Genomic DNA, 123164 nt, shown 5'->3' on the forward strand with positions numbered 1-123164 from the left:
AACCTTCTCCCGCAGAATTTTTTCTGTAATTCAGCAATTTAGTCTTCCCAGTACTCTTGTCCCTAAAAATTGTAGCAGGAATGTTTGCTAATTACAAGAATGTGAAATACTTCATAAAAAGCTTAGGAAAGCTGTTTCATCTCCAAGTGGCTTCCCTGGATTTCCATTGCCACAGGCCCATATTTCTGTAGAAAATGTACACTGAGCAAAACAGATCTTTTCCCAGTTTTCTCACATCAGACCAGAAGAGGGCCAGATATCACCAGCAAATGCAGCTACATTCACTATTTGTTCAAAGTTAAATGTGTTCACAAGTGATCATCAAGCTTTTCACCTCCCTAAATAATTTATTTTGAACAGCAGAATCCAGCGTACACATTCTCCAGTGTAAAGAGGCTAGGCAAAGTTTTAAACCTAGTTACAGCACTATAGCAAACAGTATAATTGAAATTTTGTAGTGGACTGTAGCATCTTATGCAGCCAGCCAGCACGAGGTTTTAAAGTTAATCCATTGTCCTCAAGCAGCTCCTTTGTATCACCCAGAAATTCAATGCTCTGGTACAGATGCAGATGGCAAAGGTAAGGCCTCCAGCAGAGAGATACAAAGAGACAGAAACAAATCCTTTTTCAAGCCCCAGATACTGGTGCTGAAGAACAGTTTGTCAGTGCCATGAACGCAGTCTCATGCCATCTAGACCAACTTTCAGCCATGCATATGTGCCTTACGGACATGACCAAAGGGTGCTTCCACTGTCTTCTCATCGGGTGAGATTGGTCATGAGCTTTGGGGCAACTCCAGATTTTTCCATCCCATTGTATTTGTTTTATTTCAGCAGAGAAACTAAAAATAGAAAGGACCAAACCTCTGCAATAAAGGGCAACACTCATTTAACACATGTTGTGGCTGAGTAGGAATTTGGTAATTTGCAATGGCATCGTCTCAAATCTGTTGCCAGGCTTCCATAATTATTTCAAGTTTGTCCGTGGTCTCCATAGCAGCCTTTCCTGAGTCTCAAGGCCTGTGCGGTGACTCACAGAGGTTCAGTGAGGCACTGGACTCCTTTCCAAGGGAGTCTGAGTCACAGGATGCCAAACCTGGACTGGTTTCCTGTAATACAGAGGTTCCCAAATTACAGTAGACATACTGCTCATGGTACACAAGCTACCTCAGTTTGGTGCTTCAGCACCTCCCAGACATTGCTGCCAGGTGTATGAGGGTAAGCAGATGCTGCTGCTGCCACTAGCAATGGTGGTACCCAAACAAAAATATTTGGAAACTTCTCCTTTAGCAAGTTGCTGGGCTCACACAGATGCTGTCCCTGAATTCCTCAGAGGGGCAGAAACAGTTTGCACAGCAGTAGAAGAGCTGAGCAAAGCCTTCACCCTGAGCCCTGGAATAGTTTCCCTCTGTCAATAACGGTGCTGCTGTGGGCACAAACTGTTAGAGCAGCTGTCCTGTGACCATGCAGCAGGAGATGTCCCTCACAGTGCTGTCACCCCTGAGCATCCACCCCTGAGTGGTACAATCAGCAGCTCGTCCTGGCACAGGTGCCACCTCAGCAACAGAAATGAGGTCTCTCCTCCCAGCTGACTGCCCTAACCACACAGTCACAGATTTAGGCTTTCTCTTACATTCCTTTTTGCCTTCTGATCCTCATGAATCTCATTTTCCTGGAAAAGCGGGTTCCCTCCCATGCAACAGAGGGGTAGCTCCTCCCAGCTTGCCAAGGGCAGTTTATAACCTTGTATTTAAGGGGATAATTTTGTACTTTGAGCCTCCTCAGACTAAGGAAAGGAAGAAGCCCAGGCCACCCACTCACCGGATGAGACAGGGCAGCCTCTGGGAGGTGCCGTTAGCAGACAGCTATTGTGCACTGTGCTCGACACAGTGGTTTAGTGGATGCTGGGTGCATCAGAAAGAGAGTTTACCAGAACAGGACCATCTCAAACACAGGCAGTTAGGTATTGCTTCATTTCTTAAAAGACAAGTGAATCCTGAAGTAAATAAGAGCAAGAAGCCTGTAACACATTAGTCAAATGAATTAATTACCTTGCTGCTACTGATGGGAGCAGCCAGCAATATAAATCTGTACCACCTGAATACCTCTGAAGGCACAACTCCACGTGCATATTTTTCAGTAGCAAAGCAAGTAATTAAAGGGTGGCTACAGAAAAGAATGCGACTCCCTTTTTATAAGGAGACACATGGAAAAGACAAGGCGTGATGGGCACACATTACTCCTAGGAAGATTCCAATTAGACACAAGAGGAATATTTTTCACAATCAGAACAGTCAGCCACTGGAATAATCTCCCCAGGGAAGGGTTGTATTCCCCAGCACTAGACACTTCTAAGATTCAGCTGGACAGGATGCTGGGACATCTAGCCTAGGTCATGCTTTGCCTAGAAAGGTTGGACCAGACGATCCTTGAAGTCCCTCCCAACATGGTGTTCTATGATTCACTCTGTTGACCCTGAAACAATCTTTAATGTCTGTGAAGGCTCCTACCACTCCCTTCCTCAGTTATCCTTTCATTGTCCTAAGCAAATATTATTGCTTAGGACATGGAAACTGGTCAGCACCTTTACTGTAACAGTTGGGCACCAACTACAGCTTACAGTATCTCCTAGTGCTTTCCCTGGGAAGGCCTGGTGACACACGACACTGGTAGGCACTTCCAGACTGATGATCTTTAGTCTGCTCCTCCACTATCTTTTTTTTACCTGAAAGAAGGCCAGACTGTGCAGCAGATGAAATTAAGCAGCAGTTACATTGAATAGTGCTGACAGTCATGTCATGACAATGTTGCTCTGACACCTTCCAGCTTCACCTACTAAGAACACACACTGGAGCTCTGACACCTCAGCTGAAACAAAATATTTTACATCCAGATAGACAAAGCTGTGATTTTTTTGCAGAATTATGAGTTTGACGGTGGCCACAGCATGCTCCTTGGGGCCCACTGGGCTTCAAAACCACAATTCAGTATCTGCCATCCTGGGGTGCCACCAGCCACTCGACACCATGACTAGCACCAGCAATTATTCAGAGTGCTCTGCCACCACTAATACAGATGTTTCTAAAAAAGCAAAGATGAAGAAATAAAAGAAGCAAAACTATTTGCACTAAGTTTAAATCAGGATAGCTCTCTTCCTTGTCAAGTTGACTTGTCAGTTTCTGGCAGAGCCATATGCCAAAACCCTCTCAGCCAGTACCTTCTCTTGATGACCATAGTAGGTTTCACAGCTACTCTCCCTTCCAAAATCCTCCCTAGGTCAAACCAGCAATCACCTGCTTGAAGCCTATCCTGTTCCAGCTTTACCCAAGAGCTAGGCTAGCCTGCCTCATAACTGGCAATGCTTCACTTTCTGAAGATGCTAACATCTGTCATTTGCATTCAGGAGACAATGCCAGCTCTAAAAAGAATTTAAGAACATCTTCACCATCTTTCTTCCTGCCTTCCCCTTCCAACAATGAAGGCTTCCAATAATAACCTCAATATTACAGTTGGAGGAGAAGTTATTTTCAACTCAAAGAGCAGGCACTGAAGCAACTCCCTCCCCACACCTCCAAAATAATGCAAAATAGTGCTGCATATCTGCACCACTCTTTCAGCTAGCATTTGGTACAGAAAGGGTCATGAATAACATTCTACTTCCGATGGTTTTATTGGTCACAGGCAATGTTACAAAGCAGTTACACTGAATAATGCTGTCACAGTCATATCATATTTGAGGTTGCTACAAACACATTTGAATTTCACACAGTGAAACTACTTAAAGGAAAAAAAAAAATATCAAGCTTGTAACAGAAGATGAAGAAAATACATTTGGTTAAAAGAAAAAATGGTCCCAGGATTTCAGCCCACTCAAACTGAACTTAATGGAAAAGCTTCTATTGACTTCCCACAGGCTTTGAATCCAGCCTTCTACATCCCCTGACCAAGCTGTAATGCAAAATGTCTCTCTGCTCAGTCACAGGCTCTTCATTCTTCTAACATACTTGTGCGTGACGTATTTTCTTCTCTTTAAATAAGAGCATAAATGTGTAATTGACTATGCCAAGCTTTATATATATAACAGAGCCAATTTTGGCTCATCAGCTTTAGAGAGAGTGGGAGAATTATGAAGGTGATTGCATGTGTACTGGAAAAGGAGGGAGTTCCTACACTCCTGAGTGCCTGTAGCAGCTGATTGTGTAGCCTGAAAGCTTCCAAGAAAGCTCATTACATGCTTCTTCAGAATTTACATCTGGCCATGTCTGCATTCAAGATGGGTAACTTATGTGAGTTGTAATTTGAATGACAGTGCACTAAAGACAGCTACAAATGCAGCTCTGATCTGGTCATTTGTCACCAACGGACAAGTGAATGGCCTGTGGGCATTTACTGCAGTGATGAGATGTGCCATTACAGATGACAATCTTAGCAGTCTAAATAAGGAAACAATCTCAGGGCAAAAATTACCTTTTCTTGACAAAAATGGGTTTTCAGAACTGCAGCTGACAAAATTATTCACCAAATTGAGAAAGACATCTTTGCTTCAAGAAAGCAGAATCTTTGCATCGAATTGAAGTTTAGTTTGAAGTAAGATCACAGAATCGTTATAATTGTTTCTGGGAGCTCAGAGATATTCCTGAATTAATTTCTTGTGATTTGCAGGTGACTTGATGCATCCAATTTTTGCTTATTCTGAGGATGCACTTACAACATGCAAACCGTGCATCAATTTCTCCTTAGGTGTCGGAGACACCAGGGGGCAGCAACATACCAAGGCTCCCCGGCTAACACAACTTTAGCCAGGCATCTTTACTGAGCTGGGGAAGTTTCAGTTACCAGTCCTACTAACTTAGCATTAGTTTATCAAACCATTATTTTATAGGAACCAAAGCTCAGGATATAATTCATGCTTTAAGGAAAAATGAAGTGAGAGGTGCTCACTCCTTATATTTCAATGGTCACCAAGAATGTACTTATTTCCCAGAACTGTATTTGTTAAGTATTTATATTTGAAAGTAGAATATTGATCATAATTCATGCTTTATAAACTTTTCCCTCTCCAGTGCATATAAAAGATAACATTTTTGTTCGTGTCTCAGACTATGATGATCAAAGGTTGTTAACATTTAATAATGGACATGGTTCTACCACGTTCAAGTTGGAATGACAGGAGCTGCCATCCTGTGTTTCACACATAGTCCATCAGGAGTCCCTGAGATAGAAATACGGCACCCACTCTTCTCCCTACTGGCATTTTGGTCAAAAGTTCAATAAATGTTCCAGCTTATTAAAAAAAAAAGTTTTCATTAATTAAAACCAGTCTATTTACAAATCAGTTGTGAAAGGGATAACAACATTCCATAGGAAAAAAAAATAAAAATCAGACCCTTTCAAAAGCTGGTAAATATGTTTTTAACTGTAAAATCTCAGCTACTGGCTGTTTTCTGTCTTGATAGAAGCTGAGTCCAGTAAGTAATTCTATATCTCTGACCCGAGCTGTATGAAACTTCATTCTCTCTTCAACCCACATGGACTCAGATTTGCCATCCTAATGGGACAGAGGAGGAAAAAAAGAAATTGTAAATCATCTTTTTTGTTGCACATATTTAATAAGTTAGCAAAAGACATTTTGACATTTCATAGAGACAGAAAGCAGTCACTGTTGGCAAGCATCTAACAAATAGAGAACACTGACTTACAAATAGCTGTAAGTTTGCCTGAATTTAATACTTCTTGTTACTTCCTCAATTATACAGGCCGTGTTGCTGCACCAGAAGAAGTTGGTAATAATGTGGAATAGCAGGTGATGTCCAGCATCTATCCAACACCTATGATAAAACTATTTCTGAGCCTGACTTGGGCAGCGAGTTGTGTCATACTCTGCTGTAGAATAGGTCGACACACTTTCCATGCTTTGTTCTGGCTAATGTGGAGCATAGCTACGTGCATTCCAATCACAATTTCAAAGTCCCTCAGCAAGAAGCAACCAATGTTCTTCAGGAACATCTGTCTTCTCCCTTTGAGTACACATTTGGCCTAGCACTGACCTTCCTTTGTGGATGATTCATCTTCTCCCAGAAGCTCTTCATCCTTCTCAGCAGTTGACTGGATATTTGTGCTGCATAAATCTGTGCGTGTATCACACTAATGGTCTCAAAATACTCTGACTCTACCCTGACAGCACGAAGTTTTGCTCTTAAAACAGGGAACACCTATTTTCACATTTGGATATATATATAGGCTTTAACATAGTTCTGTTTACAGAACTATTGTTCTCACTCTCGAGATAATCATGATAGACTTGCCACATTTTTACAGTCTTACTAGTTAATTTCCAAGCAAAACAAGTTCAAGCCTGACTTCAGATGTATGTGGGGACTGAATAGACTACTTACTGCACAGCTTTCACTGTTGTCTTCTCTGTGAGGTACAATGAAAGACAAGACATCTAGAGACCCTTCACAGTCCATTGGAGTTTCAGAAGTATTTTTACAACTAGTCAGCACAATGAAGAAGTGAGTTGGAACTGGGACTTCTGAATTACTGGGGTGTCTGAAACACAAAAGACTGCTCTGTAAAATCCATCAAACCATACTTGACCCAAGAACAATAACAGCAAATCAGCTATATTCTGCCATATCAGTTTTAGCAACCCACTTTTTTAGCCCAAAGAAAGCTTAGGCCTTAGGAAGGAAAACTCCAGATTACTATTTTGCAAATTCAGTTTGGCTTGTAGGCTGATCTGAGTAACAGGTTTGACGGGTATAACAAACTGATTTATCATAAAAATGCCTTAAGAATCCACAGTACATGGAGAGTTCAGGCGGAGTCCAGAAAAGCACCTGCCTGCTGGCTTGAACCAATTTTGCTAACCAGTTTATTTGCATTTACAGCTTTGTAGTGGAACACTGCCAGGTCAGGAAGTGCCAACCATGCCACCAGGGATAACCCCCTGCCTTGTCTGCTCCTAGATTCAATATCATAAGATTTTAGGCCAGCAGACATTCTTCCACATGCAACAGCTGCTCTTACACTTCACTTTCAGAGTTTAGGATGACACATTTTGAGAGTACATTTTCTCTACGTGCTTGCAGCTTATTTCTTAGCGTTACACTTCCGTACCTGCTTAGGGCTATTTGTCTGTCCCTCTGAACTGATATAACCTGCCAAGGGCCCATCTCCACAAGATGCTTTCCTTGCTAACAAATATCATAATTGCTTTTTGACCACTAATAGGAGAAAGAAACACAGCATCAGAATGTGGAAAGGTTCCCACCTTTTCACCTTTTCTGGAGTATCATAGAGCCCATCAGAGTCATAATCAAACACAGGACCACTAACTACATTGATACCATTCCTGGCTGCAGCATATTCAGGTAGCAGGTATTGATGAAAGTAGTTCCATAACACTGAAACACAGTAATGGAAATGGGAAACACATATCCAAAGTAGAATCTGTTAATACAACTGTGCAGATTTTCAGGAATATAAAGAGACATGTTAAGCTAGGAAAATAATTAGTTATACAGCTGTTTATAGTTTTTAAAGGTTGCATCTAACTGAGCAGCAGCATGCACTGCAGTATCTCCTGGCATTCCAGTTTCACAGCCACCCTAACCACAAACCTGACTGAGGCATAGTGATGCTGCTCCCTTGTGTCCTTGGGTTTCTGTCATTGGAAAGCAAATTGCAGAGAAGCTAGAGGAGGGAAGGCAACCTGTGTCTTGCCACACTACCAAATTGGCCTGGATAGCTTTGTCACCCACAACTATGAGCTGTGAAGTACCAATATGATATTTTTAATTACAGTTAAGAGTCAAAACCTCTACTCCGTTACAAAACAGGACATTTCTTTGTCCAGAGGAAATACTACCCTTTTTTTTTCACTAGGAATATGCTCAATCCCCCTCGCCCAAGAAAGCCAGGTCTTCATTTTTTTCCTGAGACATTATTGTTTTCCTGTTTCCTTAGTAACTGAGGCCCTAGACTCTTGCCTGGAAGCTCATCTGAGTTTAGAAGACATCAATTTAACTCACACAATCATACATGGTATTGGGGTTCTCTAGAAGATATTCAGTATAAAATCCCATTTAGGTAGGCAGGAAAATGCAAAGTAAGATGTCAGACATTAAATGTCTTGCACTTCTCCCACGTAATGAGCCAGTTGATTAGGAATCATAAGCTCACAATGGCGGGCATTTTTCACAAGACTGATAATCCTACTTCTGAGAACTTTTCATTGAGATGAGAAGCCCACAGTTGGGGGAGATCTTATTTTACAGAGACAGCTGAAGCAGGAATCATTTGCATGGTTTGGAAGCAAGCAAAAAAACAAAAAAAACCCAACAAAAACACAGTAGTCTTTCTAATATTCAATTCTGCATACAAAATACACATACAAATAAATACCTTTAAATGCGGGATACATTGGCACAATGTTGCTAGTAAGCAAGGCATCATACTGATGTTTCTTTCCATCTATCATGAAATCTAAAATGAAAAAAGCAATTAATTACTTGGATTTGTTACTTTAAGTTTGCATCTTCATGCTTCAAAAGACTGGTGTAAAAAGTTAAAGTGTAAAAGTTAAAGTAGAGCTGACCTAACTTCACTTTCCAAAGGTGATGTGGGTCTAAGTGCTAACTTCAGTACATGCTGGATCCCATCCAAAATAAATAATCACAGCAGCAGCAGCAACTGCTCTTTTCAGATGTACAATGGAAAAGTTTTTGTGAGATTTAAAAATATCAGAACAGACTTTTCAATTGTGGGGAAGGGAGTAAAATTCACTTCATGAGTGTCAGACCAATTTGCTCTGACTGCTAAATCTAGGCATAAAAATAGGAGCTCTAACAGAACTTTACAAATTACACTTGATGTGGATGTTTAAATAACCTACTACTCAATACTTCATGCAGTAAAGTCATTGTAAAATGCTTCCAAACCAGCTCAGCAACAATTCACAAACAATATAACCATTTACAAACAGGTAAGTGTTTTGTAACATGTTTGAGAATCAGAGTTATGTTCTTCAGATCAATGCTGAATTGCTTTACTAAAGACCACATATGGCACACAACAGTATATTTCAAATAGAAAATAAACTTATCAAGGCAGGTTTTTTACTAAGTGAAACATACCTAAGTTTTACTTCGGATGTTTCCATCCAAACATGTTTGGGGTGTTTCCAAGTAACACCCCTCACTCAAAGTGAATTTGCAATTTACTAGCTTGCCAGACTTGACTCAAGGTTTAGATGCTCCTTCCAGTTTTTCTATAAGATGCCACTTCAGAAACCTGGTAAATTCCAAAGCTTTCGGAAAGTACTAAGTGACCTTGGACAATCCACCAACTCCTGAAGTGCCTAAAATATTTTTCTTTCACATATGCTGAACAGCAACAACTCAGCAACTGCTGCTTTATACTCTGATTAGTTATCAGGAACATCTATAATGGACTATACCTACTACATTACAAATCATTTAAATCAGATATGCAGTACAGTGAAGGCAACATACTTACTTGGAGGAGAAAGGAATCCATAAGTTAGGCGAGGATGATTGTTGTAAAACAAACATGTCTGGTTATGATTAAAAGAAATACGAACATCCTTGTGTAAACAGCTGGAGGTATTTTCTGTATCAGGAACCCATTTGTCCTATTGACAAGAAGAAAGTATCATCAGTAAAACAGTTGACATACGATAATTCTCTTCAGTGGGGGGGACTGCAGAACTGTCAATATTTAGCTGCAACTGCCTTTAATTACCTGAAGGCTCTTAACTAAAATGCAAGAAACGTTCCTCTTTTGTCAGTGGAAAATGAGCCCTCCCATCTATTTTGTATATTTTGGAAATAAAGTGAATTGCAGCATTTTACTCAAGTTGAGAACATCATCTTCCAAATGAGAATCTAGAGGTGCCCATTAAAGATAACCTGATACACTGTAAATGTACTTGTCCATTCAGGCTAGCAGAGGCAACAAGATGTGTTACCATCTCTCTCCACTAGGCCACTTGTTCAGATTAACTGGTTGCTTCATGCCACTAACCTCAATATATTTAGCATCAAGCAAAGGGCCCTGCCACATTACAAACACTTCTTTAAAAACATGAAACTGGTGTTGAGACCAGACTTTAAGAACAGCACTGGCAGACTGCTATGGCAGACCTACACTGCTAATCAGTAAGCCAGTGCAGACTCACAGGGCTTGTCTATCAATGGCAATGGGCTCCCCACTTACTGGAGGATTTGCTTCCTCTGAAGGCAAAACTGCATCTCATTCCAAGAAGCACTAAATCGTCAAGGCCAGTCCTTACTAACATAGGACAGTAAAGAAAAGTTAATACACAGTTCCTCTTTTTATCACATATGGTTCTATTTAGCTCCCTGGGAGACAGTATCGTGCGATCTAAGAAGCTTTCAGGAATAACTTACATCTTTGTTAACAGAGTACGCACTCCACAGAGACATCCTGTAGTCCTTGCTGTACCCACTCACATAGCGGTAGTGGTAAAGAAGACAGTAATTATGGCTCTTTTGCAGAACCCTGGGCCGTCCATAGGGCAAAGTAAGCTCCTCTATCTTCTTAACTGTGGCAGAGAGAGTGCTTGTTACACTTCAACCAATAATGGTTATTAAGCATCTTCCTCTTTTATATACCCTCAATATGGCTGCCTCAATTTCCAATTTTCAAACAGAGAAGTCACAGTAACTAAAGAAAAAGATTGTCATTCTTATATCAAAGGAAGAGTTTCTATGCTAAGAAAATAAATGACAAAGCAAGTATAAGGCAATCATTTAAACTTACGCTGTACAAATTAAGTTTATATTTAAAATAAAACAGTTTGCCATTTAAAACAGGAGATGGATCTAAGTTGCAAAGTTAGAATCTTTGTTGGCTTTGTGTTTCAATTTAAATATAATGTGGGAACTGCTTTTAAGTAACATTCAGATAGAACAGAAACCAACTGTGGTGTTTTGAAATTTGCTGAGGGGGCTATTTTAGTAGAAACCACAAAGTCATATGCAAAAGTGACATTTAAAGGACTAAGAAATAGAGATCTAAATAAACGATACAGTGAAAGACTGGTTGAATTTTCTGATGTGCAAGGACTTACTTTATAACTAATGCGACAGTCAAAACCTTCCCTCTCCCTCTTTCTCATGGACCACCTCTCTTTATAAAGTTTGTAAACAGAGACAGAGATCTCCAAATATTTAATGCACAATACTGCACAGGGGTTTTCGCAGACCCTTGCCTAAGGCATTGCGTATTTGTTGGCAAACTACTGCATCCAATGAAGAGTAAAGACTTTCTTTTGAAACTATCGGTGGAATCAGCAGAGGGTATGTCATTAGAAGCTGAAAAGTAAGGCAGAGTTAGCAACATAACTACTTTAGAGTCAATACCATTTATCTTAAAGAAAAGACAAAGAACTAACAAAAGAGAGTCATGAGAAACACGTGCTTTTGCAATTATTTGCTGCAGTCAAATGTCAGTAGAATGTTTTGGGTTTTAACCCAAAAGGTACATTTCAATTTCATCAAAACATTGAATATTTACATTTTTGCCAACTGGAAACAAAAGCAAAGAAGTTCTCAGGTTTTAAATTCTCTGATGTAAAATACAAACTTGAGGAAAAGCAGCATATCATGGAAATATGTTAAAACTAAAATACTACTTTGCCTTTGAAAATGCTATTATTTCCAATCATTACACAACTGGAATTATAACGAAGGTGTAAAAACACGTAGTCCATTAAATAGGTCACTACCATCCACAAGTTATGCAGAACTACAATTTCAAGATAACTGTTTAAAATGGGAAAAGAAATTGAACAATGAATGCTGCAAGTTTTTTTCCACAGCAATTCCACAACACAAGAAAATGTCAAGATTATTACATTTATTTCTAACCCATCACGGAAAAACTAAACATTTTTTCATAAGACTTAAAAATGCAGTTGATATTATGTTGTTCTTACAGGTCGTCAGGTTATGACATTCAATGAGGGAATATGCAAACTGAGGTAACTAATAAGCTCTAAATAGTCTAAGAACTATCTAAGCTGGTTACTACAATTCTTTTATCTGTGACAATGCTTTTTATATCAAATTAAAAGTGCTTAATTTCATCAACTTCAAGAAATTATTAAGACTAGTGTTAAGCCACTTCTCACTGATAACCTACGGCAAATTCTTACTGTTTCATAATCGTAGGTTTAGAGACTTAGGCTCCTATTTGTACAAAACAGAACCGAAGTAGGTTGGCTGCCTGGCCTTGCCGTATTTCTTCAAAGCCAGGTTCAGCAGGCACTCAAACATCCACCTACACATCAGCAGTCTGTTCCTGTGAATCCATCTTACATGCTCCAGGGAAAGCGCGCTGTATTGTACTAACTGGATTCCATCTTGCTGCTCTCATGAGTGTTAATTCTAAAAGAGTTATTTTTAAAGGGTTCTGGGACACATTTTAAAGAGATGTGCTATTAGTAGAAAAGATTCAAGAAAGCTCTATCTGCTCTTTGTACCAGGACAAACTACACAAGCCAACAGAAGCCTTAAATCAGCCCTGAATAAGCAGCAAGCACTGGATCTTGTCTGTTACTGGCATTTAAGACCAGAGAGCTACAGTGAGGTGTTTCCAAATACAGAGTTTATCTGCATAAAAATGAAGGTTTTATGAACACTCACAAGGCAAGGTCTCAGCCTATTTCTCTTTCTGACAGCCTAATCATCTTGATTCTCTTTTAAGGCATTAGCACTAAGGGCTACATTCTATTTTGACTTACAATTGTCATGATTTATTTATTGTCTTACCTGCTCCATGCTCAAAATAGTTTACTTTGTTTTACAAATCAGGAGCACATCTACAGCCTTGCAAACTGGAGCTCAAACATGGTATGTTCAATAAATGTAAGCAAAACATACATAAACCAAGCAAAAGCTTCAAACCACCTAACAGCTCAACCATATAAAATACCCTTTTTGCTTCATTAAAAGTATGCTGCCATTGTGATGTCAGTATTTGAACAGATTTCTTCTCAGGTGCATACATGCACATTCCCCATACACCATTTTTGCTTCCCATCCTGAAATGCTCATTACTTTAGTGCTAGAAAAGTCGAAAGTATCAGATAATATGTACGCCGTAAAGACACATGCAGTGGGATGCACATTTATTTGTAGAACAAAGGGTTCAGTAGAATGATATTTGAAAGCTTCAGAACTATAGCAAGCCCTAGCAAGTCCTAGCAAATATTTAAAAGTACTTGAGAGCTGCTCAGAAATTTAACAAACACTTCATATTTTAATAATTCCTACCTTTTTTAACATTTTATGTTCATAGCTAAAGTTCTTACCTTCTGTTTCAGTGAGATTTAAACGCTGGTGAAAATCCCTTACTGGCAAGCCCTATAATTATAAAGCAAAAAAAGTGAGATTCTACTAAGTGTCCTACAAAGCATATTAAGAGCCATTACTACACTTAAAGTACTGAGTGTAACATCTGCCTTACACTGTACAGAACTGTGACGTCTACTGGCGAGGGGCTATGGAGGATTTGCAGAAACAAACTGATTTTGCCAAAGGCAAATATACAGTTTTGAAAACCACAGCCCAAACGCACAACATTCACAGAAGGGAAATTTCAGCATAATTCAGTAAAGCAAGCAAGAACTGAATGCTTTCCCCATCAAAGCTTGCTTCTATGGCATCTTCCAGGCTGCAGAACTGAATATGACTTCACACAAGCAGACTGCATAAATGGATATACAAATAAAGGCTGGTACCCGCTAACCCTAGGCAAGATTTGATTTTGAAACCAACAGTAGGGAACTGCTCAACTGGTGGATAAAGATAAACACAGGAGAATCCAGAGAGTTTCATTCTTTGAACACAACATAGCTGTCTGTCTCCACTTTAACAACTTCAGTACTTACCCCTGTCCTGCAGGAGCAGCCAAGGCTCACTGAGAAGGCTCTTTGTCCCACCGAAGAACATTCAGAAGGATGGCTTGTCTCTGTGGGATGTTGGGGTGTGTAAACAGTATTCCTTAACAGATGGTTTAGGCGTCCATGAGTTCCATTGTTTGGGGCTGGTTTCAAATCAAGCAAATCTATGAAAGAATTCAAGTGAAACTAGCAGGATTAGAAAGACTGTGGTACACTGCTGATTCTATTTTGATTACAAGGATGGGGGAGTCAAAGCTGCCCTGCTTGCTGATCACAATGCCCAAAAGAGAAAGCACACATGTTCTCAGCTAGAGCTCAGGATAGTATTAGTCTGCTTGTAAAGAGAGACAACAAGTGCAAAAAGTGGCAGAGATTGACATCAGAGGGGAAGTGAACTTCCAGCATCCAAACTTGCAGTAGGGGACAGAAAGGCAGTCTCAAACACATGAAACTAATGACTACATACCACTGGAGCTCTGGGGGATAAGTCTGGGGGATTTTAGGTTTATCAGTTTTGGATTATTTTTTTTTTACTTATATGAATATTAAATACATAAGCACCACTGAAGAGTGAAGCCATAAAAGAGCCTATGCAGAACATTGGTTTCTTCTTACATCTAAAACATCACTTGCATCTAAAATTTTAAGATTCAAAACTGTCACCAAAGGAGCCTAACCAGAAAAACATCTCTACCCTAAATACCTAAATCTGCCATTAAAGTAACTCAAACAACTGGAAGCTGCCTACCACCAATGCTTGGAAATATTTCAGACACCTTCAAAATACTGAAGAGATCAAGCTCTGTTTCACCCTTAATCCACACTAGTACTCATAGATTTGTTGTTTCTCCACTTAACTCATACGGAATCTATGAAATAAGATGTTTTCAAAACACAGCAGGCACACTTTTATCCAAAAGGCTGGTGTCTGGATCACCTACCTACAGCTGAATTTCCCTTCCTGCATGGTGAACTGAACACATGCAGGAAGGGAAGTTCAGCGCCACTCCTGTAACAAACAAAACAGCTTCAGCTGGAGGAAATGACATTCCTCCAGATGAAGCTGCTTTTCTTTGGAAGAATAAAACAGCCTCTCTTATCCTAGCAGTCCCTGCTCCAATAAATATATCACACAAAGCAGCAAAAAAACAAATCAGAACCAGTCCCGGAACTCAGGTCACCACTTCAACAGCTAAATTACATGGTTACGTTACTATTATTTTAAGTGGAGAATCCAGGAATTCACAACGCCCCAGAAATCCCCAAGTCTGGCAACATGGAAAACCTGAGTTGAAATTCCCCTGTTTAGACAAGACAGTTGCATATATCCAGTGCTTGCGCTTTAAGTGATGAGAGACATGGACAAATGGGAAACTATCTCTTCTTGGGCTACATTTTACAAGAAGATGCAATCAGCCACCTCCAAGAGAAACACTAGAGCCCCAAACAACATGTGAAAGAAGATGCCTTTCTGCAGTCCAGAAGGCATTTAAGCCCTGCGCAAGGAAATGGTTGAGTAAGTCACCTTGCTTCATTCTCTAACTGGAAGTTAATGTGCTGGCTTTTGCACATCCTATTGTTCTTTCTATACAGGATAGAAAACCTAGACCTTGATGACTGCACTTAAACATCTGATCTGTCACTGAACCTGCTTCACTGGTATGCCAGTAAGGACTTTACACCCCCACACACAGAATACACAGATCGGGGTCACAAGAAGTTCCCAGATGAATTGTGACATAAGACGACAGCAAAGTAAGCAAGACTGCAAAAGGCAGGCTTCCTGACAGCGGCCTGTTTCCTATTCCAGCAAAGAATTTAAAACACATGGTTTAAACATGGTATACCTGAATATCGCCACTGATCTCAAGCATGTGCAGTGCTCCTGTTAAGTGCTTTCTGGATCAAACCCTTTGGTAATACTTTGTCTCTCACAGATGTAGATGTTAGAGCAAGTATAGGTCCTGGCAAGAGAGAGAAGTAGGCAGGAAATAATGCAAAACAGGTGAAGATCCCAAGGGGAAGAGATGAACAGGAAATGGTAGAACTAGTGATAGACTTTTGGGGAAATAATGAAATACACGACGAAGAAGGATCAAAGGAACAAGGAGTCACAGTAGCATTGTGTTTGAGGGGGGTAAAAAGGGCTACAAGGCATCTAGACATCTGATTTTCAGACAGAAACAGCACTTCTCTGGTGCAGTGTACTGTACAGTGTCAGAGAATAGAGCAAAGAAATCTGCTTATGGAGTGGGCTGACTGCAATCCTCAGATACAGAAGCAGACTTCATGGAACAGAAATCAATCATGAATTCTAGAGCAACACCACATAGGGTCAAGAAACGGGATGACTGCTGCAGAAACAGCTAGCTCTAGAGCAAGACTCCGAAGCAATGGGAATAAAGACTAACAAGACTTGCAGTCCATCAAAAGATCAAAAAAGCTTATTTGAAACCCCTGTTATGTTAGACAATGAGAACGGACAGGGAAACAAACAAATCTAGTATCAAAATATACAATACATAAATTGAACATGTGACACATACGATGACAAGTCTGGGAGGAGGTTTATTAACAAAAAATAAAAAAAAATTAACTTTTATCTGAACTAAAACCTTATAACTAAAGTAACTAAAATTAAAAATACTGTAAAGGAAAACAACAAATAAGAAAACACATTACAAAATATAAGGAACTGCTCAAGTGCATAAAAAGCACTTGACTGACTCAGGTTTTCTGGAAATGATTTGCCTGGCAGCTGTACCCATATCCATTACTAGGCTTGATACTTCCTGTTCTGTCTGAATAAGGTCACCTGAGTGATTCATCTGATAAGGCTCTAGCTAGATATGAGAGAGATACATCCCTTCTTCTTGATGGTAGAGATTGTAAAGTAGTAAGTTTTAGTAGAGGTGAGTCAAAGTACCAGCTCCGGAGCAGCCAGAGGAGTACACAGGGTGACCAGTGGAAAGGAGAGATGTAAGGTGGCCTGACCAGTAGATCCTAAACAGCCATTAGTCATTTAGAAGGCTGGACCTTTCTCAGAAAAACAAGCAGCTTTTTATTTGTAAAAATGAGCAGTGAGTTTTAAGGACAAATTTCTAAGGACACTTAAAAACCCACCATTAGAAGATTTACAATGCCCCAAAGATATTATGTTTTACTGAACCAAGATGACCCCCATCAATTGTACTTACCACACATTAAATTATATACTTCAATGTTTTCAAATGGATCAACTTTAGTACGAAACTTGAATCCTGGTCCAAACCCAATAAAGATAGCCTAGGATTTACAGAGAAAAAATAAAGTGGAACTCTGTTTAGAACAAGTTAAAATGGAAAACATCTTCATATTCAGAGGGCATTTTCTGCTAAGAACTTAACCTTTACCAGCACAGTATGGATCAAATCAAAAACAAATTTTTCTTTAAAAAAAGAATATTTTTTATAGTAGTAAGAGTATCAGGAAACCTGATTTTGTCTCATTGTTGCCTTTAAAAAATTGCCCTCAGCCATTTATGATGTACCTTGCTCTTCTCTGCTTTTAAGAAGTTAAATTCATTTTCTTAAATGCTTTAAGGAATTTAATAAACAGAAAATGTCGAGGCAAAATAGCCATCACATTTCACGCCGTATAAACAAGGTGGAAGCTTTTGACTTAAGGCTATAAAAACATCCGTTGGTAGCAATGCTTTAAATGGTTTAAGCAATGACAAGATCCTAGGCTTCTACACCTGGTTTGCAGCTGTTCCTTCTTGCAACCACTTCCCGAGCTGTATTGGCACAAGCTATTGTGTAGCCATACAGCAAACCTGATACAGGAACACAGCCAGCTCAAAAAACTTCTTTCCTGCTGTCTCTTTTCCTTCTGGTTCAGTTCCCTGACCTACTTACCACTGCAGCCACGCAAGGCTTACACCAGCATAGAGCAGCGTTTGCTGCAGGAGTAAGAACAAGGAGGCAAGGGAAGCAAATGCTTAACTCAACTGCTGCCAAAAAAAAAAAAACACCTTGTTTTTAAACTTATCCTGAGATATTCATCTTATTTGTGGTATCAAGATCCTGAATGAGTGATGGATGTTTTGCACTCCATAGCATCTTCCTGAGTAAGATCTCAAAGCTCTTTGCAATGCAATTGTCTCCGGCTTCATAGCTGTATGGCAAAAATTAGAGCTTCAACTCTAACTTTTTTTTGACATTAAAGCATAATTCAGACTGACATGCTGCAACTGTTGATACTGTAGGCTAATAATTTACTTGACAAGCCTAATTTGAACCAGATGAGGCAGGAACATGCTACCTCCTTTCTGTTGAACTAGTTAATTACAGAGCATGAACTTCATGCTGCTATAATGTTAGCCACAAAAGGATAAAATATGTTTGGTTTAAGACCAGCTGGGGCTTTTATGAACCAACAATCCCAAGCCTGGCAAAAAGTTGGAATGGAGCCAACCTACCAGAACAAAAAAAACTACACAAGTCAAACCGTAGCAGAGAGAATATGCTAAAACTGGCATTTGGTATCACATGGCCTTGTTCGTTGTAAGCCATTACCAGGTACTCTATCAATAGGTTTTTCATTGTCAAGTCAGGGAAAAACAGTAGGCCTGGAATGGTAAACCAATACAAAATTAAGTTCTCTCTCTATAGATGTGTTTACACATATTAACTATAATATTACCAAGTACCTCATAACTGTTAGTGGACTTCATTCTGATAAACAGCTTTTTCAAATGAAGAGTATTGCTTTTCATTGTTTTGATAGCAGAAACTAAAGCAGAGGATAGGTTAAGTGAATTCCCCAAATTAGATGGAGCTGCCTAAGAATCTTATTTCATGTTTCCCTATGATCTCTCCCCATTTCTCATTAAAGGAAGAATTTCAGGACTCCTCTTATTTTAAAGAGCTGACATGCTTTTTCTCGTGCACCTCAGACAGTGATACATAATCTGTCATGACACAGCAGAATTATGGAGTTGGGAGATAATCTAGTGAACTTTCACAAAAGACAGGATCAAAAGTAATTATGTATTTTGCAAAAGATGCTTGTCTGACCAGTTGCCAAGCAATTCCTTTGGTGGAAGCTCCGCAGACTTCCAGGGCAAACTGTTTACTTGCTAATGGTTTAAAAAAGGAGTTTCCTAATAAACAAATCAACTCTTCTTCATTGCAGCTTAAGCTTGTTTACTTCTGCTCTTAGGCAACCCAGAAAACAAGGAATGGACTAGCCTTACAGACCACAGAGACTGGTCAGCTAGGGAACAATTTTGCTTGCAAAGGCCTGGACAGCAAGTTGAACATGAGCCAGCAGCACACCTTGGCAGCAAAGGTCAGCAGTATTGCATGCTATATAAACAGAAGCTGAGCCAGCAGGTTGAGGTAAGGGATTATCCCTCTCTACTCAGCACTTCTTTATGCCATATGAGGATTCTGCACCTCCAACATAAAGGAATAACATCAATAAAGAATCATCACAAATTCAGTAGAGGATTCCCCAAGGTGGTTGGGGGCTGAAGCTGCTGCCCTGGGAAAATGAACAAGGGCTTGTTCAGAATGGAAAAGAGATTGCCTCAGGTGGACATAACAGCAGTTCCCCATCATCAAAGAGACTGCCACTTCTTCAGTGCTACACAGTGGGAAGCAGAGACAATAGGCATAAACTGAAACAAGAAACGTTCTGGCTGGCTATAACTAAACACATTTACACCAGGAGAACAGTCAGGCAATGGAATGAGCTGGTTAGAAGCTGTGAAGCCTCTATCCTTAGCAGTTTCAAAGACAACTGTGTAAAAGCCCTGAGTAACCTGGTGTGATCTCACAGCTGTGTTTTGAGTAGAGGTGGGACTAGGGACCTCCTGAGGTCTTCCAATCTGACTTCTCTTAAGACCTACAATTACTGTGTTTGACAATTTGATAAGTTCTCTCTTTTCCTGTTTAAAATGTTACAACCAACCAACCTGGTGCAACTTTGTACTCTTAACAGTACCCTGAAATCTCTGGGGTAAGTCCTGTTGGATTTTTGCCCAACTCTTATGACAGTGGAATCCCACCCTGTGTGGGTTACCCAGCACATCATAATAGGAATCCCACAAATGCTTGATTTCTTTTTTTGCAGATGGAATAGCGTCACATATCTTTAAAAACTTAAATCTCAACGCAAAGCAAACACAACATTTGGAAATAAAAGGAGCTAAAAATAGGAGCTAGCATAAGTTTAAGTCTCACCTGCATACTGGGGAAGCGATTGTCTGAACCATGGAATCCACCTGTACATCTTTTAATCTCAAGCGGTTTCCTATTAAAAATTCACAGTTTCTGTAACTCACACTTTATAAGTCATATCAGCATAAACTGCATTCAGTGATGCACTGTTCATGGATCTATTTAAAGATTCTTAGAGGCTTGTCCCTAGCGAGTAGAAAGTCTTTGAACGAATAGAAAGCTCTGGAAAAGAATGCCTTGAAACTAACTTTCTGCAAATGTTATCTGCAGATAGTTTCCTCAGCAAATGTTATCTCTTTGGAATTCGCAAACGTTCAGAGTAATTTAAAGCCAAATATCAGATTACATCTAAACAAAATGTTTGTTCTTAGGGTAACAGATTTTCACCGTCATTCAGGTAACAGAACTTCACAGTACTTCATACAAATAGATTCTTAACATTTCTTTGGGTTTTAATAAAAACTTGTTCACAGTGTTAGACAACAGGACTTACTGAATACACGGACTGAAACCTTTCTGGTTTTTTAACAGAGGTGTTCAAAATTATATTATTATAGCAGATGCTATTGTTCTAGGACTTGTAAATTCATTGGTCAGAACATGTAACTAACAATAGCAGGCTCAGTAAGTTCAATATATGCCAGTGGATCATTCAAAAGATTGATTCAACTAAGTAGTTAAGCACACGCTTAGCTTTCAACACTCACTTTGAAAATTCCTAAAGCACGGCAAGGCATGCTCAAGTATCTGAAAAAGTTTCTAACATTTGAAGTATGCATTGTTTCTTTGCAATGCCCTTTCACTATGACAAACAAGAATACCATGCTTTAATAGCTATCACTGATAGCTATTAGAAGAGAATAGCATTTGGAAGAGAAATGCTATGAGAAAACAAGAAATTATTAAATTATTTACTGTATAATTAAGTACTGAAAACTGTAACTTACCTAGCAAGCTGCCATTGGGAGTCTAAATAGAAGTGCAATGGTTCAATCCGGTCATTAAAGGAATAATGGAAACGCTTGGGTAGCATCTGTTTCATGTAAGCTTTGAAAGGCTGATTTGGTTCTACGCACTGAAAAGTTAAAAAAATAAAATGTAATTCATTTAACCAAACTTTTGCTTATGTCATGCACAGTTCTTACAATGCACTTCAATTGCCAAAGTCCTGCAATAACTTCCACGAAGGACAACAGGACTCTGTCAGGTTTAGATTCATATGGTCTGAGGACACAACTAATAACCATTCAAATAACAAATACTGTCTGCTTTGGCATTCAGTAGTTATTGGAATAATATTTGCACTGTATTATGGACATAACTTTTTTTTTTACAGAAAATTATACAGAACCAAACAGTACAGATTAGAATTAATAAAGATTTACACCAAGATATGAAAATCATGATACATTCACAAATTGTAGACTATCCACTGCAATAATTCTACATCTCTGCAATACAGAAAGTAACAGACATTCAAAGGGTTTTCAGATTGATCCCTCAGGGACAAATAAATTTCTCCACCAAGATCCATTGATTTTAAAAAACAAAAAAACACCCCCAAAACCCCACAAACACACAAAAAAACCCACCAAACACAAACCTCTACTGTAATATTGGCATTTTTGAGAAGTGAAGTATCTATACAAACAGTACTGCTCTCACCACCAGCAGCGTCTGCACAACTGAGAAGCAAACTGTTTGTGGTACAGGCATAAGAACAGCTACAGAGCAGAAAAGCAAGTTTCTTAAGATGGAGGGGAAAAAAAAGGAAAAAAAAAAATAAATAACCTCTCTCAAAGCTGTTTATCTAAAAGGTGTGGGCAAGAAAATCTCATGCATGTCCAGAAAATGGAGCTGAGCTTTACACTGACTTGGCCCTCAGCCAGTATTGTCCAGATACACAAGTTCTCAGTTTGAAGAGCAACAAGATACAGTTAGTGAAAAGAGTTGAACACAAAACCCTAGTTAATGCACAACCAGGTAGCCTTATGACACCTTACCCAACTTTGACCTTCCCCTGAGTGGAACTACTTTTGTTGTTAACTGCATTGCGTATGGAAGGTCACCAATTCAAAGTCCAGATGCTATACAAGTAGCCCAGCAAACAGCTGATGCTATAAAATACTGTAAACATCAATAGAAATTAAGCTAGAACAACAGACATAACGACACTTACTGTGAGGTTTCTGACGATGCCTTCATAATTAACTGGAAGAATCATATGTAAGAATTAGTCACCTAAATTTAAAAAAAAAAATCAGATGTAAAACGAAAGCATTCCCATCACACCATATAATTAGCTGAGTTTCAAAAAAAATCTGGACATGAGAAGTTATTTTTCCAGAATGAAAACCGCATGGAACAAAACAATCACTAAACTGTCATGCTACTGCTTTTATGAAATTTTAGTTCACAGTTCTCCTCCCCTTGCTTACTTATTAAAAGATACAAAATTTTAAACTATGCTAACCACAGTTAAAAAAATAATCCAAGAAGTACGTTTTCACAAAAGAGGCAACTAAATGCTGCGCTAATCAAGCTGGATTTTTCCTGCTTGCTAATAAACTTCTAAGGAAAAAGAAACAAATACAACAACCAGGGCAGCAGTTTTATCTGGCAAGCATCTTTAGAAAGATGGCCAAGTGCAAGCTGGATGAGATCCAGATACTTAGACTTAAGCCAAAAAGGACCATTACATCATTTAGTTTGACATTTTGTATAACACAGGCCCATTACATTTCACACAGTTACTCTGTCCTCAGTCTGATACCCAAAGGACATAAAGGATCACACTGGCAAGGAAACTATTAATAATTTCTGCATAGATATATGCAGTTTTACAAAGACAACTTATGTTCCTTCATGAAAATGGTGCACATTTCAAAAGCAGGAGATGCTCTGCTTTTCTTCTTCCTGAACTTTTTTCTCTAAGGAGAACCTGGAACTGCATTTGAGAACTCCCATGCTCTCCAAGGAAACATTTAAAACAATCTGGAAGAGCATCAAGCAATAAAGTACACAGGACTTAAAGTCACTGGGGTTGAGGTCTACAAGTTTTAAAGGGCATGGAGAAGAATCATCTAGATAGACAAAAAACCACTATCAGGTGTGAAGGGAACACCTGTATCCAACATTAAAAAGTATTAAAACCTGCAGGCATTAAGTGTTCCTCTAAAATGAGACTTCATAGGTTGGATGAGGCTTTGAGCAACCTGGTCTAGTGGAAGGCATCGCTGCCCATGGCAAGGGGGTTAGAACTAGATGATCTTTGAGTTCCCTCCCAACCCAAACCATTCTGTGATTCTAGGATTCTATGAATCAAAGTTTAAAATTTTTAAAGCATTCATTGATTTATTCAGGTTTATTTCCTTATTTATGTTTATGTGGAGTTTACTCAGCCGCTGTCAGGCCATTTGGACATTTTTTATTTATACTAGGAAATAATACTCATGTAAAAGACAGTAACAGTCTAACATTCCTTTAAGACAGAAATACAGCAAACTCATACATAAACTGATGAATCAGGAAATGAGGTGAAACATTAGGGGGGCATTTTTGGGCTGTCTTGAGCACCAAAGATCTGGTTCAAATGAATGCCATTCACAAGGCAAAAGCATTTGCAGTTGGTCACTCCGAGGCAGCCACCAAAAGCAATCTGTAGGATTCAAACGAACTTTCAGTCCAGCCTTTAAAAAACACAGGTGCACTACTCCTTATTTCCTCTTCATCATTACCCAGGATGTACCTAGTTGACCTTCACTCAGGTTTACCAATGGAATATATGAATCCTAAGACTGTATTCATAAAGTACAAAAGTGTATAACCAAGTAATAAAAATTAGTTTAGCAATTACATACAAGAGAAATACTCATCTGGAACATTATTAGGTCTTAGGCGAGCTGCAGGACCAGGTACTACTATGAAATCTTGAACATTGTCCAGATAGCTGTTCAGATACGCTGTTTTTCTGCAGCTCCCTGCTTCCATCCCTGCAAAGGGAAATAAAATTCTTTTTAAAATGGGAATATGAGTGTACAAAAACCTTGTTGAGGCCAAAATAGTCTGATTCTCACCTACACTGTTTATCTCTTGCATGATCTTGATAGTACAAAGCATAATTTCTACAGGTATTGGCTGCATCATTAACCTTGCCAGAAACATGCAAGTATAAACTCAGAATATTATTATAAAAGCAGGTATTAAATTCTGATATATTTCAGAAAATTTAATTTACCATGATCTGATATGAAAATAATGTTCAGGCATTTATGCAAGTTCATTTGCTTGAGACCATCCATCAGCATCCCTACTATGCTGTCCACTCTCTGTAATGCCATAATGACCTGTAGGGCAAAAATTGGAATGTAAAGTAAGGGTTAACACTTCAATTAAGAATTGAATTTATTTCTATAGAGAGAGTGAATAAGTTTTAACTGTAACAGTATGTGCTAATAAAGAACAAGGAGCTCTTCTTACAGACTATTCAAAGCTAGATGCAGTCCAGGTATGTATGAAGGACACAGGGGACCTAAACTGCAGCAGCTCCCACATTATAGCTAGTGAGGGTGGTTGGGTGGTTTTAAAAGTATGAAATAGGGGATGTTTATTGCATTATGAGGGGTACAACCACGGGCAACATGGAATGTCTTGCCTAAGAGTGCAGAAGCTGATGGGAGAACACCAGAGGGCTGAAGAGAATAGAGGAAGCCAAGCCTGCAGTACTCTTCCTCAGAGTCCCTGTTGAGAGAGACCCTGGAGTAAACTGTCCTTGAAATTGTGACTGGATATCAGTCTCAAATTATTTTAAAGGGACTGAAAAAGCCTAGAACAAACTACCAACCTAGCCTTGTCCATGATCAGGGGTTTGGCGTTCAAGCTCATCTGCACAGGTACAGCCACTGGACCTACTTTTGAATACTTGACAAGCAAACAATGCCAAAACAAGTAATTTTTAATTAAGTTATTCTGTTACCTCATTACGCTACTTGTATAAGCTGCCTGGTTTTATGTGAACAAAGACGAGATGCTCCTGGGGAGACTATGTTCAAACCCTCAAGCTCTTTTTCTCCAAAGCACTCCTGACATGCAGAACTTCAGATCCACTTATTACTCAAAGAAAACTATAATCAATTTCAACACTTTCCCTATACTGCAGTTCTAATTAGTTGTCTGATACTTCACTGAGCACTTACATTAATCTTTCAGTTCCTTAAAGAAACAGTAAAAGTTAATACCTTAGAAATTGGCAACAGGTTTTTACTGTTGTCACCACTGAGGTTAAATACCTGATTAGATGCCCAAACTTCCTGATCATTCAAGACAAGAGAATTTTACAAAGTTCCTGAATTTCCAGGAGCTTTTTCCTTTGCATTTTTCACTGTGGTCTGCCCACTGTAGGAGAGGATCTGGTTTGAGACCATCTTAAAAATCTGAACGCACACAAGTCCCTGGGACCTGATGGAATCCATCCGCGGGTCCTGAAGGAGCTGGCGAATGAAGTTGCTAAGCCACTGGCCATCATATTTGAAAAATCATGACAGTCAGGTGAAGTTCCAACGACTGGAAAAAGGGAAATATAACCCTCATTTTCAAGAGGGGGAAAATGGAAAACCCGGGGAATTACAGACCAGTCAGTCTCACCTCTGTGCCTGGTAAAATCTTGGAGCACATTCTCCTGGAAGGCATGCTAAGGCACATGAAAAACAACAAGGTGCTTGGTGACAGCCAGCATGGCTTCACTTAGGGGAAATCCTGCCTGACCAATTTGGTGGCCTTCTATCATGGGGCTACAGAACTGATGGACAAGGGTAAAGCAGTTGATGTCATCTACCTGGACTTATGCAAAGTGTTTGACACTGTCCCACACAACATCCTTGTCTCTAAATTGGAGAGACATCAATTTGATGGGTGGACCACTCGGTGGATAAAGAACTGGCTGGATGGCTGCACACAAAGAGTTGTGGTCAATGGCTCGATGTCCGGCTGGAGACCGGTAACGAGTGGTGTCCCTCAGGGATCGGTGTTGGGACCGGTCTTGTTTAACATCTTCATTGCTGACATGGACAGTGGGATTGAGTGCGCCCTCAGCAAGTTTGCCGATGACACCAAGCTGTGTGGTCCGGTTGATACGCTGGAGGGAAGGGATGCCATCCAGAGGGACCTTGACACGCTTGTGAGGTGGGCTGATGCCAACCTTATGAAGTTCAACCATGACAAGTGCAAGGTCCTACACCTGGGTTGGAGCAATCCCAGGCACAGCTACAGCTTGGGCAAAGAAGAGATTCAGAGCGGCCCTGCAGAGAAGGACTTGGGGGTGCTGGTCGATGAGCATGAACATGAGCCGGCTTCAGTGTGTGCTCGCAGCCCAGAAAGCCAACCGTATCCTGGGCTGCATCAAAAGGAGCGTGACCAGCAGGTCGAAGGAGGTGATCCCGCCCCTCTACTCTGCTCTTGTGAGACCTCACCTGGAGTATTGTGTGCAGTTCTGGTGTCCTCAACATAAAAAGGACATTGAACTGTTGGAACAAGTCCAGAGAAGGGCCACGAGGATGATCAGGGGACTGGAGCACCTACCATATGAAGACAGGCTGAGGAAGTTGGGGCTGTTCAGCCTGGAGAAGAGAAGGCTGCTTGGAGACCTCATAGCAGCCTTCCAGTATCTGAAGGGGGCCTATAAGGATGCTGGGGAGGGACTCTTTGTCAGGGACTGTAGTGACAGGACAAGGGGTAATGGGTTAAAACTTAAACAGGGGAAGTTTAGATTGGATATAAGGAGAAAATTCTTTCCTGTTAGGGTGGTGGTTGCCCAGGGAGGCTGTGAGTGCTCCATCCTTGGCAGTGTCCAAGGCCAGGTTGGATGAAGCCTTGGGTGGCATGGTTTAGTGTGAGGTGTCTCTGCCCATGGCAGGGGGGTTGGAACTATATGATCTTGAGGTCCTTTCCAACCCTAACTATTCTATGATTCTATGAAAAGGTAGTGCTATTTAGCAGTTCTGAAAACAGTAGCTGTCCCAAAAAATTTTCCTATTTATAAAGTAGGTACAGCACAGACTGTGATGGGGTGAATGTCCCTTTTACCACCTTCTTTCCAAGAACATATAAAATCTAACCGCAGGGAGATAAGACCAATATTCACCTAACTTTTGCACAGAGACTGTGGGAAAACGAATGACAACTCTAACACAAATGCTTAACCACCAAAATTTGGACCATTGCTATAAAAATCTCTATTCTTGCTAAACTATACAAACTTTTTGTGGTTCCCCCACCACAAATCAACATAAAGAATTAGTAACAATAGATAAAACTATATACAAGACATACCCAAAAATGCTTTTGCAATTTAAAAGTTATTGAAATAAATAAAATAGAAATTAGACTTACTAAATAGGCTGTTTATTACATGTTTTGATATCAGTGTTAATTATGGATGGGCTGTCTATTCATAATTCATTTTCCTCATAAGCATACTGAACATTGTTTTGGTTAACCTAACATGAATCATGAAAGTTTATTATAAAGTCAGAGCAAAGCTTAACATTTAAAAAAAGAATAAAATTAAGAAACTACAAAACTACTTACTCCGCTGCTTACTGGTCCAAACTTATGGCCCGAGGAATCTGGTTCTTCTAAATACAGAGTGTAAAAGTGTGGTCTATATCAAACAGTACCAAAAATGTAATATTTTACATACATGTTGAAACAGTTTGAAGAGATTATATTTTAACAATGGATATCAAATATTGGAAACAACACTGTCAGCTGAAGGACACATTAAAGGGAAATAGAGAAATGTAACTTAATTATAAAAGACTTCAGTCATAGAAACAGGCTTGCATTAAATACTTTAACTCTGTTAGAATACTGTATAAGGTACTGTTTAAAACAGAAATCATATTTACAAAGTGATTAACTGCAACACCACTTGAATGGGAATTTGCAGTTGCATATGTACCTTTCATCTTCAGGTAACTGCAGCCAGCGAAGAACAGTCACCACCCTTTCTTCAAAGGGGATTGAGCTGTATCAGAACAACAGAAGATCAACCAACCTTGTACTTCCAAAAGCTAAAAATATTTAGTCACACATTACAAAGTCAACGTGCTTTAGCAAAGAAATTTTAATTCAACTAGACACCATTAATGATTATTTAGCAGGACTCAAGTTTATTCTAATTGCCTGTGAGTCTACAGAAGTTAATGGCCTGATCTAAAGCTCCCTTGAATATTATCCCCATTGATTGTAATGTGATTAGAATAAAGCTCCCAGTATTGTTTATTATACAAAGAGAATAATTGGCTTCAAGGTGCAAAATCATATGCAAGTTTTCACTCCCGTAGTGTATTTTGAAAAAGTTTCAGATTGGGGATGGTTTGTTGTTGGGTTTGGCTGGCTGGGTTTTGGTGTGAGTTTTGTTGTTGTTTTGTTAAATGTTTAAACAGCCTGAATGCAAGTTCTCAACTATGTCACAAAGGAGATGCTCTATATCAAGGAGACAAACAATAAGCATGTTGACCTAGAACAAGATGAGGCACCCACAAAATTAGTAATTCAGCTACTTCATACAAGTTCAAATAACAAGGTACAAGTTCCTAATGAAAAAAAGATCTAAGGCGACAATCAGAATTTGACTGCTATAAGAAGAATATAAGAAATAATCCTAGGAAGATCAAAGTGAAAAGCCTGATTTCTTGGGCGAGTTTTGAGATTATTAAACAAATGGTGATAGACAGATTTATCTAGAATTTTCATTAGTCAGAAAAGGCTTAGCTGCAGTGAAGAGCAATCACTAAAATATGACTGCCTTAATATGAAGTACTTTCAAAATTTGCAATGAAAGTAATTTTACATTGGAACAATTTACCTCAGATTACTTCAGTTTTCATGGACAATATCATGACAATCCATGATCTATTCAGTGTATGAGACACTTGGGCTGAATGACTCTAAACACACCCACAAAAGATGTTTGTAAGTAGAAACAGAAAAGCACTAAAGCTTCAAAGCTGGCTGCTTTTAAAACTGATTTTCCATATCTTTCCTTAAAAGATTTGCTGAGCAATGACAAAATGATTAGACAAAGAATCTATGTTATACTGAAACAAAGTTAATCGGATCTTATCTTTTTACGTGTTGCACACAGCTATAGTTGCACATAGCAGCCTTCCAGTACCTGAAGGGGGCCTATAAGGATGCTGGGGAGGGACTCTTTGTCAGGGACTGTAGTGACAGGACAAGGGGTAACGGGTTAAAACTTAAACAGGGGAAGTTTAGATTGGATATAAGGAGCAAATTCTTTCCTGTTAGGGTGGTGAGACACTGGAATCGGTTGCCCAGGGAGGTTGTGAGTGCTCCATCCCTGGCAGTGTTCAAGGCCAGGTTGGATGTAGCCTTGTGTTGGATGGTTTAGTGAGAGGTGTCCCTGTCCATGGCAGGGGGGTTGGAACTAGATGATCTTGAGGTCCTTTCCAACCCTAACCATTCTATGATTCTATGATTCTATTTAGAAAAGCAGGGTGGGGGAGGGAGAAATTCTGATTTTTCTGGTGTACATCCCATTGCAACAGTTTAAAATATTAATCCAAAACACAGGAATTTACATACCTATTGTATTTTTCATACCGGTTTGGAAAGGTTCCATTAACCGCTACATCTGACCCAGGCCAAAAGAACGTAGCAGCCTTTAGACCTTGGTACATAGCCGTTAGCCAAATCTGCAGGACAACAATCACCATCATTAGTGCAGGTCACTGAGTTAACCAAGTAACTGCAAGTAAATCCACTACCATCTCTGCACCTTTCAGCAAGATCAAAACCTAAGAATGTAAGTGGAGCACAACATACAGTCGATCTTGCATGTCATCTGCAGTCCAGATACACCTTGCAGCCTAATTCATTACGGCAAATACTCGCATCCCTTCTGCTGGGTACAGACCTAGGTAGGGGAAATGTCTCAAGAACAGCGAAGTAAGAAGGGGTAGGAATGTTCTGAGGACCTATGTCCCACATACTCTGAAATATGAAAGTAGGACTTTGGTCAGCTCTTCTGATTTTAGTGCTGATCTCATGATTTGCAGGTTTCTGTCTGCCTTCTGCATGTTTTCTTGCCTCACTTGTGCAAACCACTTCTCAGTGGTTTGCAAAGTCTACCCTTGTGTGCTCTTCCCCAACAAAAAATAAATTTATCCTCCCACATTACTAAAACCAGTTACAATAGTTGCTTCTTGCTATTCTTCAGGATAGCACTCACCCAAACTGTCCTGTGCCACTTCATTTTGATGGCATCAGTAGGTTTGCCACAGCTGTATAATTGAACTGAGATGTTTTCTTTTAAAACTGCATCTTGAGATTTAGCAGTAATCTGGGCACAGCGTAAACCTTTACTGCTGCTGATTACTAAAACTAACTCGTTTGACAATTTCCTCAAAAAAGCTAACTGCAAGCCCACTTTATATTAAAACCAGAATAAAATCTGGTATCTTTATTAGTTACTTAAAGCAAATGTTCTCCTTAAAGGAAATTACATTTAAGTTCAATAAAGTCTGTTGCACTTTGTTTCATTTGTCATTTTGCTGCTCTGGTACAGCAATTCCTAATCATGCTGAGTAATGCTTCTTGGCTGACTTAAAAGTACCCTCTGTACTCTTTCAACATCACTATGCATCCGAGCAATATTAAGTAACATAACAACAAGCCAGTATACATTCTCAGCAGTGTATTAATACTTACAGGCTGCCCTTGGTACCACTGTGGATTAAACTTCTCTTCACTTTTAAGGGTAAAGGATGCATTTCTTTTGGGGTCATACATCTTGTTATCAATTATACCATGAGATTCAGGATACAGACCCTGTAATTGAGAGTATAACTTGTTACAGTGTTATAAAGAACCTTCCACCTATACAAACAAATGTCCATTAGACAAATATGTGCAGTGAATAATCTATATGTGACTTCCACTCTACCAGTACCTCAAATTAATTAATATAACAGCGTCACCCACCATTGCCACTGAACCCTACCTTACAATTCTCAAGTGCTTCTCAGTGAGATTTAAAAACAAATAAAAAAAAAAAGGCAAGAAACTTGCTCTGGGATCAAACTGTAAGACAACCTCTTAGTTCACACATTTGTTTTACCTTTAGTACCAATGACAAAGCAACTACTTCTGCTGAACCTTCATCACATGGCCAAAAACAAGATTTCAAAGGAGAATTGCATATCAGCAGATGAAAGCCATTACATAAGCAGTAAAAGTGCTCAGAGGCACCAGATATTAGGTAGTTTTAAACAGGCTTTGTGTTCTGCCTTCAAGGAGACTGGCTCCTTTTTACTTTGAAGGATATAACACCACCACCATTAGGACCCTGATAAACACCACTCCTGGAGAGCTGAGGCAAAGCTCTATACTGTATTTAGGGGCACTTTCACATGGCTGCAGGGCATGATTAATGCCTCTTAGTTGCATATTCAACAATGGAAATTTGTGAGGATTACATGTTTAAACATCTCATTCCCAAATCTGTGCTCCTCACTTAACAGAAGTCCTGACAAACTAAGAAAGTCAAAAAGAAGGTGGAGATCATCGTATTTGGCTGAATTTAGTCTGACATATGAAACTAAGAACGTGCTGGATTCCAACCCTGCATTCAGTGTTGAAAACCTCATTGTTTCTTTTTCTTCCTACATGTAGAAGGTGATAAATTTACAAGATCAGCTTTGTGACATTCCTATCCAGGTTTGGATATACTCTATCAAAGTCAGTATCGATGTCATGTTTAAATCTTGCCTTTCACTTCATACTCTTCTTTGCATCATGCCAAGCTACGTTAAAGAAGTGGAACAAAAGTGGCTGTGCAAAGGAGTCAGGCTGCTCTCTCAGAGAGAGACTGCAATTTAGTGGAAATACACAAGCGGGGAGTTGCAGAGTGATGTGACCTTCCACCTATATAGGCATTCTTGCAGCTAGTCTTGGAAGCATTGGATTACTTAATCAGATTAGATCTGATCACTGAGTTGTAGCCTTATATAATGACTGTCTTTATCAGCTATAATCCATTTCATATTCTGAAGGGAAATCCTATTATTCTAATACTAAAAAATACACTATGTCCTTGGAGACAACTTGATAATGAACAGTCTCTCTAGTAGTGCAAAACATAATACACAGGAATACTTACTGTGACAATAGAGTAATGATTGGGAAAGGTTTTTGAAGGATACACTGGTCTCATACTGGAAGTATATGTTCCACATTTCTCTACAGAGAGGAAGAAAGAAAACCATCAAAATTACAGAAATAAAAGCCTTTAAGAACCCTTGCAAGTTTCTCTCATGAAGACATACATCCATAAAGAGAAAGAAAAAAAAGAAAAAAAGAAGATATTTCCAGAACATTCTTATTCTTCAAAGTTTAGGAGTTAATACTTCATTTTTCTTCCTATATTCATTCACAAGCTGACTAAAATTTTAGCTGACTAATTTTACATACTTCTAATGACTGACTTCAATGGTCATATGAGCAAAACCTACAATCCTTATGAAAAACATGCATAGATAAGAACAAATTATCAAATTATCAAAGATTTCACACCCTCCAAAACTGCCCTGGTATGCGCTAAGTCAAGTCTGCGGCTTGAAACCAACTAGCTACTTCACCCTGGGTGCTCTCAGAGAGGAAGTGGACACTAGCACAGTGATGCCCTGGCTTTCTCAGTCACCCATCAAATCACTGTTTACTTAGCAGTCTGCAATTTTTTTTTTTTTTATAATTTTTTAATAAAAATGAACTCTTAGTCTAGGGTGGATCTCAAATTTTTCTTTATCTTGATATACAAATCATAGGGCCACTATATAAAATACAAAGAAAATAAAAACACAAGATTTGATAACAAAAAGTGTATTGGGGCAATTTGAGCTCCTGGAATTAGGGTTTTTGGATTAGATCTCAGCTGAAATCATCAGTTTGAGCTGACCAACATATAAAGAAGCCAAGCTAGAAAGTAAATCCTCTCAAGTTACACAGACATTCCTTCCCACATCTGCATTCAAATCATCCGTTGTACCTTTTGCTACTGCAATACACTTGACACATTTCAACCACTTCTACATCTGTTGTTAAGGCTGTTTTCTGAATTTTTTTTTTTTGTTTTGTTGGGGATGAGTGGGGAAGATGGGGTTTGGGGTTTTGGTTTTTTTTTTTTAGTTTTTTTGTTTTGTTTTGGTTTGGGTTTTTTTTTTTTTACTGTTTTTAAAGTAAGAGAAAAGTAGACTTAAAAACTCAGTTTGGCCAACATCCTAGGGGTTTTTGCTGGGAATTTCCGTAAGAATTATCTTTCTTCTTGTTGCCTTGGTTAAAAGACAATTTAAGACAAAAGAAGTATTTATTTTAAATTTATGACACCACAGCCAAGAAGTACATGAAAAAGTCTTCTCTCAATCCTATACACACACATTATTTCTATTCACACATTATTTTTATGCTTCAGCTCCATGCTGAATTGCCACCTTTCAGCAGGCAGCAGAGAGCAAGTGCATAATAAAGCTTGCTAAAAAGTTATGAAGTTATGAAGATTTATCCAAGCAGACATCAGAATTTCATTGTAGGCATGGCTGAATTAACAGGACTAGATAATGGGAATATTTCTAACTAATAGAATGCTGGACTTGTCATCAAGTGTTTTAAAGAAAAGCTCTGGATTTAGCATGGCTCTAATTTAATAAAGAACTGGGCAGTCTGAGAAGTTAATACTTTTTAAACAGGCATTCATAGATAGTCTCTCTTTTTGAATATCTACATGTAAAATGGATAACTATGAACTCCAAAAGGATTCAATTTTTTTTTTTTTAATTAGTCAAGCACTTTATCCATTATGGTTACTTGTGCACGACAGTAAAGTACTGTAGCAATGTTTATATTTACAATATGACTCCTTCCACCATTTTCAGTGCTTAGACACATAGAACATGAAGCGCCTTGAGATCTGAAGCCACATGCCCAAATGTCATGTGATATACACACCACTGACACCAGTTTTCATTCATGAGATTTTCTCTTGCTGAAGAAAGCTTGAATTATCTGGGCTTTCACCCAGCATTTTACTGGGGGGGGGGGGGGAGGGATGGACGGACCTGAAGATCATGTAGTATATCCCATCATAAAAGTCTTATCAGATTACATAACATGCTCTAGTGTAATGTAGAACCATAGACATAATGCAGAAATATCTTCCCCCAGACAATACTTCATTTTGTCATGCCCAAAGCCAGTATTAGCCATTCTAATTTTAGAATACTTAAAAAAAAAAAATAATGGAAGTTTTGACCATCAAAAACTCCATGGTTCTGCAGAAGTGAAGCAACATTGAAGAGGATGCTAAGATACTTGTATTGTTACTGGTCAGAATTCACCATGGTTTCAGTGGAAAAAGAAATACAAGTTGATTACAGAAATCAAAGAAGTTGCACTGTAGTGCGTCCAGTCCAAAGAATGCAGAAACGTCACATGTATAAATGGATGTCACAGCCTGGAAGTCCTACAGATGCTTTGTGGCACTGTTATCTTGTACTGCAGCCAGAGCTATACCCGTTTGCAAAGGTCAGCCTCTTCTTGTGGTACTCAAGAAGTCTTATTCAACAGAACTCTTCTGTAACTATATTTAATGAAATTGTTTCAAATGCCTTGTTTTATTCTAACATGGATCAAAATGAAGAAAGCTAAAACCTCAAATACATCTGTGAGTTGTTATCCTCTGGAACAGGTCAAGTTGTAACAACCACTGTACAAAACCCAAGTATTTTTACCAATTTATTTTTAAGCCAAACTGAAGCCAGTCACCCCGGGTAGTAATTTATGAATGTCAAGAAGATTGGTGTATTCTTCAGACAAGAAATACCATCAGTTTTTTGTTTTGTTGGGTTTTTGGGGTTTTTTTTGGTTGGAATTTTTTTTTTTTTAAGACCACAGCCAAAACAGAGACACAAAATGCGAAGTTAGTTATACTCTAAGAAAGTTAAGTAAGACACTATAAAATCTAGGAATAAAACATGTGCTTATGAAGCTCTCATTTCTTCTGCAAATGGTTGCTAAATAAAGGTTTTCTCAGATTCAACACACTTCTACCAGCCCTTCTATATTACCTACTCCTAATCTCTTCCTTCTTTTTTACAAACATAATCAAATGCTTTCTACCTTGCTTTCCATTTTCAGAAGCCATTCCATCTGAATATAAGACAATATACAGAGTAAAAAGTGGGTCTACTTCTATTTTGAAGAAATAAAGTAAACTCACAGCAAAAAGCATCCACCTCGTAAGTATAGAAGGGCTTCTCAGTAATTTTTAAGGTTTCAGTGAAAATCCAAAGGGCCCTTTCCTCATGCCCTCTCCTACCTTTTGCCCTTCCACCCTCTCACACCTCAAATTCTCTGTGCATGGCTGTTATTTAGAGCATCAACTTCTATTTCCATGGAGGAAGAACGTGGATTTTAAAGAGCAAGCAGAGCTGCTATTGATTTTTCAGATAAGACATCATGATATTGCTTAGACAAATAAGCTACTCACGTAATTTGCTAATAACAGGTAGAAGTCCACCCCAAGTCCGCAGGTATTCTGCTCTGAAGCCATCCAATGAAAATAGTAACACTGGAGATTTGGTAAATCTGAACAAGCAGAAATTGAAGTATTAGAAGACTGACTCCAAAAGTACCAACCACTCATCTCAAGAAAGTTTCCCTCACATAGTGGGGATGTTTATTATGGGACTATAAATCAGACCAAGGAAGTAAATCTTACCAAGCAGGCAGGCTTGCAGGTTGTGAACAGACCAGCCATCTAGTCCATCATCTCACAGGCTAGTGTAGCAACCCTACCCAAAAAGGCTGAGGATTACATGCACAGGGCCTGATTTCACAAGCACTCATAAAGAATGAGCCAAGATGCTCATGCAATCTGCCTGGTGGGTTTGGAACTCCTGATCTTGAAATCAGTCCCACTGGAGCAACACTCAACCACTTCAACCCTGCCTCCCACCCCAAGGTAAAAGCAGGGAAAGAGAAAAAAGGGAAAGCCATGGCTTCACATATTCTCTTTGCTCCTGAAAAATTTTTGATCTACCTGGTAGAGGGGGAGAAGTTATCTTTTTACATGTACATATATAGTGCATAAAAAGAATGTAACAATGTCTCATGTACAGGATTCATTAAATCAGCAACTATAACACAGGTTTTTCCTCTTTATCTTGCAAAGATTATTTAACCAGAAAGAACTTGACTACTGTACCAGAAGTACTACCAACCTCCACACTGAAAAAATGTGGCCTTATGCCTGGAACACTGTAGCAGTAGTATTTCTGCCTGGAACTCGACAGAACTTTAGAAGTGATTCCACTGGAACTAGCAAAAATAAATTCTCCCCTTCTAGGATCTACAGGACCTATGTTTTCCAGCTTTGGCTTGCTTCCAGCTTCAGCCCTATGCAACAATTTCTCTTCAACTGTAAATACTTAAAAAAATCCCATCACAAACAGGAATAATCACCAGTAATTTCTTCCTCATAGAAAAATTACCCTATGTTTGACCCATAGATATGAAAACATGCGAGACTGCAAAAAAATCCCTGCAGTGCAGCAACAACCAATGAAAATACAGATTCACAAAGGATTGAATGTATTTTACATGCCAATTGCAAGCTCAGTTTTCCTTTTTATGTTTACAAAGTGTAAAATGAAAATGTTTAAAGCTTTGTTGCACTTCAGTTTCCCAAAATAAAACAGTGAGAAGACAAATATTTATAAAGTGTTGACCATTTTTTTAGGTAGTTACCCCACAAAAAAGAAAATCCAGTCATTTACAAGTGAAATATTTACGTCTTAGTTCAGTCAAACATGACTATATTAAACTGAAGATAAGTCAGGCAACCAAAACATGTCTATCTTAAGAAAATTTCAATCAACAATGTGGGCAACAGTTCAGCCAAAAGGCTTTAATTAGTCATAATCAGTACATAGCCTACCCTACAGCCCAGACAGAATAAAACAAGTTAGTGTGTTTGCAGCCTGCTTCTTATTTCTATGGTATATGTAATACTAGGTTTTGAAAAATCTTAGTAAAGGCAGTTAGTTGGGAAGAAGAAATGAGTGATCTTCAGACCAAGATCATTCAGATCAAAGTCCTCTGGCAGAAAACAGTAGGGAAAATGTCACGTACTGCCTTCACCCATATTACAAGCGTTGTTTGCACCACAGATTCTGATCTCTGCAACTTCTGCAAATACCTTCTCTGCCACCCCGCCCCCCTGTAAAATCAATTCCCTCCACTGCAAAAATCCCAAAACCTTCATTGAGACGTTTCCTGCAATAAACTATGAAATGTTCAATATTACCTTCTGACAAGTCTAACTTCAAAGCAAAATAAAAAACCAAAGCCAAGTTTAAAACAACTCCTTAGAAAGGCACTTTGCGCAACTGTTTCTGGTTTGGCATTTACAAGGAAACCAACTGTTAAGTACATGTTTTGGTTGTCTGCAAATCCAGCTACTGACCCCCTCACACATGTAATATTAAACCTGGCAAAACAGACCATTGCCACAACCAGGGAGACTGTCCATTTCACTTCTATACTCTACACATGCTGAAACTCATATAGTAAAATGATCTGCCCTGTGCTCAGGGAAGCAAAGCATGACAGACAATGCGGAACTGCACTCTTTGGAACAGCTTCAAGTAAAATCCCCTGGCAAACTGACCTGAGCTCAGTTCTGAGATATATCAGCAATTTCTATGATGTTTTCTTGTCAGTAGCCGAGGTTACATTTGCTGCTTCAAAAATGTGACACCATGAACAAGCAAGCCTGGGAGGCTCAAGTTTTGTTTCTACCTGTGATTCATGCTGGCTGTGTCCAAACAGCATGACAAGGGTGTTTCAGCTCTTGGATAAATATGTATGCCATAGTCACATCCTGACTCCAAACTGAAGGAAATGCAGCGGTAATTACCCACTTCTATAAACTGGCTTCTATGGAAACTAAATGCAGGAAACACAGGCTTGCTGTGGTCTAGCAGGTTCACCAGCCTGGATGATCAAGAGCCCAGAACTGCGGACCACACTGCCAAGCTGACCTGCATTACCACAGGCAAGTTAGACCACAATTAAAGGAAAAAAACAGAAGAAAGAAATGGAAGAAGAACGAAAGTCCCCTTGAGAAGCTAGACATACTGCACAAATTTCCTATCCCAAGCATTACTGCCTATATAAAACCACAAAGCTTTCTTTTCTGGTAAATGTATGTAAAACCTCAACACGAGGTGTAATAGCAATCTTCAAATATACAAGAAAGATCTGCAAAGAGGAAAGGAATCAGCGGCTCTTCCAGTTTACTGAACACAGAACAAATAGCACGAGCCTTAAGGTACAGAAAAACGTAATCAAACCCAAGGAAAACCATCTAGTTAAGCACTAGGGTGAACTGTCAAAGTAGGTTTGAATTCTCATAGTATTATTTCACTCTTAGAACAGAGGAAAGAACTAGGTCACACCTGAAATCTTCTAGCCCATTAACTGTATAATCCTATTTAACAACACAGAGCCTAGTCTTGGAAAGACTTAGGTGTGTATTTCACTTTAAGCATTTGATCAGTCTCATTGAAATCACTGGGCTTTCCCAGATTAAGCACCTCAATGATTACTGCATTGTCTTTTGTCTATTCTGCACTACAAGAGCAAATGCAACTAAACCCAAAATGGAATAAACCCAGCAATTTTAACCCACAAAACATGCTGTATTAATATGTACAGAGTCAGAATTGCTATCCTGAGGCCTGAAAATGAGCACTGTGTTAGTCACCTGCACTCCCGCCCACCCCACCATAGGAAGAAGTGGATTGTTTACCGAGTTGTTAGTTTTGGGAGAAGCTTGTGTGCTAAGAGCCTGAGATGAGGCTTTGGTCAACACTGTTCAATTCAACTTTGACCACATATCGCCCTTCCCTGGGCTGGGTTTTATTGCAACACTTCTGGTTTTGCCAGGATTAAAACAATTTTAGTAGAGTAACTACGTATTCTTTTCATGGGCTGAACAGAAATAACAAACAATAAACCCTAAAAAACAAGTTAACCAACAGGAGCTGCTAGATCTGCACAAGGCTCTTGCTTGCTTATCCACCCCTTGGGAGTAACACTTCCGATCTTGTGTCAGGGATATCAGCATCCTAGAGCCAGATCCCAGCACACAGTCTTGCATGGTCCCTGACCCCGGAACAGGAGCTAATGACAAAAGCTTCCAGAACCACCTAGCTACCTCCCGCCTACATGGGGACTTATGGGGACTTGGACACCAAGCTGCACAGAAGCTCCAGTTTCTGTCCTGGTGAAAGTTCCGGAGTGTCAGTGTTATTGCTCTGAATCAAAATGAAGAGTACTCATTTGGTATAAAAACATTCCAAAAGGAAATGTATTTTGTTTGACAGTATTGTAACTCCAATGAATAAGTATAGCATGATTTAAATATCCTCAGTAAAAAAATAAAGTACTGCTATAAGAACAGACTGAAATGTTTTACTTTAGTAGAAATATCCACAGCACACCATAATTTCAAAATCATCAAAATGAAACTAGTTTTGATTTTTTTGACACTTCTCAGACATGAACACAACTGAACTCAACTCATGCCCACAACATATCTACAAGCTATTTTCCAGTGGAACATTTTCAATCAAGAGTCACTTCTATTAATAGAACTTATGCATAAAAATCATAGCTTGCAGCCAACTTCAGCTTTAAAGTTAAAGATCTCACAGCAAAAATAGTACAAGAAATGCAGGCTTTTTTCCTGGCTGGGAGCTTTGCTGTTCTATTTGAGCCTGAGAGCTGATGCCATTATCTACATGAGTCATTCCTCACACAGTGTATACGTAACTTGCAGGAGCAGGCCCAATTTGAAGCCAAGCCAGAGAATACAAGGATCCCATAGCATTTTACACCTTTTAAAAGAAAGTTGTTCAGACGGCTTGCAAATATTACTGGTGAAACCGAGACAGTGATCTGCCTACAGTTTGCAGTTCCAGGGCTAGAACAGGCAAGGAAAGGTCTTCAGAAGCAACTGTGAGAGAAGCAGTCTTAGGAGCCTGAGACTGCTGGTCAAGTCCCAAAATATTTGGGAGAAAGGGTATTGGAGCACATGTAGGACAATAACAAGGATGGCACAAGACAGAGCTGCCCGAAGTACACGCGACTGTGAGAGAGCAGGGTTCAGTGACAGGCATGTCTTGCAAGTCAAGCGAGTGCTGGGATACAGGAGTGGTGCTGAGATGGAGCAACCCCATCTGTTAGCGAGTGCTACCAAATTCTGGCTGAACAGGTGTCCTTTGTCTGGCAGCTGCTTTTACCATGATAAGAAAGGCAAGCAGGTCCCAGGAAGACACATTAGGGAAAATAATCTTAAAAATGAAACATAAGCAAAGAGCAGAGCTATGCAAATATACAACATCCTCACCCTTTTGGACACTGAGGTTCAGTAATGTCCTCACACTCTTCTTCAACCCAGCTTGCCTCTCCTTAAAACAAATGAGTGCGATTTAAGACAGTACATTCTCATAGATAAATGCAAGGGTTTTTTTCATTTTACTGGATGCTTTGAACTTGTATTATGTCCTTGCTCCTTTAATACAAATATGGGTACATAAATGAGAGACTGTAGGAACTCGTTGAGGATATTTACCTTTACAAATAGCACGATAATTGACACAGCAATCTTTATTTTCCACACAATCATCTGAACAGGAACAATGATATTCTGGTCGCCTTTTCTCTCCACACCTGAATTTATTGCAGGTCCATATGTGGGCTAAAAAACAAACAAGAGAGAAGGACAGCACAATGATTAATACCAGTCTAAGTGCAGAATTCATTAACTGAATGTTAAGTTCCATCTCAAATGCATACTTACTGAAAACCAACCCTAGGGTATCTCATGCATGGATAACACTGCAAGTTTTAGCACTTCAGAAAACAGAATCATAGAACATTTTGGGTTGGAAGAGACGTTCAAATGTCTAGTCCAACACCCTGGCTAAATAATACAAGTGTGTAGCCATCTGAATACAATTATGCAGCACATGGTTATCAATACCACAGATCAGAAAGAATCCTTTTAAATACAGTCATTTATGTGGGTTTAATTTGGTAAATGTGCACTATAAAGACACCCCCAAAAACAACTCCTCCAGATAAAAACCAAACTTGAATCTAGATTTGGAATGCCCAGAAAATACTGTGAAGCAGTATTCTGACTTGCACTGACATTGCATTTGCAACCTTTTTTTTTTTTACCAGTCACCATCTGGCACTCCAACTTTTTTCAGCACCTCTTAGGAATAAACATCACTCTGCCATCATTTGAGACTATATACATAAGCTCACAGGAAGACCTACTGACTTCAGCTTCATTGCTGTTTTTAGTTGACTTTTTTCCTAATACATATTGATTTTTCTGAACAGAATATTCCAATACATGATATAATTTGAAGATAATTTTATTATCAGTTGTAAACACACGCAGAGCTTTTGCAGTCAACGAGGATAAACATGAATGAATTTACCAGCTGAGTGAATGCTTAAGTGAAGGTCTTAGAGACATGGAATCCAAACACAGATATTTGAGTAGAATCAGTGATTTTCATACATGACTAGCAACTAGAAATCCCTACAAGTATTCCCAGGGGGTTAATCTCACTTTCAGCAATATTGAACTTCAATAACTACCAGCGTCAGTAGATCTTTACTTCTGAGAGAGAGAGGGAGAGAAAGAGAAGAATCAGTGATGATTCTAGTTACATGATACTATATGTAAACTAGAATTTGATTCTCCACTGATGTTAAGACTAATTAAAGAAAAAAACAAACAAACAAACAAAAAACAAAACCACATCACCAAACCACCACACAAGAAAAACAAACCACCACCACAAAAAAAAAAAAATCCCCATTCTTAGTGCTGACACAGACTCTCCAGTTTGGTTTTAAAGAATTCTTTAAGTTGAGGGAGAGTGGTGTAATAAAATACAGTGGAGAGCAAATCCCATGCAACTATTCTATAAACTCAAAGCTTTACAGAATTTAGAAGATCTTCCAATAACAGTCAACTGAATTGGGGATCTAAGCCTAGTTTCATCATTTGGTTTTAAAAGTGGAATTTCTAATTTCAGGGTGCGAATACATTGATAAATTTTACAAATACATGTAAAGAGGAGTGAGAAGAAAAATAATTAACTGAAAAGAATGCTGCATATGAAGCATTAAGGCAAAACTAAAATAGAAAAGACAGTCAGGTTCTGTTCTTAGTGTTCCTACCCACACTAACACTTTTCCCTGTCAAATGTCTCCATGGTACTTTTCACACCTTTGCCTATCTGACCTTTACTTTCTGGCAAACCACAAGAAGTGCTTCTCACTTCACAATCATTCTCCACCAGTGGAATCTATTTTGCCACCCTGCCTTGTCCCAGAGGCCAGCACACGACCTTTGCTTCACACTCAAGCTGGGAAGTAACAACGCAGAAGGACTGAGTAGCTGGATAAGGAGAGAAAGCAGCTTTCACAGAGCTGCTCTGTCCTTCCCCTTTTTCACGCAGGCGATGACAGAAAGATACAATATGCAGAATGCACTTCTATTCCTGGCTTGCCTGAGAATGTAGGAGCTGTCCCCAATGCCAGGGACAATGCAGGTCACTGTTCTCTCACCCCCAGACAGAGAACAAAAAGCTGGCTGAGACCTCAAGTTACAGTTGTTCCTCCTCTTTCCAAACGAGAGGGCAGCAGCACAGTCCCTCACAGACTTTCCCCCCATAGGAGCTACAAGAAAGCCAGCTGACTGGCTACGTCAGCTCCTATGTAGTCCAGCTGGGTGAAGTACAAGTTTTGTTTGTGTACAACAGCTGCACCAGAGCCCTGATGTTTCCGTAGGAGTCCCCAGTACCACCATCACCACTGTAACTTCATCTGTGGTGAAATGGAGGGAGCACAAGGAGAGGGAGACCACTGGCGTCAGAAACACCCCACTGATGAGCAGCTCCCATTTGCATTCACTATCCGAAAGTGGTCAGGGATTATGGCCACTGGACCACAACAATACTCATACACAGAGCTGTTCCGCATCACAGAACAGGAGAGTTCTCCCCCACAACTTTTCTCCATTCTTACCTGGTTGTATGCATGCTTCCTGGTAATCTAAGCAGCAGTTTCCAAGCTTGACACAATCTCTATCACAACGGCAGCTTCCAAAGGTCCTTTCAAAGCAACGCCCTTTGCACGTTTTCACTGTAATATTGGATAGTGTTACATATCAGTGGCTGAGCCTACATCAGTCAACATGCAAAAAGAAATTAATACAGTCAGCACGTGGAATGGTACAGATAGTCATTCCACACAGCTTACAGGATGGCTGCAAAACACAGTAACAGCCAAAGGAAAAGTTTAGCATTTAGTTTCTCTTCTTACTGAACAAAAGTATTTTTTCATCATGTTGAACAAAGGGTTCTGCTCTGCTTTAGCAGGAACATGGTGTTTCATTATTGGAAGAAGTGAAACAAAACACTACAATTCTATCTGCAACTGTCCCTGCCTTTCTGTATCACCAGAAAAATAAAAGTACAGTCATTCAGAATATGGAAGACCTGTCAGAAGAAATTTAAACCTAGGTTTTCAGTAAGGGTGCCTTAAATAGTAAAAGGCTTTTACAGAGAACAGTGATCTTCATTTTCATGTCTGATAAATGTTCCACTTTCTATAAATAAATATTAATTAGAATCTAGACTGCATTAGCTATGCTTGCAATTCCCACATGCTCATGCCCTGTTTGAATGTCTGTCCTCATACAAATCAGAGGAACTGAAGAAGCCTCAGTTCTGCATCCCACTGTACAATAATTAAGGTATTATCTCAAGACACAGGAAGGGCCATTCCAAACCAGGTATCGGAGATACAAACTTGAGGTGTGTGATATTACAAAAATGATATAATTACCCAGTATTGCAAAGCTGTAACAAAATGAGGAAAAACACCTCAAACAAGTTGTAGTAGGAAATTAATAACCTGATTTTTAGTTAAAAAAAAAAAAAAAAGGGTAGGACTATTTGTTAAGCAACTTTAAAATTATTCTACATAGCTGTTCCCAAAGAGAAGCTTGATTTCTTAAAACATCTTTCGGAACCTTCCACCTGAAAAAATTTCCATCATTGAAAAAAGCACATATTTTTCAGGACAAAAAACAGCCAGAGGAATTCCACAAGGAACAATTTCAGACTACAATTCTAACCAGTAAAAAAAATAAAAATAAATAAAATAAGCAAAACAAAACCCAAACAACTTTTTCACCATAATTGACTGGAAAAGATGAAAAACAAGTGTTCCAGGACAACATGAAACAGAAGTTGTTGGTTGGGGGTTTGGGGTTTTTTATGGTGAACTGAGAAAAGACAGCCATGTGACACCACCACAGTGACGGCTGGGATACGTGGAAGGTGCCAGACCAGACACAGAGTGCCAGTTTACCTCTCAAGTGAGTACACACAAGTACTGAGTACACCTGAGGTTTATTTCCTGGTGTTTTCATTTCCCTCTAACTGAAACTGCTTCCAGCAATGCATCCCATCCTCTTCCTGCAGGAAGAAAGGGCGGCATTCTGATAATATCAAGACTAATTTACAAAAAACAAACAAACAAACAAACAAAAACCACAAAACCCAACAAACAAAAAAAGAAACCAAAAGTAACTGCTTAGAAATATTACTACATAAAAGGCATATCAGTTACCGTCTTTTGAACAGCTAGGCTTCAGGCCAAATATACATCCCAGGATTGTTGTTAACATGCAAACACAGAGTACCTGTGGGACAGAAAAAAAAGACAGCAATCTTAAGTGACTACTGAATGCTTTTGGAAGAACTCACTTTCTCTAGAATGCTACGTAAATGTACCCAAATTAATAAACACGCAGATTAGGAGGCTGATTTCACTGCTTTTACACGCATTTTTCACTTGCAAAAGTAGTTACATTGTTTGCAATTAATTACTGCTGCACAAACATGCATATTCCCAGGACTGGGCCTGTGTATTTAATTTTTTATTAAGTTATTTACTGTAAACACAATGGTGCTTGCTTCCCATGAGCAATAAATTAAGATGTTTATTGTTACACATCAATTTCATAGAAAATTCTTTGCTCCACTTCTTCCCTCCTCCTAGATTGTTCTAAGAAGGTGAAGCTTTGCCATTGACCACAGGCTACAGAAAGCATAGCCCTTAAGTGATACTTATAATTTTCGTAGCAAGGAAAACCTTTTCCCACTTCCTAGTATCCAGTTCATACTAGATGTTGGTCCTAAGCAACTGTGGGATGTCACATTAGACTGACCACAGTGTCTGACACTGACCAGAAAGTATGGCCATGTTTATTTTGGATTCTGAATGCATTAGTGTTATCAAACAAGCACCATACTGTCCTTAACACAGCATTTTAGGGCAAGATCTAATGCCTACTCACACACAGCGAAAGATTCCTTTTAACCTCTTAAGTACTGCAATCGGTTCATAAACTCTTCAGGAAAAGTGCACCAACGCATACAGAATAATTAAAGAGCCTAGGAAAGCCAACAGTGCAGTTATAATGCCTATTCTATTCAAGTGTAGAAGATACTACAGTACTTTGCCAAAAGACCTGAAAGAGAAGGCACTGTAATAATGAAGACTTTCTTATTCAGAAGTATTTGGGGAGATATGGGTAGGAGAGAATGTACATACTGCCTTCCCAGTCATCATTTTCTGAGGAACACTTGCCTTCAAGAAATACTTCAATGATTTTTTTGTACATGCCTACACAAAGTCTCTCCCTTTATTCCTCCTCCCCATCAGAAAAAAATGCTGAGTCATGAGTACAATGCCTGAATCATGTTGGGACGAATTTTTGCCACATCACATTTTAAAATACGCCCAATTATTTCTCAAGCTTAAAGACTGTGACCACTTCAGTAAATAAGAACTATTTGTCTTGGCTTTAACAAGCATACAGTTCACTAGACAGTTTTGTTCACTAACCAGCTAACAAAGACATAATGAAAGCAATTTCTGGAATGTGCAGCATTGAAATTCAGATATTCTGTATTTGTGAAGTGCAAATTATAGAATCATACAATCAAATAGGCTGGAAAAGACCTTTAAGATCATCAAGTCCAAGCATTACCCCAGGACTGCCAAGACCACCACTAAACCATGTCACTGACGGCCCCAGCTACATGGTGTTTGAACACTTCCAGGGACAGTGATTCCACCACTTCCCTGGGCAGCCTGTTCCAACGCCTGACAACCCTTTCAGTGAAGAAATTTTTCCTAATATCCAATCCAAGCCTCCCCTGTCACTGCCTGAGGCCATTACCTCTTGTCCTATTGCTTGTTACTTCGGAGAAGAGACCGACCCCCAGCTCACTACAACCTCCTTTCAGGTAGTTCTAGAGAGCAATAAAGTCCCCCCTAAGCCTTCTCTTCTCCAGACATACCAACTCCAGTTACCCCAGCTGTTCCTCTTAAGGCTTGTTCTCCAGACCCTTCACCAGCCTCGTTGCACTTCTCTGGACCTGCTCCAGCACCTCAATGTCCTTCTTCTAGTGAGGGTCCCAGAACTGAACACAGGAATCAAGGTGCAGCCTCACCAGTGCCAAGTACAGGGGGACAATCACTTTCCTAGTCCTGCTGGAGACATTATTCCTGATACAGGCCTGTTGGCCTTCTTGGCTGCATGGGCACAAGACAGCTCATGTTGAGCAGCCGCCAATCAGCATTCCCAGGTCCTTTTCCACCGAGCAGCTTTTCAGCCACTCTTCCCCAACCCTGTAGCATTGCACGAGGTTATTGTGGCTCAAACACAGGACCCAGCACTTTGCCTTGTTGAAGCTCATACCACTGGCCACAGTTCATCAATCCAGCCTGTCCAGATCCCCCTGCAGAGCCATCCTGCCTTCCCATAGATCAACACCACTCAGCATGGTATCGTTCACAAATTTACTGAGGGTGCACTCAAACCCCTCATCCAGATCATCAATGAAGATGTTAAACAACACTAGCCCTAACACCGAGCCAGGATGGACACCACTAGTAACCATTCACCAATCAGATGTGATGCCATACACCACCACTCTTTGGGTTCAGCCATCTAGCCAGTTTCCAACCCAGCATAGAATACACTTATCCAGGCCATAAGCAGCCAATTTGTTTAGGAGAACGCTCTGGGAGACAGAGTCAAATGCTTTAAGTCCAAATACACAATGTTCCCAGCCTTTGCCTCATCAACCAGGTGGGTCACCTTATCCTAGGAGATCAGGTTAGTCAAGTTAGACCTGCCCTTCAGGAACCCATGCTGACTGGGCCTGATCCCTCCACTTTTCCAGACATCCTTTATGATCTCACTTAGGATCATCTGCTCCATGACCTTCCCCAGGTCAGGCTCACAAGCCTGCAGTTCCCAGGGTCATCCTTCCTGTCCTTTTTGTAGAGAGGTGCCACATTAGCCAAACTCCAGTCCCCTTGGACCTGCTCACTAGACCAGGACTACTAATAAGCGATGGAAAGTGGCTTAGCAAGCTACTCTGCCAGCTCATTTAGCACTCTTGGATGCAACCCATCCTGACCCATAGACTTGCATATGTTTAAGTGGAACAGGAGGACACTAACCATTTCTTCCTGAGTTATACAGACTTCAATCGGCTCCCCATCTCTGCCATCCAAACTCAGGGAACTGAGTACCCTGAGGATGGCTGGTGTGACTATTAAAATATGAAACATTATCAGAAACAATAATCAATAACAAAAATATTACATATATAACATTCACAGGAAAATGAAATTATAAACTCAATATGACGGAACCACGGCCTAGAATACTGAACCACACAAGCCCAAAATCTTAGATTATTGAATACAATGTCTAGCAGAGAAATAAGTACTTTTTGAATTCAAATCTATCTTTGAATTGACAGCAAAAGAAGGAAAACAAAAACAAAACCCTGGCATTATCAGTGCACCAAGATACAATACAACTGATAGAAAGAAAGGTGCAAGTCTCCACTAACCCAGCCATCAAGAAGGAACACAACTGCACAGCTGTGTACTTTAAAAAAAAATTTAAAAAAATGGTAAAATAAAAGCAGCATACTAACTGTTAAGTCAGGATCAACAGTATTATCATCCACATAACTCATTCTGGACATTAGAACCTTCCATATGAAATATTACCTAAATAAGGGCACATGCACAGCTAGGTAGGTAGCACGCCAGATGCAAGATATTAAGGCCCTGCAAAAAAATCAATGGAGAGAGTAAAACCTCTTATTGTCCTTTTAACTTATTCATTATTATTTGGATATTACAAATTGATTCATTTGTTTTTTAAAAAAGGCAACTTGAGAATATTCTATTCCAGGGTGACAATATATTAATTCTCAACTCCCACCAGGCTCTGCTACTAAGATCAAGGAGTACAACATCCTCTGACACACAACCAGAAGTGTGCTTTTAAATAAAAGCCAAACCTGCTCTGCCTGCAAGAGCTTTATCCCATACCTTCGAACAGCTACATGACTTATGACACACCACTTAAGGAATCCTCATAACAAAAACACGTTGCAGTGCCGCTAAATAAGCTGTTACTATTCCCTGATGGAGCTTCAGTGTAGGTAATGCACTTTTAAAACAGGAATTTAATTATGATATTAAATTAATTAAAAAAATAAAAAAATCAAAAATAATCTAAATAAAGGCCACCCCAAAGTGGTAGCATTGTAATATTTCCCAATTAAAATTAGTACATCCTCACTGAAGTTCACAAATAACATTTGATGTCACAATATCATGAGTTATAAAATCAAGGTTGTGTATTGCATTCCAGATTTTTAGTTTTACACTGCCATGAACATAATTTATTCCAACAAGCAAAAACATGGAAGGATTATTTTCACTGAGCCATATTTCTTTTGGCTAGGAAACACTACAAAGTGGTCATGCTACTTGATGCAGTAGTGCAACTTGTTTCCCCAAGTAATACTCTGGAAAACTCATACAGTCACAGACAACAGCACACTACAAGCATACTACAAAAATGCTGTCTGCATCTCTAGTACAAACGAGTTCTGCTCTCGAATTTCTTCTATATACACACAAGAGAAAACATGGTCCAGGTCCCTACCTGGTATATTATGTTCATCTATAATAATGAAGATCTGGGAACTTAAATTGACTTATCACATTCAAGCCTTTGCTTTCTCAACATTGGTCTTACTAGCTTAAATTTTAGTCTTGAATATTTTACTGCAAAATACTAAAGCTTCTCCCCCTGCATTTTGGGTTGGTTTTTTTTTCTTTCTTTCTTCAGTGCTTAATAAAGAAGCTTCACAAAAATGACAAGCTCAGAGGTAAAGCTTTTGATAATATTCTGTCACAGCCAAATCCAACCTAGTGGAGTAAACATTAAGCTGCAATTGCATAGTATAAGGTTTTGAATCAAAGCTTTATCTTAAGCCTGAATGACTTCAGTCACGTGGAAATTATTGAGGCAAATGGCACAAACATTCAGCTGGAAGAATGTGGAGCAATTAATACTGGCCAACAGCAGCAGTCATCCTGACTGGGCACAGCGAGAGGTGCTACACTAGTAGCTGACTTATTGTCGGTGGAAAGGCTCCAACATGATCAGTTCTGCAGAAGACAAGGAATATTTGCGCTAGCTTTAAAGGTTACCCAGGTACAGAAACTCATCTCACTGCTGCAGTCCAAACGTGGACTCACTCACTTCACTTCTTGCTAGGTGGAACTTTACTGCAGAAAGCAGATTACCAATATTACCTAAACTACTTTACACACACACAGCTCAGTTTTGGGATGCTGCAGTCTGCTGTGTAAAGATTAGATTTTTTTTTTTAAATCTCTATAGAAACAAGTAGCTGCACATGTAGTTTAAGATTTACTATCAAGAACCTCATGAGAACCCTGCAGCATGAGAACTGCTGCAAGCACTAGACTGATCTCTAGTTACTACCACACTGCCTGCCTTCAACCTTTAGTCTCTCTTTAAACAAAAGGAGAAAAACTTATCAGTTCTCTCTCTCCCCCCTCAAATTCTTCCCCTCAAAAGCAAGAACTGAGAAAAGGCACAATTAAGAAAGAACATGTGAATCCAACACTGACTAGGAAGGCAAATAAAAGAAACTGGCCTTGTCATATACAAAAGTAGCACATGAACTTTTTGTCCTGTAACTTGAGACATTTCTAGGACAAAATGTCAGATTTGGTTTTAATATAGTATCTGAGAAAAGCTTTTAAATCAACACAGTAACAACTGCAGAGAAGAAAGTGTCCTTTTTTTGTTTTAAAATATTTTTTACAAAGTTTGTTTTGGAATCAAAAAAACATTGTCAACTAGGGGATGAATCTTTGTCCCATCACTGCTTCCTTTACGTGGGAGGAAGCAATAAAAGCTTTGCTTTGTAAACATTATAGTGGTTGGGAATAGGTGGTTGAGTGTCTGGAGAACTGCAATCCTGAAAACATTTCAAAAGCCTTTTATTTTGAGCTGGGCAGATGGAAAGATGATAACATGATTAGAGAGCAGAATTATTTCCATCATTCATCTCTAGAACTGCAGCGAAGAGAATTTCCCAGCAGTAATTTCAGAGGGCTGGTGGAAGGGCCACAGAGGCAGTAAGACATTGGAGCCCAGAGCCTGGTCAACTAGACAGGTCTTGGTGACTTATAAAGCAAGCTCTCACCAGCCTTAGCTACTGTTGTCTATCCTTTGCTGCTATACTTTATTTTATTCATTACATGGTCATTCCATTACTTAGTCAATGCTACTGTCCCTCTTTACTCCTCCCCAGCTATGTCCATCTCCTCTACCTCCCCTCTACTCCTCTATTCTGCATTTTCTTTGCAGAATTTCTGAAGAACGCACTGATACTCCTTTTAAGCAATAATAATTCTGAACTAAGTTTCTTCCTGTATTGATTTTACTCAATCTTCGCCTACCATGTACTTCATTGCTTCCTGTCTTCCTTTCTTCATCCCTGGTGCTCCATGGCCAATAAACCTTGTCACTCCGAGGCTTAAGGCACTTTTGTTAACTACTACGCAATTAACAAGGCAAGAAATGCAAAGTAGAGGTTTTCCATTCTAAACTCCATGTTTGACTCCCACAGTTGTGTCATGTCTATCCATGAAGGGAGAATGTCTAGACTGGATCTGTAATGCTAGTATTACAAAAACTCATGGAATTTTCCAAAACCACTGGGATCTGTGAAGGGCATACTATGTTTTCACTGTTCTGTACGCCTAGAATAGATGACTAACGACCTGGACCTTCACATTTAAATATCTTTGAGAAAGACATTCACCTGCAAAAGTGTAAAGAACACAGTAATAAATAATGAATTTCCAGTAACAAGCGAGTTACCTTAAGTCTTTAAAAGGGCATTGTTAAAAATGCAGAAAGCATAGTGTACAGAGGAAAAAGAAAATATCTAAACTTGCCAGGAGCAGTGGAACACTTACTTATGCTTGTAAAAGTTATTTTTAAATGGGTGTAAGTGCCCAACAGCTCAGTTTTATTCAAAAGCAGGGGATTCTTAATAATGTTTACTAAACTGAAAAGAGATGGATACTTTCACTCACACCAACACAGCCACATACCTAAATAGATCACCTAAAATAACAAGTTATCGGCAACTATAACAAGTGTACCACCTCCTTCTTGCACCACCCATCTCTTCTTTCCACATTTGTAAATATTTTTATGCTCTTCAAAGACTTACTTATGTTGACCCACATTCCACACCTAGAGCTCAGCAGGAGGAGAGCTGCTGAGGCTCTCAGGTCCTGGCTGTCCTGAAGCACTGAAGGTGACTGAATGATCCTGAAGTCAGTGGATGGAAAAGCTGGAGCTTACACCCAAAACCTTTTCAGAGCTAAAAAGATAAGCTATAAAAACGCCTAGGGGTTGCTGCTTTTTCTTCCCATAGCAGCACACAGCAGGTCTACTCTCACTGTTTTTATTGAATGTTCTCAAGACTGTTATTATATACTGTTGCAACCTAAGGTCATTCAAAAGACAAAAACAGTTTAAAGGTAGCTTGAGCAACTGTAAGATATTATAAAAATCCTTTATGGACAGCTTGCCAAAGAATGATAATTGTTCATTCAGCAGGGAATTTTCATACTATAGCTCTCTAAATACCTTCCAGAACTATTCGAGTACCTGGTTTTAACAACAGACAGAAAAACAGGAAAGACTTAGCACTTGTCAGCTAGGATCTAAAATATTTGTCGTATTTGTTGCTTGTCCAACTGTACAGGTACATATTCTTCTGGAAGGTATTCATACATCAGTTGTTCTCAAAGCACATCTAGCTGTTCTGGTTTTCAATGCATTTTACATCATGGGAGTATTTAAGACACAAACTAAAGTGTAACTATATGCTAGACAAAAATAAAAGGAAATAATTTCTGGATAAATTCCCAGAAAACACATAGCAGCTGACTCTACTATTTCATCAGAGTAGGGTTTGGGGTTTTTTTCAGGACTGAAAGCTGGTCTTGATTTACGTGAAAAAGTGTAAGTATTGTACTTGCAAATACAATTTTTTCATTCAGCACAACAGATCATAAACAGGACTTCCTATTCCAAAAATCCCTTCTCAAAAATAAAGCTAAAGCTGTTCTGATTTATAGTACCACCATAAAAGTTACAAAACAAGAACAGTGTAAGAGGCTTCTGCTGGGTACTGATAATGCCACTAAGTATACCAAAGAAACCTACATTCACCTCCATCTTTCCCTAGCAGATGCTGTTGCTTCTGCCACCATGACAGCAACATTAGGCTGAGCAGGAAAACAGAGGAACCTTACAAAGCAAGTGAAGAAAACCTGTAAAACAAATGTAAAAGGAACATAAGGAGTATCAAAAATGGTAGAACCACAAAGCAGTAAGGGAAGAAGATGGGACAAATAAAATTATAGCTTTGGAAAAGGTATTCACCATGGGTCTTCACTAAGCACACTGGTATCAATCACAGGCACACTCTTAGCCCTGAATTCTTTGGCCGTTTTCCAAAAATGGATGCCAGGGCTAAAAGAGAGACCATTATTTCCCTCTGCACCCTTTTAATACAGCCCCTTAAGATACAAAAGGCAGACTATCAAATTTTAATGCCACACAACATGGAAACTTATTGCAGTCAGAAGAGGACTGAAGAACTGGGCCACTTGATGATGCCAGAGATAAACACAATGGAAGATAAATGGCTGGGTCTGATTACCGACTTTAGTGCAAGCAGCTATAACACTATACTTTCTTTGTTGTTCATAGAATAGGAACTTAACACAAACTTGTACCCAAACACAGACTTGTACACAAATATTACCACATATTAGAAGGCATTTACATAGCTTAATTTATTTATATGCCATTACACAGCAGAACGGGGACAAGGTTCATACATACCTGAGTTTCTTTGGAAATGCAACATCTTATCTTTTCTCACTACTTCCCTTTTCTCCTTAGCTAACTTAGTCAGTGTTGAACAGTTAAACAACAGCCTATTTGCCAGAATTCCTGACTTACCCTGCTTTCCTTCACCCTTCACCACATCCCATTTATAATAAAATCCACTGCTGTCTTATAAGTACCCTTAAAGGAAACTTTTTATACAGCTGACCTGTGCAACACCTGTGCAGAAAAGTATTTCTGCTTTTCAGCGCAGATGGTACATTTTATGTTGGTTTTTTCCTGTCCTATTGTCAAAATACCATTCCAATACTGATCATTATAAAATAGCTTCTATGAAAATCATACATCCTACTGTTCCATCAAACAGGACACTACTGCGATTGTCAAATTCTGTCAGACAGAACATTCTTTAAAACAAGTATTTATCCACTGCCCAGACCATATTGTCACAGTGATGTTAGCCAATGTATTAATTTCTAATACCATATTCAAAGTGAGAAACTTCTCATACCTTTCATGTTTTCAAAGCCTTAAATTTGCTCCACTCCTCCTTTCAGCCAAAAGTAACAGAAACAGAGCTTCCATAGTAAATCAAATCAGAACATTTCACTCCTTGTGTAATTCTACTGATATTAGAATGCTAAAGAAAAAACTTCAAAAAGCAGGAGTTGGAAGGAAGCCTTGCATAATTTTTGTATGTTTGACCTTGCCTGAAATTAAGTTTTAGCACAGTAACCAAGCTGTTCCAAATTCAAGTTAATTATTGTCTCTACAAAAGGCTTATCCATTTAAACTGTTAATGTGTTCCTTCTTATTTTTAGACCAAGAGCACACTACCCCATCCCAGGAGTTGGGCTGCCACTTCTCCAATGTTTCAGCTTCTGAGAGCTGCTGTTTGTGAAACCTCAACCAGCCCTGAAGGCAGCTCTTCGACAAAAATCTGGAATAAGCCTGAGGCAGTCACTCTTCACCTTGTTTTAGCCAGCTCTTGCCTCTGTCCTCTGCCTGAACTAAAGCCACACTGCAGTCATGTCCATCCTGGCTAAGCACTCTATTGACTCTGACCCCAACTCAGACACTATTTCCTTCCTTGACTTTGGGCCTGCCTCATCACTATATACACCTCTGGCAATCTAGACTATCGGCAAAACACGGCTAGCGTCCCCAGACCTGCTTTGCTCACTTTGCTCATGTGAAGCACGGTGAGAATGCCCCTTTTCAATGAGGCCACTGCCTGCAACTGCCTTGTTATCACACCTGTATGGCTTTATTATCTCTTTCAGTAGGACCTTCCCTTATCTGGTTACCTGACAGGTAGACAGAGGCTATTACTGCAAAACAGAGAAACCCTGAGGCATAGATTGAAACAGATCTCTGAACTCTCCAAGCAGGAAGTCTGAGCACATGTTGATACCAATCATAGGCCTTATTGCTCATTTGTTTTGCCCGAATGGACCAAACAGCTGATCCTAGCACACTACAGCCTAACCCCCTAGCAGGTAGTCTACACTCAAATTCCTAGGCACAACGTGGATGTTTTCAGGCAGCCAACCAGACAGCAGTGTTGACACAAGCACCCAAGTCACACAGCTGGGTGTACTTCAGCCTGCTCCAAGCTTTGCACTCCAGCTGGACCCCAGAAAGCCAAGAACATTCACAGACTGCACTTGGAGGGGTTACCATAACCCTCCAAGATGGCCCCAGCTCAGCTACGTAAGAGTATCTTGCAGTCTGTCCTAAACTCCACACTGTTTTGTCTGAAAGCAATACTAAATGTGAAACACAAACTCACTCCTCTAAACAAGATAACAAGGTTTTATTGAGGGACAAAGTCAATAAAGCCCATTTTAAACTGAGCTGAAGTATGCTCAGCAAAACCTCAATCACACCTTTGACTGTAGCACAGCTGCACCCAAAGTCCACATAGCTAGGCAATAAAAATTAGTCCCGAATACAGTTATAAACAAAAGTGGTCCCTATTCTTCCTTTGCAAAAATATTTACATAAGTGGATTTTTTGTTGTGTTTGCCTTGTTTGATTTGTTGGGGTTTTTTCTTATATATTGACAAAGCTTCAATTTCTGCAAGTGTTTATTCGGATAGTAATTTTTTTACCTCATATCAGCTTCTGTCATGTAGGACAGGATATGCTGACAAGTTCTGTGAAGTAAAGTGCAAGTAAAGCAAGAACACAAGCTAACCCTGGCATCCCTTAAGAATTAAAATCGCTAAGTATTCCTTAGCTTTTTACTGTACAAGAACAAGATCATGATTTTTCTCTTCAGTTCCCAGCATGAACGTACCCACTTGAAAGTGTAAAGAAATTGTGGGTTCTCTCTGTCAAGAATTATTTGCAAGGTCTTCCTTGAAAAATGAGTTGACTGAAGAGAAACAGTAAAAAAATCACCAAAACCCAAATCTTTTCATGGATTAAATTGGATAGCAATGTATTTATTGTATGCACTTATGGTTACAACTGTATTACTACTTACATGCATCTAATTACATCAAAAGCAAGTATAATAAAAGAATATTTTGTCAAACACCAGTTTTTACCAGGTCTTCATAATTCAAAACAAGCCACCACTGGAGCTGGAGAGCTGTAACGTTGAAGTAGGACAGGCAAGACACTTGCTTTAAACACCCTTGTTTCCAAATATTGGAACAGAGTTTCCTACAAAACATTAAAATATTGGAGATTGGCAAAGAGCTGCTTTAATATTTCTGAGCCAAAAAGCACTTCAAAGTCTAAGTAGACTTTGGCCATCCTCTCACTGCCATTTTCTACTTCATATTTCACCAGAGGCTGTTCAATGCTAAAAAATTCAAATCACTTAACAGGCAGACACTTTAACATTACTGTTAGTCTGTGTGGAGTTTCTTGAAACACAAAAAGCTCTATCTAAGCTCAATCCAGCACTCTCATGAGAAAAGTCATTTCAGCAAGGACTTACTGAAAAGGGAAAAAAAGGCAAGGCACATAAAGCAAAACAGTAAAAAAAAAAAAAAAAAAAGGCTGAAATGGGCCAAAAAAGTTTAGAGGAGAGACTGAACATGGTGCCCACATCTCCCAAACTCAGGCACAAAATACTGAGTCCTTAATTCCAGCACTTTAGAATTGACCAATAAAAACAGCTATGCCGAAGTTGGCTGGAGTGAATAACTATGATCCAAATCACAAGGTTTGGGCACAAACACTTTACTTTCATTGTCTTTCCTCTCCTCACATGAGTTACATTAAAGCCTGGTTCCATCTTCTCGACGATAACCTCAGAGGTGTGGGAAAGTTGCCGTTAAGTGCTCCTCATTGAAGCCACCTCTTCCCGAGGCTGAAGAAGCCCAGGGCCTTCTACCTCACCTCACACAAGGAGAGCACCAGCCAACTCTGGTGGCACCCTGCTGAACTTGCTCCAGTTGAATTGATCTGGAGGGCCCCAGCCTGGACACAGTATTCCATGTGGGATCAAACAAGCGATGAGTATAGGGAAAGCAAAAGTTTTTCTTGACTTACCAGCAACTGGATACAGCCCAGCACACTTTAATTGCCAGATAAAAAGGCAACCCAGACTAGTGCAGTGGCTTCCAAAGATGTCATCTTTAACATGATATCCTTCACTGGCTTCAGATCACAGCTCATTACAAGGCCTTGTCCATGCCATGCACTACCTTAGTATGATCGTCAGGCTAATGAAGAGCTCACTAACCATTCAAAAGAAAAAGTAACCAAACCTACAGGAGGTGCAACCACATTCCCTGGATTGCTTCTCACTGCACCTGCAGCCAGCTGTAAAACACAGAGCAGCTTTCTGAGAGCACATGCCAAAGAGCTACGCTGTCTTAATTTGTTATATAAAACTGTTCTAATTCACCGTTATTATACAAGTTCTATCTACCCTCTCAGCAAGCTGCAGAAGGTAACTGAACAAAACAGTATTCCAGAAGACTCTCGTGTTTGGCACATGCATCAAATGCTAGTCTTAAAGACTGGACTAGTTTAGTGAAAAAAGTACAAGGAAAAAATATGTCAGACTTAAAAATATTTTTAAGTGCATTCCCACAGCAATTTTTAAAACTTAACAATTCATTACCTTTATGCACACCAAAGTGCTAGTGCTATTCTTTATAGGAGGCTAACACTGTCCCGGGTTCAGGACCTTATCTGGAATTTTTTGATTTGTTTTTTCTTTGTTCTAATGAAGAATTATGAAGCTGCAAAAGTGCTAAGAAGTCTTCTAAACAAAGTGATACCTTAAATGAGTTTCCCAGTTCTGACAAAGGAAGCCTGAAACTGTTGAAAAGAAACCTTGTCTATTTTTTTTTACTTTTTTCCCCTTCAGCTGTTATAAATGCATGGAAAAGTTTATTTTAATGGAATGAGTGAATCAGACCAAAATGCAATGCCTGAGAGTCACTGACAAACTGGAATAGAAAGCCTCAAACTCAAGCAAGAGTTATACTGCTCTTGGGCAGCAGCATGCTGCTCTGTTGCACAACAGCAGCTGATGAGTCTGGAGGGACTAGAAGCCTGCAGACAACTCACTGGGCTTTGAGGGACAAAGGTACAATCTCAGAAATCGGCAAGCCACTAAATGAAAAGGTGTGCACAGAAACTGCATAAACAGATAGAAGGACCACCACCTCTCACAACTGCTTAAAGCTGGATGTTTCAATTTCTTTGCCTCAGTGGTCAGTAAATACTGTGGGCTTGTCCCATCATTTGTGGAATTCTCCCTGTGCAGCAACAGAAGATCAACCTGCATGGTATGAAAACCTACAGCTGAACTTCAAATTATGCCTGCCACAACAAGCACTGCTAGAAGTGGAAGTGACTCCATACCACTTCCTCATCTACTTACATCTTCCCATAACCAACACACCGAGTACCTCCAGGTAACACAGAGGCTTCTAGCACAACCAATAAAACCCATGGGTAAAGTCCGCATGGTACAAACTTCTGCGCCTGGGAACTTTGCAGCTCCTCTGTAATTGGGTAAGGTTGGCTCAGGGACAGAAGCCAAGAGCATCAGGGTTCTGTTCACAAATTACACAGGCATCTACAGGGTGGCAGGTACCCAAATAGGAAGAGGGGAATGCAAACAAGTCTGAGCTTCCCAGGAAAATGAAAAAGTAGTAATTCAAGTATTCACTAATCACTAGAAATGCACTCATCTGCTTTTATTAAAAAAAAAAAAAACACAAAAACAACCAAACAAACAAAAAAAAAACATGATAAAATTATCTGAAGTCAGGTTTTGGGTTGGTTTTGGTTTTTTTTTGGGGGGGGGGGGGAGGTTGGGGTTGGGGTTTATTTTTTATGTACCTAAATAAAGGAAGCAACAGCACATGCAGCTATGGTACACACAGCAAAGGGAGTTTACCTATGTCTAGTCACTTTTATAGTTTCACATTGCCCAACCCAAAACACCAAGCAGGTAAGTCTACTCACTTCTTTCTTACATGGGGATGGCATTAGATATGCTTTGGCTTGAGAGAAAGAACAAAATTCCATTTTCAACTCCAGTTTTCCACTTCCTAACACGAGGCTTGGAATCACAGAGTCATAGATTAGTTAGGTTGGAAAGCACCTCAAGATCATCAAGTTCCAATCCCCTGGCCATGGGCAGGGACACCACACACTAGACCATGCCACCCAATACTTTGTCCAACCTGGCCTTGAAAACAGCCAGGGATGGAGTATTCACAACTTCCTTGGGCAACCTGAGACTAAATACATTCTTATTTTACTCAATCCAGCAACACCTGTAGTATTTAGAAAGCTTTTCAAGTTCTCTCTGAATATTCTAAATTATCTCACTGCCTGCAATTGCCAAAACCAATACAGCAGTCATTTATGTGTAGAAGTCTTAAATTACTTCTGCATAGATGACGTATATTTCACCCTGGCACTTCAGTCAGCACAGGATGAACATTTTGCCAATTCACAGTGGAACAGCTATGGTTTGAAAACTAAGGACTTATTTCAGAAGAGTAAGTGTCTGCAAACATTTTAACTTGTGTTCAATTCCAGTCTTTAAGAGCTTATGTATCTCTAATCACTCTACTGTGCTAGTGCTTAAAAAGCTCAGAGCAACATTAGTTTCTTAATAGCGTATGATTATTTTTCACTATTTCCACTATTACCACCTGTTTCTAAGCCTGAAAAAAGCTGAGCTTTGGATGGCGAAAAAAGCTCATCCAACTGCAGTGGCTTCTATGGCACAACCTAACCTTCCCAGAACAAAGTAACGAAACAAGCTACGAGCTTTTATTTAAGAGTACTTTTCATAAGAAAAGTTGCCAAAAAAAGAACTTCTACATGGAAACTACCATGGAACACCTTAACATGAATTTTGGTATCTTCCTTATGTTCTGACAAACTTGGGAAGTACAACTTATCGCCCATTATGTCAGAAAGCACAACCACCACAGTTGCTATGAGGTGGACAATTCATTTGAAAGAATAACCAGATTATAAAGCTATGGGTAAATTTCAGAAGGCATTTTAATCCTTAGGCTTTAATGCAGTGAAATCTACCTATGGATATATATATATATGTAATAAAAGTCTACTGCAACTCCACTGAAGCTTCCTTCCAAGAATGCTGCAGTTCTTTCACTTCAGTAATGACTTTAGCATCATAATGATAACTCCAGGCAGTCCGGAAGGCCTTATTTTCACATCTCTACAGGGAGGATAATTACAATACAGCAACAGGGCTAAAACTGGAAAGTGACCTACCTGCTAATAATGGCTTTGGCCATCAAGGCCTCTGAGCCAGGGCTGAAAGTGTCTCAAATTAAGTTTTCATACTTTATACTCCAAAATAAGTTTTTATACTTTCTCTGGCCTTTTGGCTCTTGAACTCTTCTTAGCATTTCCAACAGTATTTTCCTGGTTTAGCCTTCCCCGGGGCATCCTCTACACCAACCATTTAAAACCACACGGTGGGAGACGGGCCAACCACTAACACTACAAAAGAATCGAGACGACCCAGCCCTGAGCGCTGTGAAAACCGCAAAATAAATCAACTGGAAGAGCACGAACCCCGCTTCCCGGCAGGTTGCTGCCTGTCAGCGGTTAACACGCACAAGCACCGCGCTTCCACCCAGAGCGCACTCCCGCGGCAGGAAGGACGGTCCGCCCGGCAGCACCGCGCACCGGCCGTCCTGGGGAACCGCTGCTGCCCAGGCCCCCATACCGGCGGGAGAGCCCCCCGGGAGAGCCCGACGGCCCCACCACGGGCCCCCCTCCCATCCCCGACGGGCCGGGTAGACTTGTCCGCTCCCAGCACCGCGGGGCGAAACACCTGCCCGCAGCCGCGCCGCTTCACAAGCACCGCCGGCGAGGCGAGCCCCGGGGAAAGCCGCCGGCCCTTACGACGCCCCGGCCCTTACCAGGGAGAGCACTTTGTAGGTGTTGGGGTCCTTACTCTTGCCACCCGGAGCTTTCTCCGGCTCCTCGGCCACCTCCATGGCCGGCAGCATGGGCACGGCCGCGCCCTGCAGCCCCCCATCAGCTGCCCCTATCCCGCCGAGGTGGTCTTCACGGCCCTTCCCCGCCACCGCCTGCTGCCCGTTACCCTGCATGGTCCCCACGGCTCTACCCTTCACTCGCCGCGGCCACGGCTATTAATAACGTGGCGGGGCGGCCCTGCCCTACCCGGCCCGGCCCCGCCCCGCCCGGCCGGCGGCGCCCGCTCCCCCTCCGGCATCCCTCGCCGGCCGCCGGGAGGAGCGGAGCAGCTCTCTTCCGCCCCGCTCGGCCGCCCCTGCGTTCTGCCCCGTCCCTGCAGGTGAGGGCGGGCTGCGGCCAGGGCGGCGGCGGCGGTGCCGCTGCCGTGACATCACGGCGGTCCGAAATAGCGGCCGGGGGAGGCGCCGGGCCGTGTTTACGAGGGAGCGCGGGGAAAGTTTCCGCTGCCTGACCCCGGCGGCGGTGGCGCGGCCTTCCCCGAGGCCGCCGGGCGGCCCCGCAGGTGTGCGCGGAAGCGGGGGTCGTTCCCGGTGTCTTCAGAAGCGCGCAGCCAGCACCCGGTGCGCGTCGGCAGGGACACCTTCGACTAGACCAGGTTGCTCAAAGCCGCACCCAGCCTAGCCTTGAACACTGCCAGGAATGGGGCAGCCACAACCCTAAGCAACCAAGCCTCACAAAGTATGCTTAAGTTTAAAATTTCTGGAAATAATTAATTTTCCATTACTTCTTAAGTTATTATGTATAGTTATATAAATTTAGACTTTGTCTTTCAGTTCTAATGTGATTATGGCTTTGATCTCTTGGGGCTTGAGGTGTCTATGGTAGATTTTACTGTCAGTGTGAAAACTTGCGTACTTTCTGACAACACCCGTATTTTCTGAAATGAAAATTTCCTTTGGAAGTGATTTTGATCCCTGTCAAAATGTTGTTGCTCTGTTTTCTATTTGAGCTGAGTTGCACAGTCAAGCTGCCACTACAAATTTCCTTTAAAAATAATTGGTGGTTTGTAGTGCTGCTGTAGCTCACAGCAGTTAGTGCAGAGCTGCCTGCATGTCTGCTGTCATCTCATGAGGTTCCATAGGTGCAGACATGAGGATTTCTACACAAATATTTCACTTGATTACAAAAATAAAGGGCAACAGAAACTGAGAACTAAGCTCCGGAGTCTACAGTAATAGTATCCATTCCATTACTGCACATTTCAAACAACTGCCCGACTGATCAGCTGCTGACTTACTCTACACCCAAGGATTTGACATTTGAACTGTTAAAAAAAGTAATCTGAATACTGATTGATAATTTTAAAACACTCATGAAAACTGACATAGCCAAATGGTTTTGTTTGGGTTTGTTGGGGTTTTGGGGGGTTTGGGGTTTTCTTTCCAGTGAATGTGGTTTTAATAACTGGCACAACAGGCAGCAACAACCTCACTTTTTTTTTTTCCTATAAATGAAAAGATCCTGCAACCACATGGTTTTAAGTTCAAATCTTCTTTTTCTTCCTGTTTCCAGTCACACCGGCAGGAAAAAAGATGTCTTCCCCCCACAAAAAACAAAACAAAACAAAACAAAAAAACAAACACAAAAAATTATAAAAATATAAAAGCTTTCAGGTTGGTTGTTGGTTTGAGTTTGGTTGGTTGTTTTTTTTTACAAATAATAAAACTTCATCTTTCATTTTCATGTGTTTGACTGTAGAAAGAGATTTTCTGATTAAGACTTTAATAAAGAATATAAATCTCCTTTCTTGTCCTAAGTGTTCCACTCAAAAGTTTGAATAGCACATGCTTTGTACTGATGATTCAATGGAAGTTATGTATAACTGCATCACAGACAAAAATGTATCTTTTTTTTTCCATGGAAATGAAGGCACAGGAATGGGTTGCCCAAGGAAGCTGTGAGTGCACCATCCCTGGCAGTGTTCAAGGCCATGTTGGACAGAGCCTTGTGTGGTATGGTTTAGTGTGAGGTGTCCCTGCCCATGGCAGGGGGGTTGGAACTTGATGATCTTAAGTCCTTTCCAACCCTAACTATTCTATGATTCTATGAAATAAAGGGTACTCTGCAGCTGTAGCTAACTTCTAAGTTGTTCATTAGTTATTCATTATGGTTACATTTCTGTGTACAAATATTTATGGATCATCCTCAATTTTATCATTTCTTTTCTGTGTCAATACAAACAGTTAAGGTGCTTCAGGCTAAACATGGAAAATAATTAACCAGCATGGAAACATGGAAAATAATTAACTTACCAATGAGAAGTACTCTCATTTCAGCTAACTGTCAGGGTGTCAAGGTACTCAAGAGGAGAATGGAAGGCCAAAAAGGACTGTTTTGACACTGAATAAATCAGGTAAAAAGTCATTTCTGTTGAATGCCAGAGGAAGAGCAGAAACATTTCCAGTGTTAAACCTACAGAAACCTATAGCTGCTTGATCTTTTTGAGGACATTGTTAAATAGCAGTCAATGCCATTTTAAGAATTACAGGACAAGACATCACTGTGCAACGAATTAATTGCAGGAATTACTGAGGTTGCAAACTGAAATTCCAAAGAATTGGCTATGCAATTTCAAAAGAGACTGACAAAGCCTTTAAGGAAACCAAAGCAGCTGCCAGCTCCAGCTGTAACTGAATCAAACTGCCTCACCAAGTGTCAAGGGAGAACAGCAGCAGCACTAGCTTCGTGTTTCCAGGCCTTCCTGTAAAGGGAGTCACCAGAGACCTTCAGTTTTAATTTGTTGTTCAGCGATTAGCAGCTGCAGGGAAGACAAACGAACATAAATGATGTGGTAGAAGGGAATAGTGAACATACGGAATTTTCCATGCTGCTGCATCTTGGCACTTGTGACGCTTGTCACTTGCATTTCTTTAATTACTTTGAGTTTGTAGATTTTAAAAATCTCCACCAAACGTCTGTTTCCGAGAAGGGCTGGAGCAAACACCAGCTACCCTCCTCTGACCCCAGTTTGTAAGGTAGTTATGGCACAAATAGGAACTGTGGGCTAGCAACAGAAGGTGTCAGTTGCACCTCACTGCATGAGTGGACTATCTGCTCACTCCAGCCAGAGCATGGAGACCCTTACTGCTCTCACAGCAGGGGGACAGACTGAGCTTGCAGGCAGAAGAGTACCATCCTGCAAGATGTCCTGCCTGTGACAGTCAGCTCCAGGTTGCCTTGGTCTTGACCCTTAAGTTGCATCATAAACCTCCCCGTATTTGTGGCAACTAGTTCTTGCAACTGTGGTTGTCTCTAATCATCTGCAAAATTTCTGTGGCCGTGGAAAAAGCCAGGAGCTCCAGACTAAAAGCCTGAAGCTGCTCGTTAAAAGAGCATGGCTTCTTAGTGTGACACTGGACTCTCCACCTTAGAGGAGGTGATGGAGCTCTGTTTCTCAGCTCCTGCTGTGAGGATTTCTCTTGCATTGTTGCATGCGCACTGTGAAGTATTCTAAAAATCAATGACAAATTAAGTTATCCCAGTTTCTGAGTTATCCTCATGGGGAATTCTGCTTAGCACTGAAAGTATGTTGAAAACTTTATAAACATTAAATAAATCTTTAATAAAATGGACAATTGAAACTGAATGTATATGTGAAACCATTTAATTGTGTCTGACAGTAATGCCTAAGATGAAGTCAGAAATCCCATGGTATTTACGGGCACATCAAACCAGGTGGACTGAGCTCTCTTTTTCAGATTTATATCTGTAAAACCAGCATCAAGAGATGGCATATAGCTGAGCAAAGATCCAAGACACAGGGCAAAGTTTCAAGACACACATTGAAAGACTCGGGTTCTGAACTTCCCATCACATCTCTGTGAGGAAAAAATTACTTAGTCCTTTATAACTACTTGTTTAAGCATGTATTAATTTTACTCTGCAACATGCCCCCTTTTTGGTAAGTATACAAAGAAAATTACAAAGAATTGCCCATTTTTTGGCTGTTTTACTGCTCTTTAAGAAAAAAGACATATTTCCTGTATCATTAACAAATGGCATTATCCTGCCTGCTGTCAGTCTTAGTTTGGCATATATTATTGTAAATTTTATAACTTAATCTAACAGTTGTTAGATTCCTGGCAACAATACAAAGAAAATATCAAAAGCCTACTTTAGCAATAGGAAACACTTGCTTCACAGTGATTACCCATCTCTCTAAGCTATATAAATATACCTTTATTTGATTTTAGAAAAAATGCCTATACACCTTTAAACTATAAAATCCTGACATGATGACAAGATATTGGCAGTATTTGGTGGGAAGCACATTATAAGATGTTTGAATACCTTAATGCTGCCCAAGCAGATGTTCATTATGCTGTTACCAGTATATCTCTCTAGTAAGCACAGTTTTAATATCTAATCTGCCAACCGTATCTAAGTGGTCCACACAAGCAAGCCTATTACCAGGAAGAATACTTTTGTACCTGTGGTGGAAAAGTAATAGAATGTTCAACAATGAGAATTAAAAAAACATGGAAAAGTACTGTAGTAGAGTAACTAGTCCAATGGTTTCTTGAAGTCCTGAAGGGTTAATTCAATGCTGTTTCTAGTGAGACTAAAAGCAGGGTGTATCAAACTGAGGGGAGTCCAGAACAAAGCAATAATGTAGGTATTGTAACATCGCTGCTGCTAGCTGGTGTTTAAAGATGATAAAACGTTCTTTCACAGATTAAATGCTGTGTTCAATATAAACTAGGTAAATAAACAGAAGGCATACTTGTGTTCTCATCCATGTTGGCCTCTGCATAATATGGACATGCTACAACCATCTCCTCTTTCAGTTCCTGCCTTAAAACACATTTTTTCTGGTGATCCAGAAGGTAACCTATAGAAAGGCCACTGTAAAATTGTATTGACTAACTCCCCTCTGAATCTCTTAGGTGCCTAAGGCCAAGCCTCACCAACCTAAATAACAATGAGAAATCCCCTTACATCCCACTGATTTTTGACAACTCAAAGTGAACAAGACTTAATACAGAGATGAGATTAAACAAAAGAAAAAACAAAAGGGCTTTTGAAATAGATGGTCAGCTGGGGACAGAGATCTGGAAAAAAAAAAAGAGCGCAAGGAATTTAGGAATGCACATCCCGCATCTCCAGAGAGATTTCTATTCCTGAATCGTATAAACAGTTTTGAAATCCACCTTTATATCATGCCTAAGAGTACAACTGCTGTATTAGATCCAGTTAAACAGCAGTCAAACATCTGCAGCTGAGAAGATTTGAGCCAGAGGGAACATTTCCTGCTAAATGGTGTTTATGATAATTTTTCATCATGTCTAGCTACGTTTTGAACACATGCACACTTTTAGCATCTATCCCATTCTACAGTAGGGTTTAATTCTTGCTGCCTAAGTCTACAGTTTAATTCTTGGTGCCTAAAGAAATACCTCTTTAAATTTTAGTATTTTTTGTCATAATGTAAAATATGTAGGTCAGTGTAATGTGAGAAATTCCTATGCCCTGTAGAGTAGCATTACCATTCAGATGTTGCATATCTCCTTTTTGACAGCTACAAGCATGGGCTTTCACTGCCTTTTTACTGGAAGCAAATGCATGAAATGCCAAGTTTGTATTTCACTGCTGGAATAACATCTATTTCATATGAACATATTAAAATATCACCAAAAAATATTCTGGAAAATATATATTTACTTTTGAAAAGTACCCAGAATAATGCTTTAAGACTTTACTGCACTAAATTCTCATTAAAAAAAGAAAAAAGTTTGTGATTTCCACAATGCAATTTGATCCAGGAGCTTCTTGCACATTTAAGAAAACAACTGGTATTGTAAAACAGGCTATTACTCAATAATATCCACACAAAATTAAAATACCACATGCAGGGATAATGAGAAAAGTGCCGTTTTTTATTCCTTTCAGAGAAAAACTAATGAAGGCATAAAGCAGGAGTTTAAACATTATTAACATTAATATTAACATGATTAACATTAACATTATACCAGACAAGTTGTTAAGGCCAATTAGAAAACTTGAGAGATAAAGATCTCCAGAAGGGAGGGAGAGGACAGGAGCACCTGGGAGGAAAGAGAGGGTAAGTTGTATCTTTGGGGTTTCATCCTGCAGATGCTGTTTCTCACTCGTCTGAATTTCATTGCAGTATATGCAAGCATTGTAAAGTTAGAAGATAATTAGATACAATAGGAGATAATTAGATTCAATAGAAAAAAAGCACCTTATGAAAACATTTTGTTGTTTGTATCAAATTTCCCCTCTGTAAAAGGACGACCATAAATCCTCCAAGTAATTTGAATAACTGTGGTGTTTCTGTGCTTCAGAGTTATGACAACAACAAATGCTCCATGTTTCTGGAGTCTTGACCATCACAGCCTTCACTGGACATCTGGTTTTGCAATCCTAACAGGTCTGTTTACAAATACTTTTGAAAGCTTAAACACTGCTTAAATACAACATCTGTATATTAATTTTAATCAACTATGAATTTCAGAGCTCTCTACTAATCTCTGATTAAGATGACTAGAATCATATTTTCTCAGGAAGAAACTCTTTTCCAATGGAAAAAGCTATCTAACATTAGAGGCTTGTATGTTGTTACTGTCAAGGACAAATGCATTCTTGCATGCCATATCAGCCTATGCCCGAGTTCCTTGGTGGCACACATCTGCTCACCTGTTCTGCTTCTGTGCTGTTTCTGACTTGACGCAAGCATGCGTATACAGAAAAACTCGTCAAGTAGGGAAACAGTGTCTCCTGGTAGGAGATATTCACGCTATTGTCTCCAAACAGCATGTGTAGATGTGACCAGCCCCTGAGTTCATCCCAATCCTCCTTCAACTCTAGAGTCTTCAACTCTGCCTTGTCGCCCAATTAACCTGTGCTGCTTCCTCTTAGGCTCCCACAACAAAAAGCTACCCAGGGAAATTCCAGGGAACATTTTAGTGTTATTCTTTTGGGCTCTATAGTTTGCCTCCTCTGCATTTATTAAAACAGATCTTTAGAAATATTTATAAACTACAAGAGGATGCACAACATTGTTTCTGGTAAAGCTGCTTCAGTGTGATAAAATTAAACCACTTTCCAGGACATGGCCTGGGCGCGAAGCCCACCAGGAAAGGGAAACAGTGCATGTTAAAATAATAGTTAAAAAAAACCCAACCAAAACCAAAAAACAAAACTAAAAATCCTTCAGGATGACATCTCAAGAATGCGTTAGCTGCTCTGGGGCAGGACACTGCACCTACCCCTTTTTTTGAGAACCAGCATGAAGTCTCTAGCTGGGTGCCTGCTGTTGAATCCTGCTACTTTATGCCTGACCCAGGAATCATCAAAAGACTGTCCAGAGATTCACCAGAACTAGGTGTCAGGCAGAACAGCTAATTCGGATTGTAGGGAATGCCAAGAAGCACATTCTTCCAAGTCTGATTCAAGGTCTATACAGGTGCCCTAGGCATGATCTTCAGGAACCCAGAAGATCCCGAAGGATATTCTGTCATCCAAACTCAACCCACTGCCCTAGTTTCAGAGGAGAATTTGAGTATGTTGTTATGAGTCATAATATTTTGGTGGATAAAGTGATGGTGGACAAAGAAAACTGAAGTCTGCAGGTGAGGATGACAGACTCCATCTAGCGAACATGTGCTAAACCAGTTCTAAATGGACACATGGCAAGTTAGTCAGTAGTGGCTCCACAATCAATATAAAGGAATATTAAAAACATAACTCTTCTAATTTCTACTATTCTGTTTTCATACCTTCTGTAGCTCATAACAGAAGTGGAAGGCAACCCTCCTGAATCTGTTCAGGAAGTAGAATAACAGAAAGCAGGTCTTTCACAACAAAAGCAGCTACTCCTCTGCTGACCAAGCCTGTACTGGGTATTTCAGGCAGCAGACTCTCAGCCCACCCACAACTAGATCCATTCTTTGTTCCAGCTTAATTCGCAAATTAATCTTACCGAGGAGTAGAGTTAAGGATCCTTTATACACTCCCAAGTCATTTATGTCAAGTTTGTTAATAAACTTTTCTTTGGAGATGTCTGCATACAACTAAATCAGCAATTCTCTTATAAGGACATGCCACAACCAGATGACCTTCAGCTGTCAGAGGCAGATTGGCTCATTCCATATTTGCTTCCCTTGCCTAAACTTGTTTGTCCCCAGTTTCTCAGTAGTCCATCACTTACGAGAAAGTCTGTATTACTCAGCAAATCTTGGCTAAGCATCACTCACTGCAGGGTATGTAATGCAGGCTGTGCAAGTGTTGCCTTCTCATATGAGCCTTTCCTGCTAGGACCAAGAAACTGAAAAAAGGGGAAAATATCTCAAAAGGCCAGTGTATGAAATTTACCTGACAAGGAGCTCCTCCACAGAAAAGCTTAAAAGCTCTTTTTTTTTTTTCCTATTAATCTTTCTATTCATTTGTCTTTTTTTAAGAAGATTTGAAGAAAAAAAAAAAAACAAAACCAAGTTGTCAGCACTTCTAGGGATGTTTCTTTTGACTGTCACCATTTAAAAAGTAGTATGTTCAACCAAACCCAACTATGTATTTTAAGGGAGGTTTAATTGACTCAACCAGGATGTTAGTGGTGTCTGAAAGTCATTTTACCCTCACACCAGCAAGAAACATCATGTGTTTTTAGTGAATGTTTATTTTTGTCTGGGGTTCCTTTTTCATGGAAAGTTCCAAGAGCTCTATGTACCAGATATTTTGGCCGAATAGTTTACAAGTTATTGGAAAATCAGCTTGTCTCAGACTAGCCATTTAAGCTTCTGAAGAACTGCTTGTCCGTGCAAAGTATCTTCCTATAAACATTCAAGGTGTTAACTCGGCGCGGGGTTATTGTACTTTCTCACTCTGGTACTTATTCTTCTCTTCTGAATTGCAGCATAATTCACAGAGAAAGCATCTGAACAGTAGTGGTAGCTGACATTTTGAAACAGGCATTTAAGTGCTAAGGCACTTCATTATTAGTTACCCCTTTAGACTTGTTTAGTAGTGGTAAGCATTCACTGACAGCAAGTTGACTCAGTGATGCTACGGCACATGGTTAGAACTGCTAATCAAACAGGTAGACAAGAGCTCCTTATAACTTGAATTTCAAATCATGCTTTTAATCTAGCCTATTTGGAAAAAGGTTTAGTATTTACTCCTTTTAATTGCTTTCCATGGAAGAGAGGAGTAGCACAAGCAATTCCTTGAGATGAAGTAATGAAGTGCTTTAATTGACAGTCAGAAGTCATTGCCCATATTCTTCTGGCTTAGCAATTCACCATGTGCATGGGCTTTCAGAGCACTTACAAACAATTATGAAACAAGTAAAACTTTGGGCATAGCTCCATGTTCTTGTTAGCATTCTTAGAGAGGAACAAGTGTGTCTAAGAGGATTCTGTAAATGCAGCTTAGCTTTTCCACAGAAACAACACAAACTGTCTCCACATGTACACAAGCCATGTTTTCTGCACCTGATGCCTCACAGAGACATCTCTTCTGGCTTTTGTCATAGCCCTTTTTATTAGTACAATTTATATATCCCCAAGCCTGGCTTTTCCCATGACTCCCATCTCTCTAACGTGAGGAAATCCAACTCAACAGTTCTGAGATGGATCAGGAAGACTGACCTGATAAGGAGGCTTACTTACATGAGTTCAACACCTGAGGCACCCACCAGGGCATGCTCCCTCACCACAACAACCAGTCCCAAAAATGAGCTATGTGGTACCGGGTAATAAGGTGGGATGAATCCCAAACACTGAGGGCTGGTCCCAACACTGCCACTGACCCTGTGCTCAATCATTCAGTCTGTGTTTTGTTTACAAAAAAAAAAAAAAAAAAGCCTACATAGCCTACATTAGCAAATGTTACTGTTTAGGTTCCCTACTAACTATTGGAAGATAGATATTAACAGAATAGGGTTTGAGGATGCGAGGGAAATTTTACTATAATCCTTTCTCTGTGTGAGCTTCAAGTTTCAAAGTACATGCCAGACATCTATCTCTTCAGAAGTTTCATGTGAAGAGCAGAGATAAGCATTAATTTTACCCTATGAAATATGCAAATACAGAATCCTTACAAGGCTTACATGAAAAGCATTTGGAATAACCTTTTTATAAAGGCTACAAGGCAGTGAATATGCTCATTCTTCCCTTTTATGGTATAAAAATCCAGAGCTCCAGCATATCAGTTTAGTTCATGCATCGGCTCAAGCACGTAAGCCAGTTTCCCTTTGATCTTTTTTCTGAGGTTGTTTCTCAGCCATTGCTGTTTATCTTGCACATTTTGTGTCTCCTACATAATTGAAAGGTGGACAGAAAAGTAGAATTTTATTTTTTTTTCCCCACTACTCTGGGAGTCCGCAAATGATAAAACAGGCAGGCTTTTCCACTGCCCAGCATCCTAGGATAACAACTGAGTCGTCTTCTGTCACTAATGAAGTAATGACACTGATGAACAGTGATCAACAGCTGCATCCTGTATCCAAAATAATAGAGGTGGGGACCCAGCTTTTATGACAGTCATTCAGTCAATCAGCTCTCATACCTAGATAATTTAATACATTTAATTGCATTCGTCCTCGTGCATTTCTCCTCCATCTTCTGACTGACTGCTCTCAGTGGATATACATGGGAATGACCTGCAAGCCAGCTTCTCTGCAATGAAAACTTCTGAGCAGATCCAGTAACTACCACATCCTCTGTCATGTGTCTGGGCTCTTTTTAGCCAGGCTGCCTTGATCTCTGTACAGATTCCAACTAAAATTCACATATCTTTTTCTTATGAGAAGTTGGAATAGGATTTTGGCAAAGAAAGCAAGGACAGCAGCATTAGTTTTAGATATGCTGAAGAGGACAGTCATGGCAGAAATGCTGTGCTGGAAAAAATTTCCTGCCTTCAGGTAATTTTTAGCACTTTAGAAACTCTCACATTCTGCACCAGTTCAGAGCCATCTTTCGGGTGAGGAGAGCAGTCAGACAGAAAGGCAACAAAACAAGCAGCATGTTGGTTGTTAAAACACTCAAGTTCGACAAAATGCAGCACCAAGCTTGTGCCTGTGAACTGCTCCAAGTAGGGATTTTGTCAGCTCAGCCAGGCATGGAGAAATACAGCTGTTGGCTAGCACTCAATGAGTTCAGGTTGGTTGTTGGCTCAGGAGAAGCCTGAAAAAAAAACAAAGTCATGGAGATTGTGTGTTGGCACCTAACCTTGTTCTGAGCATGGTTTGGCTGACAAAGGTGTGTTGGGACACCACTGAAAGCAAATTCAGAGTCTGCAAAATTATTTCATTTCAATGAGCTGACTAGTTCATACAAGAAAACACCTCAAAACCCAACTAAGTTTTATTAAGCTTTTTCTGACTGACTCTATCCATGCCCTTTTTTCCCTAACTAGTCAAAGGCACTTTGTACAGACTTTTCTGGCTCAGCATGGCATCTCCTGTCGCTATATTTCAGAGCGAGTCGCTTACACATTCTTGCAGATGCTATGCAAAGCGGTCAATAAAGTCAATACAGAAAGGAGGAAGGAGGTATTGATGAGTTGCAGTACAACTGCACCCTTTGGAATAAAGGGCTCTTCTATCACTCTCACCACCTTTTCCTCCAGTCATCCACACACAGACTTCCAAACCTCACAAACACAGCTGGAAGCAAAGCAAGTAGGGAACAATTTTCCTATCCCAGTGTTCAGGAAGATGATTCAGAAGCAGTGAAAGCAGAGGGGGAGCTGGGACTACTGAAATGGCAGCACAAGCAATGCTCATACAAATCCTGGCATTTAGATTGCAATAACCCCAGGTAAGTTTCTCAAGTTCCTGGCCATAAGGACTTCCCGTGTTGATCTCTGTTAAATATCCTTGAGCACTGTCTCAATTAAGCATATCTTGCATTACCTTTCTGCAGTAAAAATGCCTTTTTTGTCTTTCATTTAATTGTTATTCATTGAGGCAAAGAACACAGATCCAATTGAGTCATTGAGGCAATTCCCTGTTATCATGGGTAACTAATTCAGGCTGATTCATAGGTTGACTAAGTTCTTTCTTAAAAGTATGTTTGTTTGTCCCTTGAAGTTTCCATTCTGTAGCTCTTCCAGAAGCTTACTGGTAAGTATCTGTCTTCCGACTTCCAGCTGGAATCTACTGCTAGCAAATTTATATAGCATTCTAATTATCTGGTGTCAACATTGTTCTATGCCATAGATACCTCTTTCCTTTCTCTGTTCATCACTACTATCACTCCTAGCAGTACAGCTAGAAATACTGGTTTATATATCCTCACAGGTTCTGGGTTAGCTCTGCAAGACAAGACAAGCTTTAAAAATATTTTATTGTTTCAGAAGAGATTAAAGTAGGAAAGAATACAGGGATTTAAATTTCTATGTCGTAGCAAGAGTCTTCCTTTGCTCCTGCTCCAAAATCAAATCACCTTTCAGTAACTGGGATTACAGTGTTCACTTATAGTTTAAAGTCCCCTTCACATACTAAAGAGCAACAAAAACAATACCGTTAATGTGCATTAGCCAGCCTTATATCAGCTCTATTCTGCCCCTACCTACAACAACTACCTCTGGAGACCATGTGAACAACTATTTGATAAGCTGTGTAGCTACTGACAGCTAGCAATCCAAGACAGGGAGGTGTTACCAGTGACAGTGTGTGACCTTTCGCTTTGAAGCAAGCCTTTGGTTAGGCAAGAGACTGCTGCAGCTCTGAGTGAACACAATGACTACGAAGACCACTTGCTTGGAAGTTTCACTGCCACTGATGGTTGTTCCAGGTCTAGAACACAATCCTTGTGCCATCTAGACTGAGCTGGACAAAACTGTAAATAGCTGTATGTGAAGCCACTCAGAATTAATATCTAAACAAAGAAATGAAGCAGTTCTTTGATTTCTCCCCTCTACTTAGCCGTTAGGGCATCACTGCAGTTGTTAATCAGTCCAGCCAAGCCCATGTGGATAAATAAACAACAGTACGTATGAAACACCTAATTTGTATTCAAAGTGGTATGTAGGAGTTTGAGAGCAGTTTGCAAATGACACAGAGTAGTTAAAAAGCAGATGGATTATCAGAGACCAGGAGGTAATAACTGTTTTTTTCAGTTTAACCTCAAACCTCAGTAAACAGTCCAAGATGTCACACAGGAAAATCCCTGAGGATAAACAGCATACTGGTATGTCATACCCCATATATCATTATCCTGTGTTATAGCTGTCCAGAGTCCTGTGCAGCCTTGCTGGATGAGAAGTCGGCTGTGGATTCAGTGATTCATAAAGCAGGAGCTTTAGCCAGAACGTACAAAGTTTGCCAGTGCTGGTTTTCTCTGCAGTTATTCTGAATTAATCACAGTATAGAAACATATCATAGACAACAGAAAATTCATTCCTACAAAGAAATATAATCTTTCTTACTGCTGGTTTCATAAAGTTCCTGGGATATTCCAGAAATCAGTTAGACAACTTCCAGTTTGACTTTATGTCATTCATCAACTGTGTTTCACCAGGATCTAGTTTTTACAATAATCAAGCAATATTACAGAAAACTGTCCATGGTTGTATTAAGTTGTTCATGACTGGATAGGAGGGAGCTTTCCATAACTGCACTAACTGCAGGTGTCAATTTCTGCTTGCTACTTCGAAATATACACTGCTTGTCTTTGTACGAGAAACAGAAATCTTGTATCCTATTTTTAATACTCTTTCTAGAAAGCTTTCTTGTTGATTTTGTGCACATTTTAACATTTGGTAGCTTTTAATAACTAGAACATTTGGTAGAACCACTGACAACATTTCTGCTGGAGTATTCGTCTTAAACATTTTTCATGTGAGGAAGATATTGAAAGAAACACTATATATACTTCTGTACAGTTTTACAGTATTTTTCATACAATTATGTTTACTTCCAAGTTCTCACCCACAAGCCCTTCAGACTAATAGAAATGTTCTATCTGAGGGTCTTTACACTGGAACATTAAATGAAATCAGTACCTCAAATAATAGGTACAATAATATACGTGTTATCATAAAATGTTAGTCTTTTGTTACTGGAAATGCTGATTTCTGGACTTCTCATAGCTCATCCTATTCCTTTGGTGGAAGCTATGTGATTTTAATGACTAAATTCATCACTTATACCCTCCACTTTCTCAAAGTCCCGAGTTGCAGAAGCAGTATGATTTCTGAGAAAGCACGAGCGGCAGTGATCACACTCCCGAAGACGGAGCAGGAAGCTGGTTCACATACTGATTTTATTCCTAAGTAATTGCAGTAGCCAAAGGTCACATTGAGCCACAGGTGCTGGGAGGAAACATGACTGAGACTGGGAAGAGAAAAAGACACATGTTGAAGTAAAAGACATGGTAAGCAGGGACCATGGGAAAAGGAAGATGTTGCACAGCAGATACACACTGCACAAAAAATAGAAACCGATGTGGTTGCTTCTTGCACCCAATGTCAACTACAAAGAGGGGTCACTGGCAAGGCCTTGTGCTCTCCACAGCCCACACTCTCCTAGGGAAACATTACCGGTCCCTTTTGAAACATGCCTCACTGCCATCTCCTCTTTTCTCATTCCTCTGCTTTCCCATCAGACAGAGTCCTGTTTGCTGTCACTCCATCAGGCTGTGCCTTTAGGAACAAGAATTATAGGGAATTATTTGCTGCCAAGCCACCAGAAGCATGTTTGATGCACTAAACAGAGCCTGAAAACTGTTGCAATGTTCATGAATAAAAATTTACTAAATCAAATACAAGATCATGTGTGTTTTCTAAGCCTATGTAACTAAACTGTTTCCAAAACTATATACTACTCATAAGAGTAAGTCACATACCACATAAAATGTGATTTAACTCATAACAGAGGAAAGGAAATGAGGCAAGATTTCTCATTCTGTGGAAAGAATTAGATTAAGCAACAGTTTGAACTCACCTTTCCCATGAGTCTGTAGTTAAGATTTTAAAAATGCCAAAGAAGAAAAACTTGAATAATCTATTTTTTCCTGTATTCAGGCTGTGCTTTTTTTCTGACCTTCCTCCTCCTTGTAACTGAAGACTGATTGGAAATGCTTAACAGTGCTAAGGCATCCAGCATCTGTAATCTGAACAAAAAAATATTTAGAAGAATATAAACTGGTGAGATGAAAAGATGTGGACAATGCCCCTTAGGGAAGATTGGAAAGGAAGGCTGCAAACTAGTCTCTTGAATCTGCTGCTGCATGAAAATGTGCTCCCAGGTATAAAAAAAGGCACCCTTTTATCTAAAATGGAAGAGAAATTTATAAGGAGAAATTGAAAACATCTGTCATTTCTGAAGCACATTTTGCATTCTTGGCTGATGGGAATATCCTTCAAATGTTCTAGAGATGATAGAAATGGTATTCACAGCTGTAGTTTTGGTAGTTAGACACAAATCTACCAGCTTTTCTCCTGAAACCAAATAGCAGTGGGAAAAAAAAAATGTCCAAGCAAGAACAGCTGAATAGATGGAAATTGCATTTACTGCCTTGCCTGAAGAGAAAAAAGAGCATTCCTTTCTAAAGGGCTTTTTTTCTTCCATTCCCAGTCAGTTCTCTTTCTTCTTCTGGAAAGCTGGTTACTCCTGACAATCAAGAGAGAATTCTGTGCCATGTCCTGCATACAATAATAAGATGAGGACATAAAGATTGTTAGTTCTCATAGTTAGTATGAAAATTTTGGTTGAACAAACTGAATGTTTTATATATACAACTGACTGATACAGCTTCCATGTGAGCTGATGAATGTTAAGCTGCTCATACATTGTCTGGAATATTTGAAATGCAGGACATTAAGAAAACTCTTTAATTCTCCTTACACAATAACAAGGTTTTATTCTGCCACTAAGAACATTTCATAGCAATAAATAAAACCACTGCCTTCAAAAAGCTGTGCTGAAAAAGCACAATGATTAGCCTTGCAACCTTTGGGGCATTCCCATTGCTTAGTAGTCACTAGTGATCTGCACTGGGTCCAGTAGTGTTCAGCATCTTTATTAATCCTGAATTACTGTGGATATCCTGCCTGGGGCCAGTTTAGAAGAATGCAGGTTGCTAACAGGCAGAATTGGGGGGAAAGATGGGGGGGGGGAATGGAAAGAAAAAACCCCAAAACAAACCAAAACTTTTTGGTTTTAAGGAAATAAAAAAAACCTTACCTTTGGCTTGTTTGCCCTGTCAATGTGTGTGGAGCCTAATGAATAGCTCATTTCTCCATAGACATAGAGTAGCTCATTTTGTCACCATAGACAGTCATGCAAATGATAAAAAAGCCCTCCATTGCCTTTCTTTTTCTTTTGCGTGCCTTGCAAGCATGGCTGGAGTTGCTGTGGTTGGCATATCTGTGAACTGTTGATCTCACTGAAGTCACAATGTGGTGAAAATTCACTTGTCCATCCATGGCTCTCCTGAGAAAGTGGTTTCTAAATCATCTCCTGCTGTCATTGTAACTGAACAGCATCCGTTGGTGAGGTACAACCAGCCAGAGAAATTGCGTCCTTACTGCCAAATACCAGATTAGCTGAGTCTCTTCTTTGGCAGAAAGGAAAGACTGTGCCTTTGTCTGCCCAGATGAGACCACTGTGCCTCATAGCTTGTAACACCACTCTCTACAATCCCTAATCTTGTGTAAAACCACACATGCCTTTGGTGACTTGTTCCATCCGTTAGGCAGCAATCTGACTCAGTGATAAGAGGCAAGCTGGACAGCAAACAATTCTGCAAGTTTGCCTATTATTGGAGCGCCTCTGGAAAACTGGAGCCCTCTTCTCCCTAGACATGTTTGTCTCACATGGAGTAAGACCTGGAAATCTCCCCTTTGCAGTCAGTCTTGGGAAGCAACTGCTGTCCTTCCAACTTCCAATGCTTACAGGCAAAGCAAGCTGTGGCTGAGCTTCCTGGACAGTGAGCAGTTTGGTTTATCATAGAATCATAGAATGGCTTGGGTTGGAAGGGACCTTAAAGATAATCTGGTTCCAACTCCCCTTCCATGGGCAGGGATACCTTCCACTGCACCAGGTTGCTCAAAGTCCCATCCAACCTGGCCCTGAGCACTGCCAGGGATGGGGCAGCCACAGCTTCTCTGGGAACCTGTGCCAGTGCTTCATCACCCCATAATCCTGTGTACAAACACTGCAGGACCAGTGTGGGAGGTAATTTGAAAAAACAGCCCTTTCTATATCCATTAATACTATTTTCCTTAAGGAAGAGTGTCCAAGGTATGAGTCAAAGGTATTCTGTGCCATTTAAATGTCTGCACTCAACTTTGGAGGTAGCCTTTAGTGAGGAACTAACAAAAAGCCCGCAGTCTCTATAACAAATACTGAAAAAAAAAAAAGAGGTTTACTTTATATGGTGTCAGACTCACAGAGCCAGGGCGTGGTGTTTGGGAAACAGTAACACTTGCTAAAAATACCCACAAACGGTTGAGCTTTTCCTTGCTCTGGCTATAGGATTTTCTGGAGCACAGTAGGCTGTGTTTCCCTTACCTGCTCTCTTTCATTATTACTCAGGCTTGCTACAGAGACAAGATTAGCTATAGGTAGTGCCAAATTCCATAATTTGCTTACAGGTTTGGTTCCAATGTTCTAAAATTCAAAACCCCCCATTCATTAGAGAGGGAAACAGATCCTTCTGAGTTCTGATTTTCAATGGCTACAGAAGTGGTCAGTTTCTCAGCTTCAGTGGTGGTCTATGGAAAATCATGTTTTATGAATTTATGTTTTTAATTGTGACACATAAGGTAGCTATGAGAGCTGGGACTCAGCAACAACTGCTTTTACAGTCAGCAAATTGATTTATACCCGTTCCACTCCAGTTTCATAGTTAGGGGGCCCCAAACTGTCTAAAAACATACAAACAAAGGGCTTGCCGTTTTTGGGAAGCTATACCCACATCCCCTAGAAAACAGGAGAAGTTTGAAACATTCAGAAAAAGCATTATTTCTTAGGTCTCAGCACAAAGCAGAGTGGTTATCAAAGGAGAAACATGTTTTAAAATTAAATATTTGCCATATGCTGGTTTTACTATGTGTTATTATCTATTTGTTGCTACTTTCAGTGTTTCTTTAACTTCTGAATTTCTCAGCATTTCTCAGTAAAAAAAATAATCAAGTTTTATTCAGTCAACTTTTCTTTTGTCCTGCTTTTCTATAGTAAGGAACATGTCCCAAGTAGACTTATTACAATGTTACATAAAGTTCCACTGCCTTTGAACTGCAAGATAGAACATATTCCTCCCCATCTCTGCAACCAGAACTTTCATATTTTTGCTAACTTTAATGAAGAATAAGTATTCTTTGTTTCTGAAATGCAAAGCAGGACAACCAGTTGAGAGTCTCGAAATGTAAATGGCTGAAATGTTCCAGGTCAATGTTATTTCAATAAAATATTTCTTTTTAGATTCTCAGAATCACTGTGCTCTAATTTGTGGCTTTGGTGGAGTATGAATTCTGTTTGAAGCAGCTGCTAATTTCCATCTCCATGCAAATGGCAGAAGTTACTCTGTTTCAAAAAGGAATAGATCCATACAAATGTCTTAGGGAACTGCGTAAGTTTCAGGCTGTATGTCTACTGGTAATGCAAGGAGACATATGTACACAATATTGAGTGCTTTCTTATGAACTAGGAAGTAGTTTTGTTTTTATTTCTATAAATGGATACATTTGTTTTCAAGTTTGAACAACAGTGTCTGTGCAAGCCTAGGAAACTGATTTTAGATACAGGCATCACATTTTAGATACAGGCATCAAAGCTTAAAAGCTGATGATTTTCCCTTGCATAAATCTCCAGGGTTTGAGGCTGCATTTCCTCCCATGTGCAGTTTTAATTATGTGATACAAGGGCGGTACACAGAGCCAAATCTGTCCCCTAATCATTATTATATCAATTTCACTACTAGCTCTCCCGATCTCCAGTGCAGGCACTGACTCATGTAACTAGGGAAGGGAAAGCAAGAAAACTTAGTCTTCCAAATCAGCCAGAAATCCAGAGGTGTTCTAAATCACATAGATGACTAGACTCCCTGGTTGAACGTAGCAGTGATGGGGGGGAAAAATTTCCTGTGACTGTTCCTGTAAGTAACAGATTTAAGGAGGCCTGTGAAACCACATGATCAACTAACACGGGCATTACAGTCTCTGGAGATTAGAGGGAACACAATGCTGTCAAGAAGCAGTTTGTAGCAGAGTTTGTGTCACAGGGTGTGACAGAAGCTGCATGATACTGCATACAGAATTGGCCCTGAGAAAGGTGGAGACCCTGCCATGCGAAGAGGGTACCCAGGCATCAGTGCCAAAGGAAAAATAAAGAGCTGAGAAGCAAGTCCTTTGCTCACAGAAAATTTTCATTTAGATATTCCTATGCAATCTCCATACTTTTATCTGTAAATGACGCAGTACGTTTTCGAGCACTAAATATTATGACAGCTGAATGAATAGTAGAGGAAATAAACATGACTATAGCAAAACCACTTTCATATTTGCTTTCTTACAGTAACTGCAACTTCTGACTCCATTATCATAAAAGTCTGTGTAAAACCCAAATATGTGATCAGGATCTTCTTATGCTAGATACTATACAAATACTGAACAAGAAAAACAGGTTTTGGCAGCTTGATAGGCAGGGATCTTTACACAGAAGGGGTCAACCTTTATTAGCGGGGTAGGGTATCTTTGTGGGGTGAGGCTAAAGAAGAACATTAAAGAATCTTGTGAAGGATGACAGCAGATAAATTTTGCTGCTATATAAGCCCAGTATCTGTCACAGGTAATAGCATGGATAAAATTAATTTTCAGAAGTCTAGGCAAACCTCAAAGACATTATGTCATCATGCAGGTACTCAGAGATATACATAATTCAAACATGAGTGTTCACAAAGGCATATCTACACAAGAAATTTGCTTTCATAATTGAGCCAGAGTATTGGCCTGAAGCTTGCATTGCTGCCATGGTTGGTGATATGGGTGTTAATTCAAATTTAAATATATCAAATCACAACAATCACATCAGTCAAGCTAATTCTACTTTAAATTGCTAATGTAGACATGCCAAATATTATACTCTTAAAAAACTGTTTCTTCTAATTTTTGAAATTAATTTTATGATTCTAGACTGGTTGATTTACATGCCTAGATTAGTTTCTGTTATGTAGAGTCATTGACTAGATTTAGGGTATGATTTAGTATGAAGTGAAAAATCAGTTGTATTCTTAATTGAGGCATTTAGCATAAGTCTCTGATTTAGATGGATAGACTCAGATGCCACAGTGCTGCAAGATGAAATATAATTCCATGTTCAAGGAGATGGTGTAACGGTTTAACCGAATATACAAATCTTGACATTCAGCGTGGTCCGTCCCACACCTTGATTGCTAAGCATGTTTGGAGTGTATGTGCACACACTGATCATCTGAGATGTGGGAGAAAAAATGTCCTGTGATTTTTATTGATTTGTTTATGTATGTATTTAAAGCTCTCTTTTTTAAACAGACATATCTTCTTCAGTCCACAACTAGTTACAGATTGAAACACTCTTTGACATGCTTCTTTAAAACTCCCTCACTGTTCCTGTAAATCAGACAAATGGGTAATTGCCTGTTGTTATTCATACCTGTGCTTAGCAGCATGTTCAGTGGAGAAATATGTAACCTTTCTGTAGTAGCAGAATCTGGGGATTTCCACTGCTTTGTCCCACTTACCTGCCCTTGGTAGGCGTACAGAACAGTGTGAGCTAGAGAGTCACTATGTATAAAGCCTTTACAGAAAGGAACACTGCCTATTTTTCAGATGTGATTACTAATTTTGTGCTCTAAACTCAGATTTAACTATTTAAAAATAAACACAAACATTTAGGTATTGACAGACATTTAAAAATTGTTGCAAATACTGGTAAATATCCAGACAAAATTCTTCTGGCTAGAGCATTTCTTTTACCTTTTCGTGTTCAGAATGCTTTAAGATTGAGGGGTACAACTCATTTATTCTAACTTCACTTGTTACTAGCATAATGAATTAACCCGAGTGAAAAACACAGGGCATGATCATGGAAGGTATTTCCACTATATACAAACTTTTTGTGAGTCTGAATATGATTTTTTTAATAATAGCAGTTTCCATGTGAATTAATAGGTGAGAAAGAGAAATTTCGAACACTTCAGAACATACTCATATTAGATAACCATAAACTTTCTGATAAACACAATGTCAAAAAAACACACACACTCTCAAACTGTTTCACTTTTCCACTCCATTATAGAAATAATTTTTATACAGTTTACAATTCTGGGGTCTCTCTACTATGAAACATGATCCTTTAGGAAGTTTTTACAAACCACTACTGGTAAAATATTCTCTGTTTTGATAGCCTGGATCAGCAGTGATGATTTAATTTACTTTAGGTAATTTTTATGCAGTTCACACTAAACACTTGACTGCAGTAGACAAATTTGAAAGGAGAAATTTGCTCCTCTAAATGTGTTTTCCTAGGGAAGAGCTGTACTCATGTTTCCTACTTCCTTCAGCAATGAAAGTTAAGTTAAATCACTTAAAATTTGCCTTCTTCGAAACACTGACAATTTTCTAACAGATACTCAGTTAATTTCAGTCTCAAATGTTGGCAAAAATGTCTTTAGCTGCAAGATCTCAGAGACAGGTTCCTTTCTTTCCTGGTAAAAATCAAGTCCAGTTAGCAGCTCCACATCCCGAACACGGGCAGAATGAGCCTGAACTCTCTCTTCAACCCATTCAGACAGTGTCTTATTTTCCTGCCAAAACAAATAAGAACAATGTTCAAACACACAAACTGTGTTGGAGTGGTATTGGACAATAACCAGTGTCTGAAGTGTCTGAACTGGTTTGACAGACTAAAGGCCTCCAATTGATAAAACTCCGTTCCGGTTCTCTAGCCATCTTTACAGACTTGCATTTACAGATCTCATTTAAACAGAATCAAATGGATGTCCCTTCTCCCCAGCTCCAAAGCAAAGGAGAAGCAAGATTATGCTGAAATGGCAAGTAAGATTTTTGACTACAAGGTAAAGTCAAGTCATGTATTAATCACACAAGGAAGGATATTTTTGGTTACAGTATAAATTAGCTGCAGTGCTCAGGCTAGCCAAACAGGCACCTAAGAACCTGAACAAAGTCCTTACAGCACCTCAGTCTTGATTGTTGGACAGCTATAACAATTGCTAGATAGACAGGGAAAAGAGCAGAAATGTAAGCACTAATCAGTCAAAAATGTTATTGTTCAATTCTTTTACTACAAGGGTTTTTCGCTTTTCCATTAACAGTATCTGCTTCTGACACAAAGGTTCTCTAAATTCATTGCTGCAAGACACAATGAATACAAACTACAATATTTGGGGTTTGCTGATAAACTTAGAAATAACTGATGTTAAATTCTAAAGTACAAAGACTAATTCATCCAAATTATTAATATTGTATATTTCATCAACTCTCAACTACCAAAAAGATTACTAGAAAGAAACTGTGGATTATCCACACCACAAGTGTGTGATAGGGAGACACATGACACACAGCTTGTTTCTAAGATGCACTTATGAGTTCAAAGTTATAAATAAACAAAATCAACACAATTGTATTGCTTTGAGGGTCAGTTCTGTGCAGCTATGTTTTGTATGGGGAGACTGTAATATGCACACTGAGCTAAGGAACCTTCTGCATCCCATAGTTTACAGAACAGAGAGCTAGTTTAACAATACATATTACACTCAGCTAACTTATTTGTTTGCTACAAAACATGAGATTTACACTGTTGGAGTTAAGAATGAATTTTACTTAATTTAAGTATGAATTTCAACTGCAGAATCATCCATCTAAATGCCTAATGTCTAATTTCTAATAGAGGTGTAACAAAGGATTGTAGGAACTCTTCAAGCTACACTGAAGGAATTAACACTCAAAGTCCTTTAATACTTGTGGAGAAAGATTGTCCTGCAGCTTTCCATAAAGCTATCTGATCACCCTGTTAGGTTTGCTACAGTTCTCAGCCCTTAAGTGCCAGCATTCTCAAGTCCCCTTATCAAACCCTTCTTTATTCTTCTTCCTTGCTTCCTATCAGCTCACTAGTTTCCAGCTACTTCTTCTGGAGCTTCTTACTCTCCTAATCATCACTTCAGCTCTCAACTCATGTGGAATGAATTAATTAAACACTTAAGACTTCTAAAGATTCTCCAGAGGAATAGATCCTACTGGGAACCAGTACACAAAGCTCACTGGCACAAAGGAGCATGAAAATATACTTACAGCGCAGCTTTCAGTGTTGTCAGGTCGATGAGGAAGGATAAAAGATAAAGCATCCAAGGAGCCTGAACAGTCCAGTGGAGTATAGGACCTATTCTTGCAGCTAGTCAGAACCACAAAGTAATGGGTTGGGACAGGGATCTCTGTATTGTTTACATGCCTACAAAACAAACATTAATTGATTTATCAAGTATTTGAACTATTGATGCCATTAGTAATTTATAGAATGTATCTCGGCATAGATCTTCCACTACTACGTGACTTTTATTTATTTTATAATTTAAATAAATACCTGATGGGACAGACAGCCTCACTATTTATTTCACGAATAGCCGAACATGCATGAATTAGTACTATTGATACAGCATTCACACTGAAACCAACAGGATTGCTTACATGGTCAACACTGTTTTGCCAAAGCCGGACACTTCTACATCTGGAAGAGGCAGGATACAGCATTGTATCTGCCCTTCATTACATTAATAATTTCAAACATAATAGGAAAAGAGTAATGAGAAAACTAGCTTCTGGTTTCTTGACAGCAAGAAATGGCAGGACAGTCTTGTCGTTGTGTTCTATAGAAGCCAGTTTAGGACACCTGAATGAAAATGTCTTTGTCTCCCTTTTCGGGCTATTCTGTAAAATGGTCACTTTTGTATATAAACTTATGAGGAGCTGAATGCTTTCCAAATTTGCTGTACAGCTTCAGTATTCAACAAAACACCATCACTGAAATCATTGTACTGCTTCATATAACCGACTAACCATGCTGAACAAAACATGCTTATTCCAAACTGTAGACAACACTATGCGGTTAGCTGGGTATTACAGCATTCTGCTTGGAAGGAAGTTCTAGTCTCTCCTCCCTTCCATCCTCCTACTTCGTGGTAGAGCTGATTTTCCCATTCTCAAACCATTTTTGACAGATGTGGTATTAAGTCTAGCCTCGAATAAAATATCTCCAGTGACATATTCAGTTGTGCAGATTTCCCAGCACTTTTCTACTACATAAGTGTTCTTACTGTCACAAGGCATTTTCCCTATATTTGGAACAATCTAAGCAAGGCATTTTCCCTATATTTGGAACAATCTAAGCTTTTTGTTGTTATTCTGTTTTTTCCTCCTTCTCTCCTCTTTCATTAACATAAATAATTGGTCTTTATCATTTATATTTCCCTTTCACAGAATTTCTTCTAATGTAAATCTTCTCTTATTCCTGTTTCTACTCACACATAGATTTTTAAATGTATTTTGTTATGCTACCAGAGCTCGCTAAAATTTGCCTAGAACTTGTCAGGCCTTCAAGTGACCTGTGTAAACCATAGCTATGCAAAGGTACTGCTTAGGAACGTTACATTTTACATTCCCAATTATATGATTCAGTGATGGCAAACACAGAAATCTGATCTTTGATAAAACACACCAGTTTGAGACAACAGGGAGAAACAATGAACAGGTGAGTGAGCACGACATGAAAGTGAGAAAATTATGCTTAAGCAAATGTTCTGTATATTTAGATGTCATATATTCTTCCAGTATTTCTGTTGCAGAGGCCCAAAAATCTAGACATAAGCTTGGGAAACACATTACTGGTCTGTATCTGTGCATGTGTACCTAGATAACTGCAAAGCTTTTTTGCTTCTTACTGGAACTTCAACTTCTACAGTATTGTATCTGTTTGCAAGAGTGTTTGCTGTTCTATGAATAACAGTGGATGAAGTGTAATAAAATGCATACTCTCTTCTCCATGATACTTTTTGCTTTTGAATAGAAGCTTGTTTGTGTGGAAATACAGTGGAAAATAATCTGGGATTTGACTTCTGGCTTTTCCAAGTACTTACTGTTTAATTTCATCAAAAGTATCAAAATGGCCATCATAATTGTAATCAAACACTGGTCCACTGATAACATTTACTCCATTCCTTTCTCTAGCATACTCCTGAAGAAGCACATTATGGAAATAGTCCCATACGTCTGTCATTAAAACAAAATATAAGCATATTTAACATAAATTTGAAGTTATTTCATCACTAAAGAAGAAAAAGAAACCTTTATTTTTTTCTGTAGATGAATAATAAAAAGTTTCAATCTAAACTGCCTGTAAAATCAACACTGCTATGCAAAATTTGTATTTCAGCAAAGGTTGAGAGAGGCACAGTAAATGCTATTATAGGTCTGCAAGGCCCATTACATTACTGGAGATAATGCATTTGATCTGCAGCCTATGCTACAATTTTAGAGCTAAGAGGTCATTAATTTCTGCCCTGTCTGCTAGCACCTGCAACTGTACCAGTTAGTAGGAACTGCGATAATGCTTTGTAAGAGGAATATTTACCACCTGAGAGCTAGTCTAACTCTACAGAACTCATGTCAAATATCACTAGACAATGGGATTTATTCCACAGATGTTGAGAAAATACAATTTGTAGGATATAAACTAGTGACATTATTCATCTCTTTACAGCTATCATTGCAAAAATAACAAGATACATTTGGGGGGTTGAGGGTTGATTTACCTCTTGCTTATAGTCCACAGCAACTTCTTGCAAATTTAAATCTCTTGTACAATTTTCCTTGGAAAATTTGATTTTTCATGTCTGATTTACTTGGAAGACGAAAGCCACTTAGGTTTTCTGGATCTTTGTTTTTTTAAAGGGCATGAGCAAAAGAATAAATGAGGTCTGAATGCATCAGAAAGGTAGCTACATCATTGCTTTTCCTACAGCTTTTTCCTTAAGCATTTCCTCTTTCTATCCTTTGTCTAAGAAAATGAGCTTACTGCACTTGTATAATAAGAAATGAGAAAAATCTGATGAAGTAAATATTCCAAGATTAATATTGTTTGGTTTGAGATTCTCCTTGATTAAACAGGCACTGTATCAGGGCATTCTTTACAGACTTTGTCCTGTCTTGAGACCTTGCAAAAGGAAAGAAGAAGTGCCATTTTCATTGACCTTGAGTATTTCCCAAGGGGACATTTTCATGAGAGTTTCATAGCTAGCATTTCCTGTTAGGAGAGCACATGGGTGATGAAGGGAATATTCAAAGGTGAACAGGTACACCTAACAGGGGTCAGACAGGACTATATACAGGAAAAAAAAATAATAATGTAGGTGAATTTTAACATTTCAAACATCTACTTTTAAAAAGTTCTAAATATATTTGCACAAGATCTGGATATAATGCAGGTGTGCATTCATATTTTTAGGTTCTTGTCTTAGCTTTATCAAATCCAGAGCCATAATTACAGAAAATTAATCAAAATTAAGCAAAACTTTGCAACCTACCTTTGAATGCTCTATACATGGGAACAATATTGCTGGTGAGTAAGGCATCATACTGCTCAAGAGCAGATGAATTTAAGTCTATACAACAAGCAAAAAAAGTTAAATTAATGAAATTAAATAAATATACAAAGAAATGTGGTTCATATGCCACTATAAGTTGCAGGTACAATAATAAAACTACATTTTATATTTAAGCATTAGTATGATCCTACTGCAAACATATTTCTAAATCTATTTATACAGTCTGTTCAATAAAGTGATTATCAAATTTGACAACAGGAAATTAATATTCATATGGAGGAAGCGGGACAGCCCTTTACTCCAACCCTTTACATCTTTTCAACCACATTGTTCCATTTTTAAAAGAAAGACTTTAATGTTCTAAACTGAAAATATTTAGATACAAGTAGCAGTTGCCCTGTTTTTGGTCAGTCTACAAACACTGGAAACCTTTTTCTGCCCAACATGCTGATCCGAAGAAGTTTGTTTTGGTGCTTGGGTATATGTTTAAACATAAACCCACATCCAGCTGATTAAGACTTTCTAAGCTCTAGCTATAAAAAGAACCATGCTCACTGGGAGGATAGAGGAAACTGCGGGTGAAGGTCAGCCCTTCTGGGTAGTTGGAACAATTTTGGCTCCGAGCAACAGGGATTCTAACATCAGCCCGCAGACAGTCTGAAACAGTGGGAGGAAGAGGAGATGTGCTTTCCTGTGAAAAGGGATAAAAAAGAAAATATTACACCCACGGCTGTGGCTAACCCAGTGCCTTGTACGATTCTAACTTTCTAGAACAGACTTCATTGAATCTTCTCCTATTTTCACAGTGAATCAGGTCAATGCAAGTAACGGACACTGATGTTTTCCGCCTAGTGTTTTTCCTCTATTTCTGTTTTTAGGTAATTCAGGGAAATCCTTATGCAGCGTGTAAAATTGCAGTAACAAAATAAGGTTATACCTTAGGCAAAAACAGGTGACAAGTTTGGCTCATTTGTCACTTTTACATATTTCTGGAAACACCAAATTGATGTCACATCCTCCTGGAAAGCCTCTAGTATATAAAGATGAAGCTATCAACTCATCTTACCATCTGAGAATACTATCTATCTCCATAATAAAAGTCTGTTCTGCTGAAGAGTTGAGGCTAAATAATGTCATTCAGTAAATTCGCTATATTTTACTGGCTAGCTTCAATGAGACGTGTTAGCATGCACGCCAGCTAAGACCTGGCTAAAAGTGATTACGATGAGTACAATTGTTTCTATAACCTTTACTTTTTTTTTTTTCTTTAAACATTACCATAGTTTTATGCTATCATTAACTAAAACACCAGGATATGCTTTTCTGTGTTTAACTGGATCTTCTTTTTCATACCGATTTACATGTAATTTATTTTCATTTTGGTAATAGAACATATTTATTTGCCTTATACTTTTATAAATGGTAGTAAAATGTCTAAATTGAATTTCACTACATTGTTTATTTTGATCGGCTAAGACCAAGCATTAAAAAAGAACTGGAATGTTCTTTTTGTGCCTCTTCGTACTCCTTGATCTACTTACTTAGTGACTTATATGAGAATTCCTGTAGACACCCGTATTATGATCAGGTTGTATATTAATGGAAATTGTATATATCACATGGAATGAAATATAAAAGACAAAATACTGACTTTGACACCTGAACAGATAAGCTGAAATTGTCAAGCAAACATAAATCTCAACACAAAACTGATACCCAATTCATTTGATCATTTTGTCCTTTCTAGTGTCTAAATCAATAAGGCAGGGTTACTAGACCAGGGTTGCTGAAGAAACCAATATTTTAAACTTAACAATTGAGCTGTGGTAATCAACAATGACTTCAACTTCTTTATGGTCTCCAAAGGGAAACCTGAATCAAAGTAATAAAGGTCTGAGTAAACATGCCAAGGACTGTCCTGAAGAGAACTTCATTCTTATTAAATACAGTGGTCACACCTAATGTTATCCAAATACAGGAGGAAATCTACATTTGACCACTATTATGAATGTGGGTTCTTAATAGCATTCACATTTTCTCAAACTTGAAGTGATGAGGACACCACTCAACTCTCTTCTTATTATTTCACTTTTCTTGAAGCTGTCTATATGAGCTACGATCTCTAATCCAAATGCCAAGGTGGGAGGTCAGTGTTTTAGATCTGTCTGTCTGTCACATATACATCATCATTGTATTCATACATTTCGGAGGAGAAGACTGCTTATGGCTATTTCCATTGGACATCACAGGAGAAAATTCTCCAACTGGAGAGATAAGAATTCATCATGAATTTATGATGTCTCAAAATACAAAAAGGCAACCTCTCAAGAAAATTTCAGGGTTTTTTTCAAGAATCTACAACTCATCAAGTAAACAATACCAAAAGATGTTGAGAGATGAGATCTCTCATAGTTATGTCTATGTCACCTTTAAGTACAATGGGATCAACAGTTAATGTAACCCCAGATTGCAAGCTATATTGCTAACGGAAGTGATATACTCACTCTACTAAACCTCTTTTCATTTCCTTTCCTCAAAATAGAGGAGTAAGTTATTTTCAAACAGATCATCTATCCATAAGATTAGAATGATTCTCAAAGAAGCTGTTGAAAGTGCTTATTTACTAAGAAATGAGATCTCTTCAAAACTCAGAATAACAAAAGAAAAGATTCATCACCAATTCAACACCTTTAGCCCTTTTTGGCTCTTCATCTTTCAAGTTAAAGAACTGTAATGTCTTCTGAAGAAAGCAGTTACAATTAAAAATAGCTTTTCCTATCACATCGTGCATTACCTTTTCTGACACAGGTCATTGTCTTTTGCTGAGCTTGTAATTAATGTTGGGAAGCATGAATTATTAGCATTCCAAGACAAAATTTAAGCATCTGCTGTGGTCTGTCATGTCAACTTCAGCCACCTCCAGGAATCTTTTTTCAGTAGTCAAAGAGTATTTCCTCATGGCAACTTAGAAAAAGGGTCAAATTATAGGGGGAGTTAGCCCCATGAATTTTATTTCATTTACTGACCATGAAAACTCCAACGATTTATTCCAGAGCCACATACTCTTGAACTCTCAGAGACTGATTCAGCCATAATTATGTTTTTCAGAAATTATGTAATGTAATAGACAGCAAATTAATAGAATATACAGAAATATGCATTAGAAAAAACTGTCTTGCGGATTTATACAGAGGTTTGATAATAGGAAAAAGATTGTGATATTTGTAGGAAAGCTTAAAAGCTTCTGATTTTGGAAATCACAGACTGCTTTTCCTCAGGAATTGACAGGCAAGTTGGAATACTGTCTTGACAACCTGTTACAAAACAGGCTTCATGGAACCAACTTACCAGCAGCTCTATTCTTTTATCTTTTGCGTCCCTAACAGATGGCCATTCCCACTTTTTTAAATAGTATTTTAAGATAGTTGAAATTTAAAAGATATCAATTTTTTTTTCAGAAAGAAAATGAACATCCTTAGTCACATAATACCCATCAGTCCTTAACCAGGATTCTTTGCTGACAAATTACATTTTCAATCCATTATATTACATATTTATGAATAGTAAAGATATTTGACAACATACAGGCTTATTCACAGTGTATGCAGTCCACAGTGGCATCCAGATATCATAGCTGTATCCACTCACATACTGATGATGGGAAAGGAGGCAGTAGACATTTTCCTTCTGAAGAACTATGGGTCTCCCATATGGCAAATGATATGTGTTTGCCTCCTTAACTAGAATTTAAACAACGATTATTGATTCATTCTTCTATAACATTTTGCATGGTAAAAAGGTTTAAGAGAGCAGAAAAAAAAGATTAAAACATTAGTAAATACAAATAAAATGAAAGGTAAACACAGGCATGTGTTTCAGCTCTTAGCTTGAGTGGAATAAAAAATTGCAGACAACAGTTTTCATGTATGTTTAACATACAAAAGTCAATGTAATATATCAGACTTGTTTCTCTGCGATTTCATATAAATATAATTTTTTTTCACTTATCTTGCCAGTGGTGTGAAAGTTACATCTTATTTGTCTAGGAAGCATTACAGTGGTTCCTAAAATTTCCAGAAACCCCATAAAAAAGCACACAGAAATAGCTATGGAAATTTTTGATCAGAGAAAGGCAAAGTCGTGGTTCCAAGGTGGGGAACGAGTTATGACATATAGCCTGGAAGTGCTCAGGCTTTCTCCAAGGACCACTGAAACCTGTATGGTTTTTTTGCTAGATTTCAATGGGAATCATGAATGTTGCTCTAATAGTATCAATTAACATTGTTTAAAGAAATAAGAAAGAAAATAGAAAAAAGTTATTGTTCTAATTTGGCTTTCCTACTTCACTTTAAATTGTAGTTAATATTGCAAAAATTTCCACTGAAACCAATAATATAAAATGTAAACCAGGCATAGATTTAAAAATACTGCTGTCCTTTTCATTTCTTGCTACTTACTTTCTTCTGTAGTGAGATTTAACCTCTCATTTAATACTGAAATATTTGATATCTGTAAAAGAATAAGAGAATCATTCAGAATGAATCCAGAACATAGGAAAAAACCCAAACAAAAAGAGAACACATTTGACTAAGAAGATTTAAAGATCCCAGAAGTCCCTACTTACATGCATACATGTGCATCCCAGGTCATCTATAGGAGTCAGACGGAAAACTGGGCATGAAGAAGGAAATGAGACTTCTGTTGCATGTGAAGGATTGTAAAAAGGGGTTTTTAAGAGGTGATTCAAACTGCCATGTGTTCCATTGTTTGGCGCTGGTGTTATATGCAGCAAATCTGTTGAAACATTTGAAATTTATAAACAGATTTTAAGACTAAATGGCATTTTAAAAAGTCATTATCTCTCCAATTCTGCGTAGCTCCTATGCATTCATTCTAAATAGAGAAGAAATAGCTTATTCTGTTATTTAAACTATTATAGTAATTACTACCATCAACTTCCAATTTTCTAGATATGAAGGCTCATTGCTACCTTCCACTGCACCAAGATTTCATAATTATGCATTTGAGTACTGTTGATACAGTTTTATACATTGCCATAACATTAATGAGATAAGATGATGTAATGCAGAATACAAATGTGATTGACTGCAAATGCATCACATTGTGAAGCATACTAGCTTATTGCATTTTTGTGCGATGCCTTAATCCATACTTTCTGAGGCTCATACTTAACTGTGGGGACTGCAATGGTCCTTCTTGGGTTATGAGCAAGAGCAGTAACTCTCTGCAAGACTCTTATCCTACAGTTATTCCACAGGCGTCATTTCAACAGCAAGCGCATGTGTCAGGAGTTCTTCTCTCTGATTGTTTAGTGGAATTCTTGTGCAATCAGAAACAAACTTCAAAGTGTAACAATTTAGGGCAGTTAATCTTTTAGCACTGCACATAAAGCAAAAGAGCATGGCTTCAGTCTTTTGTGCAAAAAACCTAGCTTCTGAATGAGTACATTCAATTTTCAGTTACTCTTCTTTTAGTTTGGTATTTGAAAACACTGTTGATTTATCACATAAAGTACTAGATTGCTTCTACTCACCACACAGAAGGTTGTAAACCTCGATGTTTTCAAAAGCATCCACTTCAGTTTGCTCTTTAAAGCTTGGGCCATATGCTAAGAATATAGCCTAGGTTGTAATAAAAAAAAAGTTGTTATCTTAAGGAATCCAAATTAAAAAACAATTCGTTTGCATTTTACAGAACAGGGACACTGGAAAAAAAATGTAGTCTTTCCACAATCATTAAAACTTAAAATACAGGATTGTTCTGGTAAAGAAGGCATTTTTTTTTCCCATTGCATAGAATTTGAAGAAAAACACAAAATAGAAACTCATTTCTCAGGGTACTTTAAACTATATAATGAATTGGGGTGGTCTTTAATATTTTGCTGCTTACAAAAATTATTGTTTGCTATGTTTCAAATTCACACTTTTATATGTTTTCATTGCAACAACCAGTAACAATACCATATCAACAAATGCACACTGCAAAAACTATCACATATTCTATATTGTGGTGGTTCATCTAGTACCTTGTGATTTTCTATATAAGAAGGTGCAAGACTTGAATAGAAATCATCTTACCTCCATACTTTTAAATTGGTTGTTATAACCATGGTTACCCCCATCACAGTATGTGTAACTTCTGTCCCTAAGGAGAAACCATCATAGTGTAAATAAAAATAGCACAAATAGAACCAGTTAATAACAGTCATCCTGACTCAATGGACTCTGTATCATGTCTGAAGAACTGACTCTCACATTATATTGTAGCATTTTTTGCTTATCCAGTGTTCACTTTTATGAAGTTCTCTTTCTACTGTAACAGAAATTGCTATGGACAGAAATATATAATCCTAGGTAGTTACTGAGCGCACAGTGAACTGATGTTTTCAAAATGGATTGAAAAAATGGCTATTTTTGAACTGAGGCCTTCACCCTGCTTCAAGTTTCAGAACAAGTGTAATCTGCTTAGGAAAACTTTCTCAGTTATATTCTGTGCTATCTGCATTTTAATATAGAACTTAAAATGTGAGAACTCTGCTATTAGTCTCTGTGGAACAACATAAATAAGACTGCAAGGTATTCTGTCCTACAAGACAGTGCATTTTCATCATGGATTCTAAACGGTGAAGGAGGGATGTGGATGTGTGGGAGGGGTTATAGAATTAATAACATGTCAGAATAGTCTGATTTATAATGACTAACACTTGTTTTAATTTACCCGTTGCTCAGATACATGAGAGGATAAAGAGGTAGTCATCACATACTGATTCAATGTACAGTTGTCAAGCACATGCATCGTGTTTTTAGAGGTGTAAGAACATTTGAGCATAGTTTTAAAAAGGGTAAATACAAGATTTTTCACAGGGTATTTCTTTTTGTATGTCCAGAATGATTATTCGGTTGCATCAAAATAATCAAGTCATATATTAATCAGGCATTTTTTACCAATTGAATAGCCTTGAAATTCCAAGCAGGCTCATTCCAATCAGGAAATTCCAACCTACTACACCACTCTAGCTCAGTAAACACAGTACTGCTACTAGCACCACAGGATTTGTATTGAGTTTTCAAAGCCTCAGGACTAAGGCTTTTCTGAACTGCTCTTGACTTGCCCAGAGCTATTTTGTTTTATTGTTCAGCTCTTACAGCAATTTTTTGTAATGCCAAGTTGGTTATGTCTAATTTGTTATCATATCAGCTTATCTTTGCATGGCAAAGATACAGTTTCTGTACAGAATGGAGACTCCAAGGCTCTGAACTCACCAGTGGTCAATTAAGGAAATACAGATCTGGAACTGAGTAAAACCAAACTTAGAGAGGTAAGAAAGAGAATAAAAAACAAATATCTAATACATGTAGAATGCACCATATCTAGTGAACTGAGATGCAATGTTAACTCTCAGGCCAGTGAGGAATGAGCAAGCTATAGGGGTAGCATACATACAGGAAGGACCCAATTCAGATCATAGAGTAAGGAAGAAGAAACATCAACATCATATTCCTCTTGATAAAGGACTCATAATGCTGGTTACTGGCCATATCAACACATGTACCAGACTGAAGCCATCAACCTGAGGATTCAGAAGGGCAGTGGAGAGGTGACTGTAAAGCCAGGAAAAGGCTAGATACCCGGAAGGCTTTGTACAACAATGTTAACTGCATTATTTTTGAGACTTTTTCTGTGTAAAAATATTAATTTCCTTGTTTTCTTTTGCTTTCCTTTTTTCTGTAAAAATTTGATCCAGAGTAATGATAATTCTTTTATTACAATGTTAAGATTTGAATCATACTAATAATACATTCTTGGCTTTATGTATAAGGCGTGTTTCCTTTTTACATATAGTAAGGGTTTAAAGGCAAAAAACATGGAAACGTAGCAAGTCTAAAGCAAAGCAGGAAATGAGGCACCTGGGAAGGAAATTAAAAGGATGAAAACAGAATGAAAAAGATAAGGTAACAGTTCCACAAATTATAATACCTCACAGCCAGCCACTGTCGATCCACCAAAAGATTAACTTTATCAATACGAATGTTGTTAGCATAGTGGAGTCGTTTTGGCAAGTCAGGACTCAGATAAGGCTTGAAGTGCTGAGGGGATTTTTTGCACTGTGCAAGAGGAAAGAGCATTGTCATGAGTTTTGCTCAGTTTCAAAAATAAACCACCATTCAAAATTATCACAGCTACCTCAGTGACAGGAATGTAAGCACAAAGCACATTATTCACGGATAGCTTTTCAGATAACTTGCAGATCTTCTTTTTGGCCCAAGAAGCAATGGAAGGAAAAGTGGCTTTTTTTGGAACTGCTTGAAAATATATTGCTATAATATGTATAGCAAGTTCACAGATAATGTGGTAAAAGTACACTTAAGGCTGAAGGACATTTAGTAGTATTCTTTTGTCTATATGTCCATCCTAATATCATTGGTATCTAGTATGTAAGATTACACTCGACAAGAAAGTTCCTTGGCAGTTTATTTCTGCCATCTTCTGTTACTTTACCGTTCAATTAATAACAAAGAAAAGCAAGTATATATAATGTAGCGTAGCCTAGGGTTTTAGCTGCAAGACTGAACATTTATGCCACATAAATGTCCAGTGCTTAGCTATTAGCTAAAGGTCTTATCTTTCACATCCACATTTAATGTGGTAATATAACTATTGTGTTAGCAGGCACACCATGAATGAGTTTAGCACTGAGAGCCTAATGACAACCATACGACACACTGCAAAGTTTTAATGACATATGGCCATCAGGAGCTATTCCAGCTGGCTGCAAGCATCATGGCAATGTTTCAGATGTGTTGGTCTTGGTTAGGAATCCAGCACTGTGACAAAACAGAACATCTAAAATGCTGAGGAAAGAGCTGCTGGGAAGCTGGGTAAGCTAGGGAAGTGGACTTGTTTCACCACATAGGCAGTACGAACTACAGCATGCTTGGAGTCTGATCTGACACCTTTACCTCTAAGTACTAGAATCGTATACCCTGCACAGAATGACATTAACAGCTGAAATTTGAGAAAACGTGCTTGGATAGCCATCAAAGAAGCATAGTAGAATCCAGGAACATGAAAAATAAGGATTCAGTGGATTTGCTAGCCCAGGAGAGGTAGTCATTCTACAAAGGATAATCTAACTAAAGGGAAAAATAGAGAAAATCAATATATAATATGATCTTATGTCTATTGATTGGCAATTAATATACAAATATTTTGTATTTGTATCCTTCACTGCCCAAAGCCCTCATTCTAAGAACTGAAAGGGAAAAAATACACTAAGTTTTATGAATAAAAAGGAAAGAGGAGGTGTCCTGATACCAGGTTGTTTTTAGTAGACAGAGATGTGACATCTCTGTAACTATTAGCAGTTGCAGTTTCAACTAGGGTAGAAAACGTGCAAATTGTGCTATCCCACTCACAATACTGCTCTTTTCACATGACAGGTTCCATATTATACAATGGGGTAGGGATGTTGCATTGAAAAGACTTCTGCTATTCCCAGCTATTGATATCCTACTCCTCCATCTGCTTTGGATACAGGGGAATAAAGGATGTGTTCCTATTTATTCAGAATATAGAAAAAAATAAACAAGAGCATTAAAAAGGAACGCTCACTGCCCTTTGGACTTCAGTGGCAAGAAAAATCTACATGGAATATTGCACAACAGAGTTCAACACGTTGAAGGAAGACCTCTAGTGGGGATTTATCTGCAATATATCCAGCCGAGACTGCCAGAATTTTTCCAAGCTGAGAACATTTATTCTAAAAGTATTGGAACATCTGTCTAATGCTTGGATTAGGACTAGTCACAGAATAGAAAACAAACTGGCAATGAAGGAAAGAAAGGAAAATCATGGCAATACATAGAGAGCAAGCAGTTTAAATTTATCACCTTTCAGTAAATATAGGCTTGGTGTTCCTTTGTTTTGCACTCTTTCTGCACTCCTTTGTTTGCATCCTTCAGAGCTCAGCTGTCACAGAGCATACCCACAAGGAGCAATAGTCTACATGGGAGACACAGACAAGCTTGGACCTGCTCTGAAGTGCTACATCAAAACAGTCTGGCGGGGATCCAAGCAAAAATATTGGTATGGGGCCCAATGGTAGTGTAGCATACCTAAAAGCACTGCAATTACTTAAGTGGTATGTCATAAAAGATCCTAAAAGGGACATACTGCAAAAGGGCAATCTTGCCTAATACTCTATTTCTAATCAGATCTCCAGTATTTCCATAATCAGGTAAAGACTTAGTGTCTAAGTCATTCTACTTACATACTTAGAGACAAAGTGTCTAAGAACAAATCAAGCACTGAACGAACCTTCTTTCTGGTACCTGCTCTGTTTGCTCCAGGCTTCAGGGATTTCTTTAGTCAGAGGTTGTTTATGGATCCTGTTTAGTAGCCCTTACGGGCCTATCCTCCATTAATTTGTCCAAAATCCCACCATCTATTTATATTTTCAGTCTCTACAACATCCTGTGGCAATGTGCTTTACAATGTCATTTTCTGTTGTGTGGATAAGTTGCTTTAACCTAGTCTGGGTGCAGTACTTGTGGCCCAGAGCTAACAGATGCCTGCTATCTAAAACATCTTTGTGTTGTATACTGTTCTATAATGAAGATATACCCTGCTTTCTCCATGTGAAGCCATCCACTTCTTCTCTTTCAAAACAAAGTACAGAAAACTTTTCTTCTGAACAGGGATCCCCCATGGCAAACCTTTGTGCACCATCTCTGGACAGCTTTCAGAACTACACTGCACTATTTAAACTGGCACTGTAGTCTCCGTTTTTCATGGAACTGTGCTTTTTTATCAGATTCTTAAGAGGAACTATGAAGAAAAATTATGAAAATATTTACTCACTGTGAGGTTTTTAACAATTCCTTCTGAGTCAACTGTTGAAAAAGAAAAGATGAGTTAACATACATTCAAACAGCTGAAGGTTTGAAGCCTCATAAAAGTTTCAATATGCTTTTTGTCTGTAGAATTGAATTTCTTCATTAGCCCATAAAGATTATGGTAGCCATAAACTTCCATGGGTAGGACTGTTACGTTTCCAAGGGCAACTGTCTAAGTGTGGTAGCCTGTGAAAGAACCTAGTACTTTAGGCACATCAAGACAGACTGTAGAAAACTGCCAGGGTGATGAGTGCCTGCACCTAAAACTGACACACCATTAGAACCAGATTTTCTTCCCCCACATAACCTCTGTTTGAAATGTAACCATTTTTACACTGAACTGGACCTGGAACACTTGTCTTGTGCGTCCAGCAGCAGTCACAGAGAAAAGTTCAATCTATCTTAGTATTTTCACCTTCCATAATTTCAAAGACTGATTTTAACCTTTTGACATTAGCTGTCTAAAAAACAAATCTGAGCACTTCACAGAAGGAAAATTCCTTCAGAAAAAGGAAGACTATTAGAGGAAAGGAGTCAACAATTACATTAAGACACATAAAACCCATCATCTTTCTCTCTTCTGCTCATTACTCTGCTCTTGTCTTAGACTTTTACTTAAACAAAGGAAAGCCTGCTTCATGCTGTATAAATACTGTGCCTACAAATATAAATACAATTAGAAGAGATTAAAAAGAAGTACAATGGGATCCCAGCTTTTATTTGAGATCTGAAAGAATTATGCATTTTAGAATACTTTATGAATTCTAGAAACTCACCTCATAGAGCACTTTCATGGTTTTACCTCTTTCCTTCTTTTCCTGCATACAGAAAGTCTGAAGATTTTTTTTTTTTTTTTCCAGTCTGGTAGCACAGTATCTATTCCAAGTCTCAGTCAGCTCACATGGTTTCAATTTTGTGTTCTTTTGTAATACTAGCTAACGGGCCTAACCAAAGCTTAGATCCCAATGTGCTAAAATTCAGACTCCATAACTTTGTATACATGGTTAGAAATAGTCACCGCTTGGAAAAGACTTAGTCTGCCAATGTTGCACAAGAAACCTCTGAAGAGCAATGCAGTTACAAAAGACCTCAAGTTCCAGGTCAAAACAACGGAATGATCTTTACTTGATCTTTCCACATGCCAAGAAAATGCAAATCAGAGTCTGCAACAAGATTTTCTAACCTTCAATTTCACCTAAAGGGGTCATTCTTGAAAACAATCAAACAAAAGCTTAAAAAAACTTCCATGGATGTTTAAGCCAGGTTCAGTGAACAGAAAGCTGTTCACTCTGCTAGTTAATACTGATTATCCATTTTTCCCTATTTATTTATTTAGTTCCTGTTATATTGATTATGCAATCCCAGGATTGATCCACACTTACAAGCATAGTAGTCCTCTGGAACATTTCTTGCTCGAATGCGAGATGCAGGCCCAGCATATATGTAGAAATCAATCTGTTCAAAGTAATTAGTCATATATTCTAACTGTGTGCAGTAGGTCGACTCCATCCCTGAAGGATAATATAGAAACAGCTATTTTTTATATGCAATATATGGCAAGGAAGATAAAATGAATTATAAAATCTATCAGAACTAGTAAGGACACATATTACACAGACGAATAAAACAATGTCTCAGTAAAATTTACATTGAAAAAATAACTATATACATTACCATGATCAGCTAAAACAATGACATTTACACATTTGTGCAGGTTTCTTTGTTTAAGTCCTTCCATTAGCATCCCCAGTGCTTGATCTGCTAGCTGTAGGGCTTTAAGTACCTGTGAGATAAACCAGTTTTGTTAGAATTTTTGTTTCTGATTTCAAGTTCTCACTTAAGTGTAAACATCAAAGTTTGAAAAGCCATAGTTTTTGTCAGTTTTCAGGTTCTTAACATTGCTTGTTCTTTTCTTTTTCCGTCACCATTAATTATGTGCAGAGTTCCATTGTTCTATCACAGAATATGTGATTTACAGACTCACAATTATTTTTTTCCATTACCTTAAAAAAGCGCTTTACAATACATTTATTAAAAGATAAACACATTCAGATCAAATTTGTTCCTCATTCGCAAATTTATATAAAAAATCAGATTTATGACATTAAATACAATTTTTTTTAGGATGAATACTAACATTTTATTAACATTGAGAAGTGTTCAAAAAATATTTACACACACATATTATCTATAAGACCATTGTAGCACCCAAGAAGGCATGGTGCCCTTCCCTCATGCATAGTCATTTTAAACTTCCTACAGAAAACCACTGATCACCACTGAAGTAATGTGGGAGAAATCCAGTACTACCTGCCCTGCAGCCATTCACAGAGGATGCTTCTTTGCTAGTTGATTTACACGAGCAGATTTACAGTTGCTTAAATTCATAGTACAGCACCATTTTTAGTGTGATTTAGAAAAACATAAAAAAATACTTACACCACCACTAACTGGTCCAAATGAATGTCCAGAAGAATCTGGTTCTTCAATATACAAAGTGTAGAAATCAGGCCTCAAGTTAGAAATAAATAAGAATGGAATATTATGAGAATTTGAAGACAGCAATAAAATAACATTCATTAAAAACAAAAAAAAAAACCAAACAAACAAACAAACAAAAAAAAAACAAAACCACACGAAGCTTAAAGACAAATTATAAATAACGTCTTTAAACCTTAATAAAAGTCCACACAGCAAACATAATTGTTCAGCTTCCTCTGAGTTTTGTAATTAATCAGCTTGGACCATTTGAAATTATAATTTCAGAAACAGTATCCACTATCTTTAATTCATATCCAGAAATCATTCAGAAAAACTTCAAGATCTCAAACAGCAAAGCAAGCTGTTCCTTTGAGATATAAGTGTAACTACTGCCTAAAGGATCTCTTCCTGATTAAGCAGTGAGGCTCTAAAGAGCATGTCCTAACCGCAAATATGTTAAGAATTTTTTAACAAGTTACCATATAAAAGATTGCATTTAGTTACATGTCACAAAGTCGAGCACCACAATCAGTAGACATCTACTTTTCATCCTGAATAACTGTCTGCAATTACTTTCAGATATGTAACCTTTCTTGTGCAATATCTTCCTTATAAGATCTTTCATCCATACACTTAGACTAGACACTGCGTGTTTCATGTTTCCTCTAGGCCATGCACCAAGGAAAAAGACACAACAATAAAAGAAAAATTACAGTACATTCCATCCAGATATATGTTCACTTTTTCATCTTTAGTATCTACAATCTTATCATTTAAATGACTAGCTGTACTTGTAGAGCAGGTTTAAGTTCAGCAGATTATCTGAGGAAGATTACGTTTCACAAACACAAATAGAAATTTCAATTGCTAAGCATTAAAATCTTTCTGACCTATAGTTTCACAAATCAGACAGATATTACTGTTACCTCTCAGATTTGGTGTAATCAAGCCATTTCAATATTCCTGCAATTCTCTGTTCATATGTAACTGAACTGAAAGAAAAAAAAAATATGAAAAATCTCAAAAGTATGTTAACAAGGCTTTTCTGATAAGCCCTTCTAATTCCAGGATACAGAGAAAGTGTCCACCCTTTAGTCATGTAGTAAAGTCACAGATACGGATTTCAAGAAGGATGTATCTTAACAAGTTACAAGCAATCAGGTTTATTATTTTTATTTAACGTAACTCACTTTTAATGCTAAATTAGACAGATCCAGATATAGCAAACCCAAACATGTGATGTTGCTGGGATTACCCACACATTTATAATTACATGTATGAAAAAATAGAGTTCAAGTTCAGGACATAAGCTTGAAGTGCAAGTCAGAATAATTTTTATTCTTTACAGCATGTATAAACCTTGGACTTTCATATTTTAAAATCAAGCATGTACCCAGCAAAATCTTTCTGAGGTCCTGTTTTTTCTCCTGTGAAGGAATTCACCCATCAATAGCTTTGTTTTCTCCCAAAGTCATGCGCAAGCTTTATGTTAGTTACCTACAGTACTCAGCTGTTATACTAAATGCATATCACTGCAAAACCTTTGTTATCTACAGAGATTTATAGTTATAGACTTGCTTTAGATTATCTTTGTAAATGTGCAGAATCATGGGATATTTACTGAAATCAACATGAAAATTTAGAAATAATTTATTAATAAAAGTCTTCCATATTAAAAAAATATATATACAATGAAGGTAATCGCTATATTTTCACGTGCGTAGCCTGTGAATTAACTAGACAAAACATACAGATCTTTCAGCAGGAGTCTGCACATTATCACACACAAACAAGACCAGAGGGAATTGATCTAGAGTCCATTTTCTTTCAGTAGCTTCCTTATCCAGCATCCTCTCTTCAATTAGTTTCTGCTTCCTATAACCTCGTGCTGTGACTTCCAAGTTTGTGTTCACTGTCTCATGGTAGAAGTTATCTGAAAGCTTATTCTCAAGTACAACTATTTTAAAGGGCTGTATAGTATGTGTAGATTTTATGTGTGGAAATCTGGTAATCAACGGCAGAGCTCAGCAGTGGCTACTAATCAGTTATAGGGTATTTTTTCCTAGTGGGAGATCAGTGGATTGCAGTTGACTAAAACTTTCAAAACTGTTGAGGAGAGAAGAATATACAGTACCCTTTGACTTTCTCATTGCAAATTCCCTAAATGGTTTTGAAAATTTCAACTAGTATTGGTAATTATGGTTAAATATGGTTTATTTATAATATGTGAGAAGGATGTGAGAAAGCACTTACCTCTCAAACTGTTGTTTAAAAATCTTACATTTAATTTCCTTCAACTGTTATAAGGCAATTTGGATTTTTGGAGTAATTTACAGGAATTTACTACAAGTTCTGTAAACACTTACTCGTCGTATTCACTGTAGAAGGTGGGGTATGTTCCATTAATTGGAACATCAGAACCTGGCCAAAAGAAGGTACCTGCTTTCAAATTTTGGTACATTGCTGTCAGCCAAACCTATAGGTAAAGACACAAAAAAAAATGATTTTATGGCATTTACACCACTGGAAGTCCTCAGATCACCAAAGTAAAAATACATACTTGGATCAGAAATATGGGCTGCAAGCATGCATCTCTCTTTCTTCTTTCACACAACACACAGCTGCTTAATGACTGTATCTGATTTGCAGATTGTTTAACGTATATATTCTGTAGAAAAATTAGTAGTATGGAAGCCAGAATGTTTCCATTTCTTGGGTATTCTCAACGTAGGAAATAAATTATATAAGTATTTCCAAAATTGGCAACAAGTTCTTTTCTCCTATGACAAATGTCAGTGGAAGAATGGTTCAAAGCTGCATCAGGAATGTTCAGAATTTACGTTAGGGAACACTTCTTTACAGTGGTCAGGCACTGAAACAGGCTTCCTAGAGAGGTGGTCAATGTCCTAAGATAGTCATATATATACACACATACACAAATACACATACATGTAAATAAATATATCAATAGTAGCTTGATATTTCCAATAAATACATAATATTAATCATAACTGTAGGTACAACAGGGTGGGGTTTTTATTATGAAATGTGCCACAAATTACTATATGTGTTCATTTTGCTGGAAATTCAGCTCTTTGCTCTTCTCTTCCTTGCTTTCATATGCCTGGACTCTGTATATGTATTCATAAATGAATATAACTTGGAAGCAGATTCTCAGATTTCATTTTGTGGCTAGTTGTGAAAAGACAAATGAAAAAAAATATCCCACAATAAAACCATATCCAAAATTTACTGGAGCTTCCTATGGCAAGAGATCCACTGCAGTACTACCCAAAATATATGTCTTTTTTACTAACTGCCACATTAAGTGAAATTGTTAAGTCTCGGTATTAACATTTTAAGATTTCTTTCACTTTCATAATATAAGCAGATAGCAAACTGTTTTGTAAGCAGCCTATGATATGAAGCCCACAGGACAATTAGCACATACTGCAAATATATCACATAGCTTTGCATTTTATTCTCATTTTGTTTTATAATATGGCACATGAGGCACTCTAGACATAAAGAATACCATGACGAGGAATAAACCTACTGGCTGCCCTTTCCACCATGAAGGGTTGAATTTTTCTGTCGACGAAAGTGAGAAATGCTTGTTCAAGTCTACATCATACATGTTATTGTCAATAATACCATGAGATTCTGGGTACAATCCCTGAAAAATGAAAATAAACAAAAAAAAAATGCTGAATCTTGAAATTGAGTGGAACCCGAAGTATGTTGCAATGCACACTGCTGCAGGGTTGCAACTATTTTTAGACCTGTTTTATCACAGAAGCAGAACATGTTTTCCTAACTCACACAGATCATCATACTCCTCCTGCCAATGAATTCAGAATCCTTTCCAAGTTTCCTTGAGTTTCCCTGTTTTCTCCCCAGCCCCATTTAAACCTGACGTGCTATAGATTAAGCACCATATATGTCATGTGGCTGTATATCAGCTGCCAAACCCAAACATCCACTCTTACCAAATGTCTGTGTCCTCACCCGTGCTCACCCATACCAGATTTGACTGACAAAGATCAGGAGAGACTGGTTCACAGGCCAGAAGCAGATAGCTTACATATATAGACACATAGATCATGCCTGCATGTACTATCTCAGCATCTGTCTCTTTTGCTCCTCTAGCTTCCCCAAGTCCCACAAAAAGATTGGCACCAAAAAGCCTTCCTATGTCACCCAGATAGTGAAAATGAAAAATAGCAAATTCTCACTTACTGTGACAATAGTATAGTGGTTTGGAAAAGTTTTTGTGGGGTAAACAGCTCTCATGTATTTTGAGTGTGTGCCACATGTTTCTGCAACAGATCATGGAGTTAATATAAATTTGTTTACATTTTTTTAATTAAAGAATAACAGTCTTAAAACCAAACAAAAAATAATCACCAGAGTCAGTCACTGTGGGATTAGAAGAGAAATGGGGCTTCAAATTAAGATGCAGACATTTTGGTGTCTTCTTGTGAGCTAGGCTTACCACCCCGTTGCAGTCAATAGATCCTGGACACTCAATTCAGCAGCATTCAGATGCCAAGGGCCCTTTGAGACAGCTTTAATGATCCTGCCTGGAATTCAGATACTGCTTCTACATGCTGTCTGCCAACACAAATGAGTGTCTCAGATACTTCTGAGATCCAAAATGGCATTTTGGTCAGCCCAGGCAAGGTATTCTGGAGAGCTCTCTGGTGACCAAATATATGGGAAGGACTCAGTTGCTTTAGCACTGGAGTCCGGTACCATTTAAGATATCCTCTGATATCCAACATATCTGCATGAAAGTTGGCAGTTTTGATGCAAGAACACTAGGAGATCTGTGTTCTTCTGTCACAGCTGCTAGAGGCCACCTAGAATATGGCACAGCACTCTGAAGAATACTAGAAACAGAGGTTAAGGCAACAATTTGTCCTGTGGCACTCTGTCTGTTGGTTGAGCTGACTTGCTCTCTTCACTCTTGCACTGTGCTGTATAGACTGTACTAACCATAAACGAACTGACTACAGTGAGCATGCAGACATCTCACATGCAGACACCTACCTCCAAGAACACATCTAAATGCAGGTGTCCTGCTCTGGATTGAATCTCAACTTAGGTATCCTATTTTATCTCCAAACATAGTGCATTTTTTCAGCAATTTAAGGCACCTACTATGCCTGAATATCTGTAATATCTAAATCCATCACAGTATCCAAGTTATTTACCCACAAAACAAAGGTGTGAAGACTGGAAGATGCCTTAATGTAATTTTTAAATCTAACTGATGTGGAGAAACAGTTCTGCATTAAGCTCTAGTCATATGATTATTTGGTTCACAGTCGTACACAATCTTTTCTTTGTACAATGTTTCAGGCAAAGAATAGAAATGGATTTTAACTAAACCATCCGAACTGAGCAACGAAAGCCTGAAATTATTCAACAAAACTGTTCCAGTATTGCACAGGAAAAAAAAAAAAAAGTTTAAAGAGCATTTAAAGAAGGCTGAATAATTGATAAGTACATGAGAAAATCACCATAATTTTTCATGGGTTTCTCTTGAACGGTGAAAGAGCTACATTCATAGTGTAAGTATCCTATAACAATTATCTTGATTAGCTCTACGGAAAATCCTAGGTTAATGGAGTTAATAGCAAGGAAATATTTTATGCTACAAATCAGTTACATTTTTTCTTTTGCAAAGAATTTCCGTTTCCTTTCCACTGTAGATTTCTGAGAAGTATAAGCATGAATGTGCACAGGAAATTGTTACAATTGATCACAAATATGAGTAATACTGAATTAGATCTGTTCTTGCTTGAAAGGATTTGTGGAAACATACACATAGCATGATTTTCATGCCTTTTGTCAGTTTGGTATTTTCTTTTCACCTGTTTCAAAAGACTGAGCACTGACTTCTGCATACATGATTTATTCCAAAGTTCCTTCCAAAGTCACAATGACATCAAAGAACAAGACATTTGCACATGTATTCAGGGTTGCACAGTGCTTCAAGTTCAATCTTCTGGATAACCTTATTATCCACAAACCATTCAGTAAAATGTACTACTTTGTAACATCCATGTGAAGTTTTCAAATCATCACAATGGACATAGAATATGATATATTCAGAACAGATGCAAACACTGTCAATTTAGAACTACTGCTGCTGAGAAGAAATTAATAAATAATCAGACATTTTGTCCAGATACAAAATATCTTGAGGCCTGACATCTAAAATACTCAGGAAATTTTAAGGGTGCAATAATGAGTTTCACTTTTTAGAGCCCTTTATAGCACAAGCCTTCTGTTTAGTCTTTCTCCCAATATTAACAAATACTGGGAAGCAGTTACTTGAACCTTGCTGCACATATCAATATATTAAGTTATACCAATACATAAATTACTTTGTGTTTAAGTCTAACATAATAATATTCACTGGCATACTTTTAAATATGCAGGCTCTCTTTAACATCTTAAAATACCTGACTTGAAAATGTGCATCTTTGAGGAAAATTTCCCAATAACCCAATGGATTTTCTCTTTGTATTATATGCTAATGATGATTTTATCAGCTAGAATTTTTCAATGAAGAACAGAGAATGCAGGAAATCCTTCTTTGGAACTTTTTTTCCCAGTCTTAAACTGGATCTGAAAGTATATTTCAAACCATTTATTTAATTAAAAACTGCTGATCAGCATTAAAAGCCTTGTACAAAAAAACCCACATGTGCTGTGCACTCAAATGTAAGAATTACTGTAGAACATATAATAATGAAAATATTCAACGGATGAGGGGGACCTGATTTGTGATTTTCTTATTGATAAGCAACACATATGCATGACAGCAGTAAAATGGACTGGAGAGGTTCCATGCAGATTTCTGAAGAAAACAGTCAAAGCACTCTTGGTAACTTACTGAGTTTTTCAATATTTGGCAGCAAAGAACTCCATGTTTGCAAGTATTCTGCTCTAAACCCATCCATTGAAAAAAGGATAAGGGGTGGCAGATCAAACCTACAAGAAAATATGAGTTTGTCATTGTAAAGGAGTTTGGAGTGTTTGTGACTTGTTGAGATCTTTAACAATATAGATTCTATTTTTAAAAGCAGGATTTTGAATTTCCATGTACTGCTCAAAATTAACATTACAGGGAGCGATAAACAGAGTTCAATTTTGAAAGCAAATATATAATCCTCCTGAAAAACAAACAAAATGAAAGCAAAGCAAAACAAAGAAACAAAAAACACCTGGTGGAATAAAACCAAGCTACTCAATACATATAGAAAATAGAAAAAGAAATTAGGTTTTGTTAATCTTTTACTTACAAATATTTAATTACAAATACGAATAAATACAAATGCAGCAGACTAGCCTCCCAGTACAAATCTAGAGTATAGAACAGCTAAAGTACCCCTGTACATTGTAATGGGCTGAATTTTGTCTCTTGTCCCTTAATGCATCTTAAAAAATCTTCTAGGACAGCTGCACAAAGACTGTAAAAATACTGCAGCCACCCAGCAAGCAGTTAGGGTCAATTAGCCTCAGTGCTGAGAAACATAATCTCTTTGCAATGCCAAGTTTGAGCTAACACCTTACTCTACCACATTCCCTTTATGAAGACATCACTAAGCAGTCCATGTTCTTCATGGATTATACCTTTCAAGTTTCCCAGCTCTCATGGAGCTGGAGAATATTTCTTTGCCTCAAGGCCCCCGACAAACTGAACTCAAAGCTACAGAAGGAATGCAGCACCTGCTAATACACTTAGGGTAAGACTTTTTGTAAAGAAACAAGGATAAAAGCCTCAGATCTGACTTCATACAGTAGATATGATAAAACAGGCATAAAAGCAGCTGATCTCTAGAACAGTTTTAAAATTCTTATTATAAAAATTCTAACTAGGAAGTGCTAGCTGTGAAAATAAACTTCAAAGTTATTAAACATGTTTTCTCTTAACCAATCTAAAAGGACTGCTATTAGTAAAAATGCGTTAGTAGTTACGAAGTGCTGGTTATGTAGCACCTTTTTTCATAACACCAAGTGACACCAAGTCATCTAGTGCTGCAGATTCAGCCTTTTTGTTAACTATCACTATATATTCCACAGTCTCCTTAGAAACATATAAAGAAACATAAAAACCCAAACTATTTTTAATTTATAGGGATGGTTCTCTAAATAAGCCTGGAAATAATGGGGGAGAAAATGATTGATAAAATGAAGTTACTGGTAACTGACTCCAAACCATTTTTTGAATAATACTTTTAGTGATGGCTATTTAAAAAAAAACTTACATATTTATACCATGATTATAGTAATCACTATTACAGTTTGCTTCTTATTCAATGGTCTTTCCAAAACACAGAACTACAGTGGCACCAATACTTTATATAAAAACAGTTTGTATCAAACAGTTCCTGATTTAAATCTGAAATTAAATGGAGTAAAAAAAATTGAAGCAAAAAAACAAAACAAAACAAAACCCCTGTTACCTAGATAAAGAACTGCAGTCACAGATTCTAACAGTTATTACAGCTTGCATAAGGTGATTTATCTGAATTATCACAGATACAATATAGTAACATAAAATGGACTATGAACAATTTGCTATACGTGAACTCTAGATAACTTTAACAAGTTTACCAGGTCTTTGCAGACTGACTTTCAATCTGGATTTGAACTCCTGCACTCTGCTCTGAACAGTAAATGATAAATGCATGTGCAACAAAATGATAAAGTTTTTAGTAAGAAAAATCATTGCTTGCCACAAACTGCTTCTACTGAATATTCCTTAAAGCAGGAACCTTATTCTCAGTAAATATGAAAATCTCACAAAGACCTGCTTCAGGCCATTGGAGTAATTCTCACCATCACAATGATTTTATCTGCTAAGAAGACAAAATTATTTTATCCTACCCAGCTGGACACTGAGGAGTTTCAAGTGGTACACATGGTTCTTCTACCCAAGGGATTTCACCTAAAAGAACAAAAGAAAATACAGAGTTTGTATTAAACCCAACATGCAAACAACAAAGAAGTTTCCAAGTTGATCTTTTTAGAGCTCTTCCTGGTATTTTTTTCTGCTCCAGTATGGATTTATAGAAACTCAGGGCTAAAAATGCCTTTTGAAATCATTAACTGCAACCTATAATAGGTTTGCCGTCAAACCCTGAAAGGGCTAATGCTTACAATTGTAAGAACACGGCATATACTACACAGACAAGCAAATAAATAAAATGAAGAAGAAATCACTATGACAGTTTAGCCTAATTTGCATTTAATTGACAAATATAATTTTGCAAAAGTGCCTGAAATATCTGCCACCTCACAATATTAAGGAATTCTGATAACAAATACTCTGTTTCAAGCCACCAGTATACTCCTCAGGCATCGTTCCTATAATATGATTTTACCAGTGCTATTCCTTGTGTTTAGCTGGAGCCTGTATGAAACAATCAGGCATGAACAAAGGTGTTCAGAATAAGTAAAAAATAAGAAACCCAATCTGAAAAATATTTGCTAATAAAAAGGATGGGAGACTTTAGAGACTACAAAGTACTACAATGTGTACTTTGGATTGTATGAAATTTAAAACAGAAAACATGCCTCCATCTATTTTTAATAGAAAAGAAACAATCCTGAACCATCTCATTTTGTACACTACGGCAATATTCAAAACATTTTGTCTTTTCTATGATGGACACACATTCACATTGTTCTTCAGAAACTTTTTCCCAGTCAAAAATATCAAAAGCTTCATTTCAAAATATTTTCATTTTCCAGAATGTCACTGTAAGACTCTAGTCTTGAGAAACAAATGCATCCACCTTTATATTTGCCATGTTTGCATATATATTTATTTCACAGGACTATTTATACGTAAATCTTTTTGACTTTTTATTTACCTTTGCAAATGCTGTTGTAGTTTACACAGCAGTCTTTTTCCTGCAAGCAGTCATCAGAACAGGAACAGTAACTTCCAGGTATCCGTGTCTCACCACAACGGAAATTAGTGCATCTCCAAGATTGGGCTCAAAATTGGAAGAAAAAGATTATGATTCAGTTCACAGAACTTTATGTAAACTCCTGTATGTGGAAATCCCACAAACAGGCAAAGAAAACAAAAAAGTTTTTGTTAAACTATAATTTACATGTCCTGCTTGAGTTGCTTTAGAATTTTTTTTTGAAAGGAAAACTCAAGATTTCATTTAACACATAAAGCTTATTTCTGCAGCCATTGAATGGTAACACCGAGTCACAGAATAATTTATTTTACAAAGGTTCCCAAAGTCACTTTCTTCAGCGCCTTCCACCCTTCCAGGAATACAAAAAAAAATAAATAAATAATTAAACCCATATTTCTCCTACACAAAACAAAGAGGAGGAAATGGGTCCTTTTCCAGCTCTTGCGTGCAAGTCCCAGCAGACAGCAAGAACAGAGATGGTTTTGGCTGAAGCAGGCAGAAGAAGCGATAAGGATGACAAAACATCCAAGCAGCTGCCAGGAAAGCAGAAAGGGTAAGTGGAGTCTGGCCTCAGTGGAGAGGTAGGCCAGTCCCTTGGAAGATGAGTGCACTCCTCCGACACCGAGCCTTCACCAAACACTGTATGAGGCTGGAGACTGCACCTCACCGGGGAACATGCATGCATTTTCAAAAGTGCAAGAGGTGCCTTGGTCAAACATAAACTGCAATTTCTGCTTACAGTCATCCATAGCTTTAACTGGGAGAGGAAATACGCACTGCAAATGCTTTGGTTATCCACGGGGGACAAAAATACAGAAATCTGATTTGAAAAAGACACAGGAAGATTTTGTGTCCTGCCAGGCCACCAAGTTATGGCCCTCTAGAGCCATTAGATTTCAGAAGCAGCTTGACACTGACATGTCCTTCCCTCCCTGACAGAATGTGGCATAACTTCTGTACATCCATGTAAATACAAGAATTTATTCCTTTCCTATGACTATCACATGAAAAAAAACAAGTCCAAAATAATGGCAACCAGTGAGCACTGCCTGTTGGGGAACATACTTGGCTCCACGCAGGTGTCCTCATAGTCCCAGCAGCAGTCCTGCCGCTCCCTGCAGCCACTGTCGCAGTGGCAGCCCGGCATCCCTTTCCTGTGTGGCTCATTGCACTTGTGTCTGCAGCTGACTGTAAGGAGAAGGCAGAGTCTGAGTGCTTGGGTAACCCTGTCCAAGACAAGTCAGTTGAATGGATCACAGGCATGGATTGTGGGGAAAAACGTACCGAGTAATTTCCCAAATCTGTTTCCCGAGTTACTACAACATCCCTTGAAAATCTGCAAGTTTGGTTGTTTTAATCGAAAGAAAGAAAAGGGTCCAAATGAAGGGCCTCGACTTGGATACAGAGACAAATTTTCTCACCACAGTTCTGACACCTTTGTGCAGGGTGAAGGGAAATCTCTGGCTCTCCCAAGGACACCCAAGGACACCTGAGGACAAGTCCAAATCTCCAGACAAGACCTGCAGTTCCACACTAGCCTCCACAATGACAAGCCTTGTGTCTGTATTCTTTGTACTGCAGAAATAGTCTGAAGCACCCTGAACACCTGTATTTCCAGCTTTCTTGTCCACTCAGTGTTAGACAGTTACAGGTACAACTATTCAGATTTGCTGGTGCAATTCGGTTATAGTTGCCAAAATGTTCATGCCTTTGCAGGTGCACTGCCTACAGAATTTGGGCTTTAATATCCATTGTGTAGAAAACACATAGAGGTAAAATTATTTTTTTCAAGCTAGCCACCTTGTTTCACATGTGGAAAGTTCTCATGTTGTATCTTGAAGTTTAAGAGCTTGTATCAACACCTATAGTTCAATGCAAGAAAGCTTTACAAATAATTAGAATAACAATATATATAATGAGCATAAATGTATCTGTCAAAAGTAGAGATGGGAAGAAGAAATTAAGGGTTAAGTGTTTTATGAGTGGAGTCTGTTCTGCCAAGGAAGACCTAAATTTTCTCACAAATGTACATATTCAGTCTGTCTTTGCTTTTTTTGGCTGAAGTTTAGCGTATTTCATTTTTCCTCTATCCACTGGCTTTTAAACAACTTAAAAGTTGTTTAGATGGTCTATCCAGTTTAAAATTGTACAGAATGGTGAGTCTAAGTCAGAAAATATAAAAATATAACCCTTTTCCTCTGTGTGAAATGTAACTGTTCATACTCCAAATAATTGGCAACTCTTGCTTCTAATTTCTTTACAACATTTACATAACTGTGCAAGGTCAGGAATTTAGTATTTCATTAACTTTTATTTAGAATAGTCAGTAAAATTAGAGGAGCTATAAGGAAATATACTTTGATATATAAACAGAATAAATTGTACTATCATCACCAAATGCAAACTCTGCGCTAATCTTTAAACATACAGACTGCCAGGTCCTCCTGACTTCATCCACAAGACTCAGCACATATATGGACTGTGAACCCTTTTGCTCCTCTTTCCCACTGCCTTCATAGCAAATGCAACTGCAAAAAGGTGTGTGCCACTCAGGGCTGAGGCTTCACCTCCCACTCTGCAGCATAATATTGTGTGTATCTAATTCATATTTTCCAAATAGTTCTAGTTATGAAAGTAGGAAATAAAGTTAGTCAGTCCCTATTTAAGGTCGCTCTGTAACACCTGCAGTTAGTTGCAAAAACATTAACATGCTAATTTGGTGCCATCTTTCACTTACAACTATGATCAAGTTCTTCATGTAAATGCCAGTGAAGCTCAGGCTGTTGGTATCTACATATTTCACACAGAAAGTTGTAATACAACATATGCACTATCAAAAGCAATTGCAGTTCCATCTCATCCTATTTGCTAGGCCCATAATATTGAAGGATCTCAGAAGGAGCTAAGACGTGATGAATAAGTAAGTAAAGAAGTGCAATATGTGTTAATTAGGAATGAAAAGAGGCTATGCTTCCTTGAAATCCTCCAGTATGAGATGACTGTTCTTTTGGTTCTAAAGGAAGTGTTTTATTTACCATGAGGTTTGTTTGTTCTCATAGGGCTTTGACCCTGCCTCAAAACGTTAGCTTGTTTTTCTAATTAAGAAATTACATTCCACCTAATCAAACTATTATCCCCTTTTTACCATAGTTTTATAGAAATTAAGTTGGCAGAGAAAATTCATAAACAGTTATAACATTAGCCACCTGAACTATGCCAATCGCAAATTTTACCAGATCTAACTTCAGCAGTAACTATGCTGAAAGTATTATAAACATACCTTGCTCCTGAGCTCCACGGTTCAGTCCTAGTCCCAGACCTAATCCCAGGGATACAACCAGCAAAGCACACAGCAGAACCTGTCACATAGACACAAGAAAATTAAAGTTCACAATTGTGATAAAATGTTATGTTTATTAGAAATAACTTTGTGATTACTATTTTTGTGAACCTATGATTTCTTATTAACTACCAATTTCTCTGAACTTGTTCATCAAAAAATTGGAGACATTCTGAGCCTGAAGACAGGACCAACACAAGAATGATAATCTTGTGAACTGCTTACAAGCCAACGCCTTAATACCGCACTTTTAACCTACTGTCAGTCCCATGTTGCAATCCAGAAAATCTTTGCTGGGAAAAAGGTAGTAGGAAGTAATCATCATATTTACCCGGTTTGCAAATTATTTATCTGTGTAAAAAAGAAGGTAATTCCTTTATTTACCTTCTATATTTTCTTAAAGCGTTCTCCAGGATTTCTTAAGAAACTCAGCTGGATTGGGGCTGCAAGTGTCAAATCTCCAACCACTAGCCAGTTTCTCATAATAAATTAGCAAGCTCAGAGATGGGAAAGAGGCACATAGAAAGAGACAAACAGCTCAAAGAAACCCCATAACAGAAAGCAGCACAAGGTCTGGGAGATAGGGAAAGAGCTGAGGAGACCTCTATCAGCTTAACAGGCACTCAATATGAATGGCGACACATGTTGGCTGAAAGGCGGAGTGAAAAGTGACTACCCTCTCAAGAATATTTCGTAGGGCATGCACATTCATATGTTCATATTCACTAAGGCAATGATGGAAAAGAAAATGCATATCACAGAAGGGCACCATAAACCATTCCAGTTTACTCCTTATTTTTGTGTCAGAGCCTTCTTTCATCTCCTGACAAATCCAGGGACCAGCAGGCACTAGCAAATAAGATTCAAAATAAGGCAGAAATAAGAGAGGCTTACTCTCATGCGCAGTATTACTGTAATGGAGTCTCTTAACTGAGACTATAGCACTTATAAGGAGCTGAGAAAAAAATGTATGGTAGGATATAACCAAGTGCAAATACACTACCCTGTTACTTTTTGCACATCCCTGCTCACAAAACCACCATATGCTCTTTGTCAATGCCCATCCTGCCTTGCAGGTACTAGGCATAAGTGTGGCAGCAAAGAGTGCTCTTGGGTGTGGGCATACCATTTGGCCATGGAGCAGCTCCACACCAGGACAGTCTAAGCACACATTTCTCCTTCCCATAGCTCAGAAAACTCCAGGCACACAAGTGAGAAAGTCAGGAATGTGGCACACTATCAACTAGCTCTATAACAGGGACAACTAGGAGACTTAACTGTGAGCCTGGCATGACACATACCTCTTCCTCTGGACTGACGCAAAGGGGCTTCTTACAGACCCCACAATTTCTCCTCCTGCTGCTATGTTCCTTGCAACTGTGCTCAAGAATTTCCTGTTTCTCCCTTGCTGCCCACCCTCTTCAGCCTTGTGTCACTGATTTTTTCCAAGCAACACCAAACACCAGCAACGCAAAAGCTACTTCTTTCATGCTTTCTCTCTCCCACAGTTACTTTCTTTCAGCTGCTCACTCCCTGTTTTTTGTACAAGAGAAATACCCTCAAACCAGGAACAGAAATGGAATTGGTGAGAGAACTGGGTCAGAGAGACAGGTGAGATAAGCATGTTTGGACAGATTGCCCAAAGTGGCACAAATGCTGAAGTCCCTCAAAAAGAGACCCCAGGTGTGAAGGTAGCAGTTTAATCCTACATCCAGTCAGCAAAGATGGAGAATCAGGCCACATTTTGGCACATCATTGTACAGATGACACAAGAGGTCACATTTGACAACCAGTGTTCCTGGGCAGGGAAGATAACACTACCAAGGTAACCTAACAGGTCTTTTTTCACTGAGTACAGATAAGCCCAGTTACCAGGAAATGCATTCTTCACCTTGAAGTTCACTATGTTTTCACCTGGCAATTTCATTAAAACTCACATATGTAACTGAAATTAATAGATTGTACTAAGTAGAAAGTACAATTCTTACAACAGCAAACATTCCACCACTGCAAACAATGACAGAGATGAAGTAAAAACCCAAAACCCAAGGTGTACAGATGAGATACTGCATTTCTTATAGTATTTACAGAAAAACCCTTGATTTTGGGACATTCATCCTTAAAATGAAATAACATTGGTAGCACCTATTAAAATCCTCAGACTTTCCACAGCTAAATTTTATGTCTAAATTTGGGGACTGGAGCACCTTCTGTATGAAAATAGGCTGAGAATGTTGGGACTGTTCAGCCTGGAGAAGAGAAGGCTGTGTGGAGACCACATAGCAGCCTTCCAGTACCTGAAGGGGGCCTATAGGGATGCTGGGGAGGGACTCTTCATAAGGGACTGTAGTGATGGGACAAGGGGTAACGGGTTCAAACTTAAACAGGGGAAGTTTAGATTGGATATAAGGAAGAAATTCTTTCCTATTAGGGTGGCGAGGCACTGGAATGGGTTGCCCAGGGAGGTTGTGAGTGCTCCATCACTGGCAGTGTTCAAGGCCAGGTTTGAAGCCTTGTGTGGGATGGTTTAGTGTGAGGTGTCCCTGCCCATGGCAGGGGGGTTGGAACTAGATGATCTTGAGGTCCTTTCCAACCCTACCTATTCTATGGTTCTATAATACTATGACTATGTCTACTCATTCATAAAAAAGTTGTTCCTAATGCATACGCTCTGCTACCTGGAGGACTTATTAGACAGTGTGACTGCTATTTGTAAGTAGCCAAGGAAGTACTTCATGGATATAGTTTATTTAAAATAAAGAAGTAAATAAATGGTGTGGAATGATATTAACAGTTTACACTTCCAATATTTAGATTTTTGGTTTGTTGCTTTGCCTTTTTTTTCCATACAGGTAGGCATTCGAAACTAATGTATTTGAAAGAATTAATAAGTTTTAGGATACTTATATTTCTCATTTTACTCTTCCAAGTACCTCTTGAAAGTATAAATTACTTTCCTTTATAGTTAGGCATGTTTTCCCACATTGTTCCTCATTATTCATTTATTTTTAGTGAAGAATTAAGGAAGGAATTTTTGCCATTTTATCTTCTTTTTTTCTCAATTTCCAGTATTTCCCTCATACGTTATGCAATCCTTGCTCAATGCAGCATTAAATAGGAAGTTGTACAATGTCCAGTTGTACAGATGACACCGAGCTAAAGAATATTGTAACTTGTCTCTCTTTCATAGTGCTGTTTCCAAAATTAAGTTTTGAATTTTAATAAAATCAGTAGTTATCATTTTCTCTAAATTCCAATTTACAGATGCAAGAGCTTGTGCAAACGTATACACATACATATATACACTAATGATTGTATCTTTTGTGGTTACCAACAGAAGCTTAAAACAGTATTGGCTACAACAAAAGATTTTAAAAGCATAACGAAACCGCTACACTTTATCATATACAAGACAGCCAAAACGGTTCATCGGTTTTTCCCATGCCCTGCTTCCTGACTGTTTTTCACCAACACTTTGCCTACATGTTCTGGTTTGTTAATGACAAATCCAAAGATAAAAAAGTAAGCAAAAAGGAACTGTGGCTGCTTTGGCCACAAGCGCATAGTTTTAAACAAACGTATACAATAAAGTATTGAAGCAATGTGTTTGCTGTGAAAAAGAACTGTCAGATTAGGGCAGTAAAACAAAAAGTGCAGTTAACTGTCAGAAAGCAAAGCAAACAAACAATTTGTTTGATAAGTACCAGAAGAACTTCAGAAATCTGCCGGTGAAGTCAGTGCATTCATGCAGTAAAACTTTAAGCACCAATTATCAAGCTACCCTGAATGATCAATACAATGAAACTTCTAAAAATCCTGCAACTTGAGAATTGTTAAACTAGCAGCCCTGAAGAACAGCACGTACTTACAGCGCAGATGACTTTGTATTTCAGGAGGGTTTGTTTCTTCACATAGTTTGTTGGGTTTAAATACACCTCATCCAAATGTCTGCTTTGATGCTTGATAATATGATCCTGAAGCTCCATTTTGCTGATATCTGCCTCTGGGCTCCGTTCCTCAGCCTCCCCAGCTGGGTTAGCTGCGACTAAAAGGCTCCTACTCCTGCTTCGAGTGTGTATGCACTTTGTTCATAGTTTTTTTATGAGATCCTAGCATTTGCATCAGTAATAGGGTTGCATGAAGCCAAAGCAGGAAAACCATTCTGAAAGGTCAATGGCTGAAAAGCATTATCTGTGTACGGAGAACCTGTCTGTCACATAACAAGATAAGAATGGCACTAAGTAAACTCTTAACTGGAGATTAGGAGAAATATGTTGCTAAGCAATAAAATGCAAAAATGACACAAATTCAAGTACTCAACTATTTAGTTAAAAGCTTGTCATCTAGAATATTTGTTATCTTCAAAGAGAGTGTTAAATATATCAGACAAAACCAATATGAAAGTAAACAGTTTCTTAACTCCTGCTCTGTCAAGCCTATTTTCAGGTGCTTTGCCTTATTTAGCACCAGAGGATTCCTCCCATTTAGTTTCAATACATCTTTGCCACATACTTCTTTCAGCTTGCTGTATGGTTGGGGTTTTTTTTTCAGTAGTAATAGATGTACACCTTAAAAACTAAGTGCATATAGCCAAATCAATTTTAATAAAAAATAAAAAGGTTTTGTTTAAGAACAATTTGAAATTATTTGGGTTTCAATTTGGTGGTTGTGTCTTTTTTGCATTACTGGTTGGTTGTTACAAAAATGCACCTTCATAGCCTACTAGGCTATGCAGGTGTAACTATTCAAATGTGGATCGGATTTGAAACTTAAGCACTGCATGAGCTGTAACTGATAATAAAGTAAATTTATAATATCTGTAATTAAGAAAAAAAAAAAACAAAAAACAAACCCATAGCACTATATGACTTGGTATGAAGAAAACTCCATCACAGACCAAAACAGTTCAGTCTCTACCCCTTATTCTCTACCATTTGTGCCACGCTCAGGTCCCACATTATCCAATACATCTCCATTAATCACACACACACACCTCCTTTCATATGCAGACAGATATAATTCCTTTAGACTATGGAAATGCCCATAATATGCCCATTGAGTTCACTTCTTTCAAGACCAGGACATCATCTGTTACAGTAGTTGCTCAGGACAGGAAAGACAGTGTGTAGTGGGGTTATTGGCTACCAAAACCTATTCAGGTTGGGTCACACCAGCAGGGCTTCTTGTGAGGATTGTCCTCTGTTCAGGTGATTTTTGCTATAGTACTACCTATAACACACAAAAAACAGGTTACAACTTTAAGTTATATCCATTACAATCGCCACTATATCTGGTCCTTTTGAATGAAGCCATAAAGTTTAAAACTGCAATGAACTCCTTCCCTTGCCCACATTCTGGCATGAATTCATACACAGGCTACAGCACCTTCCCTTGGCTGGAAAGCTGCCTAGTGGAAAAGGAAAAGGACTTGGGAGTGTTGGTCAACAGCCATCTGAATATGAGCCAGCGGTGTGCCCAGGCAGCCAAGAAGGCCAACAGCATCCTGGCTTGTATGAGAAAAAATGTGGCCAGGAGAACTAGGGAAGTGATTGTCCCCCTGTACTCGGCACTGGTGAGGCTGCATCTCGAATACTGTGTTCAGTTCTGGGTCACTCACTACAAGAAAGACATTGAGTTGCTGGAACAGACCCAAAGATGAGCAGTGAAGCTGGTGAAGGTTATAGAGCACAAGTCTGATGAGGAGTGGCTGAGGGAACTGGGCTTATTTAGTCTGGAGAAAAGGAGGCTGAGGGGAGACCTTATCACTCTCTACAGCTACCTGAAGTGAAGATGGAGCAAGGTAGGTGCTGGTATCTTCTCGCCAGTAACAAGTGATAGGACAAGAGGAAATGGCCTCAAGCTGTGCCAGGGGAGGTTTAGATTGGGTATTAGGAAAAAGTTCTTCACCAAAAGGGTTGTGAAGCACTGGAACAGGCTGCCCAGGAAAGTGGTTGACTCACCATCCCTGAAGGTATTTAAAAGACACATAGATGTGGTACTTAGGGACATGATTGAGTGGTGGACTTGGCAGTGCTGGGTTAACAGCTGGACCTGATGACCTTAAGGATCTTTTCAACCTACCTGAATTTATGATTCATGACTGTACCTGTTCCACTGTGGATCTATCCACAGCCACAGACAGTTTGGGGTGTATCTGCTCCAGCATGCAGTTACAGGTCATAGTCCCTTTGACTGGAGTTCAGACTGGAGTTGCAGCATGCCTCCTACAGCAGTACAGGAACAGAAGCAATGCCTTGGCCATATGCCAGCCCAATCACATGGTCAGCGCTGTTACAGAAATGTTCCTCAGCACAGCAGAATAAGATGATAAGCGCTACAGCAAACAGCAGCCACTATCATTAGACTCTAATATACAGTAAAGTAAGCAAGTCCTGTGGCAAGTGCAAGAGCCTGACAGTTTATAAACAGCCGTACTAGTTATAAATCTGCTCTAGCACATTCCAGTCAAACCTGTTGCTATCTTGAACCCCAGTTTGCCCCACACTGGGCACAAAAAAGCACTCTTGTGTGTGAATCCCAGTAGGCAGCTCAGAACCACACAGCTCCTCTCTCACTCCCCTGCAGCTGGTTATGGGGAGAACTGGAGTCATAAAAGTGAGAAAACTTGTGAATTGAGATAACAACAATTTCATAGGTAAAGCAAAGTTACACACACAAGCAAATCAAAATCAAGAATCCATCACTACTTCCCTTTGGCAGGCAGGTGTTCAGCCACTTCCAGGAAAGCACCATGTGTAGTGGTTACCCTGGAAGAGAAACACCATCACTCCTAAAGTCTCCTCCCCTTCTTCCTTTCTCACTCCAAGGTTTCGTTGCTGAGCACAGTATCATACAGTGTGCGGTATCCCACTGGTCAGTTAGGTTCAGCTGTGCAGCCCCCCCCAAGCTCTTGCGCACTCCCAGCCTAATTGCAGAGAAAGCCCTGAGGCTTTGCTTGAGCACAGCTCAGCAATAGCTGAACTCTGTGTGCATATCAATACTGTTTTCATAACAAATCCAAAACATAGCACGATACAAGGTACTATGAAGAAAATTAGCTCCATCCCAGCCAAAACCAATATGTAAATTTACAGAAGAAGCAAATTTGACCATTGACAGTGTGAATAATCAATATAGGCATTCAGGATTAATTTCTGATCCTATTGATATAAAATAATTTATCTCATATATTTGATTTTGCTTTTACCTAATCATTGCTCTAATTTCACAAATTTCCAATTTCACTGCCCACATGATTAATTTCTATGAAATTTCTCACTGATAAAATAAGAATATAAAACTTCATGAACATTAACCAAGAACTCAGACTTTTCCGTTTAAAGATCAAGGGCCTCACAAGTTTAAAAATACTTCTTTTCATCCCTACCAAAAGACAATTCACATAAAAAAGCAACCCATATGATCAATACTTAAGAGTAAAGAAACCAACCGTGAAAATTATCAGTTATCCTTTCTGTTCTCAGTTAATGAATTGTAAAGTGAGCATTCTGCATACAGTGTGACCCTATACAAGTGTAGGGCTAGGGTGCAGACAAACCCATTCCCCTATGGTCAAATGGCAGTCCCCAGTTCATCTGGAATTTCCAGAAATGGAAAGATGGTTTAGAAGAACACAGGCAGGACATCTCACCATATATACATGTTAACAAGAACCTTAGGGAAACAGGGAGAGACATTTCAGAATAGCATTGTGTTACAGCCACTTTCAATTTTCACTACAATTCCTGTGGCTATAAGCTACTAATATAAAGCAGGTGAAAGTCCTCTAAGGCCATCAAGAACTAGACAGAACTTACTTATCACCAATTAAAAGACATCTTTATACTTAATTGGCATCCATCTTCTAAAATAAATGCCACTCAGGTAAAAAAAAAAAAACACAAACAAAACCAACAAAAACCAAAGAACAAAGATTAACCACTTTCCTCCTAAATGTTTATTATCCTTTAAAAAACAAGTCATTTTGGTGAAGGCTTTTTTTGCCAGCGTGACATCATATTTACAGTCAATTTAAAAAGTGCATTTCCTTTTCTGCCTCTAGATGAAGACAGTAATTTCTTCCACATGCAGATGTGACTTTCCTTGTTTGGTAAGGCTTGTGGCTCTGTATTACCTAATATGAAGAGTCTGACAGGGCTTCCCACCTTGCCAGAGACACCTTAGGTGATGCCTAAGATATGTGCTGTTCCTCCTTCTGGACATTAAGGATAGACCAAGTCCGTCTATAAAAGGTAACCAGTTAAATTTGGGCTGGCATGGTAAGTACAGTTTAATGTTGGTTAATGACCGAAAATCAAGATAAAGTTGTATTAGGTACAAAGCTGTGGACAGATTCTGGCTTGATACATGTCAAGAGTGGATCAAGATCTCGAGCCTGAGGCGCAGTTAGGAATGGCTGTCAGCCTGTGAGTGTGACAGAGTAGTAAGGCAGAAAAAAAGTAAGAATAGGAGGAGTCTGGTCCTCAGAAGAAGGATAAGACATAATGATGAGTAAAAACGCTTCTTTTAGGCTCCAATTCCGTTATAGGTCATGATGGGAATGGATTAGGAGCTTGGCATAGAGCTAGAGTAGACACCTATCCTGGGGGTTGCCATTTTGATAAACTATGAGCCAATCTGCCCAAGATTGACACTAGATGTTAACAGGGCATCCAAGGGCATGTCAGATTGTACTGCAACATACTTTAAATAAGTACACAGTGAGGAGGAT

At 38.7% G+C, this 123164-nt stretch overlaps 2 protein-coding genes across 2 annotated transcripts; both read right to left on the reverse strand.

Annotated features, from left to right (window-relative positions):
* Positions 1 to 3645: 3645 nt before the first annotated feature.
* ENPP1 (ectonucleotide pyrophosphatase/phosphodiesterase 1) lies at positions 3646 to 61324 on the reverse strand. The gene is made up of 25 exons (XM_065680860.1): positions 61107 to 61324; positions 44982 to 45054; positions 43371 to 43487; positions 40891 to 41016; positions 40666 to 40726; positions 35740 to 35837; positions 32359 to 32438; positions 30909 to 31028; positions 29784 to 29893; positions 28135 to 28200; positions 27762 to 27834; positions 24415 to 24523; positions 24038 to 24169; positions 22357 to 22388; positions 21125 to 21252; positions 20181 to 20250; positions 17151 to 17238; positions 13942 to 14117; positions 13363 to 13414; positions 10436 to 10590; positions 9522 to 9657; positions 8409 to 8489; positions 7276 to 7408; positions 6395 to 6551; positions 3646 to 5547 (listed from the first exon to the last, which is right to left on the reverse strand). The coding sequence occupies exons 1-25, from the start codon at positions 61296 to 61298 to the stop codon at positions 5380 to 5382; spliced, it is 2733 nt and encodes a 910-aa protein (XP_065536932.1). The 5' UTR covers positions 61299 to 61324; the 3' UTR covers positions 3646 to 5379.
* Positions 61325 to 80538: 19214 nt separating this feature from the next.
* ENPP3 (ectonucleotide pyrophosphatase/phosphodiesterase 3) lies at positions 80539 to 118472 on the reverse strand. The gene is made up of 25 exons (XM_065680859.1): positions 118303 to 118472; positions 114374 to 114452; positions 112159 to 112281; positions 111034 to 111159; positions 110045 to 110105; positions 108048 to 108145; positions 105380 to 105459; positions 104697 to 104816; positions 103507 to 103616; positions 102067 to 102132; positions 101099 to 101171; positions 100334 to 100442; positions 100042 to 100170; positions 98625 to 98656; positions 95742 to 95869; positions 93842 to 93908; positions 93298 to 93385; positions 92368 to 92537; positions 92201 to 92252; positions 91329 to 91483; positions 88299 to 88434; positions 87723 to 87800; positions 86277 to 86409; positions 84439 to 84595; positions 80539 to 82934 (listed from the first exon to the last, which is right to left on the reverse strand). Exons 1-25 carry the CDS (start codon positions 118417 to 118419, stop codon positions 82761 to 82763), a joined length of 2661 nt encoding a protein of 886 aa, XP_065536931.1. The 5' UTR covers positions 118420 to 118472; the 3' UTR covers positions 80539 to 82760.
* Positions 118473 to 123164: the final 4692 nt, after the last annotated feature.

Source organism: Lathamus discolor, chromosome 5 (genome assembly GCF_037157495.1).
Source record: "Lathamus discolor isolate bLatDis1 chromosome 5, bLatDis1.hap1, whole genome shotgun sequence".
NCBI classification, from domain to species: Eukaryota; Metazoa; Chordata; class Aves; order Psittaciformes; family Psittacidae; genus Lathamus; species Lathamus discolor.

Bases quoted from the DNA above. Each gene is read 5' to 3' on its own strand.
- ENPP3 (XM_065680859.1), bottom strand. From the start codon at position 118,419: ATGGAGCTTCAGGATCATATTATCAAGCATCAAAGCAGACATTTGGAT. The intron at 88,435-91,328 runs GTATGTTGTCAA...CCCTTTTCACAG, and splicing joins CATACACTGTGAATAAGCCT to GAAAGCACATCTCCTCTTCC. The intron at 86,410-87,722 runs GTAGGTTGCAAA...TTTTAATGACAG, and splicing joins CATGTATAGAGCATTCAAAG to ACGTATGGGACTATTTCCAT.
- ENPP1 (XM_065680860.1), bottom strand. From the start codon at position 61,298: ATGCAGGGTAACGGGCAGCAGGCGGTGGCGGGGAAGGGCCGTGAAGAC. The intron at 22,389-24,037 runs GTATGTAATTGC...TGATTCTTCCAG, and splicing joins TCCAGATGAGTATTTCTCTT to TTAATTATGAAGGCATCGTC. The intron at 8,490-9,521 runs GTAAGTATGTTG...TTTTCATTTTAG, and splicing joins TGGATTCCTTTCTCCTCCAA to ATTTCATGATAGATGGAAAG.